The sequence below is a fragment of the Physella acuta genome, unplaced genomic scaffold (genome assembly GCF_028476545.2).
Source record: "Physella acuta isolate Inbredline_101_S28 unplaced genomic scaffold, ASM2847654v3 ptg000195l, whole genome shotgun sequence".
Lineage (NCBI taxonomy): Eukaryota > Metazoa > Mollusca > Gastropoda > Physidae > Physella > Physella acuta.
Genome location: NW_026731714.1, coordinates 218,610 through 338,784, shown reverse-complemented (window position 1 = coordinate 338,784; position 120,175 = coordinate 218,610). Strand labels below are relative to the sequence as shown.

The 120,175-nt window shown below is 39.7% G+C and overlaps 5 protein-coding genes and 1 long non-coding RNA gene across 17 annotated transcripts in view; 2 read left to right on the top strand and 4 right to left on the bottom strand.

The window, feature by feature from the left end:
* Positions 1-6,556: 6,556 nt before the first annotated feature.
* On the bottom strand, positions 6,557-19,256 carry LOC131936896 (rho GTPase-activating protein 18). The gene is made up of 14 exons (XM_059294002.1): positions 19,030-19,256; positions 18,028-18,068; positions 17,368-17,538; positions 16,890-17,049; positions 16,386-16,486; positions 15,921-15,986; positions 15,508-15,667; positions 15,072-15,151; positions 12,740-12,931; positions 11,332-11,409; positions 10,270-10,326; positions 9,122-9,237; positions 7,576-7,676; positions 6,557-7,044 (listed from the first exon to the last, which is right to left on the bottom strand). The coding sequence occupies exons 1-14, from the start codon at positions 19,154-19,156 to the stop codon at positions 6,950-6,952; spliced, it is 1,545 nt and encodes a 514-aa protein (XP_059149985.1). The 5' UTR covers positions 19,157-19,256; the 3' UTR covers positions 6,557-6,949.
* A 1,287-nt stretch (positions 19,257-20,543) lies between these two features.
* Positions 20,544-37,082, top strand: LOC131936895 (rho GTPase-activating protein 18-like). 3 transcript variants are annotated; one of them, XM_059294000.1, is made up of 14 exons: positions 20,544-20,720; positions 20,874-20,914; positions 21,290-21,460; positions 24,212-24,374; positions 26,368-26,468; positions 27,334-27,411; positions 27,693-27,852; positions 28,979-29,058; positions 29,659-29,877; positions 30,415-30,489; positions 32,882-32,938; positions 33,884-33,999; positions 34,861-34,967; positions 36,671-37,082. In XM_059294000.1, the coding sequence occupies exons 1-14, from the start codon at positions 20,588-20,590 to the stop codon at positions 36,763-36,765; spliced, it is 1,596 nt and encodes a 531-aa protein (XP_059149983.1). In that variant the 5' UTR covers positions 20,544-20,587; the 3' UTR covers positions 36,766-37,082. The 3 variants fall into 3 exon arrangements, 2 of the variants coding, with proteins under 2 accessions (XP_059149983.1, XP_059149984.1); XR_009386110.1 differs by lacking the exon at positions 33,884-33,999 and having other exon boundaries at positions 36,671-36,759; XM_059294001.1 differs by lacking the exon at positions 30,415-30,489.
* Positions 37,083-39,929: 2,847 nt separating this feature from the next.
* On the bottom strand, positions 39,930-50,323 carry LOC131936905 (rho GTPase-activating protein 18). Its single transcript, XM_059294021.1, has 14 exons — positions 50,144-50,323; positions 48,863-48,921; positions 48,290-48,475; positions 47,572-47,731; positions 46,475-46,575; positions 45,958-46,029; positions 45,276-45,435; positions 43,711-43,790; positions 43,429-43,623; positions 42,789-42,863; positions 42,317-42,370; positions 41,498-41,616; positions 40,732-40,820; positions 39,930-40,095 (listed from the first exon to the last, which is right to left on the bottom strand). The coding sequence occupies exons 1-14, from the start codon at positions 50,256-50,258 to the stop codon at positions 40,001-40,003; spliced, it is 1,560 nt and encodes a 519-aa protein (XP_059150004.1). The 5' UTR covers positions 50,259-50,323; the 3' UTR covers positions 39,930-40,000.
* A 569-nt stretch (positions 50,324-50,892) lies between these two features.
* LOC131936906 (rho GTPase-activating protein 18) lies at positions 50,893-70,728 on the bottom strand. The gene is made up of 14 exons (XM_059294022.1): positions 70,550-70,728; positions 69,054-69,112; positions 68,265-68,450; positions 65,106-65,265; positions 63,297-63,397; positions 62,569-62,640; positions 61,801-61,960; positions 58,990-59,069; positions 58,575-58,769; positions 57,115-57,189; positions 56,002-56,052; positions 53,165-53,283; positions 52,223-52,311; positions 50,893-51,260 (listed from the first exon to the last, which is right to left on the bottom strand). The coding sequence occupies exons 1-14, from the start codon at positions 70,662-70,664 to the stop codon at positions 51,166-51,168; spliced, it is 1,557 nt and encodes a 518-aa protein (XP_059150005.1). The 5' UTR covers positions 70,665-70,728; the 3' UTR covers positions 50,893-51,165.
* A 4,760-nt stretch (positions 70,729-75,488) lies between these two features.
* On the bottom strand, positions 75,489-109,143 carry LOC131936909 (rho GTPase-activating protein 18). Its single transcript, XM_059294027.1, has 18 exons — positions 108,951-109,143; positions 96,384-96,811; positions 88,470-88,535; positions 87,654-87,871; positions 86,696-86,846; positions 86,136-86,263; positions 82,136-82,192; positions 80,354-80,516; positions 80,029-80,120; positions 79,824-79,901; positions 79,058-79,217; positions 78,525-78,607; positions 78,026-78,238; positions 77,822-77,896; positions 77,424-77,480; positions 77,020-77,168; positions 76,309-76,415; positions 75,489-75,718 (listed from the first exon to the last, which is right to left on the bottom strand). Exons 2-18 carry the CDS (start codon positions 96,490-96,492, stop codon positions 75,624-75,626), a joined length of 2,001 nt encoding a protein of 666 aa, XP_059150010.1. The 5' UTR covers positions 96,493-96,811; positions 108,951-109,143; the 3' UTR covers positions 75,489-75,623.
* A 7,588-nt stretch (positions 109,144-116,731) lies between these two features.
* LOC131936914 (uncharacterized) overlaps positions 116,732-120,175 on the top strand; it is a 3,562-nt gene continuing 118 nt past the window's right edge. Inside the window, exons 1-5 of one of the 10 annotated variants that reach the window (XR_009386121.1) lie at positions 116,732-116,753; positions 119,065-119,182; positions 119,350-119,492; positions 119,757-119,821; positions 120,139-120,175. The exon at positions 120,139-120,175 is cut by the window's right edge and continues 118 nt beyond it. This is a non-coding gene — a long non-coding RNA (uncharacterized LOC131936914). Of the gene's footprint in view, positions 116,852-117,170; positions 117,191-117,351; positions 117,371-117,426; positions 117,578-117,616; positions 117,639-117,875; positions 117,897-119,064; positions 119,183-119,349; positions 119,493-119,756; positions 119,822-120,138 lie in introns of those variants that run through there. The other 9 variants (XR_009386113.1, XR_009386116.1, XR_009386118.1 and 6 more) reach the window with 9 other exon arrangements.

The window sequence follows — 120,175 nt, the reverse complement described above, 5'->3', positions numbered from 1 at the left end:
TCTTACAACGCGCGCTCAGGCTAGAGTATCTAGGTCAAATAAGCAGACGTGTCACGTCCTACATTTAGAGGTCAAGTACACGGCCCAACTCACCGTGTTAAGTTAGTGAACCTAGGCTTGTTGTGATTTGAAAGTTAGTGTTATGGAGTCGTTTTTGGCTAATCCTACTGTTGAAGATGTAGAAAAGCTGAGTAGAAAAGTTTTGGTTAGTGTTGTTAAGGAATTGAAATTGGATTATTCTGTTATGCAGAAGTCAGAGGTGTTGAGAGATAAAATTGTTGTTCATTTCATTAATGAAGGAGTATTTGACGAAAGTTTGTTAGCTAGTGTGTTGCTCCGCGAGGAGAAATCTATAGAAGAGAGAGAGCTTCTATTAAAAGAAAAGGAGTTTGAAACTAAAAGTGCTCTAGAGAAACAGGAGTTAGAGGCTAAAATTGCTTTAGATAAGAGGAGGTTGGAATTAGAGTTTGGTCAAGTTAGTGATGTCACTTCTCCGGTAGATCCAAAAAAGTTGTCGGTAGGGCAAGTTATTGCCAAATTTGGGAAATTAGTTCCGAAATTTGATGAAACAGATTTGGTCGTTTTCTTTAACTCGTTTGAGAGTTTAGCGAAGACATGTGAATGGCCCGAAACTTCCATTACTGCTTTATTGAGCTCTGTCCTTACTGGGAAAGCTGCAAAAACATACCAGGCACTCTCTCACGACGTTCAAAATAACTATAGTTTGGTCAAGACTGCCATTTTAAAGGCCTACGCTCTGACGCCCGAGGCCTATCGGACAAAATTCCGAACACTCCGCAAGTTACCCACACAATCATATGTGGAATTTCTCTTTGAAAAGGAGAAAATATTCTCAAGGTGGCTACACTCTGAGGAAGTTTCTGAGTTTGAGAAACTCAGGTCACTTATCCTAAGGGAAGAATTCCTATCGTCCCTGCCTGAAGAGATACGACTACACATACTGGATAACAAGATAACTGACATCCAGAAGGCTGCTGAGTCGGCTGACACATATATGTTGGTGCATAAGAAACCCCCAGTGTCAGGAAACCGCCTCAACCCCGTGCTTCCCCTTTTTGGCAGCAATCATCCTGTTGGCCAACATTTGAAGGCATCACAGTCCAGAGAGAAACCAAGATCAACTCTCAATCGTCGAGCAGTATGCCAGTTCTGCAAAAGGTCTGGGCATCTTGTCAAGGACTGTTACAAACGTCGTCAATATAACAGAGAGGTGGTGCGTACTTCCGCGCACTATGCTCTATCCCCTCAAGCAGCCAGTTCAACTATGAACTCTAGAATTCAAAAGGACTCTAACCCTAAGTGTCCGCAAGAAGGTAGTCAAGTCTCCACACATTATGTGCAGTCACATTTTGACTGTTCTCGCCACCATCCAGTTTCTTCCGAGTCTACCGATCTCGAGAGATCGAGAAAAGTTGACTTTTCATCTTTTACTGCCGAAGCCATCATTAGCAAACCAGGTGATCCGTTGTCTCAGCGGAATATCACCGTCCTAAGAGACACAGGAGCGTCACAATCACTCCTTTTGAAAAGTTCAATGGACATTACACCAGAGACGAACACCGGAAAGATTTCCATTATCCAGGGAGTGGGGACAAAATCTACTGTCGTCCCTCTACACAAGTTTGCCCTGAAACATCATCTCGTCGAAGGTGAGGTCATTTTAGGTGTGATAGATAGTATTCCTGTCCCAGGAGTACACCTACTTCTAGGGAATGACCTTGCGGGAAGCAAAGTATACCCCTGTACGGTTTCAGACCCTTTGTCAACAGTTCCAGATAATGATAATGAACTGTATCCTGCATGTGCGGTGACAAGAAGCCAGACCAAACAATTGGCTGACACAACGTCTGAACCACACCCGCCATCATCGTCAAGAAATTCGACTCCCAAACTGGAGTCTATGCTTCCAGAAAACACAAGCCTGGGCTTACCCCTGAGGATATCTCAGGAAGACATCATTAAAGCTCAACAAGTCGACGCGGAACTCAAAGCAGCGGTCGAAAAATCTCTATCATCTGACGATGGAGAATATTTCTCCGAGAACGGCCTCTTCTTTCGTCGCGCTATACCGGTGAATGCCTCACCAGCCGAACCATGGTTGGGTAAAAACCAGCTGTGGGTCCCTCCACCTTATCGGCATGAAATACTTAAGCTGGCACATGACCATCCAATGTCAGCGCACCCAGGTGTCACTAAAACGACGGCGAAGATCAAAGAACTGTTCTTTTGGCCCAAAATGAGAAAAGATGTGTCGCGTTACTGTAGAAGTTGCACGAACTGTCAGTTGGCCGGAAAGCCAAACCAGACAATTCCTAAGGCCCCTTTGAGTCCGATTCCTGTATTAGAAGAACCCTTTTCAAAAATCGTCATGGACTGTGTAGGTCCCTTGCCTAAAACCAAGGCGGGCAACGAGTACCTACTTACCTTTATGTGTTCAAGTACCCGTTTTCCCGAGGCGATTCCCTTACGGAACATTAAGGCAAAGACTGTAGTCAGAGCCATGACCCGGTTCTTCACTACCTTTGGATTACCTAGAATTGTGCAAACAGATCAAGGCAGCAACTTCACCAGTCACCATTTTCAGGAAGCGCTAGCCAAGCTAGGCGTTACCCACATCACCAGCTCAGCCTACCACCCTCAGTCTCAAGGCGTACTTGAGAGGTTCCACCAAACCCTCAAAACCATGCTAAGGACATTCGCTAATAGTAACACCCAATGGGATGAGTCTGTTCCTTGGATTATTTTCGCCGCGAGGGACTGTGTCCAGGACTCTTTAGGCTACTCGCCTTTTCAACTTGTGTTTGGACATTCTGTCCGTGGCCCCCTGAAGCTGATACACGAACGTTGGACAGGTACCAGTGATCATCCAGTGGAAAACTTCGACGATTTTCACGTTCGACTGAAAGCCGTGTGCGAAATGGCTCACAAGAACTTAAGAAAGGCCCAAGTTAGAATGAAAGAACTGTATGATAAGAGTTCTTGTAAACGAACATTCAATCCAGGCGACAAAGTTCTTGTGCTAGTACCTAATCTGAACAATGCGTTATCCTTGAGATATTGTGGACCCTTTACTGTGCATTCAAAATTAAGTGATTTGAACTATGTTGTCAATACGCCCGACAGAAGAAAGAAACAAACAGTGTATCATGTCAACTCACTGAAAAAGTATTATGATAATTGTAACAATTTTCAATCCACAGCTAAAATTACTTTACCTGTATGTTCAAATGTTTCTGATGATGTGATACATGATAAATTGAAACCCCCAAAATTGGTAAATTCTTCCTTTTTAGATAATTTGAATGTCCACCTTATGCATTTGTCCACAGAGGAAAGCCATAGATTGTCTCAGTTATTTGAGACATTTCCCTCTATTTTTGGGGATGTCCCCAAAGAAGCGAAAGTTCCACCTCATGATGTAGACGTTGGTGACGCAAAACCCATTAAACAACACCCCTATAGAGTTAACCCGGAAAAAGCTGCTTTGATAAAAGATGAAATTGATTATATGCTCAAGAATGATATCATTGAGCCCAGTTTCAGCAACTGGAGTTCCCCATGTCTCCTAGTCCCGAAAGACGGTGGATCTTTCAGGTTTGTGACCGACTTTAGGAAGGTGAATGCGCTCACCAAAGCTGATTCCTATCCATTACCTCGGATAGAGGACGTTATTGATAAAGTTGGTCAAGCTAAGATAATTACCAAAATTGATTTACTTTCAGGATACTGGCAAATCCCCTTATCTGACCGTGCAAAAGAAATATCTGCTTTTGTAACCCCTAATGGTTTTTATAGATACAAACGTATGCCCTTTGGTATGCGAAATGCTGGTCAAACTTTCCAGAGGGTCATTAACTCTGTCATTGCTGACGTAGACCAATGTGAGGCCTACATTGATGATATAGTTGTATTTTCTAATACTTTTGAAGAACATATTATTCAATTGACTAACCTTTTTAGAAAATTGTCTGAAGTTAATTTTACTGTAAACTTACATAAAAGTGATTTCTGTAAAGCTTCAATTACCTATTTGGGTTATCAAGTGGGAACGAACCAAGTTCGGCCCATTGAAGCTAAAGTAGATGCTATTGTAAGGTTACCACCTCCCAAAAATTGTAAAGAGATCAAAAAGTTCCTTGGGATGGCTGGTTACTATAGGCGGTTCTGTCAAAACTTTTCAGCTATTGCTGAACCTCTTACTGCATTATTGAAAAAGGGTGTTAAGTTTGAATGGTCAAATAAATGTCAGGAAGCCTTTTTAACCATTAAGTCATTTCTATCTAATGCTCCTGTTATGGCTGCTCCAAATTTTAGCAAGCCCTTTAAACTTGCCATTGATGCTAGCAACTTAGCCATTGGCTCAGTCCTATTTCAAGAAGACAACATGGGAATTGACCATCCCATTGCCTTTTTTTCCAGGAAGTTAAATGCAAACCAAAAGAATTATTCTACTATTGAAAAAGAGGCTTTAGCTTTGGTTTTATCATTACAACATTTTGAAGTCTATGTCTCTTCTTCAACCAATCCAGTCAGAGTGTTTTCTGACCATGATCCCCTGAAATTTACCTCTAAGTTAGGACAGACAAATCAAAGAATATTGAGATGGTGCTTATATTTCCAAAATTTTAATCTGGAAATTTCACACATTAAGGGTAGTGATAATGTTGTGGCTGATTGTTTGTCAAGGATGTAAAATCTTGTTACACACATTGATCATGTGACACGCTTTGTGGTTCATTAGGACCATAAACAGGTTTTGTTTGAGTGTCACTCATATGAAAATGAGTGGTGTGAGTTAGAATTTTTCAAAATTCCAATCCTGTTGAAAATTTTGTTTATTTTCAGGTGAACCTTAATTAAAGGTGGTTTTTGATTATATGTAATCTTTTATAATAATATGTCTCATATGACTCAATTGATATTGTAGCTAGTCATTGAAATAAAGGTCTTACCCTGGCGGGTTTACCACTTTTAATATCCACATGGAAATATTGTAATACCCTTTCCTGAGGGATTTTGATGTATAATTACTTTTTGAAGGGTTACTCCCCTTTCACCAATTGTAAAAGTTGGAGTTACTTCCCTTTTATGTTCAGGGATATTTTCATCTGGTATCATGATTTTGATTGCCTACATTTGTAAAACATTTTTGTTATTTCATTGCCAGATTGGTTCCTTATGTATGTTTTTGTGGAACCTATCTGTCACTTCCAAAAAGGGAGGGGATGTGACCTACTTAGGTCGAGTCATTTTTATTTTGACATTGTATAATTCCTTATATGGAATGATGGTGTAACACCTGGGGTTTTTCCACTGACTTATTAAGGTGTTTGAGACATAAAAATTTTCCATTAAAATCTGATTGAATGATTCTGATCAGATGATTATCCCAACCAATGGCGACATGAGTTGAGGATAACCTCCCCTGTCACAGAAGTATTTTTTTGCACTGCACACTCGCAACACGAAGCAGTTTTTCTTGACCTGGCAGTCTACGGGGCCGTTTCACCTTGTTCAGGCAACCGTCCATATTGTCCGGCTATAGACTCTGACCATTTGAACGTGAGAGTACTTAAGACCTGTGTGTGCCTTGCTTTCTTCAGTTGATTTAGTCTTCTAGTTTAATATTACTTGTCGCTAAGTAAGTCTTGAAGCTGCAGCAGTGTTGTGTGGCCTGTAGCTGTTCTTTAGACAGTGTAGAAATCTGTGATAGTGATTTTTCCTACATTTTGTAAGTTGGGTTTTTGATATTTTATACATTAAATATTTTATCTAGTTCATCTTGGTGTTTTGCCACATCTGAGTTCGCTGATTAAATGGTCGTATGTAGATTGGATGAGTGTTAATTACAATAGTATCACTAGCTCCCCTAGACATTAATTTCGAGCCCTAGTGGTCGTTGTGTTAAGTGTTCATCCACTTAGGCCGTAAGGCATTTGCATATGACCCCGAAAAAAGAATCCGGGGACGTTCTCCATCTATTTGGCTGATAGTAAGGTTAACGTTACACCGTACACACACCACACACCATACACAATTATATCACCATGAACAGACTAAAATTTTCCAACATACAACTTAGGTTGTGACCTTTATTCTTGTTACGTCAACGTTGGTATAATTTCTAATTATAATAAAATGACAGTTCAAATTAATCAACTAATTACCAAATCTTTATGAGAATTAACTCGTTAATTGATTAACTCGCGCACCCCCCCCCCCCCAACTGCTACGTATATTCGAATGCAACTATATATATAGGGTAGGTATGGGTATATATATATATATATATATATATATATATATATATATATATATATATACTCACACCTACCCACACACTATAAAACCATCGATGTTTTGGTCGTTGGTTGAGAAATGTTACATTAGAATTTTACTGTTAAAATACCCCCTTCTAAAGTAGGTTTAAAATTTAACGAGTGGAATTGCCGTAAAGAATTAAAAATTATTTTTTTTAGCAAAACACACTAAAAACAAAACGATTTCTTGAATCGAATAAGAAAGCCGAAATATCTCAACAGAACACCGATAGTTTAGTTCTGTACATTTTTATTTCCATATTTTGGTAGAATATTGTTGTATATGTTCTATATGTTGTATATGTTGTATATTCAATTACATTTTAACCCTTAAGATGACCATTTTGAATTTTGTTAAATTGGAAGTATCAAAACTTGCGCCATCTCGACACTTGAAGCCGCCACCTAGAGTTACATTTAGCAGGGGGAACAACCCGCCTAGCAGGGAACATTTAGTGAAAGAATTTAAAAAGTGTAAAATATAATGTTTAAAAGAGATAAAATTGTATAAGGTATCTTAAAAGTAAAAAGTATTGGCATGAGATTTTAAGCAAATATCTGTCATTAATTTAGCCATAATGACGAAAGTCATTAATTTAGCCAGATGTTTATCGGGCGAAGTGTTCCATAATGACAAAAGATGCTTTGGGATTCATCTTGTAGACTTCCAGCACCTTAGCCTCGGGGTCGATGATACGATATCCTGAAACGATTCGGTCTGGCATTAGGCAAGGGGACTACACGGAGATTAAACAAACCGGTCTGGGATTAGACAATGGGACTACACGGAGATTAAACAAACCGGTCTGGGATTAGGCAAGGGGACTACACGGAGATTAAACAAACCGGTCTCTCATTAGACAATGGGACTACACGGAGATTAAACAAACATAAAAAAAACAACTTAAAGATTAAAAAATAAATATAAAAATGTTTTAATAGATATCACACTATAAAATCTACCTATATCACCATCAACTACAACCTACCAATATCACACCCACTACATACAACCTACCTATATCACCAGCTACATACAACCTACCTATGTCACCAATTACATACAACCTACCTATATCACCAGCTACATACAACCTACCTATGTCACCAATTACATACAACCTACCTATATCACCACCTACATACAACCTACCAATATCACCACATACATACAACCTACCTATATCACCACCTACATACAACCTACCAATATCACCACCTACATAAAACCTACCTATGTTGCCGCCGATTTCATACAGGTAATTGAATTTTTTCGACCGGAACTCCAACTTTCTGGGTTTTGATGTTTTTATAGTCTGCGACAGTTCCGGATTGCTGTAAACACAACACATCACAATAAACACAACACATCCATTAAACACAACACATACCAGTAAACACAACACATCCAGTAAACACAACACATTCCATTAAACACAACACATTCCATTAAACACAACACATCACATCCAGTAAACACAACACATCCTATGAACACAACACATGCCAGTAAACACAACACATCCAGTAAACACAACACATCCCAGTTAACACAACACATTCCATTAAACACAACACATTCCATTAAACACAACACATCACAGTAAACACAACACATCTCAGTAAACACAACACATCTCAGTAAACACAACACATTCCATTAAACACAACACATTCCATTAAACACAACACATCCAGTAAACACAACACATCCCATTAAACACAACACATCACAGTAAACACAACACATCCAGTAAACACAACACATGCCAGTAAACACAACACGTCACAGTAAACACAACACATCACAGTAAACACAACACATTACAGTAAACACAACACATCCAGTAAACACAGCACATCACAGTAAACACAGCACATCACAGTAAACACAACACACACAGTAAACACAACACAACACATCACAGTAAACACAGCACATCACAGTAAACACAACACATCACAGTAAACACAACACATCCCATTAAACACAACACATCATAGTAAACACAACACATGTTTATAACTGTGAAACAAATTTCTTGCGATCTAACATTACAATGATCACACTCTCTCATTCATTTGAACGTTCACAATTTTGAATAGCTAGGCTGCTAAAGTTAGGCTCAAAATTGCATAACTCTAAGACATAATTACATGCTGCGAATGTAAGACATAATTACAAAACTCTAATGTAAGACATAATTACATAACAAATGTAAGACATAATTACATGATGCTAGTGTTAGACATAATTACACAACTCTTATGTGTATGTAAGACACAATTACAATGATACTGATGAATATATCCCAAGATTACATACTGGTAATGTAAGACACAAAATATCAAACAAAGACCTGTGGCAAATTTTAAAGCAACAGCCAATAGAGAAAGATACCAAGGCCCGTAAATGGGGATGGATCGGAAACACGTTAAGAAAAGAAAAAGAAAACATCGCAAAACACGCTTTGAACTGGAATCCCCAGGGAAAAAGGAGGGTGGGCCGGCCAAGGAGGACATGGAGAAGAACGGTTGAAGAAGAGGCGAAAGCAGCTGGGCTCACATGGACACAGATTAAGGGAGGAGCCCAAAACCGAGTCCGATGGAGATATGAGGTTGCAGCCCTTTGCTCCCCAGGGGCCACAAAGGAGTGATGATGATGATGATGATGATGATGATGATGATGATGAATGTAAGACACGAATACATGCTGGTAATGTAAGAAACGATTACATGCTGGTAATGTAAGACACGATTACATCAGACAGACGACGTACCTGTCAAACTGTTTAACAACATCGAGGGCTGTCGTCTGCTCGTTAATCTCCACCTTCTTTTGTTTATTCTCCAGGTGTTGGGCTTGTACTGTAATCCCCACGCTCTTCAGATGGCGCTGTGATCAAAGGTACCGGATGTAAACAAACAGTGGCTAGCTAGGCACTCATGGGAGGTTCACATCTAACAACAAATCACTTATGGGAGGTTCACATCTAACAACAAATCACTAATGGGAGGTTCACATCTTGCAACAAATCACTCATGGGAGGTTCACATAACAAATCACTAATGGGAGGTTCACATCTTACAACAAATCACTCATGGGAGGTTCACATCTAACAACAAATCACTCATGGGAGGTTCACATCTAACAACAAATCACTCATGGGAGGTTCACATCTAACAACAAATCACTCATGGGAGGTTCACATCTTGCAACAAATGCAAAAAAAAAAAAATTATCTCGCTCATTAGTTTGACACATTTTAAAAATTTCTAACGGTGGGTCTAGCGGTAGAGAGCTAGACTGTTAACTCGAAAGTCTCGAGTTCGAATCTGGGTTCAAGTCAATAGACCGTCCCTGAGTCCACCCAGCTCTTATGGGTACCTAAATCACGTTAGGGAAAGCAAAGGTGGCTGGGCATAGTGCTGACCACACTATCTCTTCATATGAAACAGATGAACTCTACTCCATCACAGAGCACACAGAACATACATACACAGAACACACATACACAGAACACACATACACAGAACACACAAACACAGAACACACATACACAGAACACACACAAAGAACACACACACATAACACACATACACAGAACACACAAACACAGAACACACATACACAGAACACACACAAAGAACACACACACAGAACACACATACACCGAACACACAAATGCACAAATACACAGAACACACAAATGCACACATACACAAAAACACAGATGCACAGAACATGGACTTTCCCACAACATATCGTTGTAAAGTGTGGGTCCACATCTGTAGTAAAGATCAAAGTCTTCTCTGCCCCATGTGTCTTGGGCACGAACACGAAAAGATGACTTACCAAAATAACCCATATTTTATTTGTTTCTTAAGAAAACCACTCCCCATTATACTTTGATCTATGTAGACTTACCACGTTGGAATCTTTCAAAGCCATTTCGCCGTCAAACTTTTCTTTCTTAGCCCAGGGCTGCGGGAGACAAACATGTTTCAACAAGAAAAGGGAAATAATCATCTTCCTTTTTTCATCAATTACATTTTATCACGGGTATTTTTTTTATTAAAGTAAACGGTACTACTTTGATTTATTTATTTGACGTCTTTCTTTTAGTTGTGTAGATGTCGAATGTTGGTGTTGACAAACTACTCACGAAAGGCTTGCTTAGTTACAAAGTACTCACGAACAGAGGTACATATGTCCCCGGGCGCCGACCTTAGGGGGCGCCAAAATGGGTTGTCAAAATGTCATTTTAGCTGCATTTTGCATTATAGTTTGAGGAGGGGTGGGGGGTGCAAATCGAAAGTTTGAGGGGGTGTGGTGCAAACTGAAAAATTGCTCCCAGGGGGGCACCAAATTGAAAGTTTGTCCCCAGGCGCCGGGAAGGGTCGCTACGCCTCTGCACACAAAAGGCTTGATTTGTTACAAAGTACTCACGAAAGGCTTGCTTTGTTACAAAGTACTCACAAAAGGCTTGCTTTGTTACAAAGTACTCACGAAAGGCTTGCTTTGTTACAAAGTACTCACGAAAGGCTTGCTTTGTTACAAAGTACTCACAAAAGGCTTGCTTTGTTACAAAGTACTCACGAAAGGCTTGCTTTGTTACAAAGTACTCACGAAAGGCTTGCTTTGTTACAAAGTACTCACGAAAGGCTTGCTTTGTTACAAAGTACTCACAAAAGGCTTGCTTTGTTACAAAGTACTCACGAAAGGCTTGCTTTGTTACAAAGTACTCACGAAAGGCTTGCTTTGTTACAAAGTACTCACGAAAGGCTTGCTTTGTTACAAAGTACTCACGAAAGGCTTGCTTTGTTACAAAGTACTCACGAAAGGCTTGCTTTGTTACAAAGTACTCACGAAAGGCTTGCTTTGTTACAAAGTACTCACGAAAGGCTTGCTTTGTTACAAAGTACTCACGAAAGGCTTGCTTTGTTACAAAGTACTCACAAAAGGCTTGCTTGGTTACAAACTACTCACAAAAGGCTTGCTTGGTTTGACTTTAGCTTTCCCAGTGTTGTAGAGATGTCTGACTTGGTTGATCAGGTTTGGGGAGACCTGTGGACACAATCATTCAATAATCACAATCATTCAATCATCACATTCATTCAATCATCACAATCATTCAATCATCACAATCATTCAATCATCACAATCATTCAATCATCACAATCATTCAACCATCACCATCATTCAATCATCACAATCATTCAATCACCACGAGCATTCACTATGGTTAGAGGGAATGGGGGGGGTAATGATTCGCTTGGTATGGTACTCACCGTATTACTTATACACGTTACTTTATCTAAAACTTACTGACCACACACATTTACCTACCGCCCACACTCACACTCACACGCACACACCCTAACATACCGTCCACACACCCCAACCTACCATCCACACAAACACCACAACATATCGCCCACACCCCCCCCCTCCCCAACCTACCATCCACACACCCCAACCTACCATCCACACACCCCAACCTACCATCCACACACCCCAACCTACCATCCACACACCCCAACATACCGTCCACACACCCCAACCTACCATCCACACAAACACCACAACATATCGCCCACACACCCCCCTCCCCAACCTACCATCCACACACCCCAACCTACCATCCACACACCCCAACCTACCATCCACACACCCCAACCTACCATCCACACACCCCAACCTACCATCCACACACCCCAACCTACCATCCACACACCCCAACATACCGTCCACACACCCCAACCTACCATCCACACAAACACCACAACATATCGCCCACACACCCCCCTCCCCAACCTACCATCCACACCCCCCAACCTACCATCCACACACCCCAACCTACCATCCACACACCCCAACATACCGTCCACACACCCCAACCTACCATCCGCACAAACACCACAACATATCGCCCACACACCCCCCTCCCCAACCTACCATCCACACACCCCAACCTACCATCCACACACCCCAACATACCGTCCACACACCCCAACCTACCATCCACACAAACACCACAACATATCGCCCACACACCCCCCTCCCCAACCTACCATCCACACACCCCAACCTACCGCCCACACCCCAACTTACCCCCCCCCCCCCCCCCCAACCTACCACCCCCTGCCCCTACCACCACCCCCAACCTACCGTCCAAACACCCAACCTAGCACACCCCAACCTACCGTCCACACCTCCCAACCTCCCCCCCAACCTACCGTCCACACCCCAACCTACCGTCCACACCTCCCAAATTACCCACCCCCAACCTACCGTCCACACCCCAACCTACCGGCCTCACCTCCCAACCTACCATCCATATACCTCTAACCTACCGCCCACACACCCAACCTACCATCCACACACCCCAACCTACCGTCCACAACTTCTCGCTATAATCGATGTAGATCCGTGTGATGAGCTGATTCTGTTCGGCCCAGAACTTTTGTTTGCCGGCGTCCTTGCTGTCCGGAGTGCGGATGATGTCCGGATACAGGACAGCGGCCTGCTCTTCGGGGTCTCTGTTACCACATATCTCAGACTCGCGGCTACACACGTACACCAGCGCCTGTCAATAGGTGTGTTAATAGGGGGTCAAGGTGTGTTAATAGGGGGTCAAGGTGTGGCAATAGGGTCAATGTGTGGCAATAGGGTCTATAGGGGTCAAGATGTGTCAACAGGGGTCAAGGTGTGTCAACAGGGGTCAAGGTGTGTCAACAGGGGTCAAGGTGTGTCAACAGGGGTCAAGGTGTGTCAACAGGGGTCAAGGTGTGTCAACAGGGGTCAAGGTGTGTCAACAGGGGTCAAGGTGTGTCAACAGATGTCAACCACTGACAGATGGGCGTGGTCGAGTGACAGCGCACACGATGGCTCACACGGGAGTTTGGACCAAAGATGACCGCATCAGAAGAGCTCTACTTCACCTGCACCCTTGGAAACAGTGCGGCCACTAACGAGTAGAGAAGCATCACGTGACTGAGCTGGTCGGTAAGAGGTGTTCTAGTAATGTTGTCTAGAGAAGTGTGAGTACACTGCCGGGGTGTACCGGTCAATAGACAGGGTCGGACGCATGTAGAGAAAACTCTAAGTGATCGCAACAAAATTTCTGGAACTACAGATGCCAGAGAAGGACAAAAACTGTCTGACCAACTCACCTGTAGTGTGTCTCTGACCAACTCACCTGTAGTGTGTCTCTGACCAACTCACCTGTAGTGTGTCTCTGACCAACTCACCTGTAGTGTGTCTCTGACCAACTCACCTGTAGTGTGTCTCTGACCAACTCACCTGTAGTGTGTCTCTGACCAACTCACCTGTAGTGTGTCTCTGACCAACTCACCTGTAGTGTGTCTCTGACCAACTCACCTGTAGTGTGTCTCTGACCAACTCACCTGTAGTGTGTCTCTGACCAACTCACCTGTAGTGTGTCTCTGACTCTGACCAACTCACCTGTAGTGTGTCTCTGACTCTGACCAACTCACCTGTAGTGTGTCTCTGACCAACTCACCTGTAGTGTGTCTCTGACTCTGACCAAATCACCTGTAGTGTGTCTCTGGCCAACTCACCTGTAGTGTGTCCCTGTCTCTGACCAACTCACCTGTAGTGTGTCTCTGACCAACTCACCTATAGTGTGTCTCTGACCAACTCACCTGTAGTGTGTCCCTGTCTCTGACCAACTCACCTGTAGTGTGTCTCTGACCAACTCACCTATAGTGTGTCTCTGACCAACTCACCTGTAGTGTGTCCCTGTCTCTGACCAACTCACCTATAGTGTGTGTCTGACCAACTCACCTGTAGTGTGTCTCTGACCAACTCACCTGTAGTGTGTCTCTGACCAACTCACCTGTAGTGTGTCTCTGACCAACTCACCTGTAGTGTGTCTCTGACCAACTCACCTGTACTGTGTCCCTGTCTCTGACCAACTCACCTGTAGTGTGTCTCTGACCAACTCACCTGTAGTGTGTCTCTGTCTCTGACCAACTCACCTGTAGTGTGTCTCTGACCAACTCACCTGTACTGTGTCCCTGTCTCTGACCAACTCACCTGTAGTGTGTCTCTGACCAACTCACCTGTAGTGTGTCTCTGTCTCTGACCAACTCACCTGTAGTGTGTCTCTGACCAACTCACCTGTAGTGTGTCTCTGACCAACTCACCTGTAGTGTGTCTCTGACCAACTCACCTGTAGTGTGTCTCTGACCAACTCACCTGTAGTGTGTCTCTGACCAACTCACCTGTAGTGTGTCTCTGACCAACTCACCTGTAGTGTGTCTCTGACCAACTCACCTATAGTGTGTCTCTGACCAACTCACCTGTAGTGTGTCTCTGACCAACTCACCTGTAGTGTGTCTCTGACCAACTCACCTGTAGTGTGTCTCTGACTCTGACCAACTCACCTGTAGTGTGTCCCTGACCAACTCACCTGTAGTGTGTCTCTGACCAACTCACCTGTAGTGTGTCTCTGACCAACTCACCTGTAGTGTGTCTCTGACCAACTCACCTGTAGTGTGTCTCTGACCAACTCACCTGTAGTGTGTCTCTGACCAACTCACCTGTAGTGTGTCTCTGACTCTGACCAACTCACCTGTAGTGTGTCCCTGACCAACTCACCTGTAGTGTGTCTCTGACCAACTCACCTGTAGTGTGTCTCTGACCAACTCACCTGTAGTGTGTCTCTGACCAACTCACCTGTAGTGTGTCTCTGACCAACTCACCTGTAGTGTATCTCTGTGTTCCTTGCGCATAATGAGGTACATGTAATTTAAAATCTGGAGCCTATAAATGTTCTGTAAGCCTAAACGAAAAACAAAAACAAACAAAAAAAATTACTTTAGGAAAATGCACTGGGTGACGTGCAATTTTTCTTTCAGAAAAAAATTGATGGGGGGGGGGGGGGGGGGGACTAAATTTTCTAGGGGCGGGGGGGGGGGGAGGCGGACACTGGTTAAAGGATATATTTTCTATAAAAATCATTTTTCATTCGGGGTGGATGGAGGGGGTTTAGTTGTGAGGTTAGGATTAGGGATATGATCGTTGCTAAAACCCACGCTATGAACGTTAAATAAAGGTGGACCTTTAGACAGACGGCCAGCCAGTAAGAACCAAAGATGAAAAATTGGACTTCGAGAACCAGCCTGGTGCCAGACTTACTTGCCAATGGCGGGAAGTCTTTCAGCTGGTCAACGCTCAGCAACGGTTCCCTGAGTTCCCTGAGGAACCGCCTGAGACCGGCACCGACCACTTTGGGGCCGTACTGCTCCAGGTTGACTCCTTTTGAGTAGTAATTTTTGTTGGCGTCATCTCGAAATGCCTGGTCAAACACAGGAAACATATGTATGTATATGTATGTACGCCAATAGAGTTAGTCATATGTATGTACGTGTGCAACCACTGTTATCATTTCATTATTTGATTCCCTGTGTCGGGTGTGTGTCACTTAACATATGTGTTACCTAAAACGTCACATGTGTGTTGCATGACAAACAAAGCACGCACTAACAACACACCCGCCAAAATACGCAAACACATCCATCAACTGTGATCAACAACAACACACGTCTTACCGTGGTATCTATCTTGTGGTGAGTAAAGACTTCACCTGCCATGGAGGAATTCAGATACTTGCACATCTGCACAGATAATTTCAAACTTTTGATAAGTGCTACAGCTACACACATAATTTCAAGCATTCATGTTAAACGTTTGAAAACCTTGGCTATCGACTAAATGGGACACAAATCTCATGCTTTAAGTTTGACTTTAAAAACTATGCAGGTAATATTCTTGCTGCAAATATTTTATATGTGATAAGTATTTTAAATCAAGTTAAATTAATTAAATCATTTAACCCTTAAAATAAGCATCAATCTTTTTATTTTGTTGTTGTCTATATCTCTTATAAAAACATCGGTTTGTCTGGTAAATAACCACTTCGGTCTACCATACAAATTAAGTTGGCTGTAAATAACCAGTTTGGTGCACCATACAAACAGACTTATTTAAATGTACCAAAGGTCAAGTTCGCTCACCCTAAAATAGAAGGCCGGACACTTGAATTCGCCGATGAAATGATTTACTTTATGATCGTGTTCCACATGGCTACATAGAGAGGAGCCAAACACTTTGTTGACTGGTGAGGGGGGGGGGTGGAGACAAAGTTTTGGATTTTTAAAATGTTAAATATATAGAACACACAATTACACAGAACACTGAGAACACACAAATTAGCAGAACATAAACATACACAGAACACACACATACATAGAACACACCAAAACCAACACACAGAACACTGATAACACACACATACACAGAACACACAAATACATAGAACACACATACACAGAACACACACATACACCGAACACACAAATGCACACATACACAAAAACACAGATGCACAGAACATGGACTTCCCCACAACATATCGTAGTAAAATGTGGGTCCACATCTGTAGTAAAGATCAACGTCTTCTCTAGCCGACTTTATACTGAGCCTGGTTTGGATAGAAGACCCTCTATACAGATACCTACACTTTCTAGAAGGTTCGCCACTTTTGGTGTACGGTATTTGAAGCCTGTCTAGCAGACTCTTGAGTTCCTGGTAGGCTATGGCTTGTACTATAGCCTCGTCTTCGGGGCTCAGGTCGTTGATGTAGGTAAGCCCAGTCTCGTCTTGTGGGGGGTTGTAAAACTGATCGTTTTGGGGACAGGGGTCAAATGGGAATAGAATCAGAATAACAGAATTCTCAAGCAAAAAATAAATAAAAAAATTAAATAAAACCACTGTGCATAATTCCGATTCAATTCCAGTGGTTTAAATTAAATTTTTGAAGATTTGAGGATGAAAAAACATATTGCAAACGCTAAATAAAAGTCTTTTAAAAATTACAAACGTAAAACATTTACATTATTATTTGCGGTATAGTTTAGTCTCTAGATTGGTATTCGGAAAAAGTCTAATCTGTCTTTTGGTCTTTCCGTAATAATGAACTATCATAGCAAGACTTACAACAGACGAGTCGCAGTAGCCAGCCGATGGTACCCAGCATGTGTTGGACACGCCAGGCTTCAGCGCTTGTTTTAAAACTGCGAGACCTCCTGTCCGGCACTGACCAAACAAGCCTCGTGTCTGGCACTGTAGACCGTTCCAGTACTTCAAGCTTTTGGCAGACGTCCCATGCTGAAAGTAGAGTCAGTCTTAGGTTAGTCTGGTAGAGTAAGATTAGTTCTGATAGAGTAGACAAATTTTTCACATTGGACAGGTTTGATAGAGTAGACAAAGGAATTTTATTGACTTTTTAAAAATAAGGGGAATTAACCATGCTTAAAATATTTTTTGCAAAAAATATTAACATGGTTGTTTCCCTTTGTCCATAAAAACATCTTAAAAAAAAAAATTACATTTTGGAGGGCAACTTAAATATAAAAAAACATTGTTTACAAGAATAATTATGTTTTAGAAAACCAAGTCACACTTCTAAAAATTAATTTATTACGCGAGGAAATCCTTCTGTACAGTTTCGTCACCTGGCCAATAACGAATCTGAATCTACTGATTTTCATAATAATGACCTTTTAAAAAAGTTAATTTATATGATATCGCTAATTTTTAATTTACCAGTTCTATTTTAAATTAAATGTTTACAAAAGCGAAATTTGGATAACTTACCTGCTGTAGCTCAGGTGGGCAGAAGGGGTCCTGCAACTTACCTGTGGAAAAAAAGTTTCAAATTATTTTATCACTAGATCACACTTGATTGTTAGCTCATTGAACGGGATGACTTGATTTTTGGCCCAATAAATGGGAGGACTAACTACCTCAAAATATGCCATGTTAGTGCTGCTTTAGGATTATGGTTAAATCGGGTTTATATTTGTCTAGTTATAAGTTAGCGATTATCTACTAGACCACCATTATCTGGTACCTATGTTACATGGCGAAGGAGAACATTCTCCGAAGAAACTTAACAAAATTATGTTAAAATACAACAATCCACAACCCCGTTCATCTCTACCTGTATGAGTATACAAAATCTATCAGTTGTGGGGCCAACGAGGTTTATATTTAGATAAATTGAGTTCTAGTCGCCAGAGAATTATAGATTTAGGAATAGCTAAAACCTAAACGGATACTTCATACTGATAATTTAACAGCACAGAACACAAACGTAGGGTTAAACAAATTACTTGACGAAATCGGACGAATGCATTATTTTTTGTAGTTGGACACACAGACTGCATCTTAGTAGCAACAAAACACGACAGTGATTGAATAAACATCCTGTCATCACCAATACAACACGACAGTGATTGAATAAACATCCTGTCATCACCAACAAAACACGACAGTGATTGAATAAACATCCTGTCATCACCAACAAAACACGACAGTGATTGAATAAACATCCTGTCATCACCAATACAACACGACAGTGATTGAATAAACATCCTGTCATCACCAACAAAACACGACAGTGATTGAATAAACATTCTGTCATCACCAATACAACACGACAGTGATTGAATAAACATCCTGTCATCACCAATACAACACGACAGTGATTGAATAAACATCCTGTCATCACCAACAAAACACGACAGTGATTGAATAAACATCCTGTCATCACCAACAAAACACGACAGTGATTGAATAAACTCGCCACTTCCTTACCGCTGTCGTTAGCGGCGCTAAGACAAGTCAATCGACGGCTTCCATCCTTTGGTACCAGAAGTCTTGTCCTGGCCAAAAAATGCCGGACAGTTGCCGGAGCAGCAGACATCCGTACAAATAGCACCATACTTGCCGGCTGTCTTTATAATTTAGACGTATTAGGCAAAGAAGGTTGATGTTTAGTTTAGGCTATGATAGGCAAACAAAAGTTTGACGTAACTACACTAAAGTTACTCCTTTTTAAAAAAAAAGGAACGCAGAAACTGATGACGTCATGTTAGTCTTGCTGACTAAGTCAAGTATAGACACCCAAACAACTAAACCAATTTTTTTGGAGGTCTTTTAAGTGGACTAAAAATGCGAAAAGATTTAAATATACCATTTGCCAAGTGGATATCGTAATTAAAATTGTTTATACTTAGTCAATTTTTATAGAAGAAATTTAAAGTGCATGTTTTGTTCCAGTATTTGTTGGGTGACTACTTTTATAATTACCCTCGGTGCAGTTTGAATGTGCACCAATGTGCAGAATTTTACATGATGGTCTTGTTACTTTCAAGTATTGGGGAAGTAGGGTAATCGTGCAAAATATTGAAAATCGAGATTTGTCCGTCAATATTGTCTGTGTTTGTGAGTGTGTGTGTGTGTTAGTGTGTGAGTGAGTATGTGTGTTAGTGTGTGAGTATGTGTGTGAGTATTTGTGTGAGTGTGTGAGTGAGAGTGTATGTGTATGTGTATGTGTGTGTAAGTAAGTGTGTGTATGTATATGTGTGTGTGTGTGAGTAAGTGTTTGAGTGTGTGAGTGAGTGTGAGTGTGAGTGTGTGTGAGTGTGTGTGTGAGTGTGTGAATGTGTGAGTGTGTGTGTGAGTGTGTGTGTGAGTGTGTGTGTGTGTGTGTGTGTGTGAGCGAGTGTGTGTGTGTGTGTGTGAGTGAGTGTGTGTGAGTGAGAGTGAGTGAGTGAGCGAGTGTGTGTGTGTGTGTGAGCGAGAGTGTGTGAGTGTGTGTGTGTGAGTGAGTGTGTGTGTGAGTGAGAGTGAGTGAGTGAGCGAGTGTGTGTAAGTTTTAATTGACCAGCTTCAAGCAAGGTGTATCACAGCTTCAATAGCTGACAACCAGCTTCACGGCTAGAGGGTGAGAGTGGGTGGCGGGTTGTACGTGTGTGGGGGGATGTGTGTGTGTGGAGGGGGGGAGTTGAGTGAGGGTGGGGATTTAGTGTGTTTGGTGGGGGGACGGACGGGTTGTGAGTTTGGAGATTGGTGGGGAGGCGTTGAGTGTTGGTGGGGGGATTGTGGGGGGGACTGGGGGGGGGGGGGAGAATGACGGGTTGTGGGTGTGGAGATTGGGGGGTGTTGAGCGTGGGTGGGGGATTGTGGTGGGGGGGGGGGGAGCGTGGGTGCTGATTGGCTTTTCTGCCGATAGACCTTTTGTTTTATCCAATGTTCCACAACGTAGAAATACATTTCTGTCAAAAACACTAATGACGTCACCGTTTTGTGCTGTCTTTTTCAACACAAGCAGCTTAGATACGCATACGATACGGCCTTGCTGTTGGGTAGAATGAGATACGTAAATATTATGGTTCCATTCGTCCGGATAAGTCCGGCATCGTGCCGGCATCTTCTAGCCGGAACGAATTCTTCAAGCGATGCAAGCCGATGTTTAGCCTCTCTACGTGCATACAGCAACATAAGTAAGAAAATTAGACCCCAGGTTGTTTTTTATTCAAGTAGATCTAGATCTAGTCCTAGATTTAGATTTGTTATTATTATAATCACATGATGTTGTGGTAGATCTAGATTAACATTTATCTGGCGATAGAAACATTTGTAACTTTTTTTCCCAGACCAGTGTCAGGAAACCTGTAAAACTACTCATCTGGAAAAGGTAAGCTACTTTGGAAACTGTAGACATTTTTATTTACAATTTTTTTTAAATTTCTTTGTTTTTTTAAAAATATTTATTGCCGTTATGCTCTAGATCCACCGAACATTTCTTAACAATTGCTCATACCATTTCATTTCACCAATTGTTTAATATACTTGAAAACTTTACTGTGAACAATTGTTTTTAAAAATGGAGTTAAAACTTTCTGGTTCCTTCCTGGGTAGCAATTCTAGATGACAAATGTTTTACAAAGTGTTTTTTTGTTGTTGATAAATTAGATAAATTAAATATGTTTAGGGACATTTTCTTAGGGTCACAAGAAATAACCATATACCATTTATTCACGCGTTTGTTTTATTAATTGGCTATTTCCAGCACGTGACGTCTGCTAAAAGCTTGAAGTACTGGAACGGTCTACAGTGCCAGACACGAGGCTTGTTTGGTCAGTGCCGGACAGGAGGTCTCGCAGTTTTAAAACAAGCGCTGAAGCCTGGTGTGTCCAACACATGCTGGGTACCATCGGCTGGCTACTGCGATGTTCCTTCAGTAAGTTTGGTCATTTAGTCACGGACCTAACCTCTAATGGTGTCATGGACCTAACCTCTAATGGTGTCATGGACCTAACCTCTAATGGTGTCATGGACCTAACCTCTAATGGTGTCATTGATCTAACCTCTAATGGTGTCATGGACCTAACCTCTAATGGTGTCATTGATCTAACCTCTAATGGTGTCATTGATCTAACCTCTAATGGTGTCATGGACCTAACCTCTAATGGTGTCATGGACCTAATCTCTAATGGTGTCGTGGACCTAACCTCTAATGGTGTCATGGACCTAACCTCTAATGCTGTCATGGACCTAACCTCTAATGGTGTCATGGACCTAACCTCTAATGCTGTCATGGACCTAACCTCTAATGGTGTCATGGACCTAACCTCTAATGGTGTCATGGACCTAAACTCTAATGGTGTCATGGACCTAACCTCTAATGGTGTCATGGACCTAACCTCTAATGGTGTCATGGACCTAACCTCTAATGGTGTCATGGACCTAACCTCTAATGGTGTCATGGACCTAACCTCTAATGGTGTCATGGACCTAACCTCTAATGGTGTCATGGACCTAACCTCTAATGGTGTCATGGACCTAACCTCTAATGGTGTCATGGACCTAACCTCTAATGGTGTCATGGACCTAACCTCTAATGGTGTCATGGACCTAACCTCTAATGGTGTCATGGACCTAACCTCTAATGGTGTCATGGACCTAACCTCTAATGCTGTCATGGACCTAACCTCTAATGGTGTCATGGACCTAACCTCTAATGGTGTCATGGACCTAACCTCTAATGGTGTCATAGACCTAACCTCTAATGGTGTCATTGATCTAACCTCTAATGTTGTCATGGACCTAACCTCTAATGGTGTAATGGACCTAACCTCTAATGGTGTCATGGACCTAACCTCTAATGGTGTCATGGACCTAACCTCTAATGGTGTCATGGACCTAACCTCTAATGGTGTCATAGACCTAACCTCTAATGGTGTCATGGACCTAACCTCTAATGGTGTCATGGACCTAACCTCTAATGGTGTCATGGACCTAACCTCTAATGCTGTCATGGACCTAACCTCTAATGGTGTCATGGACCTAACCTCTAATGTTGTCATGGACCTAACCTCTAATGGTGTCATGGACCTAACCTCTAATGGTGTCATGGACCTAACCTCTAATGGTGTCATAGACCTAACCTCTAATGGTGTCATGGACCTAACCTCTAATGGTGTCATGGACCTAACCTCTAATGGTGTCATGGACCTAACCTCTAATGCTGTCATGGACCTAACCTCTAATGGTGTCATGGACCTAACCTCTAATGGTGTCATGGACCTAACCTCTAATGGTGTTCTGGACCTAACCTCTAATGGTGTCATGGACCTAACCTCTAATGCTGTCATGGACCTAACCTCTAATGGTGTCATGGACCTAACCTCTAATGGTGTCATGGACCTAACCTCTAATGGTGTCATGGACCTAACCTCTAATGGTGTCATGGACCTAACCTCTAATGCTGTCATGGACCTAACCTCTAATGGTGTCATGGACCTAACCTCTAATGGTGTCATGGACCTAACCTCTAATGGTGTCATAGACCTAACCTCTAATGGTGTCATTGATCTAACCTCTAATGTTGTCATGGACCTAACCTCTAATGGTGTAATGGACCTAACCTCTAATGGTGTCATGGACCTAACCTCTAATGGTGTCATGGACCTAACCTCTAATGGTGTCATGGACCTAACCTCTAATGGTGTCATAGACCTAACCTCTAATGGTGTCATGGACCTAACCTCTAATGGTGTCATGGACCTAACCTCTAATGGTGTCATGGACCTAACCTCTAATGGTGTCATGGACCTAACCTCTAATGCTGTCATGGACCTAACCTCTAATGGTGTCATGGACCTAACCTCTAATGTTGTCATGGACCTAACCTCTAATGGTGTCATGGACCTAACCTCTAATGGTGTCATGGACCTAACCTCTAATGGTGTCATAGACCTAACCTCTAATGGTGTCATGGACCTAACCTCTAATGGTGTCATGGACCTAACCTCTAATGGTGTCATGGACCTAACCTCTAATGGTGTCATGGACCTAACCTCTAATGGTGTCATGGACCTAACCTCTAATGGTGTCATGGACCTAACCTCTAATGGTGTCATGGACCTAACCTCTAATGGTGTCATGGACCTAACCTCTAATGCTGTCATGGACCTAACCTCTAATGGTGTCATGGACCTAACCTCTAATGGTGTCATAGACCTAACCTCTAATGGTGTCATAGACCTAACCTCTAATGGTGTCATGGACCTAACCTCTAATGGTGTCATGGACCTAACCTCTAATGGTGTCATGGACCTAACCTTTAATGGTGTCATGGACCTAACCATTACTCTAATGTGTAAACATTATTTTGTAAACATGATTTTGTCATTTTTATTTTGTTAACCTTATGTTGTAAACATTATCTTATAAACAGTATTTTGTGAACATTATTTTGTTAACAACGTTTTGTTTACAACGTTTTGTTAAAAACGTTTTGTTAACATTATTTTATTAACATTATTTTGTAAACATTATTTTGTAAACATTATTTTGTAAACATTATTTTGTTAACATTATTTTGTTAACATTATTTTGTAAACAACGTTTTGTTAACATTATTTCGTTAACAACGTTATGTTAACATTATTTCGTTAACAACGTTATGTTAACAATGTTTTGTTCACAGTCGTACGTCCCGCCCCAAGACGACACAGGCGTGACCTACATCCATGACCTTGGCCAACAAGACGCGGCCATTGTCCAACAGATAGCCTACCAGGAGCTGAAGGCTCTCCTCGACAAGTTCCGCATCCCGTACCACAAAAGGAAGGGCATGAAAGATCATAAGTGTAAGCATCGTGTGTAGTGGTGGTCGTTTGTCAATGTGGGCTTTGTGTGTGGGCTTTGTGTGTGGACTTTGTGTGTGGGCTTTGTGTGTGGACTGTGTGTGTGGGCTGTGTGTGGACTTTGTGTGTGGACGTTGTGTGTGGGCTTTGTGTGTGGGCTGTGTGTGTGTGGGCTGTGTGTGGACTGTGTGTGTGGACTGTGTGTGTGGGCTTTGTGTGTGGACTTTGTGTGTGGACTTTGTGTGTGGGCTTTGTGTGTGGACTTTGTGTGTGGGCTTTGTGTGTGGGCTGTGTGTGTGTGGGCTGTGTGTGGACTGTGTGTGTGGACTGTGTGTGTGGGCTTTGTGTGTGGACTTTGTGTGTGGACTTTGTGTGTGGGCTTTGTGTGTGGACTTTGTGTGTGGGCTTTGTGTGTGGGCTTTGTGTGTGGGCTTTGTGTGTGGTTTTTGTGTGTGGGCTTTGTGTGTGGACTTTGTGTGTGGTTTTTGTGTGTGGGCTTTGTGTGTGGACTTTGTGTGTGGTTTTTGTGTGTGGGCTTTGTGTGTGGGCTTTGTGTGTGGTTTTTGTGTGTGGGCTTTGTGTGTGGGCTTTGTGTGTGGGCTTTGTGTGTGGTTTTTGTGTGTGGGCTTTGTGTGTGGACTTTGTGTGGACTTTGTGAATGGACTTTGTGTGTGGGCTTTGTGTGTGGGCTTTGTGTGTGGTTTTTGTGTGTGGGCTTTGTGTGTGGGCTTTGTGTGTGGTTTTTGTGTGTGGGCTTTGTGTGTGGGCTTTGTGTGTGGTTTTTGTGTGTGGGCTTTGTGTGTGGACTTTGTGTGGACTTTGTGAATGGACTTTGTGTGTGGGCTTTGTGTGTGGACTTTGTGTGTGGGCTTTGTGTGTGGGCTTTGTGTGTGGACTTTGTGTGTGGACTTTGTGTGTGGGCTTTGTGGGTGGGCTTTGTGTGTGGACTTTGTGTGTGGGCTTTGTGTGTGGGCTTTGTGTGTGGGCTTTGTGTGTGGACTTTGTGTGTGGGCTTTGTGGGTGGTTTTTGTGTGTGGGCTTTGTGTGTGGACTGTGTGTGTGGACTTTGTATGTGGGCTTTGTGTGTGGACTTTGTGTGTGGGCTTTGTATGTGGGCTTTGTGTGTGGACTTTGTGGACTTTGTGTGTGGACTGTGTGTGTGGACTCTGTGTGTGGACTTTGTGTGTGGACTGTGTGTGTGGACTCTGTGTGTGGATTGTGTGTGTGGACTGTGTGTGTGGACTGTGTGTGTGGACTGTGTGTGTGGACTTTGTGTGTGGACTTTGTGTGTGGGTTTTGTGTGTGGACTTTGTGTGTAACTTTTAGTTCAACAGCTGTAACTTTTAGTTCAACAGCTGTAACTTTTAGTTCAACAACTGTAACTTTTAGTTCAACAGCTGTAACTTTTAGTTCAACAGCTGTAACTTTTAATTCAACAGCTGTAACTTTTAATTCAACAGCTGTAACTTTTAGTTCAACAGCTGTACAGCTGTAACTTTTAGTTCAACAGCTGTAACTTTTAGTTCAACAGCTGTAACTTTTAGTTCGACAGCTGTAACTTTTAGTTCAACAGCTGTACGGCTGTAACTTTTAGTTCAACAGCTGTAACTTTTAGTTCAACAGCTGTAACTTTTAGTTCAACAGCTGTAACTTTTAGTTCAACAGCTGTAACTTTTAGTTCAACAGCTGTAACTTTTAGTTCAATAGCTGTAACTTTTAGTTCAACAGCTGTAACTTTTAGTTCAATAGCTGTAACTTTTAGTTCAACAGCTGTAACTTTTAGTTCAACAGCTGTAACTTTTAGTTCAATAGCTGTAACTTTTAGTTCAACAGCTGTAACTTTTAGTTCAACAGCTGTAACTTTTAGTTCAACAGCTGTACGGCTGTAACTTTTAGTTCAACAGCTGTAACTTTTAGTTCAACAGCTGTACGGCTGTAACTTTTAGTTCAACAGCTGTACGGCTGTAACTTTTAGTTCAACAGCTGTAACTTTTAGTTCAACAGCTCTACGGCTCCAGTCTAGCCAGTATTGTGGAGCATGATATCAAAATGGGGAAAAAGTTCGGCCCATTCCTGAGTCCATGTTTCCTTACAGAGGTGAGCTTGTGACGACTGGTGACCCTCGTAATGTCTTGGTCGTATGGTGTAACAAACCTACATACACATACATATATCTTATGAACGTGTTGCAGTAATCAGCTGAAATAAATAGTTCTAACTAGAGACGGAGGTTAGTATGTCGGTAAAGCTCATGTTTGCTGAACCGAAAAGTCTCGAGTTCGAACACCAGGCAGACGAGGCTGGTGACACCAACCCGTCTAAAAGAAAAAAACTCCCAAATTAAACAAATGTGTTGGACAAAGGCTATGGAAGCAAATAAAATAAAAGCATGCTAAAAACTGAGTCAACGCATAACACGTTGACATGTAAGGCCCAATTGTTGAGGAAGGAATCTCTTCTAACACTAGAATTAAGAACCCTAGTCCCTATCCCAACCGTTTCCCACACCCTTCGTCAACACGATTTTTGCCCCCCCCCCCCTCCTACTCCCCCACCCACTCACCCTTAACATCACTGAAAATGCCCGGCTGTAACTGATGCCTCCACCGGTTCCTCCACACAACTTTTGTCCTTCCCCCCCCCCCCGCGTACACCCTCCTACTCCCCCACCCCCCCCACCCCTAACATCACTGAAAATGCCCAGCTGTAACTGATGCCTCCACCGGTACACCCTCCTACTCCCCCACCCACCCACCCTTAACATCAACGAAAATGCCCGGCTGTAACTGATGCCTTCACCGGTTCACCCCCCTACTCCCCCACCCACCCACCCTTAACATCACGTAAAATGCCAGGCTGTAACTGATGCCTCCACCGGTACACCCTCCTACTCCCCCACCCACCCACCCTTAACATCAACGAAAATGCCCAGCTGTTACTGATGCCTCCACCGTTCCTCTAGATGATCCTCTACCTTGACAGCGTTGAGGGCGACGATGTTCGGGGAGAGATGTTCAATCCTTCTGGCGTCGATACAAATGTAAGGCGGCTGCTGATTGGATGATTGTGTGATTGTCCCCGTGTGTACGATTGTCTGTATGCATAATTGTTTGCTGGTATAGTTGTGTATTGGTATAGTTGAGAGTGTGTATTATTATGTATTTGAAGAATGAGACTTTGATATGTGTGTATATGTGTATGTGTGTTTGTGTTTGTGTGTACGTGTACGTGTACGTGTACGTGTGTTCTCTAGACTTTGCTTTGACAATACTTTGGTGTGTATGTATGTATGTATGTATATATGTATTTGTGTTTGAGCAGGCGTTTAAAAAAGACGCCAACGACAACTACTACTCTGGGAGGTTTAGGCTGGACAAGTACGAGCCTCAGGTCATCGCTGCAGCCCTCGTTAGGTTCCTCAGTGAGTTGCCGGAAAAGATGACGAGCGTCGACCGTCTGGAGGAGTTCCCTCCGGTAGCCGGTAAGTCTGGCAATAATCCGGTAGCCGGTAAGTCTGGCAATAATCCGGTAGCCGGTAAGTCTGGCGATAATCCGGTAGCCGGTAAATCTGGCGATAATCATTCCGGTAGCCGGTAAGTCTGGCGATAATCATTCCGGTAGCCGGTAAGTCTGACGATAATCATTCCGGTAGCCGGTAAATCTGGCGATAATCATTCCGGTAGCCGGTAAGTCTGGCGATAATCATTCCGGTAGCCGGTAAGTCTGACGATAATCATTCCGGTAGCCGGTAAGTCTGGCGATAATCATTCCGGTAGCCGGTAAGTCTGGCAATATTCCGGTAGCCGGTAAGTCTGGCGATAATCATTCCGGTAGCCGGTAAGTCTGGCAATATTCCGGTAGCCGGTAAGTCTGGCAATATTCCGGTAGCCGGTAAGTCTGGCAATATTCCGGTAGCCAGTAAGTCTGGCAATATTCCGGTAGCCGGTAAGTCTGGCGATAATCATTCCGGTAGCCGGTAAGTCTGACATTCTTCCGTCCATCGCTTGCAGGCTGATGCCATTTATTTATCTCAAGATCCCACTCGCCTGTTGATTTGTTTTACAAATGTAAAATATTTTTTTAAATGTTGTGACACGGACGTACTCGGCGTAAAATGTCCATGACATGACCGAACCCCTGACGTCATTACTGACGTCCTATAACTACTAGGGTTCGGGTTTTACACCTGTGTCTTGTGCTACTGGACCTCCACCCCAAACTTTGGTTTGCACGTGACTCGTCTCAACACATTTTGGATCGTTTGTTTACAAATGTCTAGCTTGAAAACAGTTTTAACTCCGCTGAATTTTTTTTTTACATTTATGTGTTAGTATAAAAAAGTGTGTTTGATGCACATTTAAAACACTTCATTTTTCCTTAAAAAAAATAATTTGTTCATACAAAACTTTACAAGCAAAAGTTGCTTAGAATAGTTAACTACCCCCCCCCCCCCCCGACCCAAAATAAAAAAGAATAAAAAAATAAATGTAATTTTAGCCTAAAAATGTGACCATTGTTTACCTTTTCACAGGTTTGAAGAACATCCACCGGCAAATAAATAAATGTAATTTTAGCCAAAAATTTGACCATTGTTTACCTTTTCACAGGTTTGAAGAACATCCACCGGCTTCAGGTGTTGAACTACATGTACCTGATGATGCGCCGAGAGCACCAAGACACTATCCAGGTAGGTCGTTAGTGGCAGCCGTCAAATACACAGGTAGATGTATAGCCGTCAAATACACAGGTAGATGTATAGCCGTCAAATACACAGGTAGATGTATAGCCGTCAAATACACAGGTAGATGTATAGCCGTCAAATACACAGGTAGATGTATAGCCGTCAAATACACAGGTAGATGTATAACCGTCAAATACACAGGTAGATGTATAGCCGTCAAATACACAGGTAGATGTATAACCGTCAAATACACAGGTAGATGTATAACCGTCAAATACACAGGTAGATGTATAACCGTCAAATACACAGGTAGATGTATAACCGTCAAATACACAGGTAGATGTATAACCGTCAAATACACAGGTAGATGTATAACCGTCAAATACACAGGTAGATGTATAGCCGTCAAATACACAGGTAGATGTACATGTAGGGTGGTACAAGCAGGTGTACACACCAGAGAATTCCGTACACAACAAATTGCGAATTCTGGAACTGGAACACCCCCCCCCCCCCGCCCCAACATCAAGTTATCCCCAGGCGATATGTTATTTATCCCCAGGCGATATGTTATTTATCCCCAGGCGATATGTTATTTATCCCCAGGCGATATGTTATTTATGTTACCGGGAACTAATGACGTGTTACCCGGACCTGTCTGAGCACAAACAAGACGAGGGGGACAGGCCGTCTGTTCAGGTGGCCACGAAGTTGAAGGACGTCCTCCATACACCCGGCAAGTTCCAGGGGGACGGAGAGGATCGGCTGAAAAATTCCATCCTCATTGGCCGTCTTTACATGGACTATATGGACAAGCTGTGGACAGTACGTTGGCGACTTTTTGTTGGCGACTTTTTGTTGGCGACTGTTTGTTGGCGACTGCTTGTTGGCGACTTTTTGTTGGCGACTTTTTGTTGGCGACTTTTTGTTGGCGACTGTTTATTGGCGACTGTTTGTTGGCGACTTTTTGTTGGCGACTTTTTGTTGGCGACTTTTTGTTGGCGACTTTTTGTTGGCGGCTGTTTATTGGCGACTGTTTGTTGGCGACTTTTTGTTGGCGACTTTTTGTTGGCGACTTTTTGTTGGCGACTGTCTGTTGACGACTGTTTGTTGGCGACTTTTTGTTGGCGGGTGAGGCAATTGTTTGTTTAACTGACCCTTATGTCCATTAACACCTATGGCTGCTAACCTCTATGTCCGCTGACCCCTAGTATCTCTGCTGACCCCCACTCTCTCTACTGACCCCTACTCTCTCTACTGACCCCTAATCTCTGACCCCTAGTCTGACCCCTAGTCTGACCCCTAGTCTGACCCCTACTCTCTGACCCCTAGTCTGACCCCTACCTTCCCCGTGTACCGCAGGTGTCCCCACAGATTGTCAACCAGGTGCGCTGGCTGTACATGTCGGGTAAAGCTTCAGTCCAGTCGTCCAAGAAGGTCAGTTGTAGACACGACATAGACACGACATAGACACGACATAGACACGACATAGACAGTCCAGCCGTCCAAGAAGGTCAGTTGTGGACACGATATAGACATGACATAGACACGACATAGACACGACATAGACAGTCCAGCCGTCCAAGAAGGTCAGTTGTAGACACGACATAGACACGACATAGACACGACATAGACACGACATAGACACGACATAGACACGACATAGACACGACATAGACAGTCCAGCCGTCCAAGAAGGTCAGTTGTGGACACGATATAGACACGACATAGACACGACATAGATACGACATAGACAGTCCAGCCATCCAAGAAGGTCAGTTGTAGACACGACATAGACACGACATAGACAGTCCAGCCGTCCAAGAAGGTCAGTTGTAGACACGACATAGACACGACATAGACAGTCCAGCCGTCCAAGAAGGTCAGTTGTAGACACGACATAGACACGACATAGACACGACATAGACAGTCCAGCCATCCAAGAAGGTCAGTTGTAGACACGACATAGACACGACATAGACAGTCCAGCCGTCCAAGAAGGTCAGTTGTAGACACGACATAGACACGACATAGACAGTCCAGCCGTCCAAGAAGGTCAGTTGTGGACACGACATAGACACGACATAGACACGACATAGACACGACATAGACACGACATAGACACGACATAGACACGATATAGACACGACATAGACACGACATAGACAGTCCAGCCATCCAAGAAGGTCAGTTGTAGACACGACATAGACACGACATAGACAGTCAAGCCGTCCAAGAAGGTCAGTTGTGGACACGATATAGACATGACATAGACACGACATAGACAGTCCAGCCATCCAAGAAGGTCAGTTGTAGACACGACATAGACACGACATAGACATGACATAGACAGTCCAGCCATCCAAGAAGGTCAGTTGTAGACACGACATAGACACGACATAGACAGTCCAGCCGTCCAAGAAGGTCAGTTGTAGACACGACATAGACACGACATAGACAGTCCAGCCGTCCAAGAAGGTCAGTTGTGGACACGACATAGACACGACATAGACACGACATAGACACGACATAGACACGACATAGACACGACATAGACACGATATAGACACGACATAGACACGACATAGACAGTCCAGCCATCCAAGAAGGTCAGTTGTAGACACGACATAGACACGACATAGACAGTCAAGCCGTCCAAGAAGGTCAGTTGTGGACACGATATAGACATGACATAGACACGACATAGACAGTCCAGCCATCCAAGAAGGTCAGTTGTAGACACGACATAGACACGACATAGACAGTCCAGCCGTCCAAGAAGGTCAGTTGTAGACACGATATAGACACGACATAGACAGTCCAGCCGTCCAAGAAGGTCAGTTGTAGACACGATATAGACACGACATAGACACGACATAGACACGACATAGACACGACATAGACACGATATAGACACGACATAGACACGACATAGACAGTCCAGCCATCCAAGAAGGTCAGTTGTAGACACGACATAGACACGACATAGACAGTCAAGCCGTCCAAGAAGGTCAGTTGTAGACACGATATAGACACGACATAGACACGACATAGACACGACATAGACACAATATAGACACGACATAGACAAGACATAGACAGTCCAGCCATCCAAGAAGGTCAGTTGTAGACACGATATAGACACGACATAGACACGACATAGACACGACATAGACAGTCCAGCCATCCAAGAAGGTCAGTTGTGGACACGACATAGACACGACATAGACACGGCATAGACACGACATAGACACGACATAGACAGTCCAGCCATCCAAGAAGGTCAGTTGTAGACACGATATAGACACGACATAGACGCGGCTAGACACGACATAGACAAGACATAGACAGTCCAGCTATCCAAGAAGGTCAGTTGTAGACATGATATAGACACGGCATAGACATGACATAGACACGACATAGACACAGCTAGACACGACTTAGACACAGCTTGACAAGACATAGACACACAGTCGTTATTTGAACGACATTGTTATATATATATATATATATATATATATATATATATATATATATATATATATATATATATATATATATATATATATATATATATATATATATATATATATATATATATATATATATATATGTATATACACATATATATATACATGTATATATATATATATATATATATATATATATATATATATATATATATATATATATATATATATATATATATATATATGTATATATATATATATATATATATATATATATATATGTATATATATATATATATATATATATATATATATATATATATATATATATATATGTATATTGCCTTTGTTCCCTTCAGCCGTGGACTTCTAAAGATAAGTTTGATGGTGTTCAGGCGAAGCCAGACGAAAGTGTAGTGAGTACATTTTGGTATTGTGTACATATTGGGCATGGTGTACATATTGGGCATGGTGTACATATTGGGCATGGTGTATTCATTGGGCATGGTGTAGAGACACTATATATATATATATATATATATATATATATATATATATATATATATATATATATATATTTATTTTATTTATTTATAAAAACAATACTTTAAGTTTTTTAAAACAAAAGCCCACAATTAGCGATACTTTTTTAAATTATTCATTTAGTTTTAACGTGTTGTAAAAAAAGTGTCAGATCATAATTAATTTTGTTACAAAATAATTTGAAAAAACAATTTTTTTAGAATGAGATTTTCAAAATGCGTTTTTTACAAGCTTTTATTTACCCTAGTTCCTAGTCGTTCATAGATCGAAACTGACGAGCGAATTTCGATCACTTGTAACTGACCGATTCGTTTCAAACTTGGCAAGTGGGTCAAGGCCCAATTACAATGCAATCTGACATCAAATTTGACTTAATTGGATGCCTAACTAATTTTTTTATGAATTATTATACGCTATCATTTGGTGCGCGACAGTTTTTAGTCAAGCAACTCTCTTGTATTAAAACAAATTTAAAGTACTAAAAAAATGCATAAAAACGTTTTAATAACAAGCTTTTATGTAATGATGCGCTAAAAAGGAGAAAATAAATGATTTTCTTTAAATATATTATTATAATAAAACACTACTGTTTAAATACCAATACAGAAAAGCGCGGGTCACTGTATTATTTATTGAATACCTTTACAAAAATTTAAGAAGCGATACACGTTTTTCTTTTTGGTTATTTAAATTGAAGGGTATTATCACATTTTTAAAGAAGATTATTTATTTTTCTCCTCTTTAGTGCATTATTTCATAAAAGCTTGTTATTAAAACGTTTTTTTTATGCATTAAAAAAAATGTTGCCGTCGACTTAGCGAGGACTGAAAAAAGCTGAGATCATAGTGAAGGCGCCTCACCTGCCCAAGAAAGAAGGCCCGGTACAAATTAACGAGAAGACAACAGCTATCGACGTCGTCTGCCATTTTGAAACGTAAGTGACGTCATCTACGGTCTGAAATATACCAGGCGTGGTCAGAGATCTGAGCTCAACACGTGATCAGAGAATTGAGCTCAACACGTGATAGAGAACTGAGCTCAACACGTGATAGAGAATTGAGCTCAACACGTGGTCAGAGAATTGAGCTCAACACGTGATCAGAGAATTGAGCTGAACACGTGGTCAGAGAATTGAGCTGAACACGTGATCAGAGAATTGAGCTGAACATCATGACATCAGACAGGTGACATCCTGACATCAGATGACATCATGACACTCGGTTCTGATGGGAACCTGACAAAGGTTAGGGAGAAGGTGGCTGGGCATAGTGCTGACACGACATAGAAAGAAAGGTCAAAGAAAAGATGAACTCTACTTCAACTGCACTAGGGCACACACTGATAACTGTACACCGCCACATCAACGATTAAAGTTGTCGTTCACAACTGTGGGTGTAAACTGTACGGTTTATAAGTTAACCATTTGGTTGATATATTAAAGTAACCATAATTTCAACTGAAATAATCACATTTTTCAATGTGCGCGTGACATTTCTAAACGCACCCCTCCCTCTCCTCCATGTAGTTCGCCGATGCAAAATTCTGCCACCCCCCCCCCCTCTCCTAGACTTCATTTTTGTTAGTTATTTGAATATGTTATGTGTCAAACAAAGTGTAAAAAGTCTATTATAAAGTGAACATTTAGTGACGTGATGAGAGACACGTGATGAGAGACACGTGACCAGTGTATGAGACACGTGACTAGAGACACGTGACTAGAGACACGTGACCAGAGACACGTGACCAGAGACACGTGACCAGAGACACGTGTCAGGTGACTATTGTATTGTTCCAGCAAAGTCAAGATGATGAAAGAACTGAGTGACAGCCGTTATTCCCCCAAGAGCCTGGAGTTCTGCCACAAGAGATTTAGTTACCTGCATGAGAAGGGGGGCAACATAGGTAGGTCACTGCCACAAGAGATTTAGTTACCTGCATGAGAAGGGCGGCAACATAGGTAGGTTACTGCCACAAGAGATTTAGTTACCTGCATGAGAAGGGCGGCAACATAGGTAGGTCACTGCCACAAGAGATTTAGTTACCTGCATGAGAAGGGCGGCAACATAGGTAGGTCACTGCCACAAGAGATTTAGTTACCTGCATGAGAAGGGCGGCAACATAGGTAGGTCACTGCCACAAGAGATTTAGTTACCTGCATGAGAAGGGCGGCAACATAGGTAGGTCACTGCCACAAGAGATTTAGTTACCTGCATGAAAAGGGTGGCAACATAGGTAGGTCACTGCCACAAGAGATTTAGTTACCTGCATGAGAAAGGGGGCAACATAGGTAGGTCACTGCCACAAGAGATTTAGTTACCTGCGTGAGAAGGGGGGCAACATAGGTAGGTCACTGCCACAAGAGATTTAGTTACCTGCATGAGAAGGGGGGCAACATAGGTAGGTCACTGCCACAAGAGATTTAGTTACCTGCATGAGAAGGGCGGCAACATAGGTAGGTTACTGCCACAAGAGATTTAGTTACCTGCATGAGAAGGGCGGCAACATAGGTAGGTCACTGCCACAAGAGATTTAGTTACCTGCATGAGAAGGGGGGCAACATAGGTAGGTCACTGCCACAAGAGATTTAGTTACCTGCATGAGAAGGGTGGCAACATAGGTAGGTCACTGCCACAAGAGATTTAGTTACCTGCATGAGAAGGGCGGCAACATAGGTAGGTCACTGCCACAAGAGATTTAGTTACCTGCATGAGAAGGGCGGCAACATAGGTAGGTCATTTCTGATGTCATTCAGCATGTCACAGACTTAGGTAGGTCATTTCTGATGTCATTCAGCATGTCACAGACTTAGGTAGGTCATTTCTGATGTCATTCAGCATGTCACAGACTTAGGTAGGTCATTTCTGATGTCATTCAGCATGTCACAGACTTAGGTAGGTCATTACTGGTGTCATTCAACATAGGTCATTACTGATGTCATTCAGCATCAGTTCCTTACTGATGTCATTCAGCATCAGGTCATTACTGATGTCATTCAGCATCAGGTCATTACTGATGTCATTCAGCATCAGGTCATTACTGATGTCATTCAGCATCAGGTCATTACTGATGTCATTCAGCGTAGGTCATTTCTGATGTCATTCAACATGTCACAGACTTAGGTAGGTCATTACTGATGTCATTCAGCATAGGTCATTTCTGATGTCATTCAGCATAGGTCATTTCTGATGTCATTCAACATGTCACAGACTTAGGTAGGTCATTACTGATGTCATTCAGCATAGGTCATTTCTGATGTCATTCAGCATAGGTCATTTCTGATGTCATTCAACATGTCACAGACTTAGGTAGGTTATTACTGATGTCATTCAGCATAGGTCATTTCTGATGTCATTCAGCATAGGTAATTTCTGATGTCATTCAGCATAGGTCATTACTGATGTCAGCATGACGCAGACTTTCTTTGATATTATTGTAAAACTAACATGGTAGGCCAATTATTGATGGATGGTTGCATCCAATCTCTGTGTAGTCACTGACTAATATGAGATCATACATTTATTTGGGTGTAGTTCCTTTGACTAATGTGAGATCATACCTGTATCTGTGTTTAGTCACTTTGACTACTGAGCGAACGTTTGTTCCAGGTTCCCGTAGAATCGACCCGTGGGCCAAAGTCCTGGACGTCTACAAGATAAATCCCAAAGCCGAGTTCGTTATCGAGCCACGATTTGGCCGATAGACATTTGTTAGTGGACACATGTTGGGCATTTGCTAATGGACACATGTTGGACATTTGCTGCTGGACACATGTTGGACATTTGCTAATGGACACATGTTGGACATTTGCTAATGGACACATGTTGGACATTTGCTAATGGACACATGTTGGACATTTGCTAATGGACACATGTTGGACATTTGCTTGTGGACACATGTTGGACATTTGCTAATGGACACATGTTGGACATTTGCTTGTGGACACATGTTGGACATTTGCTAATGGACACATGTTGGACATTTGCTTGTGGACACATGTTGGTCATTTGCTGGTGGACATTTGCTAATAACACATGTTTGACATTTGCTAATGGACACATGTTGGACATTTGCTAATGGACACATGTTTGACATTTGCTAATGGACACATGTTGGACATTTGCTAATGGACACATGTTGGACATTTGCTTGTGGACACATGTTGGACATTTGCTGGTGGACACATGTTGGATAATTGCTAATGGACACATGTTGGTCATTTGCTGGTGGAATCATGTTGGACATTTGCTAATGGACACATGTTGGTCATTTGCTGGTGGACATTTGCTAATGGACACATGTTGGACATTTGCTGGTGGACATTTGCTAATGGACACATGTTGGACATTTGCTAATGGACACATTTTGGACATTTGCTGGTGGACACATGTTGGACATTTGCTGGTGGACACATGTTGGACATTTGCTAATGGACACATGTTGGACATTTGCTGGTGATAACTTTAAGCGCCAACATTTAGGGACAACAGAACTACAGCCTGTCTTTTGCTTCCATTTCACTCAATTTTAAAACTTTTTTTATACCTACATACAAGATTTAGGGAAAAGTATTTTTATAATTTATTCATAAAACAATGAACATTTTTTGACTTTCAAGAAAATCATTTTTCCTGAAGCAAATGTCGCCTTTTATACAAATGTTAAAAAATATATTAATGGAAAATTCAAAATAAAAATTTCATAATTTTCCCCTTAATTGTACTCAGTTTTTTATTCTCTTTTTCAAACTGTTTGCATTGTTGCCTTATACAACTATCAGTAAAACATAATTATTTCACCTACTCTACTACGTGAGATGTCCATACATCGTCTGTTATATCTTATTTCGATGTGCCCTAATCTACACATGCCCTACTACAAGATCAATTATGTAAATTAATCTAAGATTCAATCTCTTGCTACATTATAATTTCAACAATTGTCAAGTCAGCAAAACTTGTCGGTCTAACCAAAGTCAGCAAAACTTGTCGGTCTTACCACTGACAAAGTCAGCAAAACTTGTCAGTCTAACCAAAGTCAGCAAAACTTGTCGGTCTTACCACTGACAAAGTCAGCAAAACTTGTCGGTCTAACCAAAGTCAGCAAAACTTGTCGGTCTTACCACTGACAAAGTCAGCAAAACTTGTCGGTCTAACCAAAGTCAGCAAAACTTGTCGGTCTAACCAAAGTCAGCAAAACTTGTCGGTCTAACCAAAGTCAGCAAAACTTGTCAGTCTTACCACTGACAAAGTAAGCAAAACTTGTCAGTCTAACCAAAGTCAGCAAAACTTGTCGGTCTTACCGCTGACAAAGTCAGCAAAACTTGTCGGTCTAACCAAAGTCAGCAAAACTTATCAGTCTTACCACTGACAAAGTCAGCAAAACTTGTCAGTCTAACCAAAGTCAGCAAAACTTGTCGGTCTTACCACTGACAAAGTCAGCAAAACTTGTCGGTCTAACCAAAGTCAGCAAAACTTGTCGGTCTTACCACTGACAAAGTCAGCAAAACTTGTCGGTCTAACCAAAATCAGCAAAACTTGTCGGTCTAACCAAAGTCAGCAAAACTTGTCGGTCTAACCAAAGTCAGCAAAACTTGTCAGTCTTACCACTGACAAAGTCAGCAAAACTTGTCAGTCTAACCAAAGTCAGCAAAACTTGTCGGTCTTACCGCTGACAAAGTCAGCAAAACTTGTCGGTCTAACCAAAGTCAGCAAAACTTGTCGGTCTTACCACTGACAAAGTCAGCAAAACTTGTCGGTCTAACCAAAGTCAGCAAAAATTGTCAGTCTAACCAAAGTCAGCAAAACTTGTCGGTCTAACCAAAGTCAGCAAAACTTGTCGGTCTAACCACTGACAAAGTCAGCAAAACTTGTCGGTCTAACCAAAGTCAGCAAAACTTGTCAGTCTAAACAAAGTCAGCAAAACTTGTCGGTCTAACCAAAGTCAGCAAAACTTGTCGGTCTAACCAAAGTCAGCAAAACTTGTCAGTCTAACCAAAGTCAGCAAAACTTGTCGGTCTAACCAAAGTCAGCAAAACTTGTCGGTCTAACCACTGACAAAGTCAGCAAAACTTGTCGGTCTAACCAAAGTCAGCAAAACTTGTCAGTCTAAACAAAGTCAGCAAAACTTGTCGGTCTAACCAAAGTCAGCAAAACTTGTCGGTCTAACCAAAGTCAGCAAAACTTGTCAGTCTAAACAAAGTCAGCAAAACTTGTCGGTCTAACCAAAGTCAGCAAAACTTGTTGGTCTAACCAAAGTCAGCAAAAAGTTTTGATGAAGCAGAGAGGGGGGGGTCAAAATACACAACGGGTTTTAGAAGAAGGGTGGGGGAGAGGGGAGGTCAAAATAAACATAGAGCTTTAGCAGATGGGTGAGGGAGGTCAAAATATACAAGGGCTTTTAGGAGAGGGGTTGGGGGTGGGGGCAAAATTCACAAGAGGCTTGTGTTTGTAAGGGGGGGGGGGGGGGAGGGGAAATACAAGCGTGTGTTGTGTTCAGCCGTGCGCGTTAAATTACTCAAACTACTTTGTGAGGGGGGGGGGGGGTGAAAATACAAGCGTGTGTTGTGTTTAGCTGTGCGCGTTAAATTACTCAAACTAGTTTGTGAGCTGAACATGTTGGGGTGTGATATAATTACAAAAAAAATTTGAAATTCAAATTCAAACACAAATAATAATTTTAAGAATAAAAAAATCATTGATTTATCCGCTTTTATTAATGATAATTATGGCCAAAGTGTAATCTTATGCGACCAACATTCTTAGGAGACTAACCTTAATTAAAAGCTACCTTAATGAGTATTACGATTACATCCATTCAACAGTTAGTTTTTTATTCAGCATGATGTTCTACAAGAGAATTTTTTTTTTTTAATCTGCAAACTTCACTTATAGTCATAGTGCGCCAAGAGTTACTGCCATTTTTTCCTTCCGTTAGATTTATCTCCCCTTTTTAGGCCGGATACAGAACTCAGCTTCTGGGTTGATTTTGTACACGTCAAGTACCTTGGCATGTGGGTCGATACATCTCTCAGCTGTGACAGATGACATCATGACATTAGACAGGTGACATCATGACATTAGACAGGTGACATCATGACATCAGACAGGTAACATTATGATATCAGACAGGTGACATCATGACATTAAACAGGTGACAACAGACAGTGGACATCATGATATCAGACATGTGACATGAAATCAGACATGTGACATCATGACATCAACTAGGTGACATCAATAAATTAGACGATTACAGATGAACCACACACAAATACAGACACCCACCCCCCCCCCCCCACACACACACACATACACACACAAAGACTAGGCACACACAAACACAGACGCCCCCCACAAACACAGACGCCCAGAGGCGTAGCGAGGGGGGCGGGGGGACATATGTCCCCGGGCGCCGACCTTAGGGGGGCGCCAAATTGAAAGTTTGAGGGGGGGGTGCAAATGAAAAGTTCGAGGGGGGGTGCAAATCGAAAGTTTGAGGGGGGTGCAAATGAAAAGTTCGAGGGGGGGGGTGCAAATCGAAACTTTGCTCCCGAGGGGGGCGCCAAATTGAAAGTATGTCCCCGGGCGCCGGGAAGGGTCGCTACGCCTCTGCAGACGCCGCACACAAGCACACACACAAGCACAAACACAGACACCCCATAACTTACCAATGTTTCCACCAACTTCATACAAATAATAAATATCATTTTCACGGCTGGCCAGTTGTTCAGTTATCGGCCTTTTGTGAACTTTAGTGCTGGAGATTGGAAAACAACATCTGCTGACAATCTCATTGGAAGACATTAGTGCTACCATACAAAGACATTAGTGCTAACATACAAAGACATTTGTGCTACTGTACAAAGACATTAGTGCTACCGTACAAAGACATTTGTGCTACCATACAAAGACATTTGTGCTACCGTACAAAGACATTTGTGCTATTGTACAATTGCAATGTGGTTTCAAGGCTTTAAAACTCATATAGACTTGAACTAAACACTTAACCTTAGCAACAAGATACAGCGACCTAGCAACAAGATACAGGGACCTAGCAAACAAGATACAGGGACCTAGCAAACAAGATACAGGGACCTAGCAAACAAGATACAGGGACCTAGCAACAAGATACAGGGACCTAGCAAACAAGATACAGGGACCTAGCAACAAGATACAGGGGCCTAGCAACAAGATACAGGGGCCTAGCAACAAGATACAGGGACCTAGCAAACAAGATACAGGGACCTAGCAACAAGATACAAGGGCCTAGCAACAAGCATTAAGTTTTCAGAACCAGGACAAAAATCTAGCTAAATATATCTACAAGTAAAAATCTAACAAGTACAGTATATCAAAAAGATCAACAATTTTACAGACACCAAAAAACTAGTATCACAAAATGACCAAAAATTTTACAGAAAAAAAAAAACTTACGCCACACCAAAAATGTCGACCACATCGTTGGCTGTGGTGGTCGGCGTGATCTTGACTGTAGCTTCTTTTTTAGCCAGCTCTGGGGCGTGTACATCAATGCTCGCCTCTTTCAAAGCTTGCTGAAACCACACTGGGATTAGTGGGGTCACCACTGCTGCTGTCCCCACCCTCACTCACTGTCTCCACCCTCACACACTGTACCCACCCTCACACACTATATCCACCCTCACACACTGTCCCCACCCTCAAATATTGTCCCCACCCCCAACCGTTCTGTCCCCACCCTCACACATTCTGTCCCCACCGCCACACATTCTGTCCCCACCCCCACACATTCTGTCTCCACCCCCACACGTTCTGACCCCACCCTCACACACTGTCCCCACCCCCACACTCTCTGTCCCCACCCCCACACTCTGTCCCCCACCCTCACACTGTCCCCACCCCCACTCTCTGTCCCCACCCCCACACTCTCTGTCCCCACCCCCACACTCTGTCCCCCACCCTCACACTGTCCCCACCCCCACTCTCTGTCCCCACCCCACACTCTCTGTCCCCCACCCTACCATTGCAGCTGATGGCGTGGCTTGTGCTGTGTCCCCACCTCCACACTCTCTGTCCCCACCCCCACACTCTCTGTTCCCCACCCCCACACTCTCTGTCCCCACCCCCACACTCTGTCCCCCACCCTCAAACACTGTCCCCACCCCCACACTCTCTGTCCCCCACCCCCACACTCTCTGTCCCCCACCCTCACACACTGTCCCCACCCCCACACTCTCTGTCCCCCACCCCCACACTCTCTGTTCCCCACCCTACCATTGCAGCTGATGGCGTGGCTTGTGCTGTGTCCACCTTTGATCTTTTCCACGGCTAGATTAGATTAAACAATACCAGATTAATTAGATTAGGTAATACCAGATTAATTAGATTAGGTAATACCAGATTAATTAGATCAGGTAATACCAGATTAATTAGATCAGGTAATACCAGATTAATTAGATCAGGTAATACCAGATTAATTAGATCAGGTAATACCAGATTAATTAGATCAGGTAATACCAGATTAATTAGATCAGGTAATACCAGATTAATTAGATCAGGTAATACCAGATTACTTAACATAATAGAAAGTAATAAAACTTAACCTTATAAGGAGAAAATGAAGGTTCTTTAAACCTTGAACAAAATAACTCGTTTAACGGAAATTCAAAAGTCACGACGCGTCTGGTTCATACACTACATAAGTTCACATCAAATGTTCAAATAATTATGTTGACAAAAAACTTACGAAAAGAGGTTTCTTCTTGCTCACACTGCCAGATATGTATTGTTGTCGCAGTTGGTTTAATATAGCAGGGGGGATCTGAAAGGGGACAGTCAACTCAAATTACAAGCCAATCCTACAAGTTACCAGCCCAAAACTTACTAACCAAGTCTACAACTTAACAGCCAAACCTACAAGTTCCCAGCCCATAACTTACTAGCCAAGTCTTTAACTTAACACCCAATCCTACAAGTTCCCAGCCCATAACTTACTAGCCAAGCCTACATCTTAACACCCAAAACTACAAGTTACCAGCTCATAAATTACTAGCCAAGTCTACAACTTAATCACCCAATCCTACAAGTTCCCAGCCCATAATTTACTAGCCAAGTCTTTAACTTAACAACCAAACCGACAAGTTCCCAGCCTATAATTTACTAGCCAAGTCTTTAACTTAACAACCAAACCTACAATTTATCAGATCATAACTTACTAACTAAGCCTACATCTTAATCACCCAAACCGACAAGTTCCCAGCCCATAATTTACTAGCCAAGTCTTTAACTTAAAAACCAAACCTACAAGTTCCCAGCCCAAAACTTACTAGCCAAGTCCACATCTTAACACCCAAACACAGAAGGTATCAGACATGCAACCAACGTACCACCCACAGTTTATCACAGTAGGTGAAGATTATTCTGGCAAAGGCGAGGTTTTCCTCGGTCCACTTCGCTTCCTGGGTGAGATCCTTCAGCTTGGGGATGAGCATAACGTTGGGGCCAAACACCACCGCCATGTTGGTGTTGTTCATTTTCGTCACGGGACTGTAGTTTACGCTCATACTCATATAAATCAGCACCTTGTGTAAACATACTCATATAAATCAGCACCTTGTGTAAACATGCCCCCATCCCCCCCCCCCCCCCGACTCCACTGAAAGACTCACCCTCAGCGTGTCACGATGCTCCACTTGCATGCTGTTGAAGAATAAGGTCAGAACCTTGACTTGTTCCCACAATGGAAGCTCTAGGGGATCAAATGCCATTCATCTTTTAATTAATCACGTGTACTAAAGCTTTAGTTAATCACTTATACTAAAGCTTTAAATAATCACTTATACTAAAGCTTTAATTAATCACGTATACTAAAGCTTTAATAAATCACGTATACTACAGCTTTAATTAATCAAGTTACTTAAGCTTTTATTAATCACTTATACTAAAGCTTGAATTAATCACTTATACTTAAGCTTTAATTAATCACTTATACTTAAGTTTAATTAATCACTTATACTAAAGCTCGAATTAATCACTTATACTAAAGCTTTAATTAATCACGTTACTAAAGTTTAATTAATCACTTATACTAAAGCTTGAATTAATCACGTATACTAAAGCTTTAATTAATTACTTATACTAAAGCTTGAATTAATCACTTATACTAAAGCTTGAATTAATCACGTATACTAAAGCTTTAATTAATTACTTATACTAAAGCTTGAATTAATCACTTGTTGTCTCTCCTAGATGGGTTGTCGTCCCCAGCTATCGAGCCTTATCTGCCAGGGGTTCGAACTCGGGAGCTCAAGTTTTAATTAATCACGTTTACTAAATCTTTAATTAGCCATGTTTACTAATCCTTTAATTAATCACGTTTACTAAATCTTTAATTAGCCATGTTTACTAATCCTTTAATTAATCACGTTTACTAAATCTTTAATTAGCCATGTTTACTAATCCTTTAATTAATCACGTTTACTAAATCTTTAATTAGCCATGTTTACTAATACTTTAATTAATCACTTTCTTAGACATTAATTAAATTATGATTACTACCCCGTAAGATAACCAACCAGAGTTTCTTGGGAAAGATGATGGTGATGATGATGATGATGATGGTGATGATGATGATGATGATGATGATGATGATGAATATGATGATAATGACGATGATGATGATGAATATGATGATAATGATGATGATGATGAATATGATGATGATGATGATGAATATGATGATGATGATGATGAATATGATGATGATGATGATGAATATGATGATGATGATGATGATGATGAATATGATGATGATGATGATGATGATGAATATGATGAATATAATGATGATGATGATGATGATGATGATGATGAATATGATGATGATAATGATGATGATGATGAATATGATGATGATGAAATATGATAATGATGATAAATATAATGATGATGATGAATATGATGTTGATGATGACAATGATGATGATGATGATGATGATGATGATGATGATGATGATGATGATGATGATGATGATGATGATAATGATGATGATGATGATGATGATAATGATGTTGATGCTGATGCTATTTATTTAGATGACCAACCAACCAGAGATTTTTGGGAAAAATGACGATGCTGATGATGATGATGCTGTTGTTGTTGTTGTTGATGATGATGATGATGATGACAATGATGATGATGACGATGATGATGCTATTTATTTAGATGACCAACCCGAGATTCTTGGGAAAGTTTCTAATTTCTCGTGGCTGATCAAACTCTCGGGCAAATCTCGTAGAAAAGCTTTCATGCCAGACGCCACTTCTTTCGGTTCATAGCTTGTCAGGTCGAAACTTCCTTTGTAGAAATTGGCTTCTGCGTCTTCTTTAAATTTCTTAGAGAAAAATGTGTTCATATGAACTAAATTAACTAGACATAACTATTTTAAAAAAAATGCTTATATATATATGTAAAAAATAGAATTCGACATTTTAATAATCAACACAAAAAATCTGTGCGTGTGTGAGTGTGGGTGTGTTTTTTATTGTGAGTGTGAGTGTTTGTGCGAGTGTGATTGACTGAGGCTGCGTGTGTGTGTGAGTGTGTGTGTGAGTGTGTGTGTTGGAGTGTGATTGACTGAGGCTGTGTGTGTGTATGTGTGTGTGCGTGTGAGTATACAGAGAAAGAAAGAGGGGGGATCTAATTTACCTTTGTGTATGTCCGAAGACAAGCCTAATTTACCTTTGTATGTATGTGTGAAGACAAGCCTAATTTACCTTTGTATGTATGTGTGAAGAGAAATCTAATTTACCTTTGTGTGTATGTGTGAAGAGAATTCTAATTTACCTTTGTATGTATGTGTGAAGACAAGCCTAATTTACCTTTGTGTGTATGTGTGAAGAGAATTCTAATTTACCTTTGTGTGTACACCAGGTATTCTAAAAATACCTTCTTTTGTCGTCCCTCGGACCTCAATGTCCTGGGCCATCTGTAAAGATAGATCAACTCGCATTAGCTCATAACGTGAGCTCTAGTTTAGCTCATCATTTGAGCTTAGACTCAGCCCGTGAGCATCAGTAGATTGACGTCTTATAAAAGTTTATAATCCTCTTCTTCTACCAGTGGTCCGTGGGACAGATGATTCAAATTCGTTCTGACGTCACGTACAAAGGGAAAGTGGGGTCAGAACTATCCTTATAGTCACTACCTATCAGGGCTGAGTCAACTACAGGAGCCACCACTGAAGATATCTGAGAATATTGTTTTAATCCCTGGTGCTAAAGATCTGTTGATTTGTTATGTGGACCGCTCGTTGAAGTTTGATGCCAGACATCAACAAGAACCATATACCCACGGAGCTTACCGGAGCTTGTCTGAGCTCACCTGAGCCCACCTTAGCCCACCTTACCCCCGTTACGTGACCAGCCACTCACCTGCATGAAGAAAGATGGCACCGCATAATTTTTCACCGCTTTACCCTCCTTCACTTCTTTAGCCACCAAATCCTCCAGCGTGGATCCGTAGAGGGATGTATCTGATAAATGAAATCACATGGTTTAGAATAGTTAACAGTAGAGGGATGTATCTGACAAATAAAATCACAGGTCTTAGAATAGTTAACAGTAGAGGGATGCATCTGATAAATGAAATCACAGGTCTTAGAATAGTTAACAGTAGAGGGATGTATCTGACAAATGAAATCACAGGTCTTAGAATAGTTAACAGTAGAGGGATGTATCTGACAAATATAATCACAGGTCTTAGAATAGTTAACAGCAACTCCTTCTTTCAGAAACCCGTAAAGGGAGGTAACTGATAAAATCACAGGTCTTAGAATAGTTAACAGTAAATCAATCTTCAAGTGACCCTTAGAGGGAGGTAACTGACAAATAAAACCAGAGCTCATAAAGAAGTTAACTCTTATACATCTACATTTCGAGTGAGTGCAAGAGTTTTGTCGAATTGGAATCAATCGACCAGTCGCTCGCTACATTGCAGCGCATAAAATTGAATCAAGTATGTAAATACAATGCTTTTTCTGGAGTACATCAATCTTACGCATTATCGTAAATTAGCATTATAACACAGCATTGTTTCATGTTTGACGCTTGTTCTTAGGCAGTGGCGTAGCGAGGTGTCACCGGTACGGCACCTAATGGTGTCCACCCCCCCCCCGCCCCCCCTCCCCCTCGCTACGCCTTTGTTCTTAGGTATCCGTGCAACAATTTTATTTTTACAAAACAATGCACATCTGAAACGTTTTAAGATCGACCAATACTTTTAATTTTTTTCTACTCTAAGACAATTATTTACCTTTTTTAATTTTATAACGTTTCGCAAATTGTTTTTGTAAAAAAAAAATTTTTAATAAAGATGTGACCTGCAATTTTTAGCTTCTCCATATTGTGTTAAGGCTAGGGATCAGATAAATAAAATTAAGTCTATAAACGGCGAGGTGGTAGAGAGGTTTAAGAGAACTATCGTTTTGTATGTTACATAACATGTGCACAAGGAGTAAAATAGTACCTACATTTATGTTTTTTCTTGGACCTTTTGGCTAATTTAATATTGTTGTCCTTCAGCATAGTTTTCATGGCCTGGTAGGAAAGTTCTCGAACTCTCTCGGCGTCTTCATGGGCCAGGTCGTGCAGGTAGGTTACACCGGTGTTGTCTTGGATGGGATCGTAGGGCTGGGGCGGGTTTTGGTTACATGAGGGGGTGATTACATTGTGTAATGTTAGGGGCTGATTACATTGTGTAATGTTAGGGACTGATTACATTGTGTAATGGTAGGGACTGATTACATTGTGTAATGTTAGGGACTGGTTACATTGTGTAATGTAAGGGGCTGATTACATTGTGTAATGTCAGGGGCTGATTACATTGTGTAATGGTAGGGACTGATTACATTGTGTAATATTAGGGACTGATTACATTGTGTATTGTAAGGGTTTGATATGTAATATAAATACCTAATTATATTGCGTAGTCTAATTGGTTGATAAAATAGTGTAATATTAGGCTATGATTACATCAGACTGTAATCTCAGGAGCTGATTACATAGTGTAGTTTAAAGGACTGATTACATAGTGTAGTTTAAAGGACTGATTACATAGTGTAGTTTAAAGGACAAATTACATAGTGTAGTTTAAAGGACTAATTACATAGTGTAATCTTAGAGACTGATTACATAATGTAACGTGCTGGCAATTTATGGGGGAGTGTGTGGCATAGGGGGCTAACTTACAGGCAATGTCTCGGGAAGTTGGGCGTATCTGGCACAAGGCACCCAGCAGACGTTCGAGTTGAGGCACCATGGCTTGACCTTGGCCTTCAGGAACGAGGCGATGCTCTCCGTCTTGCCATGTCCGAACAGACCGACCGGACGTTGCTGACCGCTCCAATACTTCAAGGTTTTTGCTGTCTTGATTGGCTTGATGAACAAGGTCAAACATATTAACTCTAACCTTAACCCTATCTTAACTGATCTTGGTTGACTAAACTCTCGAAGTAAAACAAAGTCAGATTTTTAAAAATGTTTTATGTTATAGGGCTGGTAAGTAGGTCACCAATCAGCTCTACAGCTCAATAAAACCCGCATGAGCCATAGAACTGGTTGGTGCCCTACTTACCAGCCCTATTGTGAAAACATCGGCATCACGTAGTAGATACAATTTTTTTTTCTGCCATCGTTACCCCAGCCCTATAACTAACAGTAGTCCTAATTAATCGTAACCCCAATCCTGACTTTTCCCCTAACCCATTCCCTTATCTACAAGCCAAACCCTCGCCTTGGATGGTTTAGTTAACTCTAACGTACCCGTGAGTTCAACAAGACTTCAGCGATGTTTGATTGTCGGCAAAATTCTTGAAATTTACCTGGGGAGGGAATAACTTTAATTAGCAGAGGTTTTCAATCGCCGCCTGTCCTGACACAAATCTGAGGTACCCGAACATCTGAGGTACCCGAACATCTGAGGTACCCGAACATCTGCGACCATCTGAGGTACCCGAACATCTGAGGTACCCGAACATCTGAGGTACCAGACCATCTGAGGTACCCGAATATCTGAGGTACCCGAACGTCTTAGGTACCCGAACATCTGCGACCATCTGAGGTACCCGAACATCTGAGGTACCCGAACATCTGAGGTACCCGACCATCTGAGGTACCCGAACATCTGAGGTACCCGAACATCTGCGACCATCTGAGGTACCCGAACATCTGAGGTACCAGACCATCTGAGGTACCCGAATATCTGAGGTACCCGAACGTCTTAGGTACCCGACCATCTGAGGTACCCGAACATCTGAGGTACCAGACCATCTGAGGTACCCGACCATCTGAGGTACCCGAACATCTGAGGTACCAGACCATCTGAGGTACCCGAATATCTGAGGTACCCGAACGTCTTAGGTACCCGACCATCTGAGGTACCCGAACATCTGAGGTACCAGACCATCTGAGGTACCCGACCATCTGAGGTACCCGAACATCTGAGGTACCCGACCATCTGAGGTACCCGACCATCTGAGGTACCCGAATATCTGAGGTACCCGACCATCTGAGGTACCCGACCATCTGAGGTACCCGACCATCTGAGGTACCCGAATATCTGAGGTACCCGACCATCTGAGGTAACCGAACATCTGAGACCATTTGAGGTACCCGAACATCTGCGACCATCTGAGGTACCCGACCATCTGAGGTACCCGACCATCTGAGGTACCCGACCATCTGACCCTAATAGGCAACCTGCCTTTGATTTGTGGGCTAATACTTCAGCTGAATAACCTTCAGAGGATCGAATTTTTGTCCAGCAAACAAACAAAATAATCACACAACACTTTTGTTTTATTTGCTAACTAGTAATCGCGTGCATCCTAAAACTAATTGTTTTCATGAACAGTACATCTAGATCTACATTTCTTTATTTGGAGATCTGTATATTTTAATACTGTAGGTACCCCTCCCCCTCACCCCACAATACTAGTTTAGTGTGAGCCTTCAGCTTTGGAAACTGCTGGTATAAACTAACCCACGAACATTCTCGATGCCAGATGGTTCTAGAAATGAGGGCAGCCCCCCCCCCCCACTCACCGTTCTCGTCCCTGGGACTGTAGGAACTGACACCCCACGTCTTTGATGCCAGAGTATTGGCCCCAGAGGCCACCTGCCGGAGCGAGTTTGGCCCCAGTCGAGTAAGTAGCACCATGATGTGCTGGCTGATGTTTGCTTCACAAAGACAACACGCGATGGCGGCGAGTTGGCAGCACAAATAACGATGACGTCAACACCTATTTTGATGACGATCACTGAATAGCAATTTTCCATGCGCAGATAACATAAAAAATACATGTCGCGAAGTTGTTTTATATGGACTAATTTATATTAATAATTTTTTGTGTAAATGAAATGTAAATAAGTTTTTCAGAGACTGCTGTAAGATTCTATCGAGTGGTGGGTAGATCAAACGATAAAGGTACCAGACGATTGATGAAAATTTCGTCTCTAGGTCATTTGAAATGGACACCACAGCATTCTCTAGTCCTGATTCCAGATCATTCCTGGCTAGGTCTGTGTAGTCTAGGTGTGTGAGATCGAAATACGGACATTAGTGTGGGGGCAGTGTCTTTGTGAGGGAAGGATGAAAAACACAAAGGGCTGTGTGTATGGATAGTGTTCATTTAGTGTGTGTATGTGGGGGAAGGCGAGGGTAAGGTTGTGTGGATGGTGTGCGGGTAAGATGTGTGTGGAAGGTGTGCGGGTAGTGTGTGGATGGGGTGATACAGGTACCAAAACATGAAGAGACAACCACACCTTATAAAAATGTCCCAAGCCAAATACAATTGAGTTATGATAAGCTTTTATTGCTATTACAAGTGGCTAGAGGTTTAGATGTACACACACGCACAATAAACAACCAACAAACTTTAGAGACATTCTATTTCAATAGTTACCTATTAAAATTAAATTTATCAAAGTAGTCAATATTTACTATGATGTTATAAATGAGATAATTTTAAATTACAATATTAAAATTGTTTACTGCATTGAGTTTAAATTGCAACAAGAGTTACTGCTCTTGCATCTGACCGACATTTTTTCCCGTTCCGTTAGATTTATCTCCCCTTTTTAGGCCGGATACAGAACTCAGCTTCTGGGTTGATTTTGTACACGTCAAGTACCTTGGCATGTGGGTCGATACATCTCTCAGCTGTGACAGGTGACATCATGACATTAGACAGGTGACATCATGACATTAGACAGGTGACATCATGACATTAGACAGGTGACATCATGATAGGTGACATCATGACATTAGACAGTGGACATCATGACATCAGACAGGGGACATCATGACAGGTGACATCATGATATTAGACAGGTGACATCATGACATTAGACAGGTGACATCATGACATTAGACAGGTGACATCATGACAGGTGACATCATGATATCAGACAGGTGACATCATGACATTAGACAGGTGACATCATGACATTAGACAGGTGACATTATGACATTAGACAGGTGACATCATGACATCAGACAGGTGACATCAGACAGGTGACATCATGATATCAGACAGGTGACATCATGACATCAGACAGGTGATATCATGATATCAGACAGGTGACATGACATCAGACAGGTGATATCATGATATCAGACAGGTGACATCATGACATTAGACAGGTGACATCATGACATTAGACAGGGGACATTATGTCATTAGACAGGTGTCATCATGACATTAGACAGGTGACATGACATCAGACCGTGGACATAAATACATCAGACTTTTTATAATTTTAGTAAGATGACCCATAAACAAATACCGACTATTCCCCCCCCCCCCACATACACAGACAATCCACGAATAAACAAAGACGACCATACCACAAATACAGACAACTATTCACACAAATACAGGTAACCCACACACATACAAAAAACCCACACACAAATACAACGACAGACGAATTACCACACAGAGATACCCCACACACAAACACAGACACCCCGCACACAAACACAGACACCGCACACAAACACAGACGCCCCACACGCAAACACCGACACCCCACACAAATACAGACACCCCACACGCAAACACAGACACCCCACACAAATACAGACGCCCCACACGCAAAAACACACACCCCATGACTTACCAATGTTCCCACCAACTTCATACAAATAATAAATATCTTTTTCACGGCTGGCCAATTGTTGGTTTATCGTCCTTTTGTGTATTTTGGTGCTGAAGATTGGAAAAACAACATCTGCTGACAATCTCATTAAAAGACATTTGTGTTACTGTACAATTGCAAGTTTGTCACCGTCAGATGTGGTTTTATAGCTGGAAAGGGTGTGCGGACTAAAATTTCTGCGTGAGGGGGGGGGGGGGGGGCGGACACTGTTAAAAGTATGTATTTTCTATATAAATTACATTTCGTTCGGGGGGGGGGAGGGGTGTAGACTCTCTTCGGGGGGGGGGGGGAGAGCCTGGAAGAAACACTGCAGCTACACATGTTTCAAATCTAAACAAAATGAAGTCCTTAAGTCGCATTAAAGCAAGCCACAATTTTATAGGTCTTAAACATAAAGCAGCTCCTGGACAATTTCATAGGCAGAAGAAAAGAAATTGTGCCAAAAAAAGACCAAAATTAGATGCAGAAAAAAGAAAGAAAAGAAAGAAAAAAGGTTCTAAAAAGAAAAAGACCATAAATTTTACATTAAAAAACTAGTATAAGAAAAGGACCAAAAATTTTACAGAAAAAAAAAAACCAACTTACGCCACACCAAAAATACAGGGGCCTAGCAACAAGATACAGGGACCTAGCAACAAGATACAGGGGCCTAGCAACAAGGTACAGGGACCTAGCAACAAGATACAGGGACCTAGCAACAAGATACAGGGACCTAGCAACAAGATACAGGGGCCTAGCAACAAGATACAGGGACCTAGCAACAAGATACTTAAACAAGCCATTAAGTTTTCAGAACCAGAAAATAAGGTCAACAAATATACCTACAATTTTACAGTCAGAAAATAACGTATACACCAACAAGAAGAGTACATTAAAAAATTTTTACAGAAAAAAACAACTTACGCCACACCAAAAATGTCGACAACATCGTTGGCTGTGGTGGTCGGCGTGATCTTGACTGTAGCTTCTTTTTTAGCCAGCTCTGGGGCGTGTACATCAATGCTTGCCTCTTTCAAAGCTTGCTGCAACCACATTGGGATTAGTGGGGTCACCACTGCTGCTGTCCCCACCCTCACACACTATCTGTCCCCACCCTCACATACTATCCATAACCTCACACACTGTACCCACCCTCACACACTGTCCCCACCCTCACACTGTCCCCACCCTCACACACTGTCCCCACCCTCACACTGTCCCCACCCTCACACACTGTCCCCACCCTCACACTTTGTGTCCCCACCCTCACGTTGTCCCCACCCTCACGTTGTCCCCACCCTCACACACTGTCCCCACCCTCACACACTGTCCCCACCCTCACACACTGTCCCCACCCTCACACACTGTCCCCACCCTCACACACTGTCCCCACCCTCACACACTGTCCCCACCCTCACACACTGTCCCCACCCTCACACACTGTCCCCACCCTCACACACTGTCCCCACCCTCACTCTTTGTGTCCCCACCCTCACACACTGTCCCCACCCTCACACACTGTCCCCACCCTCACTCTTTGTGTCCCCACCCTCACTCTTTGTGTCCCCACCCTCACACACTGTCCCCACCCTCACACACTGTCCCCACCCTCACACACTGTCCCCACCCTCACACACTGTCCCCACCCACACACACTGTCCCCACCCTCACACACTGTCCCCACCCTCACACTTTGTGTCCCCACCCTCACACTTTGTGTCAACACCCTCACACTGTCCCCACCCTCACAAACTGTCCCCACCCTCACTCTTTGTGTCCCCACCCTCACACTGTCCCCACCCTCACACTGTCCCCACCCTCACAAACTGTCCCCACCCTCACTCTTTGTGTCCCCACCCTCACACTTTGTGTCCCCACCCTCACACAGTCCCCACCCTCACACACTGTCTGTCCCCACCCTCACAAACTGTCCCCACCCTCACACACTGTCCCCACCCTCACACTGTCCCCACCCTCACAAACTGTCCCCACCCTCACACACTGTCCCCACCCTCACACTGTCCCCACCCTCACACTGTCCCCACCCTCACAAACTGTCCCCACCCTCACTCTTTGTGTCCCCACCCTCACACACTGTCCCCACCCTCACACACTGTCTGTCCCCACCCTCACACTGTCCCCACCCTCACAAACTGTCCCCACCCTCACACACTGTCCCCACCCTCACACACTGTCCCCACCCTCACACACTTTCCCCACCCTCACACACTGTCCCCACCCTCACAAACTGTCCCCACCCTCACAAACTGTCCCCACCCTCACACACTGTCCCCACCCTCACACACTGTCTGTCCCCACCCTCACACACTGTCCCCACCCTCACACACTGTCCCCACCCTCACACACTGTCTGTCCCCACCCTCACACACTGTCCCCACCCTCACACACTGTCCCCACCCTCACAAACTGTCCCCACCCTCACACACTGTCCCCACCCTCACACACTGTCCCCACCCTCACACACTGTCCCCACCCTCACACACTGTCCCCACCCTCACACACTGTCCCCACCCTCACACACTGTCCCCACCCCCACACTATCTGTCCCCACCCTCACACACTGTCCCCACCCTCACACTGTCCCCACCCTCACAAACTGTCCCCACCCTCACACACTGTCCCCACCCTCACACACTGTCCCCACCCTCACACACTGTCCCCACCCTCACACACTGTCCCCACCCTCACGTTGTCCCCACCCTCACACACTGTCCCCACCCTCACACACTGTCCCCACCCTCACACTATCTATCACTACCCTCACACACTGTCTTTCACCCTACATAGCACCTTCCCCCACTCTCCCAGTGGGATTTATATAATAGAAATAATTAGGAATTAAAGTCTCAAGGGTAAGATGTTACATGTAGCGCCTAGATCTATTAATTTCTCTATCCATCTTCTGCCCCAACAACATAAAAAGACGAAAGCATGGTAAAAAAAATGTAATAAAAAACGTTTTAATAACAAGCTTTTATGTAATAATGCACTAAAAGTAAAAAAAAATAAACGACACAGTACTATTTAAATAGCTATAAAGAAAAGCGTGGGTCACTTTATTATCTATTGAAGTGGTTCCAAAACTTTTTCGAGTGGCGACCCCCTTTTATATAAAGTGACCCGCGACCCCCAGTTTGGGAACCCGTGATCTATTGAATACCTTTACTAATATTTAGGAAGAGACTCACCCTTTTCTTTATAGTTATTTAAATAGTAGTGTGTCGTTTATTTTATTTTTTTCCTTTTTACTGCATTATTACATAAAAGCTTGTTATTAAAACGTTTTTTATGAAAAAAAAATGTCCGTACTTTAATTCTTTTAATTTACAATAGAGTTGCATGATCAAAAACTATTGCGCACCTAATGAACGTGATAACGCGTGTATAATTGTGCGGAATAGTTGGATAAGACTGCCTACTAATTTGGTCAAAATTTTAATTAATTCATAAAAAAATAATTAGGCATCCAATTAAGTCAAATTTAATGTCAGATTGCATTGACTTTATGTCTTGACCCATGTGCCAACTTTGAACCTTATCTGTCAGTTGGAAGTGGCCGTAATTTTGCTCAGGCGTTTCGATCTAGACAGACTAAAGACTGACTACTGAGAAAGCAAGTTAAATAAAAGCTTGTAACAACACCCACCCACACAGCCTAACACTAGAATTCCCACCCTCACCTAACCAAGGCCTGAACCTCACCACTACAATCCACACATACCCCCACCCCCACACCTTACCATAGCAGCTGTGGGTGCTGCTGGTGATGGTGCAGCCTTCTTTTTCCATGGCTGTAGTGGGATGGTCGTGAGATGGTCGTGAGATGGTTGGGGAAATAATAAGAAAGTAAAAGTTAGATGTTATGAGAAACACTTAGGATTAATCATTGAACTAACTCTAGTCTCAACATTTCATTCATCTAGCCTCACCATTTCATTCATCTAGCCCAGGGGTTCCCAACCCCGTGCCCGCGGGCGCAATGGCGCCCGCCGAACGATTCGCATGTGCCCGCCTCTCACTATTCGACAGAGGCAGAATTTTTTTCATAAACATTATTGAAAGGTTGAAGGGGATGGAAATTGAAAGTTTGAGGGGGGGGGGGGGAGAGGTGCAAATCGAAAATTTGAGAAGGGGGGGGGGGGTGCAAATCGAAAGTTTTGTACCCGGGTGACGGGAAGGGTCGCTACGCCTCTGGAAGGAGTTTGTCGATTTAAAATAGGTGGTGCCCGCCACCCTACCGATATTTTAGAATGAGCTCTAGAGTAAAAAAAGGTTGGGAACCCCTGATCTAGCCTCACAATTTCATTCATCTAGCCTCACAATTTCATTCATCTAGCCTCACTCACCATTTCATTCATCTAGCCTCACCATTTCATTCATCTAGCCTCACCATTTCATTCATCTAGCCTCACCATTTCATTCATCTAGCCTCACTCACCATTTCATTCATCTAGCCTCACCATTTCATTCATCTAGCCTCACCATTTCATTCATCTAGCCTCACCATTTCATTCATCTAGCCTCACTCACCATTTCATTCATCTAGCCTCACCATTTCATTCATCTAGCCTCACTCACCATTTCATTCATCTAGCCTCACTCACCATTTCATTCATCTAGCCTCACTCACCATTTCATTCATCTAGCCTCACTCACCATTTCATTCATCTAGCCTCACTCACCATTTCATTCATCTAGCCTCACCATTTCATCCATCTAGCCTCACCATTTCATCCATCTAGCCTCACCATTTCATCCATCTAGCCTCACTATTTCATTCATCTAGCTTCATCTAGCTAAATCGGTCAGCTTAGTTCTAAGTTTGATTGAAGATAGAATCTTGGAAAACTTACGAAAAGTGGTTTCTTCTTGCTGATAGTACCGGATATGTATTTTTGACGTAGTTGGTTTAGTATAGGAGGAGGGATCTGAAAGGTGCCACATTTATCCTAGGTAAAACTCAAGACTATAATTTACACACACAAAAAACAAACCTACAACTTACCACCAAGACAAACCTACAACTTACCACCCAGACAAACCTACAACTTACCACCCAAACAAACCTACAACTTACCACCGGATAATCTACAACTTACCACCCAAACAAACCTACAACTTACCACCCAGACAAGCCTACAACTTACCAGACAAACCTACAAATTACCACCCAAACAAACCTACAACTTACCACCCAGACAAACCTACAACTTACCACCCAGACAAACCTACAACTTACCACCCAGACAAATCTACAACTTACCACCCAGACAAACCTACAACTTACCACCCAGACAAACCTACAACTTACCACCCAGACAAACCTACAACTTACCAGACAAACCTACAACTTACCACCCAAACAAACCTAAAACTTACCACCCAGACAAACCTACAACTTACCACCCAGACAAACCTACAACTTACCACCCAGACAAACCTACAACTTACCAGACAAACCTACAACTTACCACCCAGACAAACCTACAACTTACCACCCAGACAAACCTACAACTTACCACCCAGACAAACCTACAGCTTACCACCCAGACAAACCTACAACTTACCACCCAGACAAACCTACAACTTACCACCCAGACAAACCTACAACTTACCACCCAGACAAAGCTACAGCTTACCACCCAGACAAACCTACAACATACCACCCAGACAAACCTACAACTTACCACCCAGACAAACCTACAACTTAGCACCCAGGCAAAACTACAACTTACCAGACAAACCTACAACTTACCACCCAGACAAAGCTACAGCTTACCACCCAGACAAACCTACAACTTACCACCCAGACAAACCTACAACTTACCACCCAGACAAACCTACAACTTACCAGAAAAACCTACAACTTACCACCCAGACAAACCTACAACTTACCACTCAGACAAACCTACAACTTACCACCCAGACAAACCTACAACTTACCACTCAGACAAACCTACAACTTACCACCCAAACAAACCTACAACTTACCAGAAAAACCTACAACTTACCACCCAGACAAACCTACAACTTACCACTCAGACAAACCTACAACTTACCACCCAAACAAACCTACAACTTACCACCCAGACAAACCTACAACTTACCACCCAGACAAACCTACAACTTACCACCCAGACAAACCTACAACTTACCACCCAGACAAACCTACAACTTACCACCGGATAATCTACAACTTACCACCCAAACAAACCTACAACTTACCACCCAAACAAACCTACAACTTACCACCCAGACAAAACTACAACTTACCAGACAAACCTAAAACGTATCAGACAAATTTACAACTTACCACCCACAGTTTATCACAGTAAGTAAAGTATAGCCTGGTGAAGCCAAGGTTTTCCTCTGTCCACTTCGCTTCCTGGGTGAGATCCTTCTGCTTGGGGATGAGCATAACGTTGGGGCCAAACACGACGGCCATGTTCTTGTCGTTCATCTTGGTGACTGGGCTGTAGTTTACGCTCATACTCATATAAATCAGCACCTTGTGTAAACATACTCATATAAATCAGCACCTTGTGTAAACATACTCATATAAATCATCACTTAATGTAAACATACTCATATATATCAGCACCCAATAACCTCATCCCCCCCCCCTCAAAACCACGTTCCCATTTTTCACTGTATATTCGTACCCCCCCCCCCCCTGTATCTGACAACCTTGTCGCAAGTACCATCCCCACCCCCACGAACAAACTCACCCTCAGCGTGTCCCGATGTTCTACCTGCATTGTGTTGTAAAACAAATTGAGAACCTTCAGTTGGTCCGTTAAGGGAATATCTGAAACAACAAGGTGGAAGTTCCTGAGTCCACTCAGCTCTGATGGGTACCTGACCTGTACATAGCCCCTGAGTCCACTCAGCTCTGATGGGTACCTGACCTGTACATAGTCCCTGAGTCCACCCAGCTCTGATGGGTACCTGACCTGTACATAGTCCCTGAGTCCACTCAGCTTTTACAAATATCTGACTCCATTCTAATAAAGACGGCTGAGAATATTGCTGGACACTTTGTATCTCCGCCTGGTTAAGATAAACAGATTCACCACAGCTGTCTAATAGACCTTTCGGTTTGCGAATCATCATCATTCAAATGGCCAGATCTATGGGGGTGGGGTTGGGGGGGAGGGGGGGTTCATGTGTGACAGGCAGGGTTCATGTGTGACAGGCAGGGTTCATGTGTGACAGGCAGGGTTCATGTGTGACAGGCAGGGTTCATGTGTGACAGGCAGGGTTCATGTGTGACAGGCAGGGTTCATGTGTGGCAGGGTTCATGTGTGGCAGGGTTCATGTGTGACAGGCAGGGTTCATGTGTGACAGGCAGGGTTCATGTGTGACAGGCAGGGTTCATGTGTGACAGGCAGGGTTCATTTGTGACAGGCAGGGTTCATGTGTGACAGGCAGGGTTCATGTGTGGCAGGCAGGGTTCATGTGTGACAGGCAGGGTTCATTTGTGACAGGCAGGGTTCATGTGTGACAGGCAGGGTTCATGTGTGACAGGCAGGGTTCATGTGTGGCAGGCAGGGTTCATGTGTGACAGGCAGGGTTCATGTGTGACAGGCAGGGTTCATGTGTGACAGGCAGGGTTCATGTGTGACAGGAAGGTTTCATGTGTGACAGGCAGGGTTCATGTGTGACAGGCAGGGTTCATGTGTGACAGGCAGGGTTAATGTGTGACAGGCAGGGTTAATGTGTGACAGGCAGGGTTCATGTGTGACAGGCAGGGTTCATGTGTGGCAGGGTTCATGTGTGACAGGCAGGGTTCATGTGTGACAGGCAGGGTTCATGTGTGACAGGCAGGGTTCATGTGTGGCAGGCAGGGTTCATGTGTGACAGGCAGGGTTCATGTGTGATAGGCAGGGTTCATGTGTGACAGGCAGGGTTAATGTGTGACAGGCAGGGTTAATGTGTGACAGGCAGGGTTCATGTGTGGCAGGGTTCATCTGTGACAGGCAGGGTTCATGTGTGACAGGCAGGGTTCATGTGTGACAGGCAGGGTTCATGTGTGGCAGGCAGGGTTCATGTGTGACAGGCAGGGTTCATGTGTGACAGGGTTCATCTGTGACAGGCAGGGTTCATGTGTGACAGGCAGGGTTCATGTGTGGCAGGCAGGGCTCATGTGTGGCAAGCAGGGTTCATGTGTGACAGGAAGGTTTCATGTGTGGCAGGGTTCATGTGTGGCAGGCAGGGTTCATGTGTGGCAGGCAGGGTTCATGTGTGGCAGGCTGGGTTTATGTGTGACAGACAGGGTTCATGTGTCGCAGGGTTCATAACTGACAGGCAGGGTTCATGTGTGACAGGCAGGGTTCATTTGTGACAGGCAGGGTTCATGTGTGACAGGCAGGGTTCATGTGTGACAGGCAGGGTTCATGTGTGACAGGCAGGGTTCATTTGTGACAGGCAGGGTTCATGTGTGACAGGCAGGGTTCATGTGTGACAGGCAGGGTTCATGTGTGGCAGGCAGGGTTCATGTGTGACAGGCAGGGTTCATGTGTGACAGGCAGGGTTAATGTGTGACAGGCAGGGTTAATGTGTGACAGGCAGGGTTCATGTGTGACAGGCAGGGTTCATATGTGGCAGGGTTCATATGTGGCAGGGTTCATGTGTGACAGGCAGGGTTCATGTGTGACAGGCAGGGTTCATGTGTGACAGGCAGGGTTCATGTGTGACAGGCAGGGTTCATGTGTGACAGGCAGGGTTCATGTGTGGCAGGCAGGGTTCATATGTGGCAGGCAGGGTTCATGTGTGGCAGAAGGATTCAATGTATAACTAGAAGGGTTTGTTGAAAGGGTTTATTACAGTTCGTTTCAGATACTGCTCTCACGGAGATACTTTTTTTAAACAGAAAGGGTTGGGGGGGGGGGGGAATCATTAACTTTTAAAAACATAGGCCTCAATATTTCTTACAGCTTTTAAGAACACGTTTTTACAGTAGAGCCTATATTTAGAATGGCCTGGCCAAATAGCAACTCAAATGAGGAGTTTAAAAAAAAATCACGCGTTGAAAGATAAACGCTAGTGATCAGGCCCAGGAGATGAGATGGACCCGTGCTAGGGCGGAGATCAGGGAGGCCTAACATGATGATGATGATGATGATGATGATGATGATGGTGATGATGATAAACGAGGACGACGATGATGATGATGCTGATGATGATGATGATGATGATGATGATAAACGAGGACGACGATGATGATGATGATGATGATGATGATGATGATGATGATGATGAAGATGATGATGATGATGATGATGATGATGATGATGATGATGACGACGATGATGATGATGACAATGATGATCATAATGATGTTGAGGATGAGGATGAGGATGAGGATGATTATGATTATGATGATAATGATGATGATGATGATGATGATGATGATGATGATGATGATAATGATGATGATGATGATGATAATGATGATGATGATGATGATGATGATGATGATGATGATGATGATGAAGATGATGATGACGATGATGATGCTATTTATTTAGATGACCAACCCGAGATTCTTGGGAAAAATTCTAATTTCTCGTGGCTGATCAAACTCTCGGGCAGATCTCGCAGAAAAGCTTTCAAGCCAGACGCCACTTCTTTGGGTTCATAGCTTGTCAGGTCGAAACTTCCTTTGTAGAAATTGGCTTCTGCGTCTTCTTTAAATTTCTTAGAGAAAAATGTGTTCACATGAACTAATTATGATTTTAATTAACTGTCACAATTCAGAACACAAAAGAATTACAAAAGTATGCAATATGAGGATGGTGTTCTATGGAAACGCTTAACGTTATTTAAAACAAAGCGTGTGTGTGGGGGGGGGGAGGTGGTAAGTATGCCACACTTCTGTGAAGTCCTGTGCTAGTTAGCTTATGGAACTAAATATAGTAGTCATATATAAGCTAATATATGTGTGTGTATCTGTGTATGTGTGTGAGTATGTCTGAAGAGAAGCCTAATTTACCTTTGTGTATGTGTGAAGACAAGCCTAATTTACCTGTGTATGTATGTGTGAAGAGAATTCTAATTTACCTTTGTGTGTATGTGTGAAGAGAATTCTAATTTACCTTTGTGTGTATGTGTGAAGACAAGTCTAATTTACCTTTGTGTGTATGTGTGAAGAGAAGTCTAATTTACCTGTGTATGTATGTGTGAAGAGAATTATAATTTACCTTTGTGTGTATGTGTGAAGAGAATTATAATTTACCTTTGTGTGTATGTCTGAAGACAAGGCTAACTTACCTTTGTGTGTATGTGTGAAGACAAGCCTAATTTACCTTTGTGTGTACACCAGGTATTCTAAAAATACCTTCTTTTGTCGTCCCTCTGACCTCAATGTCCTGGGCCATCTGTAAAGATAGATCAACTCGCATTAGCTCATAACGTGAGCTAAGAACTAGCATTAGCTGATAACGTGAGCTAAGAACTAGCATTAGCTCCAGCATTAGCTCCAGCATTAGCTCAACACGTGAGCTAAGAACTAGCATTAGCTCCAGCATTAGCTCCAGCATTAGCTCCAGCATTAGCTCCAGCATTAGCTCCAGCATTAGCTCAACACATGAGCTAAGAACTAGCATAAGCCAACACAAATAAGCGACTGATGTGTATGATGATGGGGGTAAGGGGGGTAAAGGGGACTGGTTTTTAGGTGCATAAAATGATGACCGCTTCACACAAAATAAAATAATCGTGTAAAAATAAAGCTCCATTTCAGACCTGGATTTCCACAGTACGGATGACGTTCAAATGCTCCATGACGTATGGATTGATGGTGTGGTCAGAACTATGTCCAGCTTACCAGATTAGATTGTACAGGTACTCGTCGAAGCTGAGTTGACTCAGGGACGCCCCACAAATGTTTAAGTAAACTTGAGAAATATTTTTTTTTTCTTGAAATGATTAGCGTGGGTCACCTACAAGAATGCCCATCTACCCACAGCTAGGGTGGCCAGGGGTCAGACTGACCTGAGCCCACCTAACCCCCGTTACGTGACCAGCCACTCACCTGCATGAAGAAAGATGGCACCGCATAATTTTTCACCGCTTTACCCTCCTTCACTTCTTTAGCCACCAAATCCTCCAGCGTGGATCCGTAGAGGGATGTATCTGATAAATAAAATCACATGGTTTAGAATAGTTAACAGTAGAGGGATGTATCTGACAAATAAAATCACAGGTCTTAGAATAGTTAACAGTAGAGGGATGTATCTGACAAATAAAATCACATGGTTTAGAATAGTTAACAGTAGAGGGAAGTATCTGACAAATAAAATCACAGGTCTTAGAATAGTTAACAGTAGAGGGAAGTATCTGACAAACAAAATCACAGGCCTTAGAATAGTTAACAGTAGAGGGATGTTTCTGACAAACAAAATCACAGGTCTTAGAATAGTTAACAGTAGAGGAATGTATCTGACAAATAAAATCACAGGTCTTAGAATAGTTAACAGTAGAGGGATGTATCTGACAAACAAAATCACAGGTCTTAGAATAGTTAACAGTAGAGGGATGTATCTGACAAATGAAATCACAGGTCTTAGAATAGTTAACAGTAGAGGGATGTATCTGACAAATACAATCACAGGTCTTAGAAAACTTTGGGAGAGGGGGGGGGGCTGAGTTGTCATTTTGTTCTAACTGTATTGTACTATAGGGGCAGTGTTTCTTCCAGACTTTTTTCTCCGAAAGGGGGGGGGGGGTACTTGAAATTTTCGGAGGGGGGGGGGGCGGTAGACTTTTTTCGGGGGGGGGGGGGGGAGGTGATACTGTTAAAAGTATTTATTTTCGGGGGCGGTAGACTTTCTTCGCCCTCCCCCCACCCCCCGAAGAGATGCCTGGAAGAAACTTAGTGTATGGGGTTGTTAATGTAGGGTTGGTAATGTAGGGTTGGTAATGTAGTGTTGGTTATGTAGGGTTAGTACTGTAGGGTTGTTACTGTATGGTTGGTTATGTAGGGTTAGTACTGTAGGGTTGTTACTGTATGGTTGGTTATGTATGGTTGGTAATATATAAATATGTTTGGATATTTCACATTCTTATTTTGGCATTTTTATTATATTCGTTGGATCGATATGTTGACACAACCCTCAAATAATGGTGACACAACCCTCAAACAATGGTGACACAACCCTCGAACCCTCAAACAATGGTGACACAACCCTCAAACTGCAGTGACGCAACCCTCAAACTGCGGGGGGGGGAGGGAATTAGGGTGAGGCTGTAGCTCTGGACACCGACATTAGGGGGGGGGGGGGGCACCAAAAGAGGGTTGAAGTAAGAAAAAAAAAAGCTCATTTGTCAGCTGCGTTAAAGAATTACAGACAGTCGAGGATAAGAAAATATACTGTCACATTTATGATTACAAACATTTATGATTATGTACATTTATGATTACATACATTTATGATTATGTAATTTATGATTACATGCATTTATGATTATGTACATTTATGATTACAAACATTTATGATTATGTACATTTATGATTACAAACATTTATGATTATGTACATTTATGATTACATACATTTATGATTACACACATTTATGATTATGTACATTTATGATTACATACATTTATGATTATGTAATTTATGATTACATGCATTTATGATTATGTACATTTATGATTACATACATTTATGATTATGTACATTTATGATTACATATATTTATGATTACATACATTTATGATTACATCATTACATACATTTATGATTACATCATTACATACATTTATGAATACATACATATATGATCACATACATTACATACATTTATGATTACATACATGTATGATTACATACATTACATACATTTGTGTTTCTTCTTCGTCCTTTTGGCTTTTTTAATTTTATGACTGTCTAGGACTGCTTTCATTGACTGGTAGGAAAGTTCTCGAACTATCTCGGCGTCTTCATTTGCCAGGTCGTGCATGTAGGTTACACCTGTGTTGTCTATGGGCGCTTCATAGGGCTGGCAGGTAGGGTTAGGGTTAGTTTGGGTAAGTGTGTGGGCTGGTTGCATAGAGATATTTTAGATGGAACTGTGGATGATTATTGAAACTGTGGATGATTATTGGAACCTGATTATTGGAACTGTGGCTGATTATTGGAACTGTGGATGATTATTGGATCCTGATTATTGGAACTGTGGATGATTATTGGAACTGTGGATGATTATTGGAACCTGATTATTGGAACTGTGGCTGATTATTGGAACTGTGGATGATTATTGGATCCTGATTATTGGAACTGTGGATGATTATTGGAACTGTGGATGATTATTGGAACTGTGGATGATTATTGGAACTGTGGATGATTATTGGAACTGTGGATGATTATTGGAACTGTGGATGATTATTGGAACCTGATTATTGGAACTGTGGATGATTATTGGATCCTGATTATTGGAACTGTGGATGATTATTGGAACTGTGGATGATTATTGGATCCTGATTATTGGAACTGTGGATGATTATTGGAACTGTGGATGATTATTGGAACTGTGGATGATTATTGGAACTGTGGATGATTATTGGAACTGTGGATGATTATTGGAACTGTGGATGATTATTGGAACCTGATTATTGGAACTGTGGATGATTATTGGATCCTGATTATTGGAACTGTGGATGATTATTGGAACTGTGGATGATTATTGGATCCTGATTATTGGAACTGTGGATGATTATTGGAACTGTGGATGATTATTGGAACTGTGGATGATTATTGGAACTGTGGATGATTATTGGAACTGTGGATGATTATTGGAACTGTGGATGATTATTGGATCCTGATTATTGGAACTGTGGATGATTATTGGAACTGTGGATGATTATTGGAACTGTGGATGATTATTGGAACTGTGGATGATTATTGGAACTGTGGATGATTATTGGAACTGTGGATGATTATTGGAACTGTGGATGATTATTGGAACTGTGATTATTGGAACTGTGGATGATTATTGGAACTGTGGATGATTTTTGGAACTGTGGATGATTATTGGATCCTGATTATTGGAACTGTGGATGATTATTAGATCCTGATTATTGGAACTGTGGATGATTATTGGATCCTGATTATTGGAACTGTGGATGATTATTGAAACTGTGGATGATTATTGGGACTGTGTATGATTATTGGAACTGTGGATGATTATTGGAACTGTGGATGATTATTGGAACTGTGGATGATTATTGGAACTGTGGATGATTATTGGAACCTGATTATTGGAACTGTGGATGATTATTGGAACTGTGGATGATTATTGGATCCTGATTATTGGAACTGTGGATGATTATTGGAACTGTGGATGATTATTGGAACTGTGATTATTGGAACTGTGGATGATTATTGGAACTGTGGATGATTATTGGAACTGTGGATGATTATTGGAACTGTGGATGATTATTGGAACTGTGGATGATTATTGGAACTGTGGATGATTATTGGAACTGTGGATGATTATTGGAACTGTGGATGATTATTGGATCCTGATTATTGGAACTGTGGATGATTATTGGAACTGTGGATGATTATTGAAACTGTGGATGATTATTGGAACTGTGGATGATTATTGGAACTGTGGATGATTATTGAAACTGTGGATGATTATTGGAACTGTGGATGATTATTGGAACTGTGGATGATTATTGGAACTGTGGATGATTATTGGGACTGTGGATGATTATTGGATCCTGATTATTGGAACTGTGGATGATTATTGGAACTGTGGATGATTATTGGATCCTGATTATTGGAACTGTGGATGATTATTGGAACTGTGGATGATTATTGGAACTGTGGATGATTATTGAAACTGTGGATGATTATTGAAACTGTGGATGATTATTGGAACTGTGGATGATTATTGGAACTGTGGATGATTATTGGAACTGTGGATGATTATTGGGACTGTGGATGATTATTGGATCCTGATTATTGGAACTGTGGATGATTATTGGAACTGTGGATGATTATTGGATCCTGATTATTGGAACTGTGGATGATTATTGGAACTGTGGATGATTATTGGAACTGTGGATGATTATTGGAACTGTGGATGATTATTGGAACTGTGGATGATTATTGGAACTGTGGATGATTATTGAAACTGTGGATGATTATTGGATCCTGATTATTGGAACTGTGGATGATTATTGGAACTGTGGATGATTATTGGAACTGTGGATGATTATTGGAACTGTGGATAATTATTGGGACTGTGGATGATTATTGGATCCTGATTATTGGAACTGTGGATGATTATTGGAACTGTGGCAGATGACATAGTTCTGGTTGTATTGTAAGAGTAAACAGAACGTGTCTACAGGTCATGTGATTGCCGCCGGCCAGATGTGTTGTTTGAACTACAATGATTAATTTAAATGTAACAAGTGTTGTGTGGGGAATAAGGGCATTACTTCACACTTTTGGGGGGAATAAGGGCATTACTTCACACTTTTGTGGGGAATAAGGGCATTACTTAACACTTTTATGGGGAATAGGGGCATTACTTAACACTTTTGTGGGGAATAGGGGCATTACTTAACACTTGTGGGGAATAGGGGCATTACTTCACACTTTTGTGTGATATAGGTGGATAACTCGCAAGAAATGTATGTAGCGTTGGGGCATTATATGAAAGTTCAGGGGCATTTTGGCATTACATCAAATGTCTGGGGCATTGGGGCATAACTTACATCAAATGTCTAGGGCATTTGGGCATAACTTACATCAAATGTCTAGGGCATTTGGGCATAACTTACATCAAATGTCTAGGGCATTGGGGCATAACTTACATCAAATGTCTAGGGCATTTGGGCATAACTTACATCAAATGTCTAGGGCATTGGGACATAACTTACATCAAATGTCTAGGGCATTGGGGCATTATATAGAGAAAATGTGTTTGACACACTTGCAGACAATGTATGGGGGAGTTATGTGTGGCATAGGGGGCTAACTTACAGGCAATGTCTCTGGAAGTTTGGCGTATCTGGCACAAGGCACCCAGCAGACGTTCGAGTTGAGGCACCATGGCTTGACCTTGGCCTTCAGGAACGAGGCGATGCTCTCCGTCTTGCCATGTCCGAACAGACCGACCGGACGTTGCTGACCGCTCCAATACTTCAAGGTTTTTGCTCCCTCCAATGGCTGGTAAGATCAGGTCAAGGATGTCAGTTAACCCTAACCTTAACTTTATCTTATCTTGGTTAGGATAAAATCTCCAAGAAAACCATTTTAAGACAAAATCAAATTTTGAAAATTTAATTTAGTAGCCTACTTTGTTTAAATGCGATCTATTTATTATCTTCACCCTAACCCAGAGGCGTAGCTGGGGGGGGGGGGGTGCGGAACGCACCGGGTGACACCAAAGCAAAAATTAGCAAAATATATAGAGAAAAATGATAATTCCCCTTAATTAAGTGATTAATGTGTTAAATAGTGCTTTAAGAGGTGCAAATCGAAAGTTTGATGGGGGGGGGTGCAAATCGAAAGTTTGAGGGGGGGAGGGGTGCAAATCGAAAGTTTGTCCCCGGGAAGGGTCGCTACGCCTCTGGGGGGGGGGGGGGTGACACCATTAAGTGACGCACCGGGTGACACCCGATCTCGCTACGCCACTGTCCTAACCTTGTACTAACTATAGCTAACCACAGCCCTGACCATACCCCTAATCCTAACCATATTCATTAGCCAATCTCTGACCCTAATACACATGCAAACCCTACACAAACAAAACTTTGTTTTTAAATTTACCTGTGAATCGATCGACGACTGATCGATGATCGATTGCCGGTAGAAGTCTTGCGATTGGCCTGAGGAAGAAATACACGGAACTACTAACACAACCACAAACATATTTACAACGTTTACAATGTTTACCATGTTTACCATATTTATCATATTTACTATGTAACAAGACTTTAATTTGTGTGTCGTATAGCCCATAACAAAACATTAATCCCAAGATTAGTTGTAATCTTCTTTATAATCCTAACCTCAAACCTAGCCATAATCCTAGCCCTAAGGGTTAAAATATTTTCAGCCAACTACAGCCACACGAGTTAACCTTTAGTACCAGATTAAAGGTACACTTAAAGTTTAATTTATAATTTTAATGTGAAAGAAGCAAAAAAGTATCGTATCGTCGTTTCCTTTTATCGGTATCGCAGTGTAAGATTCAATTATGTGTCTAGACCTTGGTAATGTATGGTTGGGGTCACTTAGCACGTGATATTTTCGGGGGGGGGGGGGGGCGGACACTAGTAAAAGTATATGTTTACTATATAAATTCCATCTCGTTCGGGGGGGGGGGGGGGCGAAGAGATGCCTGGAAGAAAGTCTGAACAAAGCGCCTCTCCTCAATACCCTCGCATTTTTTTTTATCAATCTTAGCATCTCCCTTAACACCCCCACCCCCGCACAAATCATGACAAACAAAGCGCCCCCTCCGTACTTCATCCAACAAAGCGTCATCCGTTGTGTTAGATTGTATGTGATTTTTATGTAATTTGTAAAATGCTGGATAGTCCACTTTCCGGGTATCGAATACGTAATCAATCCTCAAGAGCGGATAATTTCATTACCCTTTAGGTGAGGGGGGGGATACATTGATAATGGGAATGATTGGGAGTAATAGACCAGGAAATTAGATCTATGCCTTAAACTTCTAGACTACACCACGTTTATAGCTGAAGAACATAGATCTACATACAACATGACACTAACAACTGTTTCATCTAACTATTAATGCGGTGTATCGGTACAGTGATATCCGCACGGCCGTCATTAAATCGATTGTAAATCACAGATAGTACTACTATGTCTAGATCCTTATGCCAACTAGCATAATCCCTGGCCTAGATCTTAAGTCCTAAACTGCTCCGGGACGGCGTGGTCGAATAGTAGAGCGATTGGCTACTAACCCGAAGGTCACAAGTTCGAACCTGTGACTGAACGACTCCTTGAGTTCACCCAGCTCTGATGGGTATCTGACTGGAAAGCCCTGACTCACCTGAGTTCACCCAGCTCTGATGGGTACCTGACTTACATTGGGGAATGGCATAGTGTTCAACACGCTAACCCTTCATAGGTAGAGGTCAAGAAACATAAGAAATCTACTTCCTCTCCCCAATGGGGAGCTAGATTTAGATCTAGATCTAGGTTTAAAGAGGAACTTTACTTTTAAACTATTCCGTGATATTTCAGGATTGCCGATCGAGGCGGGAAGAGGGATGGGTGGGGGCACGTACCGTTCTCGTCCCTGGGACTGTAGGAACTGACACCCCACGTCTTTGATGCCAGAGTATTGGCCCCAGAGGCCACCTGCCGGAGCGAGTTTGGCCCCAGTCGAGTAAGTAGCACCATGATGTGCTGGCTGATGTTTGCTTGACAAAGACAACACGCGATGGCGGCGAGTTGGCAGCACAAAAACAATGACGTCAACAGCTATTTTGATGACGATCATGGCAATCTCCCTTGCGCAGACTGACAGTATATCACAAAGTATAAAAATCAGTGGCTGGGGTTATAGGTTTAGCATTTTAGGGATATAAACTATAGATTCACTTTTATCACCACGTTAGTGTATGAGACAAGAACTTCAGGATAATTAACGCGAAAGTCTCGAGTTCGAATCCGGGTTCAAATCAGTAGAACTTCCCTGAGCCCTCCCAGCTCTTACGGGTACCGAACTAATGCTAGGACGAAAAAAGTCGGTTGGCCTAGTGCCGACCACACTATCCTTTCATATGCCGAAATCATAGAAACAGCTAAACTTCACTTGCCCCATCTGGTTAAAAAAGGGAACTTTACTTAAGGACATATTGTTCCCATAAAACATATAATTGGCGAAAATGACGAGTACAGGTTTATCTGAGTCAAGTTTGACACCTCAGGGTTAACCCCCCCCCCCCCCCCCCAAGGTATCATCCAATTCTGAGATCAATAGCCCGGGATTTCCTCGGATCTTTTCTTTTTCTGTCCACAAGTCGCCTGGCTGGCTGTCCCGTCTCTCCACCCACGTGTGGCTGTTGCCGGGGGTTCGACCCCCACCCACGTGTGGCTGTTGCCGGGGTTCGACCCCCACCCACGTGTGGCTGTTGCCGGGGTTCGACCCCCACCCACGTGTGGCTGTTGCCGGGGGTTCGACCCCCACCCACGTGTGGCTGTTGCCGGGGGTTCGACCCCCACCCACGTGTGGCTGTTGCCGGGGGTTCGACCCCCACCCACGCGTGGTTAAGTTCCCGAGAGTTCGACCCCCACCCACCCACCCCTCCAAACTAATAAACCAGATGATCGCCCAGAGAACTGGACTAATCCACCAGATGGACATTAACAGAACAAACACTAGACAGCCATTTCAAATGAACTGACAAACTGAAGAAACAAAAGTGGATTTTTTTAATGTTCAAAACTCCATGTGAATTAACTACTACAGGAGTTGTTCAACCATCCATTGGATGAACCATACATGTGTCATGTGACTTGCACTATTAACCTAGCTTCAACAATGCAACATATACCTAGCATTACATGCATTAGATCAGATGAAACATACATGTGTCATGTGACTTGCACTATTAACCTAACTTCAACAATACAACATAAACCTAGCATCACATTCATTAGATCAGATGAAACATACATGTGTCATGTGACTTGCACTATTAACCTAGCTTCAACAACACAACATAAACCTAGCATTACATTCATTAGATGGCAAAATTAAAAAGTCAGATCAGACTAGCCTAGCATTGCTAGACCAATGTTGTTTTTGTCAAGTCTAGCCTTAACACCCCATTATGTAGCGTGCCCATATAGAATTGTTATCTTATAAAGTCCAAACATTAGCAACAATCAAATGACTATTTAATTTTTTTTAAAACATATCATCACAAGCATGCATCATCAAATGGTATCAATGTCCAGATAAATAAAGGCAGAATTGTGTTAAAAACAAAATCACAACTTTCTAACAGTTGAAAACATATAAAAATTATTAGGGTAATCTTTTTAAAACATAAAACCTAACCATGAAGATAACCCAAAGTGATTTAAATCTACAATTTAAACTGCAAAAACAACAGAAATTATAAATATATATATATATATATATATATATATATATATATATATATATATATATATATATATATATATATATATATATATATATATATGTGTGTATACATATATATAATTATATATATATATATATATATATATATATATATATATATATATATATATATATATACATACATATATATATAATATATATTCCTAAACGTATGTATATATGCATACAAACAGATGGCAACAGATGATGTATATTAGTTTATTCATCCAATGATGTATGTACAAGACCCTGTTTACAGAAATGTGTAAGATAGTTTAACAGGCACTGATCCAAATGTCTTAATACAAATATGCTGTTTGATACATTTGTAAATAGTTTGCTAAAATTGCACGTTGCACCAATTGGGTAATAGATGTATACAGAATATATAAATATAGATATGTCAGGAAAACAGTTTAACAACCATACAGTGTATATAAGGGTATACATTGTACCATAAAACTTCTCTAAAACAAAAGTCTAAAACTTGCTCAGAGTGTAAATATTAGTTTACAAAATGAGAAAAACATTTTAAAAATTAGTTTTAGTTTAAAATGTTACTGATTAGTCTTGGGTTCAAAAACCTGTATGACAAGCTGCCAGTTTTTAATAAACTTATCAGTTCAATGGAGCAACCAATTTACTGTGAAAACACAAATAACCAACTGATTGGTTACTTTTATTTATCTCAGGATGTACTAAGTAAATCTGGCCAACTGATTGGTTATTTTTATTTATCTGATGATGTACTAAGTAAATCTGGCCAACTGATTGGTTATTTTTATTTATCTGATGATGTACTAAGTAAATCTGGCTAGCTGATTGGTTATTTTTATTTATCTCAGGATGTACTAAGTAAATCTGGCCAACTGATATAAATCTGGCCGACTGATTGGTTAGTTTTATTTATCTGATGATGTACTAAGTAAATCTGGCCAACTGATTGGTTATTTTTATTTATCTGATGATGTACTAAGTAAATCTGGCCAACTGATTGGTTACTTTTATTTATTTGAGGATGTGCCAAGTAAATCTGTAGCACCTAACCTATGTGAAGATAAATTTTGTGTGTGCATTTATTACTCTCAGCACTGCAAGACCCTCACTGTGTGATCACTGACCTAGGGCATTTTGTGTAACAATTACTGGCTATTCACCTCACTCTAACTTGTCTAAGTAAAAATGTGTTTAATAAAAAATGTTAGACAAAAACTCAGTAGAATAGAACAACTGATCTGGTCTGTATTCTCCCCATGATATAAAGTAAACCACAGGACAAACGAGGCAGGAGAAGGTAGAAACCTAGAGTAATTGTAATCAATTTAAAGCTGTCAGGTTAAATTAAGTAATACATGTATCAGTAACAGAATGGTAGCAACTAATACTCAGCTCTACTAGAGCTTACACATGTGCAAGGCATTCAAATAATAATGGTGTCAACACACATGTCAATACAACCATTTAAAACACAAACACACCCAAATGTCATCACACATGTCAATACAACCATTTAAAACACAAACACTACCAAATGTCAACACACATGTCAATACAACCATTTAAAACACAAACACTACCAAATGTCAACACACATGTCAATACAACCATTTAAAACACAAACACACCCAAATGTCAACACACATGTCAATACAACCATTAAAAAACACAATCAAACAACCAAATGTCAACACTACTGAATGTCAACACTACCAAATGCCACTATATATAATGTCAACAGAGCTAAATGTCAACACTAGCAAATTGTCAACAATCAGAGGCCAACATAACCCAACTTCATCACAGTTAAACAGCCAAATGTCAGCCCAACAAAATGTCAACATTTGCCTAACAGATGACAATACTATAAAAGTAGAGCATTTTTACCAAGCTTTTATCTTTTAACCAAACACGCCATGAAATGTCAACAAATGTTATTAGAAAATATAACTTATACTATAAGATACAAAAGTAGAATTGCACAGTGAGTAGCATCATAAAAATAACCCCTAAATATAGATTCGGTACATATTCAGTACAAAAAAATAATTGTCTTCCGCAATTGGTATCTCCTTGATAATTTTATTCCACAGCATTCCAAACTGGCATGTGGGATAGAAAACAGTTTATCTGGCAATGTCAACAATACCACTTTAGGTACAACCACAGAGAGAGAATCAAAATGTGACTGTTGCAGAGGTGTAGCGAGGGCGGGGGGACATATGTCCCCAGGCGCCGACCTTCGGGGGGGCACCAAATTGAAAGTTTGAGGGGGGGCGGGTGCAAATGAAAAGTTTGAGGGGTGGGTGCAAATCGAAAGTTTGTCCCCGGGCGCTGGGAGGGGTCGCTACGCCTCTGTACTGTTGAGAACTGGAAAGGGTGTGCATTATGTTTCTTTCTTGAGTTACTAGCCATGAGTTATCTGTCTTTCCTTTAGTTACTAGCCATGAGTTATCTGTCTTTCCTTTAGTTACTAGCCATGAGTTATCTGTCTTTCTTTAGTTACTAGCCATGAGTTATCTGTCTTTCCTTTAGTTACTAGCCATGAGTTATCTGTCTTTCCTTTAGTTACTAGCCATGAGTTATCTGTCTTTCCTTTAGTTACTAGCCATGAGTTATCTGTCTTTCCTTTAGTTACTAGCCATGAGTTATCTGTCTTTCCTTTAGTTACTAGCCATGAGTTATCTGTCTTTCCTTTAGTTACTAGCCATGAGTTATCTGTCTTTCCTTTAGTTACTAGCCATGAGTTATCTGTCTTTCCTTTAGTTACTAGCCATGAGTTATCTGTCTTTCCTTTAGTTACTAGCCATGAGTTATCTGTCTTTCCTTTAGTTACTAGCCATGAGTTATCTGTCTTTCCTTTAGTTACCAGCCATGAGTTATCTGTCTTTCCTTTAGTAACTAGCCATGAGTTATCTGTCTTTCCTTTAGTTACTAGCCATGAGTTATCTGTCTTTCCTTTAGTTACTAGCCATGAGTTATCTGTCTTTCCTTTAGTTACTAGCCATGAGTTATCTGTCTTTCTTTTAGTTACCAGCCATGAGTTATCTGTCTTTCCTTTAGTAACTAGCCATGAGTTATCTGTCTTTCCTTTAGTTACTAGCCATGAGTTATCTGTCTTTCCTTTAGTTACTAGCCATGAGTTATCTGTCTTTCCTTTAGTTACTAGCCATGAGTTATCTGTCTTTCCTTTAGTTACTAGCCATGAGTTATCTGTCTTTCCTTGGCTTGATGACCCATTCAGCATACGGGTTGATCCGGTGTAGTTCCATCATATTGGTCCTGGGGTCCAAACATCTCTCAGCTGTAGAGAGAGAAACAATTGTCACAATGGGTCTCAGCAACTTTCATGTAGAGGTAACTAACTAGGATAAATGGAACAAGGATGTAAACTGAACTAGATTCTATATGTAACAGAAGATGACAAGTAGTTCTGAATTTAGCATTTTTATTTGAAAAAAAAATTCTAAATTGACTTTGTATTTATAAGCAATGGCTTGAGATGTTTCTAGTGAGAGAGAAAAATTAGTTTAAAAAGGTGTTATGTCCCTTGGCTAAGTTGTAAAATTATGAAGGGTGTCTACAACCATACTACAGTATCATACAATATTTCTTTTGTGCTTTAAATATTAAAGCGTGTGTGTTATTGTTTTTAATATTGTAAGTTTGTTTGCGTTATTGATATACATATTTAAGATGTGTGTAGATCATTGATTTAAATATTTAAAGTTTATAAAATTTATTTAAATATTTTAAGCATGTGTTATTGATTTAAATATTTTAAGCATGTGTTTGTTATTGATTCAAATATTTTAAGCCTGTGTGTGTTATTGATTAACCTCAAGCAAACAAAAACTAGTTTTCACAGCAGGTGAGAGTAATGTTTTTCCTTACCTATGTTTCCCCCCACCTCAAACAAACAATCAGAATCATGAGCATATTGTGCATTGTTGGGATTGACATAAGTATGACCAGCCTTTTCTTCCACGCCTCCTATGGTACTGGGGAGAGACAACAACAGTTACGTTATAGAAAAACTTACAGGTTTCTCCATTTATTATATACACAGACAACAGCTTTTTAAAACACAGCGGTTAAAGAACACTGGGATACTGCCTACATGCTGTTTAGAATACACATATTGAAGAGAATTAGGCCTTAAACTATTGAGTACATAGAATTTGAGAATGAAGTCTTATAATATTGTGTACATAGAATATGAGAAGGAGATCCTACACTATTGTGTACACAGGATTTGAGAAAGAGATCCTAAACTTTACATAGAATATGAGAGAGACCCTAAACTGTACATAGAATAATATGGGAATGAGACCTTGCAATATTGTGTGCACAGAATTTGAGAAAGAGAGCCTACACTAGTGTGTATATAGATTTTGAGAAAGAGACCCTACACTGTACACAGAATATGAGAAAGAGAGCCTACACTGTACATAGAATATCGGAATGAAACCTTGTATTGTACACAGAATATGAGAAAGAGACCCTACACTATTGAGTGAATAGAATATGAGAAAGAGAGCCTACACTATTGAGTGAATAGAATTTGAGAAAGAGACCCTACACTATTGTGTACAGATCAGATACCTGTGCTCAGAAGACTTGCTGACTTGATCCCACTTGAACTTGGCCACCACATCAGCTGCTGTAGTGGACTGGTCCAGTGCTATGAAGGCGTAGGTTTTTGTCAGGTTTGGGGCCTGAACTTTGATATAACCATCCTGGGCTTCAGGCTGCTGGGGGATGGGATAAACACATTGGTAACTAGGGGATGGGATAAACACATTGGTAACTAGGGGATGGGATAAACACATTGGTAACTAGGGGGATGGGATAAACACATTGGTAACTAGGGTATTAGGCTTCTCATACAGCCACCTAGACTCCACATGATTCCAGCCAATTTTGTTCTGATGAAGCTTGTTCCACCTTTGCTTAGATCTAGCATATTTTCACCCCCCCCCCCCCCCCTGTTCCAACCTAAAACCCACCTGTTCAGGTTTCTTGTACACCTCTGATCTGTCTTTCTTCCTTGAGAACTTGGATAACTGAAAAACAAAAGGGGCATCATATGATGTGTTCAGGCCTTACATTTTTTTTACACTGGAACCTCCTAAACTTATTCTATAACACTGTAACACAGAAGCAACTGGTGCTTAGTTAAGACATCTACTGTCATACACTGACATCTAGTGACATCTACTGTCATACACTGACATCTAGTGACATCTACTGTCATACACTGACATCTAGTGACATCTACTGTCATACACTGACATCTAGTGACATCTACTGTCATACACTGACATCATAATTAACTGGTAGGAACCTTTAAAAGATCATCATCAAACCCAGCTGTTTACAAAAACCAAATTTTGTTAGAACCTACCAAGCCATCTTTGGATTTTCTGTGAGCCTCTGTTGTATACTGATGCCTAATTTGGGCAATAAATGTTGTCGGAATCTGGAAAAACAATGTTTCAAAATCACAAAAACTCATTTTTTACATCAAAAAACCAATAAAAGAACAACAATGTTCAAACCATTTTACTTGAACAAGTTCATTAAGAAACAAGAAATGTGTGTAACGTACCGTCCACAGCACATCTTGGTAGGTCACCAACATCTTGACAATGTTGGAGGTACCCGCTGCCTTCTTGAGCTCCACCTCTAGGTCTGGCTTCTCTTTATTGCTTTTTGAGGGCATCAGAAACAGGTTAGGGGCCATAATCATTGCTACATTGTTCAGGCCCATCTTATTTCTATTACTGTGTGAAATAATATTCCGTAAAAATCTGAGGAGCACCTGACAAGGACAAAAGGAATGGATTATGTTCAAGGCGACAAAAACAATTCAAATTCAATAACATTTTAAAATAAAATGTTATTCCAAAATAATAAAATATATCAGCTTTTAAGTGGTCTTGTTTAATTAACGAATAGATGTTTTATTAATTAGGAGACGGCAAGTATTTAGCAAGCAACTGACCTTTAATGTATCTCTATGTTCATCAGTCAACAATATAATCAATAAATTTAAAGCTTTCAATTGCTCAATTATTTTATTAATTAGGAGACAGCAAGTAACTGACCTTTAATGTATCTCTATGTTCATCAGTCAACAATATAATCAATAAATTTAAAGCTTTCAGCTGCTCAAGAACATGAGGAATACCTGAAGATACACACAAGTTACTTGTTAGGATCTAGAAAAAAACTTATAGTTAAAGAATGTTTTCTCTGGTGGTTGATACTAATTTATTCTTATAACCTCTATTGACATCTTTAATCTTTAAGCCCGGTCCTTTAAATGCCTCTTTTTGAAAGCTAAAGTGGTGTAGAAAATATGGCTTCCCCCAATTTTCCATTTATTAAATAACTTGCCATATTTATTTATTTATTTTCATTGAAGGAGATAATTTAAAATTGATTTTTGGAACAGCTTTTGATTTTTTCAAATTAAGTTGGAATAAATAAATAGATTGAAAAATATTGGTTTATTTGGTATAATATCCTCAACTGGTACAATCGTATTTTTGTGGGATGAGTGGAAAAGCTACTTCTCTGTATACCAACAGAGTCTATCTCTAGTATACTAGCTAGCAGCCTTAACCCAGCCACTTACTGCTGATATGAGGAAAGGCGTCCAGGTACTCAGAAGACAGGAGAGGGATAGGAAGCTCCCTCAGAAACTGTTTGAAGACCACAGCCACATCGTGGACGCCAGCGTCCCCCCATGTGAAAAGTCCCTGGTAAAACTTGTCCTCTATGTCCTGGCGCAGTTGCTGCAAGAGAAGGTGGGATCAATCAACACAGCTGCTTTTTATACACTTTTTTTAGTCTGTTTGTTGGTTTGTGGGTTTGTGGAAAATATTGAATCTCAATTATAACAATAAAAATGAATTGAAAGCCAATAAATACAGTACTTTACACTATTTTCGATTTATTTATTAATAAGTTTATTTATGTGATAAAGAATAAAAGGAGGGGGTTTGACTTTACCCTAGCCCTTGTATTAATAACTTTATTTATGTGATAAAGAATAAAAGGAGGGGGTTTGACTTTACCCTAGCCCTTGTATTAATAACTTTATTTATGTGATAAAGAATAAAACGAGGGGGTTTGACTTTACCCTAGCCCTTGTATTAATAACTTTATTTATGTGATAAAGAATAAAAGGAGGGGGTTTGACTTTACCCTAGCCCTTGTATTAATAAGTTTATTTATGTGATAAAGAATAAAAGGAGGGGGTTTGACTTTACCCTAGCCCTTGTATTAATAACTTTATTTATGTGATAAAGAATAAAAGGAGGGGGTTTGACTTTACCCTAGCCCTTGTATTAATAAGTTTATTTATGTGATAAAGAATAAAACGACGTGGTTTGCCTTACCCTCGCCCTTGTTTCAGCACCAGAAACTCTTAAAATGCCCTCAGCATACAGGCCCTCTTTCTCTAGGAATTCAACCATCTGTAAAATTAATAATTGATTTAAAGCTAATTAGTATTGAGAGGTAGGTAGCATAGATCCTCAGGAATCAAAACACAATTAGATCTAAGTCTTTTAAAAAAGTAATGGTAAAGTAAGGAAAAAATACCTTTTGAAAAACTATGGGAGTTTTGGTACCAGGCTGTCTTTTTTGGTCTTGTTCAATTAGAAGTTCCAATGGTACTCCGAAAATGCCATTGTCTTTAATGCAAAATAAATTCAAAATTATAGATAGACAGGATGTTATGAAAAATTTACATAAACAAAGATAGCTTAATATTTTCATTTACACCACAATACAACTTACTACTTTATATTTTAATGTACATCACAATATTAACATAATGATGAAATCAATGAATATTAGGCCTATTTTATTTTTTTAAACATGTTTTCAATACTCTATTTTATCCTAAATTTAAAAATCTACTAACCTTTTAGCTTTTTCTTGCGTTTTGGTCGAGAATGTATAATATTGTAAGCATCAAATAAAGCGGTCAGCTCTATATGTGACAAGTGTTTAATTTTCTCCATATCACATTCAGCAATGTCACCAATATGTGTCACCCCTAGTGCATCTGGTTTGGGCTCAAAAGCCTGAAGAAATACAGACAATATTTAGAACAAAGTATAACTGTGTTACTTAGCTCAGAGCAAAATAAAAATTTAAAGAAAAATGTGTACTACTAAATAACTATTTACAAAGGCTAAAATACAAACCTTCTTTTTAGAACCTGTAATTAAGTATAATTATTAAATTGACAGCTTAAAAGTTTAAATCTTAACATTTATTTGATAATTTTGTTTTCGATTTCTAATTTTAACGTCTTCGTTATCTTTGTCACACACTACTAAAAGAATGAAATTTTTGACAAAGTTTAAAATCATATCTCTAATTAATTTTAAAAATTTATTTAAAAAAAAAACTTTGTTGTTAAAACTTTAGTATTTACTGCGTTACTTCATACTTCGATGACTCTGTTAGACGATCAAAGAGTGACATTAACAAAGACAAAGAGCTATACTGAATCATGCCTATATCTCTACATAGAACTAACTTGCCTCAAAATTTATCATGAGACCTATATTATAAACTCTCATATAGAGTATCTTTGCTGAATCCTAACCACAACTTCAAATAAAAGAAGAGATTAACTCAACCCTAACAAAAAACTCCACAAAGAACAAATAGGCATCAACACTCCTCATAAGCAGAGTTCCCTCTAAGTAGCACAGTCACTCTGCCATCCAGTAGCTGTCAGTCTGACACAGCCATTTTGTATTTACCCTTCTACATGTCATGTCAGAGCACCATGCACACAAAATATATATAGCACACAAGCCATGCTCCTTAGAGGGAATGTTACTCATGAGAGTTTATTCCAATTACTTGGCTAGTTTTTATTGTATAATAGGGCTGTCTACATTTAAAACAATTTTCCACATTTAAAAAAGGTCAATCCATAATTATGTCAATATAAACAAAACTGTAATTTCTGTGTAAAAACAGTTAAATAATTACAAAAATTGTATCAGTAGGCAGCCCTGGTTATGTTTCCTGATCAAAGGTATCATTGTTGTTATTTATGTAGAGTATATGGGATTAATCATTTTAAACAGAAATTTACATTTGGTTACTCTTTAAATCTGGTTACAGTCTAAATATTTTTTCAGTTTTAAATCATATCTTTATGTTTGAACAAAAGAAAATTGCTTACGTCAAAGGTATGTCTTTTTAAATGCTGTAAAAAATGTGTTCTTTCACACCAAATATATAACACTCATAACTAATATGTCACTCACAATAATATACCTCACTCATATCTTATATCTCACATGCACCTAGTATATCTTACTCACAACCAATATTTCTCACGCACAAGTAATATATCCAATGCATCTCTAAAAAATATCACTCACAAACATTATCACTCACAAACATATCTTTCTCACAGCTAATATACTACTGCATCACTAAAATATATCACTCACAAACATTATCACTCACAAACATTATCACTCACAAACATTATCACTCACAAACATATCTTTCTTACAGCTAATATATGTACTGCATCACTAAAACATATCACTCACAACTAATATGCCACATACAACAAATATATCTTTCTCACAACTGTTCCATGTAAAATATTTGACCCAGACAACAAAAACAAGCTGACCACTAGACTAAAGTAACTGACAACCCTACTTACAGGGAGATCTATTCTGTGAGGGTCTGGGAAGGTTGAGACAGGGGAGATAGTCTGGAACTGAGAGGGGAAACAACCATTGGAACAAAATTGCTTCAATCATTTATCAAATGTTTCATGAAATTTTTCTTAAATTGCACTAGTGTTATCAACTATCTAGCACTATAAAAAAAGTGGCATTCCAAAACAAAAACAAAAAAGTGGCATTCCAAAAAAAATAAATAAAAAAAGATAATATATTGTGCAAAGAAGTTGTAAATAGTGACGAGAATTAGAAAAACTTATTTTAGTTTTTCTTTGAAAATAAAAAAAAAATTATTAAAAATTAGTTAGAAAAAAAAATTAGTTTAATATTTAATAATAAAAAATATTAGCGTTATCTTTTTTTTAAAATGCAGACAAAATATTAAGCACTAGCTATTTTATTTCAAATGTTTCAGACAGATAGAGTACTTTCTAGTGAGGTCTACTTTTAAACTGATTTTCTGATTTTAAAGGGAGTTGCTATTTTTTGCTGCATGCAATGGTAAATAGAGCAGGGGACATTACTCACATCTCATGCTAACTTATGTGCTCCTTTTTTCTGCATCCAGCATGTGTGTTATGTTGGTTAAACAAACATTACTACAGGGTGAGAAGTTAAACTGGGGTGAGCAGATACAAGCTGGGACATTCACAAACATGTTGCACATCATGCACTCAGTACCGCAGATTATAGTTATAAATCATGCACTCAGTACCGCAGATTATAGTTATAAATCATGCACTCAGTACCATAGATTACAGTTGTAAATCATGCACTCAGTACCATAGATTACAGTTATAAATCATGCACTCAGTACCATAGATTACAGTTGTAAATCATGCACTCAGTACCATAGATTACAGTTATAAATTATGCACTCAGTACCATAGATTACAGTTATAAATCATGCACTCAGTACCATAGATTACAGTTATAAATCATGCACTCAGTACCATAGATTACAGTTGTACATCATGCATTCAATACCATAGATTATGCTGATAGTTTTTCATCATGCACTCAGTACTATAGATTACATTTGACTATCATGCACTCAGCACTATAAATTATGCTGATAGATTATCTTCATGCACTCAGTACCAAAGATTACATTTTGTCAGTTAAGCAGTAGTAAATGGCTATTATAATTTTGTAAATGTATATTAGTCGCATCAATCAAACTAGATCTAGTAGCAAACGTAATTATTTGTAAATCTTAAATTAATTGTTATAAGAAAGTATGCTTAAGCAGTCAAAAATAAAATAAATCTGAACCAAAACAACATTTGTGGCTTTAGAAGCAGTGTGTGTAAAGTAAGCTCTAGCTATACAGCAAGGATAGGTTTAATGTGGCCACACTAGACCAGTGGTCTGAATGTTAAACTAGCAATGGTACAACCTATGCTTGACCGGTGGTCTAAATGTTAAACTAGCAATGGTACAACCTATGCTTGACCAGCGGTCTGAATGTTAAACTAGCAATGGTATAACCTGTGCTTGACCAGTGGTCTAAATGTTAAACTAGCAATGGTACAACCTATGCTTGACCAGCGGTCTGAATGTTAAACTAGCAATGGTATAACCTGTGCTTGACCAGTGGTCTAAATGTTAAACTAGCAATGGTACAACATATGCTTGACCAGTGGTCTGAATGTTAAACTAGCATTGTACAACCTATGCTTGACCAGTGGTCTGAATGTTAAACTAGCAATGGTACAACCTGTGCTTGACCAGTGGTCTGAATGTTAAACTAGCAATGGTACAACCTGTGTTAGACCAGTGGTCTAAATGTTAAACTAGCAATGGTACAACCTATGCTTGACCAGTGGTCTAAATGTTAAACTAGCAATGGTACAACCTGTGTTAGACCAGTGGTCTGCATGTTAATTTAATAAAGAACAACCTGTGCTAGACCAGTGGTCTGAATGTTAAAATAACCAATAGTCCACATACTGGATATGACCGCTGGATAAATCATGAAGAATCTACATTCAAATTTTCATCAACTTTTGCCATTTGTGCCCAAGACACATGGGGCAGCACATTCAAATTTTACCATCCAGTAATATTAAGAAATACTCCCTCCATTGTATGTAGACAGATTTCTAACAATGAAAATATCTCCATCATCTGTCATTGATATCTGTTTCAGTTGTGTTATATGCAGGATGTCCATGCTAAGTAATATTGTATGTGACTGCTTGCATTAGATGCCTGTGGTGAGTTACTACAATCACAAGGCTGACGCACATCAGCTTATAAAGATTTAAACACTGACAAGCTACAATGGTACATAGGTACATTTTCAATTTTGCCAAATTTAAATAAGTAATTCATGCTTATATAAAGTCAGTGTAAAAAAAGTATACTTGAGGTATATGGAATAGTAGGTATAGGGTAGACAGGAAATAATATTAGAAATCCAGAGAAAAACAAGGCAAGATATACAGTAGCACAAAACTCAATGGCTAAAAGAAAGGCTGTGAGTGGCTAGGAATTGAGAAGGAAAGTATAGAAATAAAATAGTTAAATAATAATGAATGGCATTTGCCCAGAATACTCTCCATGTGAATATTAAATTTTTTCACTTGTGCAATGTCCGACTTGTACTTGATTATAAATTTGGATATGTGGCCTCAAAATTTTTAAAATATTATTTAAGTTCTATGTCTTGCAAATACATACATTGTTTCAAATCTTCAATTAAGTTAAAGGTTTGTTTTTGTTAATATGTAAAATTACTCGGGAGTCAAACCAAAAACGTGGGTTAGTCTACGTCCAACAATTATGATCTGGTCGCCCTCAAGCAACTGGGCAGATGCCATTAGAAAATTGAAAGTAGTGTTTCCTCCTGAGCTGGAATATTGAAGGATGTATCAAGGACTGGTGGCAGCTGGAGAAGTGTGGCTAGAAGAATGTTGAATGTATCAGAATTGAGAGTAGTATAGCATCAACCTTGGGCTAGAAGAATGTTGAATGTATCAGAATTGAGAGTAGTATAGCATCAACCTTGGGCTAGAAGAATGTTGAATGGATCAGAAGTGAGAGTAGTATAGCATCAACACTGGGCTATAAGAATATTGAATGGATCAGAATTGAGAGTAGTATAGCATCAACCCTGGGCTAGAAGAATGTTGAATGGATCAGGATTGTGAGTAGTATAGCATCAACACTAGGCTAGAAGAATGTTGAATGGATCAGAATTGTGAGTAGTATAGCATCAACCTTGGGCTAGAAGAATGTTGAATGGATCAGAATTGAGAGTAGTATAGCATCAACCCTGGGCTAGAAGAATGTTGAATGGATCAGAATTGAGAGTAGTATAGCATCAACCCTGGGCTAGAAGAATGTTGAATGGATCAGGATTGAAAGTAGTATAGCATCAACCCTGGGCTAGAAGAATGTTGAATGGATCAGAATTGAGAGTAGTATAGCATCAACCCTGGGCTAGAAGAATGTTGAATGGATCAGAATTGAGAGTAGTATAGCATCAACCTTGGACTAGAAGAATGTTGAATGGATCAGAATTGAAAGTAGTATAGCATCAACCTTGGACTAGAAGAATGTTGAATGGATCAGAATTGAAAGTAGTATAGCATCAACCCTGGGCTAAATGAATGTTGAATGGATCAGAATTGAGAGTAGTATAGCATCAACCCTGGGCTAGAAGAATGTTGAATGGATCAGAATTGAGAGTAGTATAGCATCAACCCTGGGCTAGAAGAATGTTGAATGGATCAGAATTGAGAAAAGTGTATGCTGAGTCCTGGGCTAGACTTAGAAAATGTGAATGCTGGTAACCAACTAGAGTTGGGTGGCAGCTCAAACAGACAGAGTGCAGACATTGGCTTGAGCAACAAGACATAAAGCCATAACAGACGTACCTTATCCGAGTCTTCCTGGTTAAAGTCTAATGAGATTTTTAAACAGACAGAGTGCAGACATTGGCAACAAGACATAAAGCCATAACAGACGTACCTTATCCGAGTCTTCCTGGTTGAAGTCTAATGAGATTTCCATGTCAGAGACAGAGGACAGGTGAGAGAATTGGTCAGTGGGGCTGCTCCTACTTTGGGTGCGTGGGTGCACACCTAATGTTGCTATACCTTTGGTAATAAAAAAATTTAATTAAGCATTTTTTTAATGTATACAATTGTTTTTTCATTTCATTGTTTGCATTAAAAAAAAAATTACAACCCTTATTTTGTATGAAATATCTGACATTTTTCAAGCATTTTGTTGCTATGAAATAGTGCTCTGATATATTTTTATTTAGAATAATCAATACTACTTTGTCATTAGGATTAATTACAAGCCATTAATCATAATACTAGCAAGGAAATTCACTCAAACAATAAGGTCGTGTATCAACCCAAAAAACAAATATAAATGCAACACATTTTTTGTGTAAGTATACATTTCAAATCAAACAACGACTTTGTGTTGAAAACAGAGTTTGTGTAACAATTCTCCTTATTATTTTTAATAACTGTAACAAATATTAACCCGCCACAATAATTGTAAAAGTAATGCCATGCCTGCTTCAACATCTTCTGTGATCTCGTTGCTAACCCCTGACATGGAGTAGCCTCCCTTGTGTACAAATCCCCCTGACCTAGGTTCAGGTGACTTGGTGATGTGCCTACTGGGGGATGGCCGAGGCATGGTAAATGCATGGTTCTGTTTCTCCTGGTAGGTAGGGGAACAAACATTGCTACATACACATCCTCTTTTATTACATTTGATATACATGAGGAAAAATTGTGCTAAAATAAAATGTTTTTTTTTAAATTCAAACAAAACAAAAATTATCAAATTAGTTTAATTCAACTATGGGTCATCCATAAATGATGTCGCGCTTTTTTGACGATTTTTACCTTCCCCCCCCCCCCCCCCCACATTGTCACAAAAAACCCGACCACCCCCTTAAAATGATGTCACACCTCAACCAACAGCCCCCACAAAATTGCAGTTAAATTTTTCTAAAAATACTACATTTTTCCAAAATGTATTCTGAATTCTATCAGCATAGAGTATTTTAATCAATTCTTACTACAATTTATTTAAAACAGTTTTGTAAAATGCAAAATAACGGCTAAAATTCATTTTTAACATTGCTTTTTTATAATGTAAAAATGTGACGTCACACCATCTGACCCTACCCCCCTTCCCCCTCATCACACACCTTCACAAAATTATGGACCCCCCTCCCCCCTACGAGTGTGACATCATTTATGGACGACCCCTATACATTTTTTTATCCATGTGTGTTACATGTGTGTTAGTTGAATTATATCAATGAGTTTCCTATACTAAGTTGTTAAAAGTAAGCTTTAACTACCTATAACCTTTGAGTGTAAACTTTGACCACCAACTCAATGTTTGCATTAAATTAGCCACACAATAAAATATAGATTATTTCCATAAGTTCAACAAAAAATTAAACTTAATAATAAAGGAGTTCAGTCCAGTAAAAAAATGTATCAAGACAAAAACCTGTGTGTGAAGGTCACGCGGAGGTGTAAATATATCCCTGTGAGGGAGGCCGTCATGTTGGGATGGAAATATATCCCTGACGTGAATCTTGTTGCTTTTGTCTTTTCTGCGCACTGTTGTGCTGACTATGCTGATTCGCTTGTGTACAGCCTCCGCCTGGGCTCTGGTCAGAGAGCTGGTCAGATGTTCAAGGTCACTGTCTGACAGGTCTTTACCATCTGGAGAAAACATGGTGACATAGGGTTAAAACTTACATTCATTGGTGTCATGGTGACAGGGATTAAAACTTACATTCATTGGTGTCATGGTGACATAGGGATTAAAACTTACATTCATTGGTGTCATGGTGACAGGGATTAAAACTTACATTCATTGGTGTCATGGTGACAGGGATTAAAACTTACATTCATTGGTGTCATGGTGACAGGGATTAAAACTTACATTCATTGGTGTCATGGTGACATAGGGATTAAAACTTACATTCATTGGTGTCATGGTGACAGGGATTAAAACTTACATTCATTGGTGTCATGGTGACAGGGATTAAAACTTACATTCATTGGTGTCATGGTGACATAGGGATTAAAACTTACATTCATTGGGGACATGGGCAATCAAAACTTACATTCATTAGTGATGTGGTTCACACTGGCAATCAAAACTTACATTCATTAGTTACACGTGACGTAGGTGATTAAAACTTACATTCATTGGGGACATAGTTCACACAGGCAATCAAAAGTTATATTAATCATTGACATGACATAGACAATCCAAAGTTGCTGGTATAAAATGATATAAATTTATTGTACCAACCTTTAATTTTACTAACAATAAACCCATATCCTGCTTTGTCCAGCCAGGCTTCCTCTGCTTCACCTTCTGTAATTGTAAACATAGAAGTGGTTCATGACAAATGGTGGGGAAAATATGTATCTACTTCAAATTACTAAGTCATTCAAAAAATTAATAAAATACAGATAATCTTTCAAAAAATTAATAAAATACAGATAATCTTTCAAAAAATTAATAAAATACAGATAATCTTTCAAAAAATTAATAAAATACAGATAATCTTTCAAAAATTAATAAAATACAGATAATCTTTCAAAAAAATTAATAAAAGACGGATAATCTTTCAAAAAATTAATAAAATACAGATAATGAGCAGTAAATAATAGAGCAACATGACCATCCCCCACAGTTACAACAAAAGCTAGGGGTATTAGAATCTACATGATGTGATCAATAATTCAATTGTATCATTTTATAAGACCAAAGTATCACAATGCAGATAGTCTTGTGTAAATCTACCAGAAAAGTAAGTATATCATCATACAACAGAACTGGGTGAGGTGGATCAACAAAAGTAGTCATATTTCAAGACAGACAGTGTTCAAAGACGTGATAGCAAGCTCATGTAAAATTTACTTGATCCATCAGTTTGATGACAAGGTATTTTGTAATGTGCTAATGTGCTAGTGGCAAAGGTATTTTTTTAATGTGCTAGTGACAAAGGTATTTTGTACTGTGCTAGTGACAAAGGTATTTTGTACTGTGGTGGTGACAAAGGTATTTTGTAATGTGCTAGTGACAAAGGTATTTTGTAATGTGCTGGTGGCAAAGGTAATTTTGTAATGTGGTGGTGACAAAGGTATTTTGTAATGTGCTGGTGGCAAAGGTAATTTTGTAATGTGGTGGTGACAAAGGTATTTTGTAATGTGCTAGTGACAAAGGTATTTTGTAATGTGCTGGTGGCAAAGGTAATTTTGTAATGTGGTGGTGACAAAGGTATTTTGTAATGTGCTGGTGACAAAGGTATTTTGTAATGTGCTGGTGACAAAGGTATTTTGTAATGTGCTAGTGATAAAGGTATTTTGTAATGTGCTAGTGATAAAGGTATTTTGTAATGTGGTGGTAACAAAGGTATTTTGTAATGTGCTGGTGACAAAGGTATTTTGTAATGTGCTAGGTGTTATAGACAGGTGAGGTAGTAGATCTTCAGGTGACAAAGGTATTTTGTTATGTGCTAGTGGCAAAGGTATTTTGTACTGTGCTAGTGCTAACACTACTTAACACGTAACTTCCCAGCCAACAGAGAAGAAACGGTGCTACATCACTAACAGGATCAAGTTAGTCAAACAAATTATTGTCTGTAGGTTTACAGCGTTGATTTATTTAAATTAACTGATTTGCTTGATAATAAAGTAATTCAGCTCTTAAGAACATGCTTGAAAATATTTTTAATCCACCATTAATTCTGCCCCTTTCTTAACTAGTGACGTAAAAATAAAAAAATGCCTAACAAAATAGTATTTTAAAAAAGTAACCGAAAAATTGTATTTTAAAAAAGTAGCCGCAAACATAAACGTATTTTAAAAAGTAAGTAGCCACGTTGAATAGGCCTGAGTGGGGGTTGCTGGTGTGTACGCTTAATTTAGAACACTAATTGGTGTAAACAGTTCGGCAAATAATTGACGCAGCTCCTGTTGGTAGCAGGGGACGCTACCCAGGGCTAATCGTTGCTTCAAACATCTCTCCAATTAAGGTAAAGTTTTTAAGGTGAAGAATAAACGATAGTATGCTACCTATACAGTGTACATCGTGCATAATCCCCTGAACGCCCCCTACCTCCCCCACACAAGCGCGCGGACGTACACTCGCACACATAAAGGTGGAGGGGGATAGTTAAGGTACTACGCATGAATAGACAAAAAAAAAAAAAAACAACCATTTACTTAATGAAACAGTTTGGCTTTACATTAGGACGAACAGGGATAAACAACTGGCATGTTTTGATTAGTCTCTTCAATATTTGATGGAGATGACAGACCAAATATTTTACGTGACGTGTGTAGTTGTGACAGTTGAAGTATAGCTACGACACAGTGTTTCTTTCAAGTATCCCCCAAACCCGAACGAAATAGAATTTTTTATTTACCAGTGTACCCCCCCCCTCCCTCCGCAGAAAAAAAGTCTGAAAGAAACACTGCTATGATCATATGAAAATAGCTCAAGCAGAGGTTTCCCAAGTTACTGTTAATACGCCAATTATTTTTTTTTTAAATTCGGCGCCCGTACCCTTCTCATTACACATTTTTAACCCGATGTTTGCAGTAAATAGTATAACAACACATATTGTTCTACACTTTAATTGAACGAACTATCCGTAGTTGAACAATTTTGTAATTGAGATAGGAAATAACTTCCAACAAAAGGATAGTCGATACATTGCAAAGGTCACTTGCATCTATAACGGAGATATAACTATATTTGCATCATATAAATATAAAATAATGAATAGTTCAGCATATAGCTTAGGTGAGCGTGTTTTTATTTAATCAGATCGTATAATTTAGTGAAACGTTTCTTGTCTATCCTGGCTATAGTCCGAGCCTCCCAGTTAGGGACTTGTAAAACCAATGTAGAATAACTTATAGAGATGGAGGATGTACATCAGCCTTAGTATTAAAGTTGAGACGGCACTTTGTCAGATGTATTCAACATGTTCGCTGTACTAACAGCTGCTTTTTCCTAACAAACAGAAGATTCAATGTTTATTTAACTTTTTAAAAAAAAGTACTCAGTCGTCTACCAGCATTGTTTTAAAAACGCTGAGTGCCAGAAAACGCCGGATCGAAAAAAAAAACACGACCTTGACCTTGGATCGGGTGCGATCAATACAAAAGCATGGCACTGACAATTGCCAGCCGTGCTACACTCGGCGGTAAACTTGAGAACTCACGCGTGGCATTTAGAACGTCATGTCAACTGGCGGGGGGGGGGGGGGAGGTAGTGGAGGAGGGGGGGTAGTGGAGGGAGAGGGGGAGGTAGTGCTGTAACCGGGGGGCACGGGAGTGTATGGGAGCAATTTATGAGGTGGGGCACGGTGGTGATAAGACCGGAACACGAGGGTGTCCGGTGGGGGACGGGGGAATTCTAAGGTAGGGCACGGTGAGGTAGACGTCAGGACTACGACTCGGGCACGAATGTGGGTAATACTGCTGTCAATTTTCCTGTCTCCTGATAAACGAGTCGACATGGGCAACTATATCGTTCACTCACATACACACTCAAATATGTATGGGCTATCTGCCTATAAAGATCTACCCGCCACTATATTCTAGTGCAAACATGTAGAAAAGATAATACATAAAGCAAAACTGGTTTGATACTTGGAACACATTCATCATAAACGTTACATCAATACAAACTGGAGCGAGAAGGTTATGATGACCAGTATACATCGATTTCCGCCTTCCCATTCATTGATTATTTTGTTCGAACATTTTTTTAAACTTTATTTCCTAAATCATTTATTTAGCTATTCATTAACGTCCTTAGCGTCATTGCAGTCTGCTCCGTTATAAATTTTATACTAGAATTGATTATTTTATTTGAGGAATATATGTTACTTGCAGAGTAGAGATATATGCAAGTAAAAGACTCTGCTTAAGAGGCGTTTACTATGTCCACGGGGGGGGGGGGTGTACTGAAACAAGAAATGTAGACCAACAGAGTCAACAGATGTATTCTCAAATTTATCGTCGTTGAATCAATAAACCGGTTTTAAAAGTGTTTACTGAAGATAAGGTTTAAAGACGGGTTAAATGTTCTACTGATGAAGAAAGGAAGTAGGTTTGAAGACGGAAAGACGGGTTAAATGTTCCGATGATGGTGAAAGGAAGTAGGTTTAAAGACGGGTTAAATGTTCTAGTAATGGTGAAAGGAAGTAGGTTTAAAGACGGGTTAAATGTTCCGATGATGGTGAAAGGAAGTAGGTTTAAAGACGGGTTAAATGTTCCGATGATGGTGAAAGGAAGTAGGTTTAACGACGGGTTAAATGTTCCGATGATGGTGAAAGGAAGTCGGTTTAAAGACGGGTTAAATGTTCCGATGATGGTGAAAGGAAGTAGGTTTAAAGACGGGTTAAATGTTCCGATGATGGTGAAAGAAAGTAGGTTTAAAGACGGGTTAAATGTTCCGATGATGGTGAAAGGAAGTAGGTTTAAAGACGGGTTAAATGTTCCGATGATGGTGAAAGAAAGTAGGTTTAAAGACGGGTTAAATGTTCCGATGATGGTGAAAGAAAGTAGGTTTAAAGACGGGTTAAATGTTCCGATGATGGTGAAAGGAAGTAGGTTTAAAGACGGGTTAAATGTTCCGATGATGGTGAAAAAAGTAGGTTTAAAGAACGGGTTAAATGTTCCGATGATGGTGAAAGGAAGTAGGTTTAAAGACGGGTTAAATGTTCCGATGATGGTGAAAGAAAGTAGGTTTAAAGACGGGTTAAATGTTCCGATGATGGTGAAAGAAAGTAGGTTTAAAGACGGGTTAAATGTTCCGATGATGGTGAAAGAAAGTAGGTTTAAAGACGGGTTAAATGTTCCGATGATGATGAAAGGAAGTGAGATACGCTCCTCCGGTGTGTGCCGCTCTCGTTAAAGCAATGCCAGGTGTTGAGAGATTAAAAATAGAGAGCAATGCTCAGAATCATTCCGTGCATTCACGGCGAAGAATAGGGAAATAGCCTCCCCTTGCTGAATGATGACCTTTAGGCCTAACTCTGGCCTAACAAGCCGGAAATAACATGGTGTTCGAACCAGGCTTGAGTTATCGTTACTGACTCCCCTGTTGAAGGCAGGGTAAATACAGCCATTTACAATCTGTCTTACCCAACGTTGGGTAAATAAATAGGCCTACACGATGTTTCAAGAATTGTATTCTATTTGTTGTAACGAGGCAGGGTAAATACAGCCATTTACATTCTGTCTTACCCAACAAAGCTGGCGTTAGGTAAATAAATACACAATGTTTCAATGAAGAATCAAAGGTGTTGCTCCTCAAGAATTGTATTCTATTTATTGTAACGAGTTTTGCTCAAGAAGATGTAGATTCTATACATAATGTATTGTAATAAAAACAAAGTACGTGGGAATATGAAATAATATTTATCTGTGAATATTTATGGTCTGACGAAGATTAAGCTCTACACTTCCCGATTTAAGTCTAACTTATGTATTGATTCAGTTATACATGGTACACAGACAAATCGAACATGCATATAATGTGTAGGCCCTATAACTTGATAAGTTTGTAATAAAACATTCAAAGAAAAGGTCATGGAGTACGTTTACATCACATTGAAAGAAATTGCCATCAAAAGTCTACCACAGGATTATGCCTACTAGTGCTACACAATAGGACATGCCCACCAGTGCTACACAATAGGACATGCCCACCAGTGCTACACAATAGGACATGCCCACAAGTGCTACACAATAGTAATTGCACCGTGCTACGCTATGAAATCTTTATGCAGTCATGCTCGTCTATGTTAATAGTTCAAATCTTGCGCAATCCTAGCATGTTTGGATGGTAACTGGTAACGTATCGATAAAAGCTTGTGACGATTCCAGGATGGGACACGAGGACCACTTAGAAGGAATCAACGTTCTGCCATTACAAGAACAAGAGCAGTGTAGGTTTAGGCCTAGTTGTAACGGTCGTTTTACAGCATTAGGACCAGGCTATACAAATGTCAACCTTAAGCTGATGTAAACTGGATCTTCATCAGCTAAGTATCAGAGTTTTAGATTGATATACACGTTTGACGCCATTGAGAAGGCTTTTATTACAATGATTCCAACGGGAAAGTTCGTATATAATGACTCCAATGGTAAGGTATTACAAAGATTCAGGAGGGAATGCTCGTATAAATAATGATTCCTAATTGGAAGGCTGGTATACACTAATTTCAAAGGGAAGGTTTGTATACACTGATTCTAATCTGGTACGTTGGGCACAAAGTTACAAACATTCAAGTTGCCATAATAACAGGAACAACAAAAGTCTGAACAAACCACTGTATGCTCGTGTATCTGTCCTCAGGTATGTGGCGGTGTGAACAGGGGGATTGTGTGCACATACAATGGGCATCGTCGCGACAAGTCTTGGGGAGTAAACAGGTGCTTTACGGTTTCTTTCGTTAAAAATTTCCTCTAACAAGTACAAGTTTTTATTTCGAATAAAACAACACATGAGAAAAAAATAAATGTTTGTCCCCAGTTCATTAAAAAATTGAACTAAAGCAGGTGATGTAGTGTATATGCTTGTGTACAGTTCACGAGTAAAATATGAAAGGCTCTCATGCTACACTTGTTTAACCTGTGGGGATTTAAAGCTCCCTCAACAATCGGTATGCGAACTGCAAATATTGGCGCAGAGGAAAATCTTTTTGTTGTGGCTTTAGTAGGTCAAGCTCCGTGTGGACAAAGGCTGGTTAGTTCGATCTAAGGGGCGGCAAAATGTGGGCAATCAACAGATAAGATGGTGGTTTGATATAATGGTCGGAAAGATGTAGGCAATCAACAGATATGATGGGTTGTTCGATCTAAGGGTCGGCAAAATGTAGGCAATCAACAGAAATGTAGGCAATCAACAGATATGATGGTGGTTCGATCTAAGGGTCGGCAAGATGTAGGAAATCAACAAATATTGTGATGGATTTAGAAATAAGAAATAAAGATTTAGTACCTGTTAAGTTTACCGGAAATTGCTCTAAAGTTGATAGAAAACTACGTACACATTCATACATGTGTATAAACTTTCGCCTAACTAACTGAAACGATACGTAAGTTATTGAGTTCACTTACCCCCCCCCCCCCCCCCCCACCTCCCCCAATACACACAAACTCATATTGACAAGATTGCAAAACATGGTTTTTCCGCCCCAGGAAATACTTCCCCTTATACTCCGTATACGAAAAAGGTAAAATAAGTGTGACAGATTTGTATCAAACTATGGTAAAATGTTGCTCAGTGAGGTAAGATCATCAATATTCCAATCAGTAATTGCACCAAAGCTTTCCCTAGAGAATGATAATTGTATATCCCATTAAACCGTTTTAACTACCAGCTTTACCGGGTTGGTTTGAAACTGGTTGCTTCCCTGTCAGCTAGTCACGTGTTCTGGGTTAGGTGTCGGCCACAAATAACGTCACGCTCATTTCACTAGAGTTTATCCCCCATCTCACCTTACTGTCCTCACATAAAAACACTCCTCTTCCGTGTTTCTTTCAGGAATCTCTTCGGGGGTTTACCCGCCCGAAGCATGTATACAACCCTCCCCCCCCCCCCCTCCCACCCTGAACGAAATATAATTAATATAGAAAAAATACATATACTTTTACCCGTGTGTCGACCCCCCCCCCCCCCCGAGAAAAATTTGAAAGAAACACTGCTCCTCTCTTCTCCCCCCCCCCCCCCCCCCCAATGATGCCACAAGACTTTACCCTAACCCTAAATACAAGTCAGCCGAACGAATTCTTAAGCCCCATCTACCTGCCAGGTGTGTACAGTGGAGTTTTTTTAAAATAGACAACCGTTTAGCAGTTGGCCAACTTGTATATGTGTGGTCACTTTCAATTCCTACAAAAAGGGGCAGGACAATATATTAAAGACAGGGTGGTTTTTGCCAGTTTCGCTATTAGTGTTACGATCAAAGTCAATAATAGGGTTAGGAGCAGGACTATCAAGCAGATTATAGCAGAGAAAAAAAAAAAAAAAAAAACTAGAACGTAGATCTATATATACTGCAAACATTTCTATTAACAGATTTACCTAATTGTCTTCATCGTATATTTCAAAAATAAAAATGTGATGTTTTAGCATGTCTAAAAGAAATAGAGATGGGGTGGTATTTTGGGGGTGTTAAATATATGAACTCACCGTCCGGCGTTTTGGACAACTCATCGTCATCGCTGTGTGAGTCGCTCTGCTCTATAGTGTCCCGCTCCTTGAAGTAATCCTCCAGGTCGTTGTTGTGTGCCGCCGCCATCTTGGTGTACAGAGAGGCGCGGGGTTAGTCCATCGAGTCTCCAGCGGCTCTAGTCGTGGGCTTCATCGTACACAGTCCGAGACGTGTGATGCCGCGGAGACCACGGGAACTGGCTAGAATTTATTTCCCTTACACCACTTCCAGTTATTAGAAACAAACGGTCCACTCCATAGAAAAATATCCGCTGATTAAAATCGTGACCATCAAGCGATAAGGAAAAACAAACGAGCTGGGGAAAAAATCTATTCCAGTGCAGGAAATCTTTTCAACTGTACATTATCGTGTTGCCGGTTAGGTGTAATGCAGTTCAACGACAATTCTGAAATAGAGGATGAAAACAGGTTTAATAGGTTAAACATACACATTATTTAACATAACGGGTTAACGTACACATTATTCAGTTCCGCGACATTACTGAAATAGAAGATAACATAGCAGAATGAGTACACACATTATTCAGTTCCACGGCAATTCTGAAATGAATGATAGATACACGTTTCGCTTAGAACATGTTGTGAATGACTTGAAACAACTTATAAACAAAATGTTACCTGAATGTTAAACAGACTGACTGAAACACGTCAAACTTTATACAGGGTAAGTTTAGATAGAAAATATAACCAAGTGCGAGTGCGCATGCTCCACGTGTTGGTTCAAGCTGGCCGAGACAGATGCCCGGCTTAAACATCGACGTCACCAATCACCAGGATGACGCCATCTGCATTAAGCCTCGTCACGTGCAAAGTGTATTATTTTATTTTTACACCAGACCTAGACTGGCACGTGCGGGAGGTGAGGGAGGTGAGGGGACCGGTGGTACCATCACGGACTGCTTTGTTTGGGGCGCCCGCTTGCCTGCTAGAGTCTAGCTATACTTACAGCACAGGTTCATACATAAGCCGGACCGAATCATTCATTCATTACTTTTTTTTCTACATCTACTTGGGTTCCTGACCACACAAGAAAGTTTATTTAATGTGCTTTTGTCTTAACATTGGTTCCTGCATCGTATCTATTTTACTCATTGGGAGAAAATCTATGAAGGCAAGTATTTGACGTGAATTGAAGGCAACAAGTGGTACGAGACTATCCTGGTAATCAAGGTTAATTAGTTGTTTCCAGACACGTTGCGCTCAACATCGTGACTTCCTCGAGGTGACGATACGGGGGGGGGGGGGGGTACGTTCTCCCTAGAGGTGGGGGCTGACGATGAGGGAAAGCCCGGGGAGGGGGCGATACCCATGTTTCCCTTAAAGAGGAGGGGTTGACGATGGGAGAAGCAATATTGGCACGACAGAAGAAGCGAGGAGGGAGTGAAGAGGAGACTGCGGGGGGGGGGGGGGGGGGGTTACAAATCTGACAATGATGTAATGTTACATGACAGCACTATCGATCTAGGTGTTCTGGTCTAGGCTGAACATTTTTTTTTCTCCTAATGAACTGCGTGTGGTATTGGGCTTTCAATTAATCGACGTTTGCACAGCGGGCTAATTTAACACAACAAAAGGTGAATGTGTACGTTGGAAACAATGTCAGCTTAAGAAAGTATTTAGTGGTTTAGTAATGAACAATTATAGCGGTAGATGACTGCGTTAGAATATGTCAGAATGTCTGTTAAAAGAAACGAAACAGTTCATATTGGAAATGTGTTAAATTGGTAGGGCGATGTAATCAAATAGTAACGCCAAGTCTAGAGTTCGATTCCTGGTTTTAACTGGCCTTTTCGAGTGAAAGTGAAAGCAGTCCACCCTAGTTCTGATAAGTCCAATAAAGGGCAGCTGGCCGTTCGACTGGCCATAACCAACAACATCTCTAGTGACCACAGGCGAACTATACTTCATCTCTCCCATAAACATTACAAGTATTTAACTAAGAAGTCACCATAATAAGAGAAAAAAAATCGAAAAAAAAAAACTACAAGCAATTAAAAATAAAACAGAGCAGATAAAAAATACACGACATCAATGCGAGTTGAGTGAAATAATACACGTCGTCAATGTGAGTTGGGTGACAGTGAAATAATACACGACGTCAATGTGAGTTGAGTGAAATAATACACGACGTCAATGCGAGTTGAGTGAAATAATACACGACGTCAATGTGAGTTGAGTGAAATAATACACGACGAGTTGAATGAAATAATACATGACGTCAAAGCGAGTTGAGTGAAATAACACACGACGTCAATGTGAGTTGAGTAAAATAATACACGACGTCAATGCGAGTTGAGTGAAATAATACATGACGTCAATGCCAGTTGAGTGAAATAATACACGATGTCAATGCGAGTTGAGTGAAATAATACACGACGTCAATGCGAGTTGAGTGAAATAATACACGACGAGTTGAGTGAAATAATACACGACGAGTTGAGTGAAATAATACATGACATCAATGCGAATTGAGTGAAATATTACACATCAATGCGAGTTGAGTGAAATAATACACGACGTCAATGTGAGTTGAATGATATAATACACGACGAGTTGAGTGAAATAATACACGACGTCAATGTGAGTTGAATGATATAATACACGACGTCAATGCGAGTTGAGTGACAGTGAAATAAAAGTTGAAAACGTCAATTTCAACAGCGCTGTGATGTATGTTTAATGTCATTAAACCCGGGTATTCCTTAAATAAGTTCAAACTTGTGTTTTCCCATCTTTTTAAAGCAACACAATGTAATGTTAGAGTTTCAACTCTCACTAATAATATACCCAGACGCTATATTTAGTCGGGATAGAATTTCTGCACGTCACGTTTGTTGTTAGTTAAATGATGCTGGGTGACTACGTCATTGCCACACAATGTAGGAGGTAAATAATTGTGTTTATATTGTGTCCATTATAGACAGTCCTAGACGAACTAACATGATACACCTTCATGAATCTTTAATAACATTTTAAGGGCGGCCGACAAATATAACTTGTAAGAATGGGGGTCAAGCAGGTAGTAGAATTCTAATAGTTATATAAAGAGGACTGTGTGTTGTGTTGATAAAACTGTTTATACATAAGTAATATTTAGAGAAAACCTGCATTAATTTTTACTTTCTCGTATATACGTAGTATAGAGAAAGTATTGTAATCGTGCAAAAAAAAAAAATCGAGATTTTTACAAATCTCGACGTTTTACACCTCACTGATACGGAAAAACATAATTTTGCAATCTTGTCCGTATGTCTGTGTGTGTGTGTGTCTGTCTGTGTGTGTGTCTGTCCGTGTGTAAACACGATAACTTGAGTACCGTTACAGCTAGGTTGATGAAATTTCATATATAAGTATTTTATCAAAATCGTAGATCCGTATCAACTTTTGAGCGATTTCCGATAACCAGAAGTGGTACTTTTCCTACTTTGAATTTTTCAAAAGCCTATAACTTGAGTACTATTTCAGATAGATAAATGAAATTTCACATGTAAGTAAAAAATCTAATTCTCTACCTTCTGTTAAATTTTGAGTAATTTCCGTTGACTGGAAGTAGTAATTTACGCTACTTCCGATTTCTCAAAAAACTAATGTAAATTTTTAAAGTACTAATAATATTGCGCACTATTATACGCGTTTTTATTCGGCGTTTGCTTGGTGCGCAATGTTTTTTTTTATGAGATTCTATTCTATTTTTAAAAGTTTAAGTATTTAAAATGGATTAAAAATCATAACTATATCCCCAGTTACCATCCCCTGTTGTTTTATATAAGAATATTCGAGAAAGTTTAGGGGAGATCACTACCGGTTTATTTTATAATACTAAAACAAAAAATCCTAACACAACAGACTAGCCCAAAGGTTAAAGTTATAACACGTGTTTGGTTATGGCTAATTGATAAGAACTATTGACATAATATTTTATGATATCCACTGAATAACTGCTATACTTTAACTTGCCTACACGAATTTAAAAAATTGTAAAAATTAAAACATTTAAGATGTAAGATTTTCCTTAAATGTGTGACAATTTCAATCACTTATTACCTCAACAACCTAATAAGGGTGTATGTAAAGAACGCTTTCTTTTTTAAAAGGAGGCAAAGGGTTAAGTGTAATGCAGGGAGCGTTGGTGCATGACTTCATTGATCCCTCCCCCACCCTCTCGTACCCTTTAGGTTGGACACAGCTTTCCTCTAACTCTCTAGCCTTCACTGTATTCAAGCAAACTCATTCAATAAGGGTTGGCTGTTCTTTTTTTCAATAGGGCACATTTACTTTGCTTTATACAGTTGTAACTCTACCGTTGAAAACAAGGGATTCTTCGTCTAAAAATGTATTTTCTTTACATTAACTTACAATAATAAAAATCTGAAATTTCCCTCTAAACTCTCATCTTACACGCGTCAAACCGATGACAACTTTAGAGTTGCTTCACTAAGTTATTTTTAAACACTGGCTTTATTATCTACATGCACTGAGCACAACTTTGTTTCCAAGTTGTTTCCCTTAACAGTCCCAGTTGCTTCCCTTAACAGCTCTGCTATTCTATCTACTGATGCATGTGATAAGGCCATACCATTCGTCAAACCAGTACTCGCACATAAGTATCTCTTACAATACGGAAAAAGTTAAAAATTAGACTAGAAAAAGGACATCTCAATTATTAATATGTAGCAGGAATTGTAAGAAGGATGATACATTACTTAAGTACTACGACGCAGTGTAATCAAGATGATAACAGCCACTAGTGTGAATATGCTGTAGGAAGTTAAGTTATTGGGAAGCTGACTCTAGTACTACGATGTAATAGGAAGTGTGTTACTGTTATTAAGATGATAACTGCCACTAGTGTGAACATGCTGTAGGAAGTTAAGTTATTGGGAAGCTGAGTCTAGTACTACGATGTAATAGGAAGTGTGTTATTAAGATGATAATTGCCATTATAATTAACATGCCATAGGAAGTGTGTTATCGGGTATGATAAGCGTATCTCAACGTATTTTTTAAAAACCGGTTACGTTGATCACGTGACACGCGAGTAATCGATGGCGAATGTCACGATCCATGCGTAATTGATCATTTGAGACTAGTTAAGTGTTTCTAACCCAGTCCTCCGGCTCGCATCTAGTCACGTCTGAACAAACAGATCGAAGTCCGTGGATCTCCCGCGAGCCGAGTTCTCACACACACAAAAAAAGGTGTTAGTGTATAATACCTCGAGCCCACATACCTCAAAAAATGAACGACTTAAAAAACGGTCTACCTTCTTAGTTGAGCCAGCTGTCGAGGACGGATGTCATTACCGACGTTAAAACAGTTCATTAAAAAAACATCATTTTTCAACTGGAAATGTATTTTTGTCACGTGTTACTTAGACTTTTTAAAATACTCTATAATTGGATAACGTGCCGATGAAAATAAAAAACACGACATATTTTTTAAAAGTTTCAAAATAAAAATATAAAGCTCCTATTTGACCACAGTTGCTTCAATAGGCCTATATTCAATGCTGAGGTCGATCTTTCAAAGACCACTGTACATCATTAATGACCTCAATTAAAACAGTCCTCTCTGATAACAGGCCTAATGGGTTACACAATGGCACACAGGCGACTACAGTTAAACACAAGCAGATAGCCAGGTGATACCCGTGTAAATCTCAAACACGACATTGTCAGTAAGGCTAAAACCCTATAGGCTCTTGAGGGTGTAGCGCACAGCTCGACGGATACGCTGGTCACGCAAATATACTTAATCATTAACTACACAATTATATCTGGTCATCAATGAAACTTTGTACTAATATTTTTTGTGCACCCGGTCACTACGCAAATCAGAGCAGAATGTATTTTACAATTCTATAAAAAAGAGTAGACCTATAGAGGGCGTGTAGCCCGGGTACATCTGGTGTATCTCTTGTTGTTGGTACTGGAACCTGTTGTTTTTACTTCCCGGAAGTCGATGCATTTAAAACAAATATTCATCATCTAAGCTTAATTGCAGCGGGGATGGGATGGGATGGGGGGGGGGGGGGGGGAAGGTTCGACAGCTGGCCACACAAACATGAGTTACAGTTTGGAAGGTGCCGAGTTAAAATGCGATGGCGTAGCTAAACATAGTGCCTCATAATGATTGCTTTCTTTCAAGTCAGTGTTTTACATGGCCAAAATAATTTTAAACATGTAGCTAAGTAAAAACGTTACTACTTACCAGACAATTTTTATGTGTCCTCTATTTAATTATAGTTTCTAAAACTGCCAAAAAGAAATTGTAAACATTTTTTTAAAATTTAACGAGCTATACTTGAGCCAATGACATTAATCCGTCAATTATCTTGAGAGAACTAATCATCTAACACACAAATATAATCAAGTATTATAAGATGAATTATAAAAATTAAGCTTTTACTTTTTTTTAAAACTGTCTATCAAGAAATTACTAGCGACTGATCGTAGACACGATCCCTTTATTTTACACCAGAACGTTTTATGTTATTGAATCATCCGCGTTATCCACAACACTTTTACTTGCAATACATAGATCTAGTTTGAATACAGAGCGACTTCTCACATAGAAAAAATGTGATCAGTTGAAAGAAGACTACATTCCGATGTAAGGTTTCAGTAAAATTGTACTGCGGCTCGCTACGGGGTGAGTAAACAAACACGACCCGATGACTTTCTAGCCTATGTTTACTTTGTTGGGGAAACAATGGCCATTTATAGCGGCACCTGGACTGTAGATCCGCTTCAATGAGGATATACAGCACCTCTACTAGATTCTACAGTATGGTATGGTAACTTAATATTGAAAGCCTTTAACTAGAAGCAGACCTAAATTGTACAGTCCTGTAACTTAATATTGAAATTTTTAACTAGATCTAGATGTACATGACTAAAGACTTCAACTTTCAACTAGAAGTGTACTTTACTTTACCAGAACTTAGTGGTACATCTTTATTCGTGAATATTTATGACACACTTTCAACTAGGAGTAACTAACACAATGGTATGTAAACAAAAGTAAGCGACCGCCATCATTAGTCATATTGATATTACAGATATAGAATTACATTACAAACCTAGGGGCTGATGAAGCTCTCTTCAGAAGGAACGGTAATCGTTTACGTCTACGTTACAAAAGACGTTGTGTAAATACAACATTGGGTTTAAACAGGGTGTAATAGTTTGTGGTAGTTATGGATTTAAACCTTATTGCACGAGCGTTTAAACTGAACCAAAAAGTAAGTGCTACAAAGTCGTAATGTTTATGTACAGAAAACGGCACCGGTTGTGTTTACAGAAAAAATTCTATTGTCCACGGTTTATTTAATCGTTCAATCAAGTCTCTATGACAAATGGTAAGCTCTTATTGGCACCCTGTTAATAATAAATTAGGCGCTGAAACGATAAGCTCCATTTGACATGTAATAGCCTAATGATATTAAAATAGCGCTGTAAAATCCCACCGAAAAAGGCATTAATTGCTCCCTATAAACGGCATGAAAATCCATACGTACACAGCAGAGTTGTTTACCTGTCAGATGACCCCGATAGCAGATAACCAGTCCAACGAGTTAACTACAACGGTTGATAACGCAAACACAAAGATTGCAAACGTGTCCGATATACAAGCTCCATATGGGTTACTGAATGCAGCTCAATTTATCCCCCGCATATTCAAACACAGGTCGGATAAAAAGATATTTCAAAATGTGAGGCTGGTAGAAACATAGAAGGCAGTGCAACATGCCATTGTTTAATGGCTAAAAATAGTTAAAAGTTTTTTTTTTTTTTTAAACTGTAGTGAGGAAGGTGTGTTGTAAGTCCCAAGTCATGTCCCATTTTTTAATTGAAATCAGGCGTATGCATAATTCACAGGAGCATGTTTGCTTAAAGCTGGAGGGTAAAAATATAAAGCAAATAGCCGCTAGTGGGGTTCTATGAAATGTAGACAGCAGAGAGGGGAGGTAAAAAAAAAAAAGGACAGGTACTGTTTAGCTAAGATAGAAGTGTGTTTCAACACGAATGTGGGAATATCCTGCGTGCTGGTTTATTACATGTCATCAATACATACAACAATCTTCAGGGGTAGAATGTGGGAATATCCTGCGTGCTCGTTTATTACATGTCATCAATACATACAACAATCTTCAGGGGTAAGGTAGTCCATAAAGGTCGTCAACTTTTATGACGATTTTTAACACCCCCTTCCCCATAAAAAGGACTTATTTATAGAAAACGTCACACTTTAACTTACCTCCCCCAACCCCAGTTTCACAACAGGAGTTTCTAAAATAGTAACTGAGCTAGCTAATTGAGGTACCGGATCAATTTCCGTTACAATTCAAAATAGTGGTTAAGATTCAGTACTAAAAAATTCCACATTTTAAAGTTATACACTGTGACTTCTACCGACCTTCCCATCAAAGTCCACCTCCCCCCCCCCTCCCCAGGAGTGTGACGTAATTTATGGAGTCGTGTATTTCAATAAAAAAATCCATGGATATATTGGGAGGGGGGAGAGGTCCCCCCACGTGACAACCTGATAACAGATGGTGTGTTTGTAAGCAGCATGTACACTCCATTATCTAACCTGGGGCTGTGTCTGAAAACGTCACTCTACAACCCAGGCCTACTATAGCCATGCGTAACATCCCATAATAACGTCGTGCTGTTTACAAATTAGTAGGTCAACCTTATAGAAGTAACCAGTCGAGGGAAGGGGTCAGATAAAGAGGTTTTATCAGTCAATTTTAAAAGTAATGCGTGGATTTTTCATTTGTAGTGTTAATCTAGGTTAAGGTATAAATAATGTGTGTGTGGTTTTCGTAATAATCGATTTTTTAATAAGAGCACATCGATTTTTGAACATTAAACGTGGTGTTAGTGAAAGTGATAATTCTTACACTAACCTAACCTTACGTTTAATGTCAGAGTTTCGATTATTAGGGTGCAGCTATTTGGAGATAACAGCCGTAAAGACAGGCGAGTTATGTTCAGGGTTAGTTTTTTGGGAACGTGGAAAGGTTTGACGTGTTAGGAAAGTACTGTATCAAAGACATCCTTTTCTCAATACTTCAGTTTAGAATATGAAGTCTTATTCTTTATTTTACACAACCCTAGCTTCTTCCAGGCATCTCTTGGGGTGGGGGGTGGGGGTGTATATCTCCCTCCCCCCCCCTGAACAAAATGAAATTTATATAGAAAATATATACCTTAAACAGTGTGTGTGTCCCCTACCCCCCCCCCCCCCTAAAATTTCAAGTGCTATCCCGGTGAAAAAGTCTGAAAGAAACACTGTACACAACATCCATTTAAGTCACTGAACTATATATGAATAATAAAAAAAGATAAATGCCAACTTGCTCTATCAAAATATAGAGTGAAACATATCTAAATTCATTTCTTCAACATTGCTGCTTATTTTAGCCGCTAATCCTCCCAAGGAAAACATAGTCCAAAACAAACATGCCACATACAGGCTTACACTGACAACTCTGGCGAAACTGAACAAACTGGTTTTCAATAACAACCAAACTTCATTGATATTAATATATCAGATTTCGACTCAAACATATTGTGACATGGAATTGAGTTACAAAACTGCATACTATTTTTGTATGTTTTTAAAATGTCAGCAATCAGTATTCCAGTCAACTGGTGTATTTATTAAATAAAAAACTAATTAAATTTAATCTATAAATAACACTATGCTTTTAAAATTATTTTCAACTCCCCCCCCCCCCAACGGTCACAAAAAGCCAAACCTCACCCCTAAGATGATGTATGTCACACTTCAACCTACATACCCCCTCAAAATTTCAGGTGTTAACCTATGTTTATAATGAATACCCACCCGCAACTCTTTATCTACAGGGGCAATCATGTCCAGTCTACCTCCACAGCAAATGGAATAGCAGTGTGAACAGTTACACCCAGCTGCTTCATAGCTTTTGGGGGCTGGCTGATGGGCGGAACAACAGACTTCATACAATTGTAGTCTCACTCCATGATCTACATAAGACTTAGGGAGACGGCAATTAACTAGATACAAAGCAATAAGGGAGACTATTTATGGATAGACCAAAGAAAGAATACATTTTACTGGTGTGTAGAATTACTATTATCACTTGTACAATTGTAATAAGTCAGCATTTAAGTTTTTAAACAACTAATTCAATAACATAACTCCCTCTTTTCGGGGATTTCTTAATTATGTGGACATCTCACATGATTAAAACAAGAACATTTCCTTTAAACCATGTTTAGTAGCTTGCATTGCAATAAGTTAATTCTAAATAACAATTGTCAGCATCTTTTGGCACTGATGGCTGCTTTGAGATTTGTCACAATCAATGAACACCAGCTTAACTGACTGGTCAAGTGATAGATCCTTTTTGATTTAGTTAGCTCCCCTTTTGTTATTGCATACTATAGTTGTTACATTTTTTGGACAAATTTAATGTCTATTTAGACAAAAAACTATATATTCATGTGGAATTTTATGGAGGCGGGCAAATAATAATAGATGTAGGTAGCGCTCTATGCTTGACTATTAGTCATTAGTAGACGCATAATATAATAATCAATTTTTTTTTATTATTCAAGTTCATTTTAATTCATGTTTCATTTTAATCAAACTGTTAGAATTGACTTGTAAATCCATGTATATGTTCCTGGCAATGTATGAAAACCTGGCACCTTATAGAATACCTTGGCAATGTTTAATTTAATTATTATACATGTTTTATGAGGCCAAATAGTATAAATATAATAGTAGGCTCATAGATATATATAATTATATATTATAATGAAGGCCTATAGGGCCTATAATTTATTAGGCCTGTGTTTAATTTATATCAATTGGCCTAGGCCTAAGTATTATATATCAATAATAGCAGGCCAAAATCTGATAGAATTCTAGATGTAGATTCTAGGCCAATATAGATCTAGATTTATATTCACTTTATTACAGAATCCATGAAGAAAATATTAATTCAGGTTAGATCTAGATAAGGGGTCGTCCATAAATGACATCACACTCGGAGGGTGGATCCGTAATTTTGTGACGGTGTGTAATGGGGGGGGGGGGGGGGGTCAGATGGTGTGAAGTCACACTTTTGCATTATAAAAATTTTTTTTTAGAAAACGAATTTTAGCCATTATTTCGCGTTTTAGAAAACTGTTTTAATAAGTTGTAATAGGAATTGCTTAAAATACTCTATGTTAAGAGAGTCCAGACAAGATTTTGGAAAAATATAGGTGTTTTTAGAAAAATTCAAATGCAATTTTGTGGGGGGTTGTAGGCTGAGATGTGACATCATTTTAGAGGGGGGGGGGTCTTGGCTTTTTGTGACGATATGTGGCGGAGGGGAGGTAAAAATCGTCAAAAAAAGTGTGACGTCATTTAGGGATGACCCCTTAACTAATTGAGGAAAATGTGTATTTATTTTAAAAAGTTTTAATTTATATAATAGTAATATGTAGAGTTTTTCAAGCATGATTTCTTGTTGCAAGTTCTTTTTTCCTAAACATTTAGCTCTATCTATAGTAATATTAGTAGGCCTACTTACTATAGGCCTAAATGTCAGCAAGTTTGGTAAGTTGTTAAAGAGCTAAAGCCTTAAAGTCTTAAAGTAAAAAGCGTCTTTAAAGCCTTTAGTTTAAGTTAGGGCCCTAAAAAATTACTGTATAATAATAAGGCCGATGCTAGCCGGAAAAAGATATGCATGCACAATGGAGAGAAACTACAACTTGCCTTCGCTGCGATGTTTTCAATGGAAGTGCGCATGCGTGTGTTTACAACCCCAGAAACCTCTAGCCCTATCCCTAATCCTAACCCCAACCCTAACCCTAGCCATAGGTCACTGCGCATGGGCAGAACTATCTTTTGCCGACTAAGTGGCGAAAAATCTTTTTCTGAGTAGACACTTCATAATAATAATTGTATAAAAAATTAGGCCTCTAGCTAGATCTAATTAAAGTAAAAGCTTAGCCTATAAAAGTATAAACAAATGCCTATTAAAAGTATTAGTAATTAGAATCTAGATCTAGAATCTAGTTACTAGATCTAGAGTCTAGACTTGTAATTTAGGCTACTAATTTAGCTTTTAAATTATTAGGCCTACCCCAATGTCAATGATTGTCAGAGTCAAGCTAATGCTAACTTCAACTTTCAATCGCGATAGCCTAGAATCTAATCTAGATTCTAGAATCTAGATTTTAAAAGATTAAATATTTAAATGTGAATGCACATCAAAACTGCAGAAGCAATCCAGTCCTTGATAATTTTTAGTTTGAGAAATTTTTATTTTACGACTTTTAAAAAAATGTAGATCTAAGTCGTCTGCTAGATCTACGCACAAGCGTAAAGTAAAGGGCCACTAGACTCACTAGACACTGACAAATTCGCTCTTTCATTTCAGTCTTTTTAAGTCCAAGTCAACAGTCGATAAATCTGTTTCAAGTTTAAATATTATATCACAGTTGTACTAATTTTATTCGATTTTAAAAAATCACTTACTAGAGGCCTAGGTCTCAAGATCGAAACTCCTTGCTGAGATCCTTTAGGATCGCAATTCTTTGGTAGTAAATGAACAACTCCAGGCTAGGCTTACACATCATTTTTCACAGGTGTGTCAAGTTAGTTTGATTTTTCAAGCAGTTAAATTTACACAAGAGAGCTCTACTTTTTTCCCGTTCTTTTTTTAGAGCCATTCAGCGAGAAAAAAGCCAGTGACTGCGCTGAGCAAGACATCAATGAAGCAAAATTATTATAGCGGTGTTCTTATGAAATGTACACCCCATTAAAATAAAATGTTGAATACAAAACAGAGTAATAAAAAAACAAGAAAAACGGAAGATTAAAGAATTATAATTATATCTACATTTGTTTACATTAAATATAATATGACAGCTTTTGAAAATAAAATAAACTACTAATCAATCAGACTTAGATCTACTGCAAGTTACCCTCGAGGCCAAGTAGGCCTAAAAATTCGTGTCCAAGAAGGCCTAAAAATTCGAGTACCTGGCCTTTATTTAGCCTTCCCATATTTTATATGATATTAGGTCGTAGCCTAATTTATACAAATTATAAAAAATTTCCACTCCCTTAAGCTGGAAGCTAGTAAAAAAAATGTAGCAGTATTGAATTAGCTACCATGATATGCGCGCCTTCTATCCTTTACTGTAAACTGTAATGTAATTTTTTTAATTAGCTTACTATAATCCCATTTATTTTTATTTTTTGCAACTTCTAGATCTAATAGCTACTAAGTAATATGCTAAATTTATAGGTCCATTGTAGCGGTAGTCTAAAATCAAATTAAGCCAATTGATATACAAAATACACTCTGCATTGAGTATTTCTATAAAGCTTTTATAATTGAATAAAAGATAGATCTAGATCTAACTGTAATTTTTTAAAGAATGCTATTACATTATTAGTAATAAAACAGATAGTATTAGTTACCTCACAAGTTAAAGACAGTTACAAGTACTATGGACGTTTCGACCCAAGGTCTTCGTCAGCACACAACAGTGTGATTACAGATTAGACAAATAAAGACAAACAGTAACACATTTTTTGACTTAGCTCGACAGTGAAAACACGTCTTGTCTGCTAGCCACGATATCCAAAAGAAAAGACGCGTGAGAAGGACGCTTGGACACCGTATAGGGGTGGGGTTGGGGGCGTGGTGTATGCGGGAGGGGGGGGGGGGTTGTTAGGTGAAAGATATCTGTTCATTCAAGCCATCGGGTGCCCGTGTACCAAATTTAAGTATTAGTCGCGTTTCAGTGCTAAGGCGATTTTTAAAATTGTGGCAAAACCGAACGGCGGTTACACAAAAGTCCTTTTTTAAGTCATGCCCAACATCTTTTATATCGGACAAACGGGGAAAAGATTGTCTGACAGGGTTAGCCAACACCTGCGATCAATCAACAATGAAGACGGTCTTCCTGTGGCCAAACACTTCAACAAGAGTCTAATCTGTAATCACACTGTCTTTAACTTGTGAGGTAACTAATACTATCTGTTTTATTACTAATTACATTAACCTCACTGCAGCTACCATTTGTTTTTTTTTATCTTATTACATTATTAAAACACCGCGATCATGCGAAAGGGAAATTTTTAAATAGACACGGGAGACAACTCAAGTAAAACACATTGTGATTCATGTCTGGCTTTAGCTCCCTTTTTAGATTAAAGATTGGAGTGGCAAATGTATAAAGTAGTAGATCCTACATATTTAAAGGGAATTAAGGGGGTCGCGTAGTCGGGTCGGTAAAAGTTCATGGTTGCTAAAAAGTCCCGAGGCTCGACAGCTGGAGACAGCAATCCATCAGGAGAGAGAACTCCAAAATCAAACAACTGCTGCCTTGAATGATGTTTGTTTTTGGTTGGACAAAGACTGAAAGCAAATCGAAAAAGAAAATCAGGGTGGAATCGAATTCAGTGACTTAAATGGCACATAACTGGCTGAAATCGTAATAGTCAATTGTGTTGGAGGAAATCCCGTGACAACATTACGATTAAAAACGGAAAAGAAACTGAATATAATCAAACGTAATCAAGGTGTACTGTATTTGTAAAGTCAAGTTTTCACACCTCATGTGAACAGGTTTAACTCAGGTGGACAGGTTTAAACCTCAGGTGAACAGGTTTAACTCAGGTAAACAGGTTTAACACCTCAGGTGAACAGGTTTAACTCAGGTGAACAGGGTTAACACCTCAGGTGAACAGGTTAAACACCTCAGGTGAACAGGTTTAACTCCGGTGAACAGGTTTAACTCCAGTGAACAGATTTAACTCAGGTGAACAGGTTTAACACCTCAGGTGAACAGGTTTAACACCTCAGGTGAATAGGTTTAACACCTCAGGTGAACAGGTTTAACACCTCAGACGAACAGGTTTAACTCCGGTGAACAGGTTTAACTCCAGTGAACAGATTTAACTCAGGTGAACAGGTCTAACTCAGGTGAACAGGTTTAACACCTCAGGTGAACAGGTTTAACACCTCAGGTGAACAGATTTAACACCTCAGACGAACAGGTTTAACACCTCAGGTGAACAGGTTTAACACCTCAGGTGAACAGGTTTAACACCTCAGGTGAACAGGTTTAACACCTCAGGTGAACAGGTTTAACACCTCAGGTGAACAGATTTAACACCTCAGACGAACAGGTTTAACACCTCAGGTGAACAGGTTTAACTCCAGTGATATGTCAGGTACACGTAGTGACAGGTGTGTACATGTCGCATGACAGGTAATGACATGTGTAAAACACGCCAGGTAAAGTAATGTCAAAAGCTGTTAAGGTCACATTCAGGTGAACATGTTAATTAATGTAAAATGTATCTCACATGACAGATGGGTCTACATATATATGCCTGCAGTGTTTCTTTCAGACTTTCTTCTTCGTGGGGGTTCTCAATTTTCCGGGAGAAGGGGGACGGGCAATGGTAAAAGTATATATTTTCCATATGAATAATTCTATTTCGTTGGGGAGGGGGGTGGACGTATCTGAAAGAAACTCTGAATGACGATTGTAAAACACTACACAATAAAACGACTGAAATCAAGGCACATTGAGTTTTTTCGAAAATAATGTGTAATTTCTCTTAAGGTCTCAAGATATTCATATATTTCGCGATTATTCATGCAGTTGTCTCGGTGTGTGTACATGCATTTGCAATGTGTGTGTGTGTTTTTTTTTATTTTTATTTTGTTCAATCATATTTTGAAATGATTCATTTTGAATGATAAAACACATTTTCTCATGTACATTTTTGGTATAGTTGCTAGGCATGATGCAGTTATGCCGATCTTGTCAGAAAAAAAAGAACATAGTCATTGACTTTTCTACATAATGTCAAAGATAATTTAAAGACACCACTTAAAAGACGAGACGCATTATGTGCTTACGTAGGCAGTTACGGTGTGACCTCAAATATTGATCTTGCAGAGGTTTTTTTTTTCCCGTTTTGGAATAAACTTTTTTAAAAAAGCAATTTCTGATCATCTTCTCTCCTCCTCCCCCAACCCCCCCCCCCCCTCCCCCCCCCCCCCCCCCAAAAAAATAACTCCACTCACACTCGCATAACATAGTTGTAATTTGAACAATGTTGAGTGTCTCAAAAAACGGAGTATTATGGTTAGGTTTTTTCCTTTTTTCTTAGACCTAGGAACGTATAGAAAATTGTAAATAGTAATATTTAAATAGCCTAAAGTCAACAGTGTTATAAAATAGAAGCGATATTACTTTCACATGTAAAACACGTGGGGGGGGGGGGGGGTATCAGCAACACACTCGGGTGTCACCAGGTGTGGTAGATGTCATCTACCACACCTGTCATTTGGCGACAAAAGTTATGTGTACCAATATGAGTAACAAAATGATGCAAACATTTATGCGCATATTGATGCCTTTTAAAGCAGTTGTGTAAGATTCGGAATGCGCGTGATTAAAATATCCCGTACTAGTTCCACTTTTAAATGTTTACCATTTTTACCCTTACTCATTTTTACCTAGCAACTGAAGAATAACATTATCCGAGGCCCCACTTTGTATTTCTTTAAGACCATAACTGATTTTTTTCTTAATAAAGCTTCTATCAAGTTTAATTATGCCTTACAGTGACAAATTAAAAAAAACGCTACATATTTAGAGAACTTATTCTTAAACTCGCCTCCGTTGTCCCCGTCCTAAACAGCGCATCTGCTCCAATTTTTATTGTTATCTTTAGTCCTGCTATTGATGTTATTTTAAGTCCTGTTATTGATGTTTTCTTTAGTCCTGTTATTGATGTTGTCTTTAGTCCTGCTATTGATGTTTTCTTTAGTCCTGTTATTGATGTTGTCTTTAGTCCTGTTATTGATGTTGTCTTTAGTCCTGTTATTGATGTTTTCTTTAGTCCTGTTATTGATGTTTTCTTTAGTCCTGTTATTGATGTTGTTTTAAGTCATGTTATTGGTGTTATCTTTAGTCCTGTTATTGATGTTGTCTTTAGTCCTGTTATTGATGTTATCTTTAGTCCTGTTATTGATGTTGTCTTTAGTCCTGTTATTGATGTTGTCTTTAGTCCTGTTATTGATGTTGTTTTAAGTCATGTTATTGGTGTCATCTTTAGTCCTGTTATTGGTGTTGTCTTTAGTCCTGTTATTGATGTTTTCTTTAGTCCTGTTATTGATGTTGTCTTTAGTCCTGTTATTGATGTTTTCTTTAGTCCTGTTATTGATGTTTTCTTTAGTCCTGTTATTGATGTTGTCTTTAGTCCTGTTATTGATATTGTCTTTAGTCCTGTTATTGATGTTGTCTTTAGTCCTGCTATTGATGTTTTCTTTAGTCCTGTTATTGGTGTTGTCTTTAGTCCTGTTATTCATGTTTTCTTTAGTCCTGTTATTGATCTTGTCTTTAGTCCTGTTATTCATGTTTTCTTTAGTCCTGTTATTGATGTTTTCTTTACTTGGTATTGGTTATCAACTTGATGCTGTTTTTACATTTGTCATGGGTCATCTTTAGATGATTTTATATTTGTCATGGGTCATCTTTATATGTTTTTACAATTGCCATGGGTCATCTTCAGACGTTTTTACATTTGTTATGGGTCATCTTCAGATGTTTTTACATTTGTGGTGGGTCCTATTGCGAGTGTTTTTACTGTCCCGTGTATACGGTCCAACTGTTCCAACCGTAACGACGGTCGAACAAACGCGAATGGACTCCTCCCATTCGGTAGTGTGGGGCAACAAGTCGGTGGCAGGTTCAGTTTGATTGTGTTGTGGTTTAATGACCTCGAAACACGCTATCGATCACATGACGTCAACTTACGAGTGTGGCGACTCGCGTGCGTTCTTCAATCGCGCTCACGGTGACACTGTTATCTTTCTTCTTTTTATTTTTAGAATTGAAGAAAAAACATGTACGGACGAGCCATCTCTAAATGTAGAATTCAAGCGGATTTTTTTTTTTTAAAACAATATTTTATTATTAGACAGAAACTATCAAGGGTTGTTTAAAATATACTACAAAAACTGTTTCAGAGTTTTTTATATCTGTGCTACATTATTTTTTTATTGACGGAGTATTTTTTCAGTGTGCCGTTTCGTAGTAGTCAATTTTGTTGAATGAACGCATCGAACTTTAACTAGCGATGTGTAGCATGTTTGTCTAACCAGAGCGTGTGTGTACACCCACTAGGTTCGAATAGCCCACTTCTGATGGCAAGATTTTGAAACCATCGTTCAACCTTACATATATATGTATAGTTGTGGGTTACAGAGGTTACCATAGCAACTGTGGGATTATACTACAACGCCTGACCTTGAAAGCGAATCTGTTTTACTTTACTGACTTGAATCCGGGTTCGAACTCGAGACTTACGGGTTAGTAGTCCAGCTCTCTACGCTATATTACCAACACTGTTTATTTTCATGAATACAAATGGTAGCTGCAGTCAGGTAACTAACACTATCTGTTTTATTACTAATTATTTTATTTTCATAATAAGCTACACATTACACACGTCAACAGTACACGGCGATATTAAGAATAAAATAGCGCTGACCACTCTATCCCTATCTGAACCGAGGTCACACAAACAGGCCAACTCTACTTCATCTGCCCCATGAATCGCCAGAAATAAATGATCTGCACATTCGACCCATCAGCAGGATTACAAAAAATAATTAAAGCCTTTATTACACCTAGTGTCTCATGAAGACTGATAGCTAAAGGGGATTAATTTTTTTTTCCTTTTCGCCGCCAAGAAATTGTTGAAGCTAATGAGCCAGATGTAATAAGTCTGTATAGAATATACATTAACCGTGTTTTATTTTCTTCACATAATTCACCACATGTTATTTCGGAAACGGTAGTCCGACCAAGGTAACAAATAAAATATCGTACGCCATATAAGGGGTCATCCATAAATGACGTCACCAGAGGCGTATCCAGGTTTTCGTTGTAGGGGGAGCGAAAAGAGCACACAAAAAAAAGGCGCCGAATTTTTAACACGTTCTATATACGTGTATTATATATATATATATATATATATATATATATATATATATATATATATATATATATATATATATATATATATATATATATATATATATATATATATATATATATATATATACATACTAGCTGTATGTCATTACTTCGCTATGATATATATATATATATATATATATATATATATATATATATATATATATATATATATATATATATATATATATATATATATATATATATATATACACTACAACCAAAAACAATTAACGTAACACACTCTGTTTTTGTAATTCTTGTAGAAAAAATTTCTTACACACACTTTTTTACTGGTAATTGCAAAAACAATATTCACAGATTTTTACGTTTGAAAAGCTAATTTTCTGGCGGCATGGTACTATGGTATATCATTACGCGTTCTCTACATGTACTTAACAGATCAGTTCGGGGTGGGTTGGGGGGTTTCAACTTCATTCACCACTGTCCGGTCACTTTAGGTCAATTATCCAACCCAGTGTATACCTATGTGTGACATTAATGTCGCTCTACACAATTGTGGTGGTGAGGTGTGGGGAGGGGGGGTTGTAACTGTTTCATATAATTTGTAATCGTAATCACTATCGCCCAAACTGTAAGAATACTACTACTTGTCAAAATTTCCCCACCACTACGCTGTTTGCTCATAAGTAAATTTAAATAGAGGTGCCACATCAGTTGATTTGTTTCTGTATTGTATTTTTTTAAATTAATCACACGATTCAAACTGTATATATAAAGTAATTATGTGTGAAGTTTTATGTATAACATTTTCTTATTCAATTATTCGTAAGCAAATACATTATTCAGTTGCCTTAAACTTAACACCCCTCTTGCTAAGTGGTACTACCGTAGAGGCTTTTTAAACATTGCAAGGCATCGTAATGGTTATTTTTAGAATGGCAAACTGATGCAGCTGTTAATACGTTTTGTAAACGTAGACACTACTAGACTAGTACAATAATGCTTAATTGCTGCATGAAAAGAAATCTTGTGATTTACCACCCCATGCGGATCATCTCAACGACAGAATCGTTGAGCCTCTCTCCGACTGTGTCGCTGAGAATAAAACCCTTTGGTGGTTTCTCAGTCAACACTGTCGTTGAAAATAAAACAACAATTAAACATGCTCTCCACAATTAGAAAAGCATAAACTGTAGGTGTTTTGAAGCTAATATTCCAGCCATTTTGTTTTGACGAGAGCTAGTCCAGATCTAGACTAGATCTACTTGATCAACGATTTTTACACTGATGTAAAACCTACGTAAATCAAATCTACAAGATCAGGATTTACATTTAGATCTAGAAATCTACATTATTGACTAGAGAGAAAAAGTTAAAAGTATGCCTAGTGCGTCGAAAGTAAATGATAGATTCTAGAATCTAGAATAGATCTAGAAAATCTAGTAATTTTTCAGTAGCACTAGCTAGATCTAAATCTAGTCTAGATTGACTAGATAGAAAGATAATTATTTCTGTGGCATAGCTGTCCTTTAGCATTTAGGATCTAGATCTAGAAGTCTAGATCTACTCAATTTTAAATCTCTTCTATTTCAAATTGTTTGTAGATCTATATCTACAAGATTAGGCTTAGGTCTAAAAATATACTAAAGTTAAACTTACACAAGTACACATCATTCCTAAACTTAATGCCATTAATGGCTAAAATTCACTGAGCATTGTTGCACTTAAGACTTAAACGTAAGGCCTAAATAAATACTAAATAAAATTATTACGTTAGCTTAATTTTCGTGACAGCTTTTCTCTTCTTTTTTGCCATGCTTAATTTTAATTTAAGTCACTTTCATGTGCTGGTAGCTTAAAATAAAACTTGTTTAGGAAGTTTATTTCTTTCTCCCTTTCATAATGCTGCAAATATGAGTAAGACGCTTATTATTATAATTAAATAGCTGCGATAAATAATCATTTGCATCTTTTTGGGGGTATTTCTTTTACATGAACTGTGAAATACGGTATCTCAAATTTTGCGCGTAACTCAAAGCGAAATATTACTCGCTCAACTGCTCGTATTTAAAAAATCTGGTATGTCGAGGCACTAGAATGTTGAGGTACCACAGGATCTACTATGTATTGAAAGAAAACATAAATTAATTATAGAATAATATAAATAGGCAAATATAGTAATAAAGTAGGCCTTATAGCTTTAGATTTTATTCAGCCTACTAATAAATAATTAAATAGGCCTAAAATAGTACTAGATATTAGTTAAATCACTAGTATTGTGTAGGGTTATTTTTATTAAAAAAAAACAGATCACAATCACATCTTATACATTAAGGCGGGCTCAATAAAATAAAAATAATTTATTTAGGACCTAGGCCTATCTTTTGGAGATCTAAAATTCTAAATGAAAAATAAATTATTAATTAGACCAACAATAGGCATAGTATGCTAAATCTATTTTAGTATTTAAATTTAAGGCTCGGCCATCTACTAAAAATTTTATAAATGTCATAAAATGGCCTACTTAATTATAATTACTAATTACTATTAGGCCTAAGTTTAAACTAGAGATAGCCTATTTTATTAGTAGAAAAAGTATTAGTCATAGTTAAGATGGTATAGCCTTATGTAAATTAATGTAATCAGTGTTAGATATTATGATATCGATCAAGCAATTATTATATAATATCGGAAAGGGGCCTAGCACTCTCTTAGTCATTAGTCTATTAGGTCTTACAAGTAGTTTAGCCTATTAATATATTATAGGGCCTATAGGCTGTTATTTAAATTAGGCCAAAGGCTTATTAGGATAAGGCTTAATAGGCTTTAGTTTTTAATTAGGCAACAAGGCAGAGGCTTAATGTTGCTTATAGATTTAATTTGAAATTATTATGATATACGCTACTCTGCGGCTATCACTTAACTATAGACTGCTATAGAGTATATTATAGCCTAGGCCTATCTAAATAAAATAATTCAACTCACTTAGCTTACTATAATTTTTAAAAATGTTTAGTTAAGTATTCAGCTCTCTATGTCAGCTAAGGCCCATAATTGTAATTATCCTACTGTTAGATCTATTAATTATTTAATAATTAGTAGGCCTAATTATAGGAATTAGGTCTGATACATTAAGTCCTATACATTGGTCGTAGAGTAATACTATTGGGCTAGTAATTATATACAATATCTATACAAGCCTACTTATCGTTAATTTGGAAGTCTTTGCATTGACCTTAGTTTTCAGATGTAGCAGCCTAATTTTTATCAGATTATACCATAAAATCAAAAGTAGACTTGTAGATCTTTTTAAAACAAGGCATGAAATATTAATTTAAATAATATAAATTAAACAAATAGCCTAAATAATAACTACACAAAGTTAAAGTCATAATAACTTTTTATAAAGGTATCTTGAATTTCAACTGGAGGTAGTTTTGATAAATATTAGTATTCTGAATATTAAAATAGGTAGACTTAACATACATTTGTTCTGAAAACATATTTAGAAATTGGTTTTAAAAAATGAGGTTAGGTTTGGGGTGATAACTAGTTGAGGATTAGATATGATATTCATTGTGTTTATCCATGTTGTAATTTCTCTTTTACAGGTTCATCCAAAAAAAAGGGAAGATCTGATTTTTACCAGTAATAAGACTACAGCATACTAAATGACACAAGATGTTCTTTCTCTATTACCTCTTACATTTGACATAAAAGTAGGAAAAGGTATGACAATTATTAATAAGCTGCTTTAAATTTTATAATTTGTTTTTTTATAACTTAATTGTACCATTTTTATTTCCAATAATGATAAATATAATTTAGTGTCATTTATATTTTAAAATATTTATATTATACTAGATATAATTTACTTCTATAATATTACTATCCAGGTTTAACAGTCTATGCCTACAACATAGATCTCCAGGACTAAAAGTACACAAAATGGCAATCAGTATATCACAAGTGTAATAACACATGCATCTAATCTGCTTCAGTGGCGAGAACTGGGTGAATCCTCTCAAACATTAATCAGGTAAGTTATCACAAGTTTGCTTTGGTTTATTTTGAACATGTTGATTGAGATAGATTTTTATTTGTATAAATATTGTATTTAAAAAAATATTTTACCTAGTAAAACCAAGTCAGTGGTGATGATTGATACAATATCATTATGTATTTTTTTAAATATATATATATATATATATATATATATATATATATATATAAAACAGTATCATTTAGTGGTTTGTCTTACAAATTTGAATTATTTACTTAATCTGTCTTAACTGCTCAACAGGAACTAGGCATACCTAATGAGCGTCAAGCTGATACAGTAGATGTACAGAAGAGTTTATACACAAGGTAAATATTGATAAATTTTAAGTTTTCTTTTTTTAAGGATACATGTAGTGTTTTGGGAGAAAGGAATTAAATTATTTAAATTAGGCCTAATAGTTTATTTCTCTAGCTTATGTTTCACTTAAAATAACTTAAATTTTTCCCCCTTTATCACTAAAGCAAAATTTTATAGATATCTATGCCATGATTCATCTCATTCAATCACTTTTTTCTTGTTTTGTTTTGATGTATTAAACTACTTTAAACTAAAGATTTTTTTTTTGTTGCTAATTTTATTATTTCAGATGGATGATTAAGAAAATCATTTTGTTTTGTTTCAGGAAGTGAAAAGTGATGTAAAAGGCAACTAATACTTCC

What these genes read in the sequence shown, in the direction of transcription:
- LOC131936895 (XM_059294000.1), top strand. Translation starts at nt 20,588, where the DNA reads ATGAGATACGTAAATATTATGGTTCCATTCGTCCGGATAAGTCCGGCA. An exon ending in AAACTACTCATCTGGAAAAG is followed by an intron (nt 20,915 to 21,289) that starts GTAAGCTACTTT and finishes GGCTATTTCCAG; the next exon opens with CACGTGACGTCTGCTAAAAG. An exon ending in GGAGTTCCCTCCGGTAGCCG is followed by an intron (nt 27,853 to 28,978) that starts GTAAGTCTGGCA and finishes ACCTTTTCACAG; the next exon opens with GTTTGAAGAACATCCACCGG.
- LOC131936906 (XM_059294022.1), bottom strand. Translation starts at nt 70,664, where the DNA reads ATGGTGCTACTTACTCGACTGGGGCCAAACTCGCTCCGGCAGGTGGCC. An exon ending in TACCTGGTGTACACACAAAG is followed by an intron (nt 61,961 to 62,568) that starts GTAAATTAGGCT and finishes TTTTTCTCTAAG; the next exon opens with AAATTTAAAGAAGACGCAGA. An exon ending in ATTTTTCCCAAGAATCTCGG is followed by an intron (nt 59,070 to 61,800) that starts GTTGGTCATCTA and finishes TTGTTGTTTCAG; the next exon opens with ATATTCCCTTAACGGACCAA.
- LOC131936905 (XM_059294021.1), bottom strand. Translation starts at nt 50,258, where the DNA reads ATGGTGCTACTTACTCGACTGGGGCCAAACTCGCTCCGGCAGGTGGCC. An exon ending in GTCCAAGAAAAAACATAAAT is followed by an intron (nt 46,576 to 47,571) that starts GTAGGTACTATT and finishes TTCATTTATCAG; the next exon opens with ATACATCCCTCTACGGATCC. An exon ending in ACTGTGATAAACTGTGGGTG is followed by an intron (nt 42,864 to 43,428) that starts GTACGTTGGTTG and finishes GTCCCCTTTCAG; the next exon opens with ATCCCCCCTGCTATATTAAA.
- LOC131936909 (XM_059294027.1), bottom strand. Translation starts at nt 96,492, where the DNA reads ATGGCGGCGGCACACAACAACGACCTGGAGGATTACTTCAAGGAGCGG. An exon ending in GTGCTGAAACAAGGGCGAGG is followed by an intron (nt 79,218 to 79,823) that starts GTAAGGCAAACC and finishes CTTCTCTTGCAG; the next exon opens with CAACTGCGCCAGGACATAGA. An exon ending in AACATAGAGATACATTAAAG is followed by an intron (nt 78,239 to 78,524) that starts GTCAGTTACTTG and finishes TGTCCTTGTCAG; the next exon opens with GTGCTCCTCAGATTTTTACG.
- LOC131936896 (XM_059294002.1), bottom strand. Translation starts at nt 19,156, where the DNA reads ATGGTGCTATTTGTACGGATGTCTGCTGCTCCGGCAACTGTCCGGCAT. An exon ending in GCCCACCTGAGCTACAGCAG is followed by an intron (nt 17,539 to 18,027) that starts GTAAGTTATCCA and finishes CTCTACTTTCAG; the next exon opens with CATGGGACGTCTGCCAAAAG. An exon ending in GTCCGGCCTTCTATTTTAGG is followed by an intron (nt 15,987 to 16,385) that starts GTGAGCGAACTT and finishes TTATCTGTGCAG; the next exon opens with ATGTGCAAGTATCTGAATTC.